At 37.0% G+C, this 144,179-nt stretch overlaps 1 protein-coding gene and 1 pseudogene across 2 annotated transcripts; one reads left to right on the forward strand and one right to left on the reverse strand.

Annotated features, from left to right (window-relative positions):
• Positions 1-222: 222 nt before the first annotated feature.
• Positions 223-79,068, reverse strand: CYLC1 (cylicin 1; the record flags this gene model as incomplete). Its single annotated transcript, XM_081043030.1, has 6 exons — positions 223-255; positions 9,290-11,059; positions 12,276-12,394; positions 13,680-13,720; positions 25,540-25,593; positions 79,064-79,068. The coding sequence occupies 6 exons, from the start codon at positions 79,066-79,068 to the stop codon at positions 223-225; spliced, it is 2,022 nt and encodes a 673-aa protein (XP_080899156.1).
• Positions 79,069-90,030: 10,962 nt separating this feature from the next.
• On the forward strand, positions 90,031-94,119 carry LOC308495057 (cold shock domain-containing protein E1-like; annotated as a pseudogene). Its single transcript has 3 exons — positions 90,031-90,212; positions 90,361-90,391; positions 92,561-94,119. The product of its transcript is annotated as a cold shock domain-containing protein E1-like (transcript).
• The last annotated feature ends 50,060 nt before the right edge of the window (positions 94,120-144,179 follow it).

A 144,179-nucleotide genomic window follows, 5' to 3' on the forward strand; every position in this document is an offset into this window, starting at 1 on the left:
ACATGGGGTAAAATGCTACAGTATTCTGGTTCAGGCATTTAATGAATAAAGCACATACCTCTATAAATTGCACGCAAAAAATCATTTCCTGGTACTCACAGACTTGGTTTTATTTATTACAGTTCCACAGAAGTAGAGATGCTCATTTGAAAGATGCTCACTAGTAAAGCTACTTTTTGCTGTGGTAAGGCCATTCTGTCAAACCAAATGCTCAGTTGTTCTTTAAAGCAGCTTTCGAATCCACTTTGCTTCAGGCTGAGAAATAAAGTAAAAAGTAAAATGTTATTTATCTGTTAATTATAGAGAGTTTCTGGTGTGTTAAGAGCCACATCAAAACGCATAATGTCATAAGTGGAAGGGAACTTGCATATCATTTGCATTATTTCTTATTAAAAATGCAGGTCCATGGACTCCACCCCAGACCTACCAATTTAAAGTCTGAGATGGACTCAGCAATGCGCATGTTCAAAAACTTTCTAAAAATAGACTCATAAACACACAGAACAAACAGATGGTTTCCAAATGGGAGAGGGTTGGGGGGCTGGGTGAAAAATGTGAAGGAATTAAGAAGCACAAATTGGTAGTCATGGGGATGTAAAGTACAACATAAGGAATATAGTCATTTATACTGTAATAACTATGTATGGTGCCAGTGTGTACTAGACTTATCAGGGGGAATCGATTCATAAATTATACAAATGTCTAACCATTAAGCTGTACACCTGAAACTAATATAAAATAATACTGAATGTCAACTGTAATTGAAAAATATAAATAATAAATTATTGTTTTTTTAAAAACCAAGTGAGATGTCTACTTAAGTTTCCCCTTACCACCAGATTTTGGAAAAGGGGGATGGAAGAGGAGATCATCTGGAGGGCAGAAAGAGAAACTAAATTTACAGAGTATTTGGAAACATCATCAAAATGGCGATGTGAGGTGAGCCTCTGGATATCTCCCCTAGAATTCACAACAAACTGAAAAACTGTAACTCCACAAAGGACTCCCTGCATAGCAGACAGGCAAGACAAAGTGTCTCACTACTGAATTCACCTAAAGGAGGGAAAATTGCGCAAGCAGGGGAGGAGAGAAGGGAGAAGTGTGGGGACAGAGTGGCGCAGGCACAGGAAGCAGACCTAGCTCAGTGCTCTAAGCTTGCTGCATCCCAGAACTACTGCAGCTGCAGGAAAGGGAAGAACTCGGACTGCTAGGTCTCTGCTTATGGTCCACAGGGCTGAGAGGACAGCATACAACACGGCTGAACAAAACACTCATGGCAGAGATCTCGGAGCAAAGACTGAGGGAAGAAGGCTGAAAATGGTGGTTTAAGTCCTCACTGCCACAGAGAACAGAAACCTTAGGCACTGAGACTAGCCGCCCCACTCTACCCACCGATAGCTCACCCCACCCCCACATGCCCAGTGCTAGAAGTGGAACAGTAGCAGTGCCAGATCAAAAGAACAGAATATTTTCAGTTCTGAGAACTGTGGTCTTCAGACAAAGATTCACAACACAACTAGTTCCAGCAAGGGGAGGGAGCTTTGGAAACAGGACCAGCTATGGTGGTGGTCACTGCCATTGCTCTGGGCCACCTCTCACAACTCACCCCGCCCCTGTCCCCACCTATCTGGGTGGATCCCTGCAGGAGTAAACAGAACGGCTGAAACACACGGGCTTTGAATCTGGTGCAGGAAGAGCTTTGGAACTTCAAAAGCTCTCTGCATACCCACAGGGACATAGGTGCCTTATGACCCAGGCGAACTGTTAACAGAGAAGAAGCCCGCATTCCAGGGAATCCCCACATTGTGTGAGAAGCTGGAATAGTGCAGAGAAAACACAACTCTCCAATGGAGAGAGAGAAAAAGGCTGCAGTCGGAGAGAAAATAAAACATTCTAGTAACACGTACTGGAAAACAAAAGAAAGACCTCTTCCAATTAACCTGTTGCAGAAGCCACTCCTGTAGATGTCTAGGAAGAGAAATAATAAATCACTAATTGCCATGGATAACCAAGGCAACAAGACAGCTCAGAAAGAAAGTGAAAAGTCTCCAGAAAAGGAAATTAAAGATATGGAAATATGTGACTTAAATGACAGAGAATTCAAGATTGCAGTTCTGAAAAAACTCAACGAGATGCAAGAAAACACAGAAAGGCAGTTTAATGAACTCAGAAACACAATCAAAAAACAACATGAGAATTTTATGAAAGAGATTGAAATTTTTAAAAAGAACCAAATAGAATTTCTGGAGATTAAGAACTCAATAGAAGAAATTAAGAATGAAATTGGCAGCTTAGGTAGTGGAATTGATCAGATGGAGGAAAGAATCAGTAACATCGAAGATAGAAACCTGGAAATTACACAGATGGAGGAAGAAAGAGACTTGAGACTTAAAAGAAATGAAAGAACTCTACAAGAAATTTCTGACTCCATCAGAAAGAGCAATATAAGAATAATGGGCATACCAGAAGGAGAAGAAAGAGAGAAAAGAACAGAGAGTATATTCAAAGAAATAGTTGATGAGAACTTCCCAAACTTGTGGACAGAACTGGATCCTCGAATCCAAGAATCAAATAGAACACCTAATTACCTCAACCCCAACAGGCCTTCTCCAAGGCACATTGTATTGAAGCTCACAAAAATCAACGACAAAGAAAGAATCCTCGGGTCAGCCCAGGGCTCAGGTGGTTAGAGCTCCATGCTCCTAACTCCGAAGGTTGCTGGTTCGACTCCCTCATGGGCCAGTGGGCTCTCAACCACAAGTCTGCCGGTTCAACTCCTCGAGTCCCCCAAAGGATGTGGGGCTCTGCCCCCGGCAACTAAGATTGAACACGGCACCTTGAGCTGAGCAGCGTCCGGGACGGCTCAGTTGGTTGGAGCATGGGCTCTCAACCACAAGGTTGCCAGTTCGATCCCTGAGGTCCTGCAAGGGATGGTGGGCTGCACACCCTGCAACTAGCAATGGCAACTGGACCTGGAACGAACTGCACCCTCCACAACTAAGACTGAAAGGACAACAAGTTGAAGCTGAACAGCACCTGTCACAACTAAGATTGAAAGGACAGCAATTTGACTTGGAAGAAAGTCCTGGAAGTACACACTGTTCTCCAATAAAGTCCTGTTCCCATTCCCCAATAAAATCTTTAAAAAAAAAGAGAGAGAAAGAAAGAGAGAAAGAAAGAAAGAAAGAAAGAAAGAAAGAAAGAAAGAAAGAAAGAAAGAAAGAAAGAAAGAAAGAAGAAAAAAAGAAAGAAAGAAAGAATCCTCAAGGCAGCCAGGGAAAAGGAGACGGTAACCTACAAAAGAAAGCCCATTAGATTATTATCAGATTTCTCAGCAGAAACTCTATAAGCCAGGAGGGAATGGAACGAAACATTCAAACTATTGAAAGAGAGAAATTATTTTATTTATTTTTTTATTAGTTTCAGGTGTACAAGACAAGGTAATACTTAGACGTTCATCATTTATATCCCTCACACTGTGAACCCCCCTCCCCCCATCCATTATCCCTCCGACCTCACACCGAGCCATCACATTATATATATAGAATTATAGTTGGCATTCATTAATGTTTAGCTTCTGGTGTACAATGCCATGATCAGGCATCCACATTATCTCTGAGGTGGTCTCCCAAATAGGACACATGTCCATCGGATACCCAACAAAATCTTTACAACATTGAATAAGTTCCCCAAATTAATTTTCAGAAAACCCTGATGCCATCTTGCGGTTACCAGCTGCTTTCTAATCCCTTCACATTTCCCCTTATCCTCAACCCCCCCTGGCCCCACCCATCTAACAACTCTCGGTTTTTGAAAGAGAGAAATTATTAGCCAAGAATAATATACCCAGCAAAGATATCCTTCAGATATGAAGGAGGAACAAAGACCTTTCCAGACATACAGAAGCTGAGTGAATTTTCCAATACATGACCTGCAGTAAAAGAAATACTAAAGGAGGCTATTTGACCACATCAACAGGTACAATCTCTGGCAACGAAAACATAAAAAGGGAGAGCAAAAGCCTGCACTGGAGTATGGGAATGGAGAAAGTAGGCATGCTGAAGAAAATGGAATACTCTAAATATCAAACTTTTCTTTACATAAACTGAAGGGTAACCACTCAAAGAAAATCCATAACTGAAATATACACTATAATAAAAGAAGAAAGAAAGGGATACATCATAGAATACCACCACACAGAAATAACAGACAACACAAAAAGGCAAAGAAACAATGGAGACACAGTCTTACCAGAAAAGTAAAGATAGAATGATAGGAAATCCTCACATATCAATAATCACCCTAAATGTAAATGGACTGAACTCACCAATGAAAAGGCACAGAGTAGCAGATTGGATCAAAACACTAAACCCAACCATATGCTGTCTCCAAGAGACACATCTCAGCTACAAGGACAAGCATAGCCTGAAAGTAAAAGGGCGGAAATTGACACTCCAAGCAAATTGTATCCAGAGAAAATCAGGTGTAGCCATAATGATATCAGATGAAACAGACTTCAGGGTGCAAAAGATAACAAGAGACAAAGATGGACATTTCATAATGGTAAAGTGGACTATACAACAAGAAGGCATAACAGTCATCAATATTTATGCCCCCAATCAGGGTGCACCGAAATATACCAAGCAACTACTAAAAGAATTAAAGGGAGAAATTGACCAAAACACATTTATACTAGGGGACCTAAATGCATCACTGACAGCTATAGATAGTTCATCCAAATAGAAAATAAATAATGAAACAGCAGCCCTAAATGACACATTAATTAAATCGATATAATTGACATTTATAGAGTACTTCACCTTAAAACATCAGACTATACAATTTTTCTAGTGTATATGGAACATTCTCAAGGATAGACCATATATTGGGACATAAAACTAACCTCAGCAAATTTAGGAAGATTGAAATCATACCAAGCATACTCTGATCACAAGGCCTTGAAATTGGATATCAACTGCAAAAAGAAAGCAGGAAAAAACAAAAATACATGGAGATTAAACAACATACTTTTAAAGAACGACTGGGTCAAAGAAGAAATTAGAGGAGAGATCAAAAGATACATAGAAACAAATGACAATGAAAATATATCCTACCAAAATTTTTGGGATGCCGCGAAAGCAGTTTTAAGAAGGAAATTTATATCATTACAGGCCTATCTCAAGAAACAAGAAAAATTCCAGATAAACAACCTCACGTTACACCTTAATAAACTAGAAAAAGAAGAACAAATGAAACCTAATGTCAGCAGAAGAAAGGAAATGATAAATATCAGAGTAGAACTAAATGAAATAGAGAACAAAAAGACAATAGAAAAAAATTAATGTGACAAAGAGCTGCTTCTTTGAAATGATTAACAAAATTGAGAAAGCCTTGTTTAGACTCACGAAGACAAAAAGAGAAATAACACTAAGAAACAAAATCAGAAATGAAAGAGAGGAAGTTATCACAGTTGCCACAGAAATACAAAGGATCATCCAAGAATACTATGAAGGACTATATGCCACCAAATTCAATAACCTAGAAGAAATGTAGAAGTTCTTAGAAACATATAACCTCCCTATGCTGAACCACGAAAAACTGGAAAATATAAACAGACTGATCACCAGTAACGAAATTGAATCAGTCATCCAAAACCTTCCGAAAAGCAAAAGTCTGGGACCAGATGGCTTCACTAGTGAATTCTACCAAACCTTCAAAGAGGACCTAATACCAATCCTGCTCAAACTCTCCCAAAAAATTGAAGAAGAGACAATACTTCCTAACTAATTTTATGAGGCCAACATTATCTTGATACCAAAACCTGGTAAGGACTACACAAAAAAAGAGAACTGCATGCCAATATCTCTGATGAATACAGACGCAAAAATCGTAAACAAAATTTTAGGAAATCAAATGAAACAATGCATTAAAGAGACTATTCATCACGACCAAGTGGGTTTCATTCCTGGGTCACAAGGATGGTTCAATATACGCAAATCCTTCAATGTGATACATAACATAAACAAAATAATGGACAAAAATCATATGATTATATCAATTGATGCAGAAAAAGCATTTGAAAAGATACAACATCCATTTATGATTAAAACACTTAATAAAATAGGTATGGAAAGAAAATACCTTAACATGTTAAAGGCCGTATATGACAAACCCTCAGCTAATCTCATAATTAATGGTGAAAAACTGAAGCCCTTTGTTCTACGTTCAGGAACATGACAGGGCTTTTCCCTATCACCTCTGGTTTTCTTTTTTTTTAATTAAAGTTTATTGGGGTGACAACTGTCAGTAAAGTTACTTAGATATTGGGTGTTTTTCAACATAGTGTTGGAAGTTCTTGCCATAGCAATCAGGCAAGAGAAAGAAAGAAAAGGCATCCAAATTGGGAATGAAGAAGTCAAATTGTCAGTCTTTGCAGATGATGCCATAGAGAGAAAACCCTAAAGACTCCACCAAAATCTATTAGAAACAATCAACGCATACAGTAAAATTGCTGGCTACAAAATCAACGTACAAAAGTCCACTGCATTCTTATATACTAACAATGAAATCTCAGTAAAAGAAATAAAAAAAAATTCCTTTTGCAAATGCAGCAAAAAGAATAACGTACCTAGGAATAAACTTAACCAAGGATGTGAAGGACCTATATGCTGAGAAGTATAAGACATTTTTGAAAGAAATTGTAGAAGACACAATGAAATGGAAAGACATTCCTTGCTCATGAGTGGAAAATTAACATAGTTAAAATCGCTATATTACCCAAAGCAATATACAGATTTAATGCATTCCCATCAAAATCCCAATGGCATTTTTTAAAGAAGTAGAACAAAAAAATCATTAGATTTGTTTGGAACCACAAAAGCCCCTGAATTGCCAAAGCAATCTTAAGAAAAAAGAACAATACTGGAGGTATCACACTCCCTGACTTTGGCTTGTACTACAGGGCTAGAATAATCAAAACAGCATGGTATTGGCAGAAAAACAGACGCATAGACCAATGGAATAGAATAGAGAACTCAGAAATAAAACCACACAAATATGGACAGATAATTTTTGACAAAGAAGCAAAAACATGCAATGGAGAAAAGACAGCCTCTTCAATGAATGGTGCTGGCAGAATTGGAAAGCCGCGTGCAAAAGAAGGAAACTGGACTGCTATCTGTCACCATGTACCAAAATTAATTCAAAATGGATCAAAGACTTAAACATAAGACCTGAAACAATAAACTGCATCGAAGAAAACATAGGGACTAAACTTATGGACCTTGGGTTCAAAGAATATTTTATGAATTTGACTCCAAGGGCAAGGGAAGTAAAAGCTAAAATAAATGAATGGGACTATATCAAACTTAAAAGCTTCTGAACAGCAAAAGATACCATCGAAAAGATAAAGAGGCAACCAACTGAATGGGTGAAGATTTTTGCATACAGTGCCTCCTATAAGGGGCTGATATCCAAAATACACAAGGAAGTCATGCAACTGAACAAGAAAAAAAAAAAACAACCTAATTGAAAAATGGGCAGAGGACCTGAAGAGACATTTCTCCAAAGAGGACATACAAATGGCAAATAGACATATAAAAAAATGCTCAACATCACTAATCATCAGAGAAATGTAAATAAAAACCACAGTGAGATATCACCTCACCCAAGTCATAATGGCTAGCTTCAACAAGACAAATAGTAACAAGTGTTGGAGAGGCTGTGGAGAAAAAAAGAACACTGATACACTGTTGGTGGGAATGCAGACTGGTGCAGTGCTATGGAAGGCAGTGTGGAGGTTCCTCAAAAAATTACGAATAGAATTACCATATGACCCAGCAATCCCTCTCCTGGGTATCGACCCAAAAAATCTGAAAACATTTATTCATAAAGACATGTGTGCTACAATGTTCACTGCCGCTTTATTTATGGTGGCCAAGACATGGAAACAATGAAAATGTCTTTGGATTGATGAATGGATAAAGAAGTTGTGGTATATATGCACAATGGAATACTATTCAGCGGTAAGAAAAGATGAAATAAGACCATTTGTGACAACATGGATGGATCTTGAGGTTATAATCCTAAGCAATATCAGTCATACAGAAAAGGCAGAGAACCATATGATTTCACTGATATGTTGTATATAAACCAAAAACAACAAAAGAACAAGACAAACAAATGAGAAACAAAAACTCATAGATACGGGGGATAGTTTACTGGTAACCAGAGGGTAAGGGGGGTTGGGAGATGAAGTTAAAGGGGGTCAAATATGTGATAATGTTAGGAGAATTGACTCTGGGTGGTGAACACACAATGGGATTTATAGATGATGTAATACAGAATTGTACACCTGAAATCTATGTAACTTTACTAACAATTGTCACCCCAATAAACTGTAATTAAAAAAAAATTTACAGAGTGTTTAACCCCAAAGAGACCGCGTTAACCTTAAAGAGACTTTTATAAACCAAAAGAGATCGATTAGGCAGGCAAGTTACCTTTTTCCTGATGATTAATAAAATGATGGCTCATAAAGAAGTTTAGTTCAGATATGGATTATGTAATTTTTTTTGTATATCTGATTCTGGTAATGTAATATTTTCAAACTGCTATGTCTGGATTTTGGTTGAGTTTTTACTATATTCAGCAAATTCCTATGAATGTCTTTATATCTCACTTTTAGGAATTTTAATCAATTTTCATGTTTGTTTTTTCTTAACTACATAACAGTTACCATGTTTTGCCATGTATAATTTGGCCCAAACTTTCAGGGAAAAAAATCTTTCATTTAATTTTTAATTCAAATTTTTATTTGTTTATATTTGTTTTTTTTGTGTTATAAAGTAATTTTAGAATTTGTTTATTTGTTTATTACACTTTTAACCCATAAGCATAAATAAAAGAATTGAAAACATTTATGTAAATATGGAATTAGTACTACCCATTTATTATGTGCATCCTTATTTTTCTCTCATAAATTTGGGCAAAAGTTGCACATTTTAAACATTAAAATATGGTAACTACTTTTGTAGTATGACTCTCTTTACAAATAATTTTATATGTTTTCTTAAATCACAAGCCACTTCTCTCTGCTCTTGTCTAAATGTTATTAACTTTTTGACATCTGTTTTGCTACTCTTTTGAGTCATTTTGAAGTATTCTTTACCCTTCTAACCTGAGAGTCCCAAACTTGTCAATATTCCAGAGAAAATATAAATTCAAATCTTTAAAATATCTTTCATTTTCAATACAATTGTCTCTACAAATAAAACAGGAGTAAACATACCAAAGGAGCATATCTTGGTTTTGGAGGTGGAGGAGGCATCTTGCACTGACAGAGACGTTTTACTTTAGGTGACAGTAATAAAGGCTTACAAGGAGGAAGTGGTGGTCTTTCTCTTGATGGAGGAACTCTACCTGGAGGTGTTTTTGTCCCTTTTCCTTTGAATGTGGTCTTTTTGAATGGCATTTTGTATTCTCTCTTTTGTGCTTCTTTCTTTGAATCTGTAGATGTGGCATCTGATTCATCAACTCCTTTCTTTTTAGCCCCAGATTTATATATTGACTTTTCAGATTCAGCATCTGAACTTTTCAACATTCCGGGCTTCTTTGGATCTTTCCTGGAAGACTCATCAGATTCAGCACTAGTAGACTCTATGTCCTTCTTTGCGTCCTGCTTCTTGGCACCTTTCTTTGAATGTCTCTTAGCCTTCTTTAAATTTTTCTTGTACTTCTTTGACTCCCAATCAGATTCAGTTTCACTAGATTCTTTAGACTTCATTGCAGACTTCTTTTTGTCATCTTTCTTTGAATATCTCTTACCTTTCTTTTCAATTTTTTCACTCTTTTTTGAATTCCATTCAGGTTCAGAATCAGCATCAGTTGATGATGTGTCCTTCTTGGCATCTTTTTTCTTATCTTTCTGTGACCCTTTCTTATCCTTCTTTGAATCTTTCTTACCTTTTTTTGACTCCAACTCAGACTCAGATCCTGCATCAGTAGACTCTATGTCCTTCTTTGCATCCCTTTTCTTTGAATCTTTCTTAGCCTTCTTTGAATCTTTTTTTGCATCCTTTGAGTCTACAGATCCTGCATCAGTAGACTCTGTGTCTTTTTTTGCATCTTTTTTCTTTGAATCTTTCTTAGACTTCTTTGGATCTTTCTTTGCATCCTTTGAGTCTACAGATCCTGCATCAGTAGACTCTGTGTCTTTTTTTGCATCTTTTTTCTTTGAATCTTTCTTAGACTTCTTTGGATCTTTCTTTGCATCCTTTGAGTCTACAGATCCGGCATCAGTAGACTCTACATCCTTCTTTGCATCCTTCTTGCTGTCTTTCTTTGTACCTTTCTTATCTTTCTTTGCATCTTTCGAATCTACAGATTCAGCATCAGAGCTCTTTGCTTCCTTCTTTGAAGACTTCTTTGAATTATTCTGTGAGTAATTCTTTAACCACCTATCAAATTCCATGGATTCAGCACCAGACTCCTCTAAATACACCATTAAATCCATATATGAACTGTTTTTTGAGAAAGCCTCTGATTTGGCATCAGAATTGTTCTTTGAGTTCTTAGAATCCTTCTTTGTACATATGGATTCAATATCTTTCTCCTTGGAATTTTTTGACTCTCTCTTATTTATTTTTAGATCCTTCATCAAGATTGCCTTAGAATGTTTGGATTCTGGGTTTGCTTCTGATTTGTACTTTGACTTCTTAGATAGTTCACTTTCACGTGATGATTTTGATGGAATTTTTTCTGCTTTATTTCCTCTTTTAGATTTTTGGTCATTTACTATTTTCTTGGATTCTGGAGTTGTTTTATGTGGGCCTGTCTTTTTCTTAGAATCTTTCTTAAAAGTTGTTTCTTTTTTATCATCTTTGGACTTTTTAGATTCTGCATTTTGAGGATGGGTTTTAGGAATACAAAGATGTCTAAATGGAGCCTGTCTCCTGACAGTTAAGTAAATAGATGGTCTTTGGTAAATTTTTCTTAAAGAATGCCTTGTCCATTTGTGAGCTGTCTTCTGAACCTCCTCTGATTTTCTTTTGTCACATCTCTGAAAAGATTGGTTAGAATAATAATAAGTGTTTTTAAATGAGTTATACCTTAACATATTGATACATGAAAATAGTCTAGCTTCTTATTAACCATCCATTTAAAATTGACTTTTACTTCTTTTTCAATGTCCTACGTGTGTTTTTATGTGTTACTTTAGTAGAAAGCTCAGGATTTCCTCAATGATTCGTATTGGGATTGGAGCAGCCTTACAAGGATCCATGATATTTTAGGGCTGGTACTCACAATTGATAGTGGGTTCCATTTGGACCCCTATATGGGAGAGATATTTTGGAACATTTTATGCACCCTTCACTCTCAAGGTAGTTCAAAAATAAGCTGCTGCCCTTCAAGTTTGTCATGACAATTCTTGTGATAGCTGTAGACTTCAGGTCTAGCCTTTCTATTCCTGCTTTCAAATTGAGAGACTGAAAGCCCTGCTGTGAATTACTGCCAAAAAGAAGAAGATAAAATGAAACAAATGTTTGATCCACATTAATTTGTGTAGCAGTAGTGTAATTATTTTTGAACTCCCACCCAAACAGTTGTAAAATTTGGTTGTTACAGTGAACACATAGATTAATTTTACATTTATTTCTTATGTCTTTTCAACTGTTCAGTTGAAAAACTAGTCAATGAAATCACTAGTCAATGAAATGGTCATGTGGAATTAAAGGAAGATCATGAAGATAAGCATGCACTTGGATCACTACAAATGAAATGAATGGCCCTTGAATAAATGCATTGACTATAACTCTGCTTTGGGAGATGCTTTTAAAACATATTTTGATATTACCATGGGTGACCTCTGTGTGCTAGTTTTTTTTTTCACTAGTTGATAAGATAATTCCACTTTATAAAAGCAGTAGAAAACTTGAACCTCCCAGTATTTAATATCTCAAGTGCCAGAATAAATAAAATGGAGAGGCCCTGAAAACCTCATCAAGATAAATTCCTGTTCTTAGTTTCAAATTTTAGATGTTTTTGCAGCTGGTAAACGTTTCCTGACACATCCCACCAGTTTCAGCATTAGGTTCTCTATCTTGCCTAGCATATTAGCTATATAATGCCTTTGAAATGAAGAAAAATTATAAATAAAAGTTTAATCTGAAACAGGTGGGAGCAACCTTTTGTATGGGGAATTATAAATTTTAAAATATCAGCTTCCAATAGGTAGTAAAATTCAAATTACATATATCTATATTTCCAATACTTACAGGAACTGTGATTTGTAATTCTGAAAGTCTTGATGTTTTTTTTCTACCTGGCTGGGGTTGTTTGGGAAATGTCAAAGTGAAGTATTCTTGATTCCACAATTTTTTGCTTGATTCATTGACTATAATGTGAGAGGACAATAAACAATTTGTAATTAGTAGCTAGAGTTTCATAAGCATGGAACTATTCTTGACCGGGAAATATATTGTTTAAATTAAACTAAGTTATAACTCAAAATATAGCTCTCCCCCTGGAGTTTGTAGTTTATTTGCATATCAATTAGGGATTCCAGTAAGATTTTCCCATAAAAGCTTATTTCCCCATTTAGCAAAATTATGTTTTAAAATGACATTTGTATTTTTTTGGATTAAACCAATTTTTACAAATAGTTATTTAAATGATAAAAGTGAAAACAATACAATCAACAATAGAAATGGAAAATAGAGAAAGATTCACTGTTTCTTTTCAAACATCTCCATCATCTCCTCTATCTTGGTTTTGTTTCTTTATGTCTTTTTGATTAGATTGCAGACAATATGACTTGTGCAGTCCCTATAATAGCTAGCACAATGCTGAGTATAAAGTAATTAATAAAAGTCTCAAGTGATTAAATCTAAGTGTTTATGTTAGCCCTCTTCTGACCTCAATGACATGCCAAGTCACATAAATTTGGGCCATGGACCAAAATACTGCATTCAGTTATGTGAACCTTGTTTGAGAAAAGGCATCTATCCACTTGAGGGCATCCAGAATAAAGTGATCAAGAGGATCATTGTATCTTGAAGCTATGTCAAAAGAGGAACTGGTAAGATAGCTCGAGATAGTTCTCCTGGAGATGGAGAGACTAAGGAAAGATGTGATCACTATATTCAAATATTTAAAGAGATGTTATATGGATGAACAGTAGTAAGAGCAATAATAGAATAGCTGTAACTGCTAACACTTATATAATGTCTACCATGAGCAAAAGTTGTAGCAGTGCAGGCAGATTTAAGCTCAATATATTAAGGAGAATTTTCCTAAAGTTGTATCCATTTAACAAATGGACCATCCACTTTCATCTTTCTGACTGTATTTTCCTTTTCTACTTTGGGTTTTGTCATTGTGGATTTTAAACACAAGGGAAACTTATACAATTAAAGTTGGTTTTTATAATAAGGAAGAACAAACTAAATATTTCCTTTTAAAACAGTGAGTACAAACCTACATCAAGGCCAGAAATATTGTAAACACACACACATACCAACAGACACATCCAAACACATACATGATTCTCCTAAATTTTAACAAAAATTCAGCGCATTTTATGCTTTATCCCATTGACTGGAAGATACTGGACATTTGTCCTTAAATTTATTATCAAATATAATCTAAACAATATTGAACTCCAAAGACTAAATTCTTACTTGGCATGGAATTATCATATGATCTGATGTTTACTTCTTGTCTGTTAAAAGAAAAGAAAATGTTTTTCTCTGAAGAAAACCCACAACTTTTTATTATTCTCAGTACTTAAATGAAGTCAAACCACTAGTGATGTGTGAAAGTAGCATATTTAAGTTTTTATCTGGAATTTGAATTTTTCTTACACACAAGGAAAATTGGTCCATGATATTTTCCATTTGGAAGGTGCCCACTTCATATGGTAATAATCATTTTCTACCGAGGAGATACGTGCTACAATTTATTTTTAATGTATTACTTCCTTATTAGTTAGCAGGGACAGTAAGTTGTGACCATTCCTAATTCTGAGATTATACTTATATGTACATTTGCTCTACAGCTTGTTTTTTGACTATTATAAACTATCAAGTTAGTAAAATAAACCAAAATAAGTAAAAATGGTCAAATGTATTTATGTTTGAGCCAAATATATTTTCATTCCCTAAGTGAAGCTCTAGTATCCAGGACAAAGCCTAATCTATACTCATCATTAGATAGCTACTGACTTACTTAAGAAAGACTTTGGAGACACTGAGTAATAGAAATATCTATTCCAATGGTTTCTCAACTTGAGGTAAACATCAGAATTAACTTGAAATTAAAAAATATATATATAAACATTCCCAAGAACTCTCCATGAGGAGAACCTCCGGGTGTGCCTTAATCAAGTCGGTATTTAAAACCTTAGGTGGTTTGTATATTCAGCTCTGGTTAGGAACGACTGCTTTGAGTGATCTTGGAAAAAGAAAACTTCATAGATATCTGAAATAGTTCAAGCTTGTGCTTTTTGGTTTCCCAAAATATAATTGATCAACGATCTATTAGTCTGTGTTGAAATCACATTCATTCCATAGTGTAGCTAGAAGATATTCTATGGCCTGAGATACCAGAAATTTAACAGTTTGAAACTCTGACAAACTGGCTGGATCACTGCTTTCATATTCTGGGAGAAAGACTTTGCACTTACATTGATTTTTGACCTCCTTCCCACAGTCTAAAGTAGTTTCCAAAACTTTATTTTGAGCACAACTCAATATGTGTATGCATAATTTATACCCTACTGTAATAATATACCTTATAAATCATACATTAAGATAGAAATTTTTTGAAAGATGAAATAAAACATAAATTGAAGTTCTGATGTCTTATTCCCCACACTTTAATGGATTACTTTGCACATACATCTCACTGTGGAGAACAGTAGGAAAGGCCATCAAGGAACTGTGAGAATAGGAACAATTTCTCCAAATATTTTGGCATACCTGCGTATGTATAGTTATGGTCTCAGTCTCAGATTATTAGAAGTTCAAATATAATTAAGCCACTAAGTACTTTTCTTCCTTTCAAAGCATATTAGTTTTTTAAAATTTTATAAGTGATTGTGTGTATATTTGTTTGTTACATAAGTGATCCTAACCTATATCATGACATAAAGGAAAAAATGAGTGATAGATGGCAGAAAACAATAGAATGGTATTTTTAAAGTTCTAAAAAAAAATCAATATATGATTTTTAACACAGCAAAAATAGTTTTCAAAAATTAACACAAATAATTTTTCCACAAACAAAAATTGAAAATTTTATTGCCAGTAGAAAGCACTGACAAAAATACAAATGAGAATTCCTTAGGTTGGAGAAAATGACTGAAAAAGATGCACATTTAATACAAGATGAAATAGAGCATCAACAACTTCACTAGGAACTAGGGAAATGCAAATCAAAACCATGATGAGATATCACCTCACCCCACTCAGAATGGCTGTCATCAATGAGACAAATAATAACAAGTATTGGAGAAGCTGTAGAGAAAAATGAATCCTCATACACTGTTGGTGGGAACATAAATTGGTACAGCTGCTATGGAAAACAGTATGGAGGTTCCTCAAAAAATTAAGAATAGAACTACCGTATCAACCAGCAGTCCCTCTCCTGGGCAGCTAACCCAAAATCTGAAAACATTTATCCACAAAGATAGATGTACCCCTATGTTCATTGCAGCATTATTCATGGTGGCCAAGATGGAAACAACCAAAATGTCCTTCAATAGATGATTGGATAGAGAAGAGGTGGTGTGTATACACAGCTCTGCCATAAGAAAAGATGAAACACTGCCATTTGTAACAACACGGACAGACCTTGAGATTATTATGATAAGCAAAACAAGTCAGACAGAAAAAGTCGAGACCTATGTGACTTTACTCATATGTGGGAAATAAAATTGAAAGAACCAAAGGAAAAAGACAAAAAAAGAAACAAAAACTCATAGACACAAACAGTTTAGTGGTTACCAGAGGGTAAGGGGGAATGAAGGGTGGTAGGTGACGGTAAAGGGGATCCAATATATGATGATGGAAAGAGAACTGACTCTGGGTGGTAAACACACAATGTGATATATAGGTGATGTATTACAGAATTATACACCTGAAACCTATGTAACTTTACTAACAATTGTCACCCCAATAAACTTTAATTTAAAAAATTAATAAAAAGTTAACACATTAAAAAAAAAAGTTTGGAGAATGACATCAAAAAATGGCAGCATGAGGTGAGCCTCTTGAAATCTCCCCTAGAATTTACAACAAATTGAACAACAACTCCACAAAGAATTCCCTACACAGCAGACAGGCAAGAATAAGAGGCACACTACTGAAATCATCTAAAGATGGACAAATTGTGCGAGTGGGGGAGGAGGGAAGGAGAAGTGCAGAGACACGGAAGCGCATGGGCGCAGGATGCAGACCTAGCTCAGTGCTCCAAGTTCCCTGCTATCCAGAACTACTGCAAGGGCAGGAGAGGGAAGAACTCGGAATGCTAGGGCTCCACTTATGGCCCACAGGGCTGAGGGGACAGCATGTAACACAACTGAACTCAACGGTCACGGCACAGACCTCGAAGTAAAGAATGAGAGAAGAAGGCTGAAAATGGTGCTTTAAGCCTTCACTGCCAATCAGACAATGGAAGCCTTAGACACTCAGCCAGGCTACCCCCTCCTTACTTTCCCAGAGGTCACCCCACCCCCACCAACCCAGTGGAGAAGAACAGTTGCAGTGTCAGATCAAAAGAACAGAATATTTGCAGTTCTGAGAACTTATGACTGCAGACACAGACTTGCATCCCAACAAGTACTGGCAAAGGGAAGGAAACTTTGGAAGTAGGACAAGCTGTGGTGGTGGTCGTCATTATTTCTCTGGGCCACCTCTAACAACCCAACACGCCTCTGTCCACACCTATCTGGGTAGATCCCTGCAAGAGTAAACAGAGCTGCTAAAACACATGGGCTCTGAATCTGGTGCAGGAAGAGTTTTGGAACTTCAAATGTTCTCCACATACCAACACGGACACTGTGCCCTGTGACCCAGGCAAACTATAAACAGAGGAGAAGCCCGTCTCCCAGGGAATCCCCCCATTATGTGAGAAGCTGAAATAGTGAAGAGTAAACATAGGACTACGATGTGAGAAAGAAAAAAAAGGCTGCAGTCAGAGAGAAAATAAAACATTCTACCAACATGTAATGGAAAACAAAAGAAAGACCTCTTCATATCAAGCTGTTGCAGAGGCCACTCCTGTAGATGTCAGGGAAGAGAAATAATAAATCATTAATTGCCATGAATAACCAAGGCAACAAGACAGCTCAGAAAGAAAGTGAAAAGTATCCAGAAAAGGAAATTAAAGATATGGAAATATGTGACTTAAATGACAGATAATTCAACATTGCAGTTTTGAAAAAACTCAACGAGATGCAAAAAAACACAGAAAGTCAGTTTAATAAACTTAGAAACACAATAAAAAAAACAACATGAGAATTTTATAAAAGAGATTGAAATTTTTAAAAAGAACCAAATAGAATTTCTGGAGATTAAGAACTCAATAGACGAAATTAAGAATGAAATAACCATCTTAGGTAGTAAAGTTGACCAGACGGAGAAAAGAATTAGTGACATCGAAGATAGAAACCTGGAAAGGACACAGATGGAAGAAGAAAGAGACTTGAGACTTAAAAGAAATGAAAGAACTCTACAAGAACTTTCTAACTAGATCAGAAAGAGCAATATAAGAATAATGGCCATACCAGAGGGAGAAGAAAGAGAGAAGGGAACAGAGAATATATTCAAACAAATTGTTGATGAGAACTTCCCAAACTTGTGGACAGAACTGAATCCTCGAATCTAAGAAGAAAATAGAACACCTAACTGCCTCAATCACAACAGGCGTTCTCCAAGGCACATGGTATTGAAGCTGTCTAAAATCAAGGAGAAAGAAAGAATCCTCAAGGCAGCCAGGGAAAAGAAGACAGTAACCTACAAAGGAAACACCATTTGATTATCACCAGATTTTACAGCAGAAATTCTACAAGCCATGAGGGAGTGGAACCAAACATTCAAACTATTGAAAGTGAGAAATTATGAGCCAGAGTAGTATATCCAGCAAAGATATCCTTTAGATATGAAGAAGGAAAAAAGACCTTTCCAGATATACAGAAGGTGAGGGAATTTTCTAATACATGACCTGCACTACAAGAAATAATAAAAAGGCTATTCGATCACCATCAACAGGGACAATTTGTAGCAACCAAAACATAAAAAGGCTGAGAGTAAAGGCCTGAACCAGAATATGGGAATGGAGAAAGTAAGCATGCTGAAGAAAATGGAATACTCTAAATATCAAACTTTCTTTTACATAAACTTAAGGGTAACAACTCAAAAAAATCTAGAATTGAAATACATACCGTAATAAAAGAAGAAACAGAGGGAAACATCATAGAATACCACCACACAGAAATAATAGACAACAACGAAAAGACAAAGAAACAATGGAGACAGAGTCTTACCAGAAAACTGAAGATAGAATGACAGGAAATCCTCACATATCAATAATCACCCTAAATGTAAATGGACTAACATCACCAATAAAAAGGCACAGAGTAGCAGATAGGATAAAAAAAAACTAAACCTAATCCTATGCTGTCTCCAAGAGACACATCTCAGCTACAAGGACAAGCATAGACTCAAAGTGAAAGGGTGGAAATTGACACTCCAAGCAAATGGTACCCAGAGAAAATCAGGTGTAGCCGTACTGGTATCAGATGAAACAGACTTCAGGGTGCAAAAGATAACAAGAGACAAAGATGGACATTTCAGAATGGTAAAGGGGACTATACAACAAGAAGACATAACAGTCATCAATTTTTATGCACCTAATCAGGGAGCACCGAAATATACCAAGCAACTCCTAACAGAACTAAAGGGAGAAATTGAAAAAAACACAATTATACTAGGGGACTTAAATACATAATTGACATGTATGGATAGATCATCCAAACAGAAAATGAATAACGAAATAGCAGCCCTAAATGACACATTAAATGAAATGGACATAATTGACATATATAGAACATTTCATCCTAAAACATCAGACTATACATTGTTTTCTAGTGTACCTGGAACATTCTCAAAGATAGACCATATATTGGAACATCAAATCAGCCTCAGCAAATTTAAGAAGATTGAAGTCATACCAAGCATATTCTCTGATCACAAGGCTTTGAAATTGGATATCAATTGCAAAAAGAAAGCAGGAAAAAACACAAATACATGGAGATTAAACAACATACTTTTAAAGAACGACTGGGTCAAAGAAGAAATTAGAGGAGAGATCAAAAGATACATAGAAACAAATGACAATGAAAATACATCTTACCAAAATTTTTGGGATGCCGCGAAAGCAGTTTTAAGAAGGAAATTTATATCATTACAGGCCTATCTCAAGAAACAAGAAAAATCCCAAATAAACAACCTCATGTTACACTTTAAAGAACTAGTAAAAGAAGAACAAGTGAAGAATGGAAGAAAGGAAATAACAAAAATCAGAGCGGAACAAATGAAATAGAGAACAAAAAGACAATAGGAAAAATTAATGTGACAAAGAGCTGGTTCTTTGAAAAGATTAATAAAGTTGAGAAACCTTTTGCCAGACTTATGAAAATAAAAAGAGAAAGGTCACTAATAAACAAAATTAGAAATGAAAGAGGGGAAGTTATCACGGACACCACAGAAATACAAAGGATCATGCAAGAATACTATGAAGTACATATTCCACCAAATTCAATAACCTAGAAGAAATGGACAAGTTCTTAGAAATATGTAGCCTTCCAAGGCTGAACCACGAAAAACTGGCAAATCTAAACAGGCTGATCACCAGTAACGAAATTGAATCAGTCATCCAAAACCTTCCCAAAAGCAAAATTCCGGGACCAGATGGCTTCACCAGTGAATTTTACCAAACCTTCAAAGAGGATCTAATACCAATCCTGCGCAAAATCTTTCAAAAAAATTGAAGAAGAGTCAGTACTCCCTAACTCATTTTATGAGGCCAACATTACCCTGATACCAAAACCTGGTAAGGACAACACAAAAAAAAGAAAACTACAGACCAATATCTCTGATGAATCCAGATACAAAAATCCTAAACAAAATTCTAGCAAATTGAATACAATGCATTAAAAATATTATTCATCACGACCAAATGGCGTTCATCCCCGGGGCACAATGATGGTTCACCATCTGAAGTCCATGAATATGATACATCACATAAGCAAAATAAAGGACAAAAATCATATGATTATATCAATTGATTCAGAAAAAGTATTTGACAAGATACAACATCCATTTATGATTAAAACACTTAATAAAATAGGTATAGAAGGAAAATACCTTAACATAATAAAGGACATATATGACAAGCACTCAGCTAATCTCATAATTAATGGTGAAAAACTGAAGACCTTTGTTCTACGTTCAGGAACACGACAGGGCTGTCCCCTATCATCTCTGCTTTTCAACATAGTGTTGGAAGTCCTTGTCAGAGCAATTAGGCAAGCGAAAGAAATAAAGGCCATTCAAATTGGGAATGAAGAAGTTAAATTGTTACTCTTCGCAGATTACATGATGATATATATAGAAAACCCTAAAGAGTACACCGAAAAGCTATTAGAAACAATCAACCAATACAGTCTAGCTACCTGCTTCAAAATCAACGTACAAAAGTCCACTGCATTCCTATATGGTAACAATAAAATCTCAGAGAATGAAAAATGTCTCTATTGCAATGTCTACAAATAGAATAAAATATCTAGCAATAAACTTAACCAAGGATGTAAAAGACCTATATTCTGAATACTATAAGACATGTTTAAAAGAAATTGAAGAATACACAAAGAAATGGAAAAAGTTCCTTGCTGATGGATTGGAAGAATAACATAGTTAAAATGGCTGTATTACCCAAAGCAATATACAGATTTAATGCAATCCCTATCAAAATATGAGTGGCATTTTTTAAAGAAATAGAACAAAACATATCATCAGATTTGTATGGAATGACAAAAGACCCCAAATAGCCAAAGCAAACTTAAGGAAAAAGGACAATGCTGTAGGTATCACACTCCCTGACTTTATCTTGTACTACAGGGCATCAATAATTAAAATAGTATGGTATTGGCAGAAAAATAGACACAGAGAATAATGGAATAGAATGGAGAACTCAGAAATAAAACCACATAAATATGGACAGATAACTTTTGACAAAGAAAAAAAAACATGCAATGGAGAAAAGCCAGCTTCTTCAATAAATGGTGCTGGCAGAATTGGAAAGCCACACGGAAAGCAATGAGCTTAGTCTGCTATCTGTCATGATATACCAAAATTCATTCAAAATGGATCAAAGACTTAAGCGTAAGACCTGAAACAATAAACTGCATAGAAGAAAACATAGGTACTAAACTTGTGGACCTTTGGTTCAAAGAACATAATATGTGTTTGACTCCAAAGGCAAGGGAAGGAAAAGGTAAAACAATGAATGAGAGTATAGCAAATTTAAAAGCTTCTGTACAAAGAAGAAGCTTTTCTGCAAAAGAAACCATCGACAAAATAAAGAGGCAACCAATTGAAAGGGAGAAGATTATTGCAAACAATACTGCCGTTACGTGGCTTATGTCTGAAATATACACGGAACTCAACAACTCAAGAAGACAACATACAACCCATTGTAGATTGGGCAGTGGATCTGAAGATACATTTCTCCAAAGACTACAAACAAATCACAAATATACATATGAAAAAATGCTCAACATCACTTGTCATCAGAGAAATGCAAATAAAAAGTACAATGAGATATCACCTCATCTCAGTTAGAATGGCTATCATCAACAAAACAAATAATAAGAAGTGTTGGAGAGGCTGTGGAGAGAAAGAAACCCTCATGCACTGTTGGTGGGAATGCAGATTGGTGCAGATGCTGTGGAAGGCGGTATGGAGGTTCCTCAAAGAATTACAAATAGAATTACCATATGACCCAGCAATCAATCTCTCCTGGGTATTGATCCAAAAAATATGAAAACATTTATATATAAAGACAAATGTGCTCCCATGTTCATTGCAACTTTATTTATGGTGGCCAAGACATGGAAACAACCAAAATGTCCTTTGATAGGTGAATGGATAACGAAGTTTCGGTATATATACACACAATGGAATACTACTTGGTGATAAGAAAAGATGAAATAGGACCATTTGTGACCACAGGGATGGATCTTGAAATTGTAATGCTCAGCGAAATAAGTCAGACAGAAAAAGCAGAGAACCATGTGATTTCACTGATATGTGGTATATGAACCAAAAACAGCAAAAGAACAAGATACACAAATGAGAAACAAAATGTCATAGACACAGACAATAGTTTAGTGGTTACTGGAGGGTAAGGGGGTATGGGAGTGGTACATGAGGGTAAAGGGGATGAAATATATGGTGATGGAATGAGAACTGACTCTGGGTGGTGAATACACAATGTGATTTATAGATGATGTAATACAGAATTGTACACCTGAAATCTATATAATTTTACTAACAATTGTCACCCCAATAGACTTGAAAAAAAAGAAAATAAACTGTTTACTAAATGGGGAAAAAGAAAGAAATAAAAGACATCCAAATTGGGAATGAAGAAGTTAAATTGTCACTCTTTGCAGATGACATGATGCTGTGTATAGAAAACTCTAAAGACTCTACCAAAGAGCTATTTGAAACAATCAATGAATACAGTAATGTGGCCAGGTACAAAATCAACGTACAAAAGTCCATTTCATTCCTATATACCAAGAATGAAATCTAAGAAAAGAAATAAAATAAACAATTCCTTTTGCAATTGCAGAAAAAAGAGTAAAATACCTAGGAATAAACTTAACCAAGGATGTGAAAGACCTATATGCTGAAAACTACAAGACATTTTTTGAGGAAATGGAAAAAGACACAAAGAAACGGAAAAACATTCTGTGCTCATGGAGTGGAAGAATCAACGTAGTTAAAATGGCCATATTACCCAAAGCAACATACAGATTTATTGCAATCCCCATCAAAATCCCAGTGGCATTTTAAGAAATAGAACCAAAAATCATCAGATTTGTATGGAACCACAAAGGATCTCGAATAGCCAAAGCAATCTTAAGAAAAAAGAACAATGCTGGAGTTATCACACTCCCTGATTTTAGCTTGTTCTACAGGGTTACAATAATCAAAACAGCATGGCATTGGCAGAAAAACAGACACATAGACCATGGAACAGAACTGAGCACTCAGAATTAAAACCACAAAAACATGGACAGATAATTTTTGACAAAGAAGCAAAAAACATGCAATGGAGAAAAGACAGCCTCTACAATAAATGGTGCTGGGAGAATTGGAAAGCCACGTGCAAATGAATGAAACTGGACTGCTATCTGTCACCATGTACCTAAATTAATTCAAAATGGATCAAAGACTTAAGTATAAGACCTAAAACAAAAAACTGCATAGAAGAAAACATATGTACTAAACTTATGGACCTTTGGTTCAAAGAGCATTTTATGAATTTGACTCCAAAGGCAAGAGAAGTAAAAGCTAAAATAACTGAATCAGACTATGTCAAACTTAAAAGCTTCTGCACAGCAAAAGGAACCATCTACAAAATAAAGAGGTAACCAACTGAATGGGAGAAGATTTTTGCAAACAATGCCTCTGATAAGGGGCTAATATCCAAAATATACAAGGATCTCATGAAACTCAACAACAAAGAAACAAACAACCCAATTAAAAAATGGGCAAAGGACCTGAAGAAACATTTCTCCAAAGAGGAGATACAAATGGCAAATAGACATATGAAAAAATGCTCAACATCACAAATCATCAGAGAAATGCAAATAAAAACCACAATGATATATCACATCACCCCAGTCAGAATGGCTATCATCAACAAGACAAACAGTAACAAGTGTTGGAGAGGCTGTGAAGAAAAGGCAACCCTCATACACTTTTGGTGGAATGCAGACTGGTGCAGCTGCTATGGAAGGCAGTGTGTAGTTTCCTCAAAAAATTAGAAATAGAATTACCATACGACACAGCAATCCCTCTGCTGGGTATCTACCCAAAAAATTTGAAATCATTTATACATAGACACGTGTGATCCAATGTTCATTGCAGCTTTGTTTACGGTGGCCAAGACAAGGAAACAACCAAAATGTCCTTCGATAGATGAATGGATAAAGAAGTGGTATATATACACAATGGAATACAATTCAGTGGTTACAAAAGATGAAATAAGACCATTTGTGACAACATGGATGGATCTTGAGAGTATAATGCTAAGGGAAATAGTCAGACAGAAAAAGAAGAGAACCATATGATTTCACTGATATGAGGTATATAAACCAAAAACAACAAAAGAACAAGACAAACAAATGAGAAACAAAAATTCATAGACACAGACAATAGTTTAATGGTTACCAGAGGGTAAGTGTGGAGGAGGGTGGTAGATGAGGGTAAAAGGGATCAAGTATGTAGTGATGGAAGAATTACTGACTCTGGGTGGTGAACACACAATGGGATTTATACAGGATGTAATACAGAATTCTACACTTGAACTTTAATTAAAAAAAGGAGTAAATCCAAAAGAAAGATGTAACAATTTTAAATTAGAGGGCACTTACTGACCATTGACATTGCTCTAAAATGCATAAAGTAAACATTTATAAAACCAAGAGTGGTTATGCAAACACACAATTATAGTTGGAGACTTTAACATACTTATTTTAGCAACTAAGAGACCAAGAATAGAAAAATATATCAGCAGAGATATGGAAAATTTGAATAATATGATTAACAATTCTTTACATGATATAAATATACTGCAACAAACACTGTACACATTCTTTTAAAGTTTATGTAACATATTTAATAAAAGTGACCATAGACTGGGCTATATAAAGTAAGTCTCAACAACTACCAGAGTACTGACATATGGTATATGTTGGCTGACCACAGTGGAATAAATTTAGAAATCAAAAAAAAAAAAATTTTAAGAAATCTAAACTAAAAAATACCTACACATTTGAAAAATTGAGAATATAATCTATGAGTTAAAGAATAAAAAACAATAAAAGAAAATATTTTGAACAATATATTGAACATAATAAATTCAAATATGATATTTACATATTTGTGAAATCAGACAGCTATTTAGAAACTTAAAACTTAAATTCATGTTTTAGAAAAGAAGAGAGGCTGAAAATAAACAATTTAAGTATCCAACTCAAGAAGCTGGAAATAGAATAGCATATTGAAAACAACATATGTAAGAGGAAAAAATTAAGGATAACAAAGCAATGGCAATAAATTTGAAATTTTAGATAAACTAGAAAAATGCGTTGAAAAAGATCACATGTAAAAGCAGAAATAAGGAGATATATGAAATCTCAATTATTGTATACATAAGATGTTGAACTGATATTTAAAAACTTACCGACATGGAGAATTCCAGGCCTGGATGTCTTCATTGATTAATTCTCCCAAACACCTAAATAAGAAATGGAAAAAACTATTCACAAACTCTTCTAAAGAATAGAAAAATAGAACAGTTTCCAATTTGTTGTACCTAATTCACCATCATTGACCCAGTCCACTTACTAATTCTTGAGCCTCAGTTTCCTCACCTCTAAAATGGGGCTAAAAGTAAACCTGCCACAGAGGATTGTGGTGAGAATTAAAATAAATAACATCTGCAAAGTGCTTCTCACAGTGTTGACACTTACTACTAGCTGCAGTTACTATTATTATTATCATGACCATTATTATTATTGCATTTAGCAAAACAACAAGAAGACCAGATTTTTTCATCATCACTAAACTTCTGATATTTTAAGTCACCTGCTTTGCAGTAAATTTTTTATGAGCCCTAAGAAATTAATACACTTTAAGTTATACTTAAGTATGAGGAAGAGAAGGCATCTGCTTTAATGCAGAAAAGGCAGAGAATGAGATTTTAAAGATGCATGTAGACTAGTATATTCAGAAGTGAAAATGGTGAAGTTTTCCCCTATTTGTCTCTATTAGCTGAGATTGGGTTGGAATTAACATGTAGATTTAAGAAGACAGGAAAAGGTGAGAAATATTCATCTTCAAGAGTAGGAAAGGCTTGAGTTGGGGAAAAACTGGCGGCGTGAGGTGAGCCTCTGTAGCACTCTCCTGGAATTTACAACGAATCGGACAACAATAACTACACAAAGGACTCCCTTCGCAGCAGACAGGCAAGACGAAGAGGCCCACCACTGAATTCACCTCAAGGTGGGTGAATCACGCGAGCGGGGGAGGAGGGAGAGGAGAAATGCAAAGACGGAGCTGCACGGGTGCAGGACGCAGACCTAGTTCAGTGCTAAGAGCTCGCTGCACCCAGAACAACCCAGCTGTGGGAGAGGGAAGGACTCGGACTGCTAGGGCTCCGCTTACAGCCCACAGGGGTGAGGGGGAAACATATAACATGGCTGAACCCAATGCTCACGGCAGAGACCTCACGGAGCAAAGACTGAGGAAAGAGGGCTGAAATCTGTGGTTTAAGCCTTCACTGAGGAGCTGAGAACGGAAGCCTTAGGCCCGGAGACTAGCAGCCCCCTCCCTACCCTCCCAGAGCTCGCCCCGCCCCAATCTGCCTGGTGCTAGAAGCGATAAAGTAGCAGTGTCAGATCAAAGGACAGAATATTTGCTGCTCTGAGACCTGTGGACAGCAGACACAGACTCACAGCTCAACTAGTTCCGGCAAAGGGGAGGGAGCTGTGGAAGCAGGACTGGCTGTGGTGGTGGTCGCCGCCATTGCTCTGGCCACCTCTCACAACTCACCCCGCCTCTGGCCCTACCTATCTGGCCGGATCCCACAGGAGTAAACAGAACTGCTGAAACATAAGGGCTCTGAATCTGGTGCAGAAAGAGCTTTAGAACTTCAAAAGCTCTTCGCATACCTATCAACCTGTTGCAGAAGCCACTCCTGTAGATATCTAGGAAGAGAAATAGTAAATCAGTGATTGCCATGAATAACCAAGGCAACAAGATAGCTCAGAAAGAAAGTGAAAAGTCTCCAGAAAAGGAACTTAGAGATATGGAAATATGTGATTTAAATGACAGAGAATTAAAGATTGCAATTCTGAAAAAAACTGAACAAGATGCAAGAAAACACAGAAAGGTAGTTTAATGATTATGAGACTGAAGCGCTACCTACTGCGCTAACGAGGCACCTAAGTTTAATGAAATCAGAAACACAATCAAAGAACACCATGAGCATTTTACAAATGAGATTGAAATTTTGAAAAAGAACCAAATAGAATTTCTGGAGATTAAGAACTCAATAGAAGAAATTAACAATAAAATATCCAGCTTAGGCAGTAGAGTTGACCAGATGGAGGAAAGAATCAGTGACATCGAAGATAGGAACCTGGAATTTACACAGATGGAAGAAGAAAGAGACTTGACACTTAAAAGAAATGAAAGAACTCTACAAGAACTTTCTGACTCCATCAGAAAGAGCAATATAAGAATAATGGGCATACTAGAAGGAGAAGAAAGAGAAAAGGGAACAGAGAATATATTCAAACAAATTGTCGATGTGAACTTCCCAAACTTGTGGAAAGAACTGGATCCTCGAATCCAAGAAGCAAATAGAACACCTAATTACCTCAATCCCAACAGGCCTTCACCAAGGCACATTGTATTGAAGCTGCCTAAAATCAATGACAAAGAAAGAAACCTCAAGGCAGCCAGGGAAAAGAAGACGGTAACTTACAAAAAAAAAAAAAAGCCCATTAGATTATCATCAGATTTTTCAGCAGAAACTCTACAAGCTAGAAGGGAATGGAATCAAATATTCAAACTATTGAAAGAGAGAAATAATGAGCCAAGAATAATATATCCAGCAAAGATCTCCTTTAGATATGAAGAAAGAATAAAGACCTTTCCAGACATCCAGAAGCTGAGGGAATTTTCGAATACACGACCTGCAGTACGAGAAATACTAAAGGAGGCTATTAGACTACCATCAACAGGGACAACTTGTGGCAACCAAAACATAAAAAGGAGGAGAGTAAAGCCCTGAACTGGAATATGGGAATAGAGAAAGTAAGCGTGATGAAGAAACTGGAATACTCTAAATATCAAACTTTCTTTTACATGAACTTAAGGGTAACCACTCAAAAAAAAATTCAGAACTGAAATATATACTGTAATAAAAGAAGAAACAGGGAAACAACATAGAATACCACCACACAGAAATCATAGACAACAACAAAAAGGGAAAGAAACAATGGAGACACAGCCTTACCAGAAAACGAAAGATAGAATCACAGGAAATCCTCACCTATCAATAATCACCCTAAATGTAAATGGACTGAACTCACCAGTAAAGAGACACAGAGTAGCAGATTGGATCAAAAAACTAAACCCAACCATATGCTGTCTACAAGAGACACATCTCAGCTACAATGACAAGCATAGACTCAAAGTGAAAGGGTGGAAATTGACACTCCAAGCAAATGGTACCCAAAGAAAATCACATGGAGCCATAATAATTTCTGATGAAACAGATTTCAGGGTGAAAAAGATAACAAGAGACAAAGATGGACATTTCAGAATGGTAAAGGGGACTATACAACAAGAAGACATAACAGTCATCAATTTTTATGCCCCCAATCAGGGAGCACCGAAATATACCAAGCAACTACTAACAGAACTAAAGGGAGAAATTGACCAAAACACAGTTATAGCTGGGAACTTAAATACATCATTGACAGCTATGGATAGATCATCCTAACAGAAAATAAATAATGAAATAGCAGCCCTAAATGACACAGTAGATGAAATGGAGATAATTGATATATATAGAACATTTCATCCTAAAATATCAGACTATACATTCTTTTCTAGTGTACATGGAACATTCTCAAGGATAGACCATATATTGGGACATAAAATCAGCCTCAGCAAACTTAAGAAGATTGAAATCATACCAAGCATATTCTCTGATCACAACACTTTGAAATTGGATATCAACTGCAAAAAGAAAGCAGGATAAAACACAAATACATGGAGATTAAACAATATACTTTTAAAGAACGACTGGGTCAAAGAAGAAATTAGAGGAGAGATCAAAAAATACATAGCAACAAATGACAATGAAAATACATCCTACCAAAATTTTTGGGATGCTGCGAAAGCAGTTTTAAAAGGGACTTTTATATCATTACAGGCCTATGTCAATAAACAAGAAAAATCCGAAATAAATAATCTCATGTTACACCTTGAAGACCTAGAAAAAGAAAAACAAGCGAAACCCAAGGTCACCAGAAGAAAGGAGATAATAAAAATCAGAGCAGAACTAAATGAAATAGAGAACAAAAAGACAATAGAAAAATTTAATGTGACAAAGAGCTGGTTCTTTGAAAAGATTAAAAAAATTGACAAACCCTTGGCTAGACTCACTAAGATAAAAGGAGCGAAGATATTAATTAACAAAATCAGAAATGAAAAAGGGGACGTTATTACAGACACCACAGAAATAGAAAGGATTTTCCAAGAATACTATGAAGGACTATATGCCACCAAATTCAATATCCTAGAAGAAATGGACAAGTTCTTAGAAACATAGCCTTCCAAGGCTGAATCATGAAGAACTGGAAAATCTAAACAGGCCGATCACCAGTAACGAAATTGAATCAGTCATCAAAAACCTTCCCACAATCAATAGTTCTGGACAAGATGGCTTCACTAGTGAATTCTACCAAACCTTCAAAGAGGATTTAATACCAATCCTGCTCAAACTCTTCCAAAAAATTGAAGAAGAGTCAGTACGCCCTAACTCATTTTATGAGGTCAACATTACACTGATACCAAAACCTGGTAAGGACAACACAAAAAAAGAAAACTACAGACCAATATCTCTGATGAATACAGATGCTAAAATCCTAAACAAAATTCTAGCAAATCGAATACAACAATGCATTAAAAAGATTATTCATCACGACCAAGTGGGGTTCATCCCTGGGGCACAAGGATGGTTCAACATCCACAAATCCATCAATGTAATAATACATCACATAACCAAAATAAAGGACAAAAATCATATGATTATATCAATTGATGCAGAAAAAGTATTTGACAAGATACAACATCCATTTATGATTAAAACAGTTAATAAAATAGGTATAGAAGGAAAATAACTTAACATAATATAGGCCATCTATGACAAGCCCTCAGCTAATTTCATAATTAATGGTGAAAAACTGAACACCTTTGCTCTACGTTCAGGAACACGACAGGGCTGTCCTCTATCACCTCTGCTTTTCAACATAGTGTTGGAAGTCCTCGCCAGAGCCATCAGGCAAGACAAGGAAAAAAAGGCATCCAAATTGGGAACGAAGAAGTTGAAATATCACTCTTTGCAGATGACATGATGCTATATATAGAAAACCCTAAAGACTCCACCAAAAAGCTGTTAGAAACAATCAATGAATACAGTAAAGTTGCTGGCTACAAAATCAATGTACAAAAGTCCATTACATTCCTGTATATAACAATGAAATCTCAGAAAAAGAAATACAAAAAAACAATTCCTTTTGCAGTTGCAGCAAAAAGAATAAAATACCTTGGAATAAACTTAACCAAGGATGTGAAGGATATGTATGCTGAAAACTATACAATATTTTTGAAAGAAATTGAAGATGACACAAAGAAATGGAGAGACATTCCGTGCTCATGGATTGGAAGAATCAACATAGTTAAAATGGCCATATTACCCAAAGCAATATACAGATTCAATGCAATCCCCATCAAAATCCCAATGGCATTTTTTAAAGAAATGGAACAAAAAATCGTCAGATTTGTTTGGAACCGCAAAAGACCCTGAATAGCCAAAGCAATCTTAAAAAAAAGAACAGTGCTGTAGGTATCACACTCCCTGACTTTAGCTTGTACTACAGGGCTACAATAATCAAAACAGCATGGTATTGGCAGAAATACAGACACATAGACCAATGGAATAGAATTGAGAACCCAGAAATAAAACCACATAAATATGAACAGATAATTTTTGACAAAGAAGCTAAAAACATACAATGGAGGAAAGACAGCCTCTTCAATAAATGGTGCTGGGAGAATTGGATAGCTACGTGCAAAAGAATGAAACTGGACTGTTATCTGTCTCCATGCACCAAAATTAATTCAAAATGGATCAAGGACTTAAGCATAAGACCTGACACAATAAACTGCATTGAAGAAAACATAGGTACTAAACTTATGGACCTTTGGTTCAAAGAGCATTTTATGAATTTGACTCCAAAGACAATGGAAGTAAAAGCTAAAATAAACAAATGGGGCTATATGAAACTTAAAAGTTTCTGCACAGCAAAAGAAACCATCGACAAAATAAAGAGGCAACCGACTGAATGGGAGGAGATTTTTGCAAACAGTTCCTCCGATAAGGGTCTAATATCCAAAATATACAAGGAACTCGTGAAACTCAGCAAGAACAAAACAAACAACCCAATTGAAAAATGGGCAGAGGACCTGAAGAGACATTTCTTCGAAGAGGACTTACAAATGGCAAATAGACATATGAAAAAATGCTCGACATCACTAATCATCAGAGAAATGTAAATAAAAACCACAATGAGATATCACCTCACCCCAGTCAGAATGGCTATCATCAACAAGACAAATAGCAACAAGTATTGAAGAGGCTGTGGAGAAAAAGGGACCCTCATACACTGTTGGTGGGAATGCAGACTGGTGCAGCCGCTATGGAAGGCAGTGTGGAGGTTCCTCAAAAAATTACAAATAGAATTACCATATGACCCAGCAATCCCTCTCCTGGGTATCTACCCAAAGAATTTGAAATCATTTTTACATAAAGATATGTGTGCTCCAATGTTCATTGCAGCTTTGTTTACGGTGGCCAAGACATGGAAACAACCAAAATGTCCTTCGATAGATGAATGGATAAAGAAGTTGTGGTACATATACACAATGGAATACTATTCGGCGTTAAGGAAAGATGATATAGGAACATTTGTGACAACATGGATGGATCTTGAGAGTATAATGCTAAGTGAACTAAGTCAGACAGAAAAAGCAGAGAACCCTATGATTTCACTGATATGTGGTATATAAACCAAAAACAACAAAGAACAAGACAAACAAATGAAAAAGAAAAACTCATAGACACAGACAATAATTTAGTGGTTACCAGAGGATAAGGGGGTGGGGGGTAGGTGATGAGGGTAAGGGGGATCAAATATATGGTGAAGGAAGGAGAACTGACTCTGGGTGGTGAACACACAGTGGGATTTATAGATGATGTAATATAGAATTGTACACCTGAAATCTATGTAAATTTAGTAACAATTGTCACCCAAGTAAATTTAATAATAAAAAAAAAGTAGGAAAGGCTGGAACAGACAAGAGAAGTTTATTAGCATTTCCAGGTAACATTAATAGGTCACTTGAAGTGTGTCATCATAAATTTAAATTGAAGTCAATTATCATGATTTTGTTTTCCCTCAACCTCATATAGTTTGCTAAGGTATCACTGTGGGGTAATGGGAGAATTGAATTTATCTAAAATTAGGGTTCTGAAAGTCGAGATGTCAAAAGGAGAGTGGGGAAAGGGAATTGAGGATGTATGAAGGAATGTACGTGTGCTGATTCATCATGAGTCTGTAAGAATTTAGATAGGTATAGATCTAAAATGGGTAAGAACATAAGTAAATACCATTGGGATGGGATCATTTAGCAATAGTTTAAAGGTGGTAAAATCAATGGTTGGTTTTAGAAGGGTGGAAGAATTGTTGGAATAGGGTACCTGAGGCAGCAGTTGGAAAGTGAAATGCTTCAAATTGAGATTTTGGAGGGATAAGTGTGGGAGTGAGTCAGTGAAATAAGATGGAAGACAAGATAATTGGAGAAAATAATGTCAGAGAATTGAGAATGGTAGGGTGTGAGAATGATTATGCACAGAATAAAATCACCAGGATTTAAAACAAGAGTACAGTTAGAGGGAATGACAGTGGTTCAGACAGAAAATCATGGCAAAATGAAGGATAATGACCTGGGAGTTGATATATGACTTTAACAAGGAATGGTAGCAGGTGATACAATCTGATGATATGATATTCAAAGATGGCTATTTTTAGGGAATAGGAAAGAAGAATGACTTAGAAATGCCATTGAGGAACCAAGCAGACACCTACTTCACCTCTGAGTTGAGTGGAGGAGGGGATGTGGGAAGGAAAGTATCTCCCACTGGAGAGGGCCTCAGTAAAACAGCATATTTGAGAGAGAGCCAGGTTTCAGATAGAGCAAGAAAGTGGAAGTATCATTCAGATAGGAGGCAGAGGAGGATGTAAAGGGTTTTGTTGATGACAGTGTGTTTCAAAGAGATAATGCCCAATCATGACATAATCCTGATGCGTTTGTGATGTAAGGAGGAAGATCAGATATGGGCAGCATCAAACTAAAAATATCTTTATAAAAGCATTAAAAAGCTGAATTTTAATTTCTAAATCAAATTATTGTTTTTCTTTCTTTCAAACTGTGTTGAATCTTCCGGTTCTAAAAGTAATACATACTTACTTAAAAGATCCAAACATTATAGAATGTATCATTTAAACAGAAAGAAACCCTGTAATTTTTTAGCATTTGAATTTTTGAGTCCCAGATTTTCTAATTTTCTTTTCATTATTGAGGTTGATGCCTTATCATGTGTTAAATGGTCATCTACATATATTTTTCTATAAATGACCTGTTAATATCCTCTAATTATTTTATACCACCTTAATTGTATCTTTCTTATTGATTTTTACAAGCATTTTATATTAGATTGTACTGTAAGAAATTTCCATTTTTATTTGTCAGAAATAGTTGAATGTTGACAATTTCATACGGTCTAACTTAAGACACATGGATATTAGTTGGTAGCTCTAAGTGAATATGGCCAATATTATCCTAATTTTTTGTATTACTTTTAGCAATATTTTTAGAGTAGATTGGCTTTTAAAATAAAGACCAAAATTGAGAGATGCAGCTACTAAAACCTGCAGAAACTCTGTTGTTTAATTCCCTATGAATAATATTGTATAACCCACTTAGTGACTTCTTTAAAAAATCAACTCCCTGCACTTTCTTTTATTGGAAATAATACAAAATTTTCTTTTTATCAGAACATGAAATGGTTTAATTTTCCTTCCACATCAAATTAAGTGTACCAAAGTAATATAACAGAATCTAACTATGTTGTATCCTTCTTTACATTTTAAAATGCCTTCACATACATTAACTTCTTCTATTCTTTTCTGTTATAAGCACACACACACACACACACACACACACACACACAGGGAGATAAAATGGTCAAGGCTATGCAGCTATTTTGTGAAAGAACCTGAACTAGCCAAATCTCAAAGCAAAATATCCAAGATATTAATGGGAATTTCATGTTTAAAATAGAAATTTTAATCTACAAATAAAGTTACTATGATAGAAACATTATTTACATTTAAAAATATAACTATGTAGCTAAATTGAGCATATTAGTCATTAAAAAGACTAAAAAGTATTAAAAAGAGTACTTACAGTCTTAGAAGAGACATTTTCCCTACCTATATGTTGCCAGGACTTTAGCACTGTAAGTTCAAACAGGTAATGTTGAGTGATGACATCATAAAGAGACTGTGAACAACAGGAAGTTAAAGGGGAAGACAGTAAAAATATAATTATATTTTACAGTGCATAGGTGCTTCTGAAACTTACTCTAAAATTGTAGCTCTGTCCACACACAATGATTTTTAGCTTGAACTGAGAGAATCAGTCAGTTTCTCATTGACTGAATCTATCTGGTTGTTTAATAAACATATACATGCTTGATATCAGCCTACTTTAATGCTAGTTTTGAGCATGCTACATGTGTTTGTATGTGTGAAAGAGCTATATGGGCTGAAAGGAAAATAGAAGAATCTAAACATTCCTCTACAAAGAGCAACTGTTATTCTGTATATTTTTTTCACATTCAGGCTTTTGTCTCCTAAAAACTATGTATATGTTCACGATGATTTTCCCTCAAAATAACTTGAAAATAGTTTTTTCTTACATATATAAATTAAGAAAAGATAAAATGTCTATTAAAATACTGACAAGTCTGAAAAATGTTTATTTTTATCCCAAAACCTGAAAACAAGTGTTGTTATGTACAAATTTATGTTAGAACAAGTTATCAAATGCTACTTAGTAGGAAATTTGCAAATGTGAACTTCTCATTATATGAAATGCAAACTTGTGTGGGAAGTAAAGATGTGTACAGAGACAATTATCTTTTCATGTATTCTAGATAACAGAAACTAGAGTGCTATCTGTAATACACCAAAATTAAATGAAAATGGATTGAAGGCCTAAACATAAGACCTGAAACAACAAATTCCAATAAAGAAAGCATAGGTACTAAACTTATGGACTTTGGGTTCAGAAAGGATTTTATGAATTTGAACTCAAAGATGAGAGAAGGAAAAGCAAAAGTAAATGAATGGGCCTATATCAAACTGAAAACATTTTTTTTTCCATTCCCCTCATATGTTTGATACCTTCACCCACTGCAATATGTTGTGATATGCACTATTGGTTGCCTACCCCAAATTTTTCCCTTTCTCTGTCTTTCTTGCCTGTCATCACTATAGAAACAAGGAATTCCATGTACATAATTTGCACAACTTTCTTGCAGCTAGGAGTGGCCACCTGGCCTAGATTGGGCCAATGATAAATAAGAAAAATACTTCTAGGAGGTGTCTGAGATTTTATTGTGTGATAAAATCCCTACTTCCTGCTTAGTGTGTTGTTATGTAATGGCATGATGCTTGAAAGTGCAGTGGCCATCTTGCAAACACGAGGGGACATAATGACAATACCAAAGGTAACTCAGCAGAAAGACTGTAAGAGCCTGGGTCTTGATGGTATCATTAAACCACCGAATCAATTATACAAACATTTCTTTCAGAAATCTTGTTAAGAAAACAATAATATCCTTATGGTTTAAGCTGCTGTCAATGGGGGTTTCCATTGCTTTTTTCATAAATTAATAAGTGATCCAACCTTCCTTGCCAATGTATGATTTTGTGCTATTTTTAATGTCTGTCCCTTTCTCTAAAATAGTATTCTCCCTCTCTGTTTTCCATACTAATTTTTCTTTACAAGAACCAGATCAAATATCACTTGTTCTCTGAAGTCTTTCTCCATTCTTGATATTTAGTTGCTTGCCAGGCAGAGTTAGTAATCAATTTAAAAAGTAATTAGTGAGGACTTACTTTATTACAGACATTGCACTAGATGTTAATAATTTAACATTAAAAAAGGCTCTTCTGGAGCTTATAGTCCATAGTATATAACTGGTTATAAACCAACATCAGTTTCCCCATTTTTCTTTACTATCAAAGCTCCACTTTTGGGCCAGTCTGGTGGCTCAGGTGGTTGGAGAGCCATGCTCCTAACACCGAGGTCGCCGGTTCAATTCCCCATAGGCCAGTGAGCTGCGCCCTCTATAGCTAAGATTGTGAACAAGAGCTCTCCCTGGAGCTGGGCTGCCGTGAGCAGCAGGAGGTTGGCTTGAGCTGCCAGGGGCTGCTGAGTACTGCCTGGCTTCTGAGTGATGCTGCAGGCTATGGTGTGCTACCGTGAGTGGCTGGCAGCCAGTGTGAATGGCTGGCAGCCAGCATGAGCTGCTCCGGGCTGCCGTGGGCTGCTGTGTGCTGCCACTGTGGGCTACCGTGTGCTGCCATGAGTGGCTGGTGGCCAGTGTGAGTGGCTGGTAGCCAGCATGAGCTGCTGCAGGCTGCTGTGGGCTGCATTGGGCTGCTGTGTGCTGCCACTGTGGGCTACCATATGCTACCATGAGTGGCTGGTGGCCAGCATGAGTGATTGGCAGCTAGCGAGAGCTGCCGTGAGCTGCTGTGAGCTGAGTGAGCTGCTGTGAATGGCCAACCAATGACCAGCGATGACTGTCTGCCTCAGCCAGGGGGAGCGCAAGGCTCATAACACGAGCGTGGGTCAGGGAGCTGTGTCTTACACAACTAGACTGAGAAACTAGGCTTGAACTGGAGTGTGGGGGAGGTGGAAGAAGGGGGGAGAAAAAACAAGCCTAATTTTGTTTTATTGCCAATACATTACCCCATATAACTTAAAAGATACCAACCTTCTCTAGACCGCAAATATAAATCACTGTTGCTTTAATCCATTGCTCAATTCTTTTTGTTACTAATTGATTTAAAGAAAAGCATATCTAGTTGAATCCAATAATTTGTGAGGAAAGCAAAAATCATATGAATATATCAATTGATGCAGAAAAAGCATTTTACAAGATACAACATCCATTTATGATTAAAACACTTAATAAAATATGTGTAGAAGGAAAATACCTTAACATAATAAAGGCCGTCTAAGACAAGCCCTCAGCTAATCTCATAATTAATGGGCAAAACCTGAAGCCCTTTGCTCTTCGTTCAGGAACACGACAGAGCTGTCCCCTTTCACCTCTGCTTTCCAACATAGTGTTGGAAGTCCTTGCCAGAGCAATCAGGCAAGAGAAAGAAATAAAAGGCATCAAAATGGGGAATGAAGAAGTTAAATTGTCATTTTTTGCAGACGACATGATGCTATATATAGAAAACCCTAAAGACTACACCAATAAGCTATTAGAAACAATCAACGAATACAGTAAAGTTGCTGGCTACAAAATCAATGTACAAGAGTGCATTGCATTCCTATATACTAACAATGAAATCTCAGAAAAAGAAATACAAAAAACAATTCCCTTTGCAATTGCAGCAAAAATAATAAAATACCTAGGAAGAAACATAACCAAGGATGTGAAGGACCTATATGCTGAAAAGTATAAGACATTTTTGAAAGAAATTGAAGAAGAGACAAAGAAATGGAAAGACATTCTGTGCTCATGGATTGGAAGAATCAACATAGTTAAAATGACCATATTACCCAAAGCAATATACAGATTTAATGCAATCCACATCAAAATCCCAATGGCAATTTTTTAAATTAAATTTATTGAGGTGACAATTGTTAGTAAATTTGCATAGATTTCAGGTGTACAATTCTGTGTTACATCATCTATAAATCCCATTGTGTGTTCACCACCCAGAGTCAGTTCTCCTTCCATCACCATATATTTGATCCCCCTTACCCTCATCACCCACCCCCCACCCCCTTACCCTCTGGTAACCACTAAATTATTGTCTGTGTCTATGAGTTTTTCTTTTTCATTTGTTTGTCTTGTTCTTTTGTTGTTTTTGGTTTATATACCACATATCAGTGAAATCATAGGGTTCTCTGCTTTTTCTGTCTGACTTAGTTCACTTAGCATTATACTCTCAAGATCCATCCATGTTGTCACAAATGCTCCTATATCATCTTTCCTTAATGCCAAATAGTACTCCCCAATGGCATTTTTTAAAGAAATAGAACAAAAAATCATCAGATTTGTTTGGAACCACAAAAGACCCCGAATAGCCAAAGCAATCTTAAGAGAAAAGAACAATACTGGAGGTATCACACTCCCTGATTTTAGCTTGTACTACAGGGCTACAATAATCAAAACAGCATGGTATTGGGAGAAAAACTGACACAGAGACCAATGGAATAGAATTGAGAACCCAGAAATAAACCCAGAAATAAAACCACATAAATATTGACAGATAGTTTTTGACAAAGAAGCTAAAAACATGCAAAGGAGGAAAGACAGCCTCTTCAATAAATGGTGCTGGCAGAATTGGATAGCTACATGCAAAAGAATGAAACTGGACTGCCATCTGTCACCATGTACCAAAAATAATTCAAAATGGATCAAAGACTTAAGCATAAGACCTGACACAATAAACTGCATAGAAGAAAACTTAGGTACTAAACCTATGGACCTTGGGTTCAAAGAGCATTTTATGAATTTGACTCCAAAGGCAATGGAAGTAAGAGCTAAAATAAACAAATAGGACTATATGAAACTTAAAAGCTTCTGCACAGCAAAAGAATCCATCAACAAAATACAGAGGCAACTGACTGAATGGGAGAAGATTTTTGCAAACAGTGCCTCCGATAAGGGGCTAATATCCAAAATATACAAGGAACTCATGAAGCTCAACAAGAAAAAAAACAAACAACACAATTGAAAAATGGGCAGAGGACCTGAAGTGCCTTTTCTCCAAAGAGGACATACAAATGGCAAATAGACATTTGAAAAAAACCTCAACATCACTAATCATCAGAGTAATGCATATAAAAACCACAATGAGATATCACCTCACCCCAGTCAGAATGGCTATCATCAACAAGACAAATAGTAACAAGTGTTGGAGAGGCTGTGGAGAAAAGGGAACCCTCATACACTGTTGGTGGGAATACAGTCTGGTTCAGTAGTTATGGAAGGCAGTGTGGAGTTTCCTCATAAAATTATGAAGAGAATTACCATATGACCCAGCAATCCCTCTCATGGTTATCTACCCCCAAAATTTGAAAACATTTATACATAAAGACAGTTGTGCTCCAAATGTTCATTGCAGCTTTGTTTACGGTGGTCAAGACATGGAAACAACCAAAATGTCCTTCGATAGATGAATGGATAAATAATTTGTGGAATATACACACAATGGAATTGTACACCTGAAATCTATGTAATTTCACTAACAATTGTCACCTCAATAAATTTAATAAAAAAATATTGGTGACAGAAGGAGAACTGACTCTGGGTGGTGAACACACAGTGGGAGTTATAGATGATTTAATACAGAGTTGTACACCTGAAATCTATGTAATTTCACTAACAATTGTCATCCCAATAAGTATAATAAAAAAAAGGGATATCACCTCACCCCAGTTAGAATGGCTGTCATCAAAAGACCAATAGTAACAAGTGTTGGAGTGACTGTGGAGAAAAAGCAACCCTCATACATTGTTTGTGGGAATGCAGACTGTTGCAACCGTTTTGGAATGCAGTGTGGAGGTTCCTCAAAAATTTGAATAGAATTACCATATGTCCCAGCAATCCTTCTCCTGGGTATCTACCCACAAAATCTGAAAACATTTATCCATAAAGAGTCATGTGCTCCAATGTTCATTGCAGCTTTATTTACGGTGGCCAAGACATGGGAACCACCAAAATGTTTTTTGGTAGATGAATGGATAAAGAAGTTATGGTATGTATACAGAATGGAATAGTATTCGGCGGTAAGAAAACATGAAATAGGACCATTTGTGACGACATGGATGGATCTTGAGAATATAATGCTAAGCAAAATAAGTCAGAGAGAAAAAGCAGAGAACCATATGATTTCACTGATATGTGGTATATAAATCAAAAACAACAAATGATGAAGAGAAACGAATGGCAAACAAAAACTCATAGACACAGACAATAGTTTAGTGGTTACCAGAGGGTAAGGGGAGAGGGGGTTTGTAGATGAGGGTAAAGTGGATCAAATATATGTTGATGGAAGAATAACTGACTCTGGGTGGTCAACACACAATGGGATGTATCAATAATGTTATACAGAATTGTACATCCAAAATCTATATAACTTTGCTAACAATTGTCATCCCAATAAACTTGAATTAAAAAAAAAACATTAAAAAAAGGAAAAGAAAAGAAAGTTATGTACAAAGCTGTAATATACATAAATACTATGGTATCTGTTTTAAATCCGAAATGTAAACCATTGAAACAGAATTACGTACCAAGAAATAAACCCGTTCATGTATTGTCATCTAAGCATTTATAAAGGCACCAAGAATACACAATGGAGAAAGGATAATCTCTTCAATAAATGGTTCAGGGAAAACTGCATATCTACATGAAAAAGAATAAAATCGTACCCCTGGCTAACACAACTCACAAAAATTAATTTGAAAGAGATTAAAGACTTAAACATAAGAACTGAAACTGTACACCTCTAAAAAGAAAACATAGGAAAAAAAGTGATATTCTCTTAACATCGAGCATTTTAAAAATATGACACTAAAAGTACAGGCAACAAAAACAGAAATGAACATGTGAAACTATATCACTTAATTTCTGCGCAGCAAAGGAGCACTCAATAAAATGAAAAAGCAACATATGGAATTGGAAAAGATATTTTCAAACTGCTTGATAAAGCAGTAATGTCCAATATATTGAAGGAACTCATACAACTTAATGGTAAAATAACAACCTGATTAAAAGTGGGCAAAGGACCTGAATGACAGTTTCAAGGGAGACATACAAATGGTCTACAGCTAAATGAAAAAACGTAACAAATGGGCAGCCAACAAAACCAAAATAAACAATTGGACTACATCAAACTGAAAAGCTTCTGTCCAGCAAAGTAAACAATCATCAAAATGAAAAGAAACTTTATAAAATGGTACAAAATATTTACTGTCTGATAAGGAATTGATATTCAAAATATATGAGGAATCTCATACAACCCAATTGCATAAAATATCTAGTTTTGATATGGGCAGAGGAAGTAAATAGACATTTTTTTTCCAAATACAACATACAAATTATCAACATGTTCATGAAAAGTTGCTCAACATCCCTATTCATCAGGGAAATCCATATCAAAACCAGAATGAGATATAATCTCACACCTATTAGAATGGCTCTTACCAAAAAGAGAAGAGACAAGTGTGGGTGAACCTGAAGAGAAAAGGCAACACTTGTGCTCTCTTGGCACAAATGTAAATTCGTACAGCTCCTATGGACAACAGGATGGAGGTTCTTCAAAAGTTAAAAATAGACTGACTCTGGGTGGTGAGGGCACAATGTGATATATAGATGATGTATTACAGAATTGTACACGTGAAATCTATGTAATTTTACTAACCATTGTCACCCCAATAAATTTAATTAAAAAGTAGAACTGCTATATGATCTAGCAATTCCCTTTCTGGGTTTATGACCAAAAGAAATAAAATCACTTTATGGCAGAGATATCTGCACTCCTACATTCATTGCAGCATTTTCACGATAACCAAGATATGGAAGCAACCTAAATATTAGTCTACAGGTAAATGGATAAAGAAAATGTGATATATAATGGAATGTTATTCAGCCATGAGAAAGAAGGAAATCTTTCCATTTGCAAAAAGATGGATGGACCTTGAGGGCATTATGCGAAGTGAAGTAAATCAGAAAGCGAAAGAAAAATAATGTATGATCCCACTTATATGTGAAATCTAAAAATATTGTACTCATAGAAACAGATAGTAGAAGGATGGTTGACAGGGTCTGGGAGGTAGAGGATATGTGGAGATATCAGTCAAAGGGTACAAACTTCCAGTTATAAAATGAATAAGTTCTGGCATCTAATATGCAGTGTGGTGACTGTAGTTAACAATACTGTGTTATATACCTGAACATTGCTAAGAGAGTAGACCTTAAATGTTATCACTACAAAAAAATAAAAAGGTAATTATGTGATGTGATGAAGGTGCTAACTAACCACATCTTACTGTGGTAATAATTTTGCAATATACACATACATCAAATCACCACATTGTACAACTTAAATTTACATAATGTTATATGTCAATTATGATTCAACAAACCCGGGAAATAAAAAAGAAAAATGATGATATAGAAGAGAATTTAATTATAGGAGCTATATCCTTAGGTAGTGAAGAAAATCCAGTACCCAGTGTTGTGAGTTCAATTGTGTCCCCCGTAAAGACATATTCAAATACACCTATACATTTGACCTTATTTGGAAATAGGGTCTTTGCAGATGTAAGCAAGTTAAGATGAGGTTATACTGGATTAGGGTGCGCTTTAATACAATAATTGGCATATTTATGATAAGAGCAAATTTTGGACACAGGCAGACACAGACAGGGATAGTGTGCCATGTGATGATGGAGGCAAAGATGGTGTGCAGTCAGTGAGAAAGGATGTACAGGTAGGAGTACAATGAAGAAACAACAGAAAGTGCTGGGATCATTTAGGGTACCAAGTACCTCTCAGTGCATGGGGGCAACTTTGGTGAGAAATAAAGTTGAAAATGTGGATTAAAGCTAATTTCTCAGTATCCCGATTTATAGTTGATTTTTCAAAAATATAGTTTAGTGTTTCCACAACCTAAGCAGATGTGATCTTACTCTGAGAACTGTAGAGGGCAGTCTGACACTTGCTACGCGAGATCCGAAACTAAAATGCAAACTCATTTATTCTAACTAGTAACACTTCATATATCTAACTGGGGTTGCATTACAAGTCACCAAAAGCAACTAATCAACTATGTGAAATCATTAACAAAACCTGTTGTTACTGGTTTCATATTGAGAAAAAACTCTGGTTAATTGACAAATTTTTTACATTTCAGGCTGATCCTTTGGTATCATACAACTTACTGTGACATCCCTCCCATTGTAAAAAACTGTTTCATAGTGACCAGAGTGATAAATATCAATCCTATTTTATGGGTGAGAAAATACAAAGTGAGACAATGCCTTTAATAGTATTTATACAATGAATCAAACAGAACCAAAACTGATTTTTGTGAAATCTATTATTTGGTTTCAAGGAGATTAAAGATATATCTCCATTTCAGTTGCTTTTGTGGTAATATTTGCATGCAGCTAAAGACCCTTTGTAAACCAAGCCATTTGTTACTTTTGTAAATAATAATAATAACTTAAACAATACTGCTTTCACATGCACTACCTGATTTAATTCTCACAGCATAACCATATTATATACACTAAACATATTTGTATCCTCATTTTCCAACTGGTTAACTGAAACTCAGAGAGGGTAAATTGCTTTCCCAAAGTTATAAAGCCAGTAAATAACAAATTTAGAACTAAATTAGAACCTAGGCTTGTCACTGACTAATCCTTTGCCATTTACACTATCCCTACTGCATCCCTTAGTTTAATATAATTTAACAATTTCTGTCAGATTTAGGAGAGACATAAAACAGCTTTGCAAGTATTTATCACTATACACACTCTCACTGAGGATTAAAGCTAATCACATTCCATATAAAATACACTATAACTTTTCTTTAACAGTTTTGGTCATCGATCTGAGTATTCAATGAGATTGATGAGAAAAGTGTACATGGGGTCATAAATATTTTTGTTGTTATTATTAATAGAGTCAAGTAAAAGTAACATTTTAGTTTTGGCTCTGGGTCATTTTGTTCCCTAATTATAACATGTAGCACTGAGCATTCACCCACAAATTATTGGAGCCAAATATGTCACTAAGAAGAAAACGTTTTCAAAAAGAAAAGATGATGTTTTTATTATTGGAAGTTATGATGCTTGCTTTAGTAATTCAGGTTTGGTACTGCAAATATTGTCCTTGCCAGCACATTTAAAAAATATTGACAATAAGAACACCACCTCAGGATCAAATGGGTATAGCTCTATTTAAATTCTTCTCCCTCCATAAATCTCCTTCATTCTGGGAAAGAGTCCAATTCTGACAATCTCATGTGTTCTAGGGTGTAGAATCTTTCATTTGAGGAGCATCAAAGCAGTCCTAAGGGGCTCTTAAAAAAGGACAGAAGCCAGAGAGGGAGACTTCAAAATGCTGGCCAGGAGACAAATAAAACACACTTCACTTTTAAATGAATGCAAAATATTGTGTGTCGTAGAGATTATTCCCAATGTGTAATTTAAAAAAAACATTGGCCTGTGTTCACAAAGAAGGGGGCATACTTACCCCTAACCTTCAAATAATAAGTATTCAAAATGTGTTTTTCATGAAGATTCTCATTCATAAGTTTAGACTTGTCATTTTTATTAGCCAAATGACATTTGAATATCTTGGGAAAAGAGAAAAACAAAACTGTTTTTCTCTTCCATTCTATTTTAAGTAAACTAATTGAAATGATTGTCTTCCATTCATAATTTGAAAAGTGTCTAGTTAATAGATTTGGGGAGAATGGGGGATGGTACTTACATTTCTAAGGAAGTGCATTTGAAATACGAATCTGTAGTTAGTAGTTGAGCATTTATTTTCATTCAAAGGAAAAAGTAAAGTTCAAGTTCACTTCTACTGCCTAAATTATCCAGTTGCGGTTTTTCTCTCATCATGCTCATTGAATTGTATTACATACTAAAGAAAGTGCATTGGTTAGAACTCTTCCCTGTTCATCAGTGATAATCTCATTGGCCCAGAATGAATATACCTAGTCACAGAAAATGCCTTGTTTCTCCTAGAATTGACTGTGTTACTGGCTTCATCCCCTTAGAGAGTTAGAACTGGATTTAGAAACATTGGCTTTAGTCAGATTCTCATGATCCCAGAGTTCTACAATAAGTCTCTGCTTCTGGAAGTTTCGGTGGCACTAATCTCATTTACATAAGTGAATTACTGAGAGAAAGGAAAATAATCCTTAAAAATAAAAGGCAGAACATAGGGTACAAAAAGATACATAACGCATAGTCAGTTCTTCTCTTCTACAATCCCCGTCCCACCCCCCATCCTCTGGTAACCACTAAAAGGTTGTCTGTGTCTATGATTTTTGTTTCTTTCTTTTGTTCATTTGTTACATTCAGTTTTATATTCCACATGTGACTGAATACACAATGTAATATATAGATGTACTATAGAAATGTACACTTGAAACCTATATAATTTTACTAACCAATGTCACCCCAATAAATTTAATAAATGAAAAAAGAAAACCGATCCACGAGTTGATAATAGTGAATACTAAGGGAAATCCTGATTTAAAAATGTTACATATAATATGTGCCTGGCTTGTTGCTATTATAACTATACTAACACATCTTTAGGAAGATGTCATTCTTTTTCTTTGACATAATATGACCTAATTTATTAATTTCAAAACTGAATTTGGAGGGTGACGTCATAGGAATGGCAGCAGCGGGGCGCACCTGCTGAGTTCTCCTCCGGATCTTATTACAAAAGGGACATATAACCCATCAAACAACTCTTTGCTCATGACGCAGAACAGCTAAGAGACTCCTAAGAGATTCATGGAAGAATTACTTGAAGGTGCACAAATTGGGCGAGCAGAGGGAGAAGTAAGGGAGCGGAGTGGAAGCGCGCGGTCCCTCGCGGGAATCCGGCCGGCGGCAGTAATCCGCAGCTCTAAAGACACAGGCGTCCTCAGGGCGGAACGGAGAATACAAAAGCTAGGAGGTGGACTCTTTCCCTGCGTCCCACAGGTGATCGCTCCCGACAGGGAGGCAGCTTGGTGGGGCCTAGGGCGGAAAAAGAACACAGACTCCATACCTGGGCCCCTCCCCCGCCTCCTACAATCTTACCCTGCCCTTCCAGAGACTTAAACTGGCCCCTGAACAGAGGAGTAGTGTCGGATCACAGAGGGGCCATAGTGCTCAGGCTCTGGGAAGACTGACAGGCATCTCTGACCCAGAAAAGAGGCTGGGAAGAGTGTGATTTTGGCTGGGCTAGGAGAGAAGAGACTACTACACCCCTAGTCACCACTTTTTCTGGCCTACAGGAAGAGTGTGACATGGCTGGGCTGGGAGATTGAAGACCCCTCCATCACCAGCCCCCACCCTTTCTAGCCTGCCTAGGGCAGGGCAAGTGCAACTTCGGAGGCACTCCCAGAGATCAGCAGTAAGTGGCAGACACAGTTCCCGGCTTTCAGTAGCTCAGAAATCGCCCACCCAACCCCCGCCACACACACACAAGAAGTGCCCTAAGACTCAGGACTACTGGACACAGGGCTGGTGGTGCTACTCTCAGTGTGTATATGTGCAGGAAAGGGCAGAAACTGTACTAATTTTCTAAAAACTATCATCCAGACCCCCCAGGCCCACTCATTTAAATCTATAGTCCCAAAGTCACCCTGCGCACCAGGTGACCAATTCTGCCTGCACAATAGGCAGGGGACTCTCTGGTACACCAGAGGACAACCTGGAGATTACTTGGTGGGCTTCAGCCAAGACTGGCGCTGCTTTTTGTTTTGCTTTGTTTTGTTTTGTCTTTATATCTTTGATAGTTTTGCCCGTGTTGAATGGGGGTTATAGGGTGTTTTTTCATGTGAATGTATTTGATTTTTTTCTTTGCTGTTGTTGTTGTTGTTGTTGTGCTTGATGATTTGCTTTATTCTGAAATGGCCCTACCAGGGCCCAGCTTAAGAGGCACAAGATTCAATATATCCAGAGGCCAACTCCAGGCCAAACCAGAGTACTACAGTGTTTGACCCACAAGTCACACACCCAGAGGGAATTCTCTGCAGGCAGAAGAGCCCATAGAGGCCAAACAACATTTAAGTGGTCAATCCTTACGCAGCAGAACACCCTACGGTGGGCAGAGCCAAGTCTCACAACTAGTTAGCCTAGAAGTTAACCCCACCTACTCATAAGCAAAAAGCAATTAAAGATCTTGTTTAACAGTACAATATACAAGAGACAATATACAACACAAGAGTCACCTTTGGAGAACACCAAGAAGAGAAGAACGAAGTAGTGCAAGTCAAATATAGAGGACACATACTACATAAGATAACCCAGCAAGAACTAAGAACCCCAGGGGATCTACCTAACACATCAAAGCAAACACAGAGAGTCAGCCAGAATGGGGAAACAAAGAAACATGTCCCAAATAAAAGAACAGAAGAAACCAACACAAATGAAGCAGAGGTAACCAACCTATCAGAGACAGAGTTCAGAACACTGGTGATAAGAATGTTTAAGGAGCTTAGAGAAGACATAAAGAAGGATGTAGAAATCATAGCGAACAACCAGTTAGAACTAAAGAGCACAATTACCTAAATTAAGAATTCACTTGAAGGAATTACCAGCAGGTTAGATGAAGCAGAGGATCGAATCAGCGACTTAGAAGACAAGCTAGCAGAGATCACCCAAACAGAACAACAGAAAGAAAAAAGAATAAAAACCAATGAAGATGGTTTAAGAGACCTCTGGGATAACATCAAGCGCAACAACATGCACATCATAGGAATACCAGAAGGTGAAGAGAGGAAACAAGGGATTGAGAACATATTTGAAGTAATAATGTCCGAAAACTTCCCTAGCCTGATGAAGGAAACCAACACACAAGCCCAGGAAATGGAGAGTTCCAACCAGGATAAACCCAAACAGGTCCACACCAAGACATATGATAGTTAAAATGGCAAAGCTTAAAGACAAAGAGAGAATCCTAAAAGCAGCAAGAGAAAGACAGAGGGTTACATAAAAGGGAACTCCCATAAGATTATCAAATGACTTTTCTACAGAAATATTGAAGGAAAGGAGGGAGTGGCAGAAAATACTCAAAGTGATGGAAAACAAAGGCCTACAACGTAGATTGCTTCATCCAGCAAGACTATCATTTAAAGTTGATGGAGAGAAAAAGAGCTTCCAGGAAAGAATAAGGTAAAGGAATTTATTACCACGAAGCCAGCATTGCAAGAAATACTAAAAGGACTTCTGTAAATAGAAGAAAGATGAAAACAATAGAACTACAAATTTAAAAATGGCAATAACTATGTACCTATCAATAATCACTTTAAATGTAAACGGATTAAATGCTCCAATCAAGAGACATAAGGTGGCTGAGTGGATTAGAAAGGAAGACCCTTGTATATGCTGCATACAAGAGAATCACCTCAGATCAAAAGACACACACAGGCTAAAAGTGAAGGGTTGGAATAAGATATTTAATGCAAATGGAAATGGGAAAAAACCGGGAGTTTCAATACTTATATCTGAAAACATAGACTTTAAAATGAATAACATATTAAAAGATAAAGATGGGCATTATATAATAATAAAGGGATCGATCCGACAAGAGGACATAACCCTAGTAAATATATATGAACCCAACATAGGAGCACCTAAACATATAAAACAGGTACTGGTGACATAAAGACAGAGATCAGCAGTAACACTATCAGACTAGGGGATTTCAACACAACTCTTACAACAAGGGACAGGTCTTCCAGACAGAAAATCAATGTGGAAACAATAGCCTTAAATGATACATTGGACCACTTGGATTTAATCGATATTTTTAGAGCACTTCACCCCAATGCTGCAAAATACATGTTTTTCTCAAACGCACATGAAACATTTTCCAAGATAGACCATATGTTAGGCCACAAAACAAGTCTTGATAAATTTAAGAAAATTGAAATCATACCAATTGTCTTCTCTTATCTCAGTGCTATGAAATTAGAAATAGACTACAGGAAAAAAACTGGAAGACACACCAATTCATGAAGGCTGAATAACTTACTACTAAATAATGAATGGGTCAAGCAGGAGATCAAGGAAGAAATCAAAAGATACCTCGAGACAAACGAAAATGAAAACACGACTACCCAAAATCTATGAGATGTCGCGTAAGTAGTCCTAAGAGGGAAATTCATAGCTTTACAGGCCTACCTAAAGAAAAAAGAAACATCAGTAATCAACAGTTTATCTTCACACTTAAGGGATCTGGAAAAAGAACAGCAAAATAAGCCCAAAGGGAGCATACAGAAGGAGATAATAAAGATCAGAGCAGAAATAAATGAAGTAGAAACCAGAAAAACAATACAAAAGATCAATGAATCCAAGAGTTGGTTCTTAGAGAAGATAAACAAAATTGACAAACCTTTAGCTAGACTCATTACAAAAAAGAGAGAGAGGACCCAAATAAATAAAATCAGAAATGAAAGAGGAGAAGTGACAACAGACACTGCAGAAATACAAAAAAAAATTTAAGAAATTACTATGAGCCACTATATGCCAACAAATTTGACAATGTGGAAGAAATGGACAATTTTCTAGAGGCGTACAAACTTCCAAGGCTAAATCAAGAAGAAACAGAAAACCTGAATAGACTGATTACCATCAGGGAAATTGAACCAGTAATCAACAATCTCCCAACAAACAAAAGCCTTGGACCAGATGTCTTTACAGGTGAATTTTACAAAACGTTCAAAGAAGAATTATCACCTATTCTTCTCAAGCTCTTCCAAAAAATCCAGAAGGAGGGAAGACTCCCAAACACTTTTTATGAAGCCACAATCACCCTGATCTCAAAATCAGACAAAGACACCAGAAAAAAAAAAAAAAAAAAAAAAAAAAAAAAAACTACAGGCCGATAGCTCTAATGAACATAGATGCAAAAATCCTCAACAAAATATTAGCGAACAGAACTCAGCAATACTTAAAAAGATCATACACCATGATCAAGTGGGATTCATCCCTGTTATGGAAGGGTGGTTCAACATCCGCAAATCAATTAATGTGATACACCACACTAACACAATAAAAATTAAAAATCACATAATCATGTCAATAGATGCAGAAAAAGCATTTGATAAAAATCCAACAGCTATTTATGATAAAAACCCTTAAGAACGTGAGAAAAGAGGGATCATATCTCAACATAATAAAGGCCATATATGCTAAACCCACAGCTAACATCATACTCAATGCGGAAATGCTAAAACCATTCCCCCAAAGATCAGAAACAAGACAAGGTTGCCCACTATCTCCACTTCTATTCAACATAGTGCTGGAAGTTCTAGCCACAGGAATCAGACAAAAAAAAGAAATAAAAGGCATCCAAATTGGTAAGGAGGAAGTAAATTTTCATTATATGCAGAAGATATGATATTATATGTAGAGAACCTAAAGACTCCACCAAGAAACTATTAGAGACGATAGATGAATTTAGTAAAGTAGCAGGATACAAAATTTATATTCAGAAATCAGTTGCATATGTATATACCAATAATAAAACATCAGAAAGAAAGATTAAAAAAAAACAATCCCATTTACAATTGCTCCAAGACTATAAAATACATAGGAATAAATTTAATCAAAGAAGTAAAAGAACCCTACTCAGAAAATTGTGAGACACTGAAGAAAGAAATGAAAGAAGACATAAAGAGATGGAAACATATTCCATGTTCATGGATAGGAAGAATCAATATAGTTAAAATGTCCATACTGCCTAAGGTAATATACATATTCAACGCAATTCCTATCTAACTACCTAAGGCGTTTTTCACAGAAATAGATCATATATTCCTAAAATTTATATGGGTCCATAAAAGACGCCGGATAGCCTAAGCAATCTTGAGAAATAAGAACAAAGTGGGAGGCATAACGATACCTGACTTCAAATTATACTACATTGCTACAGTAATCAAAACAGCATAGTACTGCCATAAAAATAGACACATAGATCAATGGAACAGAATAGAGAGTCCAGACGTAAATCCATGCCTATATGCCCATGTAATCTACGACAATGGAAGCAAGAATGTACCATGGGGTAAAGACAGTCTGTTCAACAAGTGGTGCTGGGAAACCTGGACAGACACATGCAAGAAAATGAAGCTGGACCACCTCCTTACACCATATACAAAAATAAATTCAAAATGGCTTAAAGACTTAAATGTAAGATCTGAAACCATAAAACATCTGGAAGAAAATACAGGAAGAACCTTCACAGATATTACCCGGAGTAAGATTTTTACTGATATATCTCCTCCCATGAGGGAAGTAAGAGAAAAAATAAACATGTCGGATTATATCAAACTGAAAAGTTTTTTAACAGCAAATGAAACCATCAATGAAACAAAAAGGGATCCTACTGAATGGAAAAAGGTATTTGCCAATGATATATCTGATATATGATATATCTGATAAGGGGTTAATATCTATAAAAAACTCACTCAACTCAACTCCAAAAAAACAAACAACCCAATTAAAAAATGGGCAGAGGACATGAAGAGACATTTTTCTAAAGAGGACATACAGATGGCAAACAGATATAGGAAGAAATGCTCAACCTCATTAACCATCAGAGAAATGCAAATAAAAACCACAATGAGATACCACCTCACCCCAGTCAAAATGGCTATCATCAATAAATCAACAAACAACAAGTGCTCGTGCGGATGTGGAGAAAAGGGAACGCTTGTGCACTGTTGGTGGGATTGTAGATTAGTGCAGCCACTATGGAAAACAGTATGGCGGTATCTCAGGAATCTGAAAATGGAACTACCCTATGATCCAGTAATTCCACTCCTAGGCATCTATCCGGAGAATTCCAAAACTCCAATTCAAAAATCTGTATGCACTCCTATGTTTATTGCAGCACTATACACAATAGCCAAGACATGGAAACAAGCAAAATGCCCATCGGTAGATGACTGGATTAAGAAGCTGTGGTACAGGGGCCGGCCCGGTGGCGCAGGCGGTTGGAGCTCCGTGTTCCTAACTCCGAAGGCTGCCGGTTGGATTCCCACATGGGCCAGTGGGCTCTCAACAAAAAAAAAAAAAAAAAAAAAAAAAAAAAACAGAAGCTGTGGTACATTTATACAATGGAGTATTACCCAGCCATAAAGAGGAAAGAAATCTTACCATTCAACAACATGAATGTATCTAGAGAACACTATGTTAAGTGAAATAAGCCAGAAAGAGAAAGACAAGTACCATATGATCTCACTTATATGTGGAATCTAAAGAAAAGAATATGTGAATGAACTAATCAGAAACAATTCTGGAGACAAAGAGGAAAAACTGGGGGTTGTTAGATGGGCGGTGTGGTGGGGATAAGGGGAAAGGTGAGGGCATTAGAAAACAGTTGGTAACCACAAAATGGCCTCAGGGTTTTGAAAAATAATTTGGGGAGCGTAATCAATAATGTTGTAAAGATTTTGTAGGGTGTCTGATGGACACGTGTCCCATTTGGGAGACCACCTCAGGGAAGATGTAGATGCTTGATCAATGTACTGTACACCTGAAGCTGAACAATAATGAATGCCAACTCTAATTTAAAAAAAAAAAGAAACAAACATATCATGTTCATGGATAGGAAGAATTAATATAGTTAAAATATCCATACTGCCTAAGGCAATACACATATTCAATGCAATTCCTATCTCCAATTCAAAAATCAGTATGCACTCCTATGTTTATTGCAGCACTTTACACAATAGCCAAGATATGGAAACAACCGAAATGCCCATCGGTAGATGACTGGATTAAGAAGCTGTGGTACATTTATACAATGGAGTATTACGCAGCCATAAAGAAGAAAGAAATCTTATCATTTGCAGCAACATGGATGGATCTAGAGAACATTATGTTAAGTGAAATAAGTCAGAAAGAGAAAGACAAGTGCCATATGATCTCACCTATATGCGGAATCTAAAGAAAAGAATATGTGAATGAACTAATCAGAAATAGTTTTGGGGACACCAAGAAAAAACCAAGAGTTGTTAGATGGGCGGGGGGGGGTGGACAAGGGGAAAGGTGAAGGGATTAGGAAGCATCTGGTAACCACAAGATGGCCTCGGTGTTTTTTGAAAATTAATTTGGGGAACGTATTCAATAATGTTGTAAAGATTTTGTTGGGTATCCGACGGACATGCGTCCTATTTGGGAGACCACCTCAGGGATACTGTGGATGCCTGATCATGGCATTGTACACCACAGCTAACATTAATGAATGCCAACTATAATTTTATATATATAATGTGATGGCTCAGTGTGAGTTCGGAGGGATAGTGGACGGGGGAGGGGGTTCACAGTGTGACGGATATAAATAATGAACGTCTAAGTATTACCTTGTCTTGTACACCTGAAAATAATAAATTAAAAACAAATTGTTGGCATATAGTTGCTTATAGTAATTTCTTAAAATTTTTTGTATATCTGTGGTGTCTGTTGTCACTTCTCTTTCATTTCTGAATTTATAATTGGGTTCTCTCTCTCATTTTTTTTTATTTATTAGTTTCAGGTGTACAAGACAAGGTAATACTTAGACTTTCATCATTTATATCCCTCACACTGTGAACCCCCATCCCCCCATCCACTATCCCTCCGACCTCACACTGAACCATCACATTATATATATAAAATTATAGTTGGCATTCATTAATGTTTAGCTTCTGGTGTACAATGCCATGATCAGGCATCCACAGTATCCCTGAGGTGGTCTCCCAAATAGGACGCATGTCCAACGGATACCCAACAAAATCTTTACAACATTATTGAATACCTTCCCCAAATTAATTTTCAAAAAAACCCTGAGGCCATCTTGTGGTTACCAGCTGCTTCCAAATCCCTTCACCTTTCCCCTTATCCCCAACCCCCCCCCCCACACCCATCTAACAACTCTCGGTTTTTTCTTTGTGTCCCCAAAACTGTTTCTGATTAGTTCATTCACATAGTCTTTTCTTTAGATTCCATATATAAGTGAGATCATATGGTACTTGTCTTTCTCTTTCTGACTTATTTCACTTAACATAATGTTCTCTAGATCCATCGATGTTGCTGCAAATGATAAGATTTCTTTCTTCTTTATGGCTGCGTAATACTCCATTGTATAAATGTACCACAGCTTCTTAATCCAGTCATCGACCGATGGGCATTTCGGTTGTTTCCATATCTTGGCTATTGTGTAAAGTGCTGCAATAAACATAGGAGTGCATACTGATTTTTGAATTGGAGTTTTGGATTTCTCCGGGTAGATGCCTAGGAGTGGAATTACTGGATCACAGGGTAGTTCCATTTTCAGATTCCTGAGATACCTCCATACTGTTTTCCATAGTGGCTGCACTAATCTGCAATCCCACCAACAGTGCACTAGCGTTCACTTTTCTCCACATCCATGCCAGCATTTGTTGTTTGTTGATTTATTGATGATAGCCATTTTGACTGGAGTGAGGTGGTATCTCATTGTGGTTTTTATTTGCATTTCTCTGATGGTTAGTGAGGTTGAGCATTTCTTCATATGTCTTCTTGCCTTCTGTATGTCCTTTTTAGAAAAATGTCTGCTCAAGTCCTCTGCCCATTTTTTAATTGGGTTGTTTGTTTTCTTGGAGTTGAGTTGAGTAACTTTTTTATAGATTTGTGATAATAATCCCTTATCAGATAATCATTGGCAAATATCTTTTCCCATAAAGTAGGATCCCTTTTTGTTTTATTGATGGTTTCCTTTGCTGTGAAAAAACTTTTTAGTTTGATGTAATCCCACATGTTTATTTTTTCTCTTACTTCCCTCGCGCGAGGGGATATATCAGTGAAAATCTTACTCCGGGTAATGTCCATGAAGTTTCTTCCTATATTTTCTTCTAGATATTTTATGGTTTCAGATCTTACATTTAAGTCTTTAAGCCATTTTGAATTTGTTTTTGTATATGGTGTAAGGAGGTGGTCCAGCTTCATTTTCTTGCATGTGTCTGTCCAGGTTTCCCAACACCACTTATTGAACAGACTGTCTTTACCCCATGGTACATTCTTGCTTCCATTGTCGTAGATTACATGGGCATATAGGCATGGATTTACGTCTGGACTCTCTATTCTGTTCCATTGATCTATGTGTCTATTTTTATGCCAGTACCATGCTGTTTTGATTACTGTAGCCTTGTAGTATTGTTTGAAATCAGGTATCGTTATACCTCCCACTTTGTTCTTATTTCTCAAGATTGCTGAGGGTATCCGGGGTCTTTTATGGTCCCATATAAATTTTAGGATTATATGTTCTATTTCTGTGAAAAACGTCGTTGGTAGTTTGATAGGAATTGCGTTGAATATGTATATTGCCTTAGGCAGTATGGACATTTTAACTATATTAATTCTTCCTATCCATGAACATGGAATGTGTTTCCATCTATTTATGTCTTCTTTCATTTCTTTCTTCAGTGTCGTATAATTTTCTGAGTACAGATCTTTTACATCTTTGGTTAGATTTATTCCCAGATATTTTATAGTCTTTGGAGCAATTGTAAATGGAATTGTTTTTTTAATTTCTCTTTCTGATATTTTATCATTGGTATATACAAATGTAACTGATTTTTGAATATTAATTATATATCCTGCTACTTTACTAAATTCATCATTCAGTTCTAATAGTTTCGTGGTGGAGTCTTTAGGGTTCTCTATACATAGTATCATATCGTCTGCATATAATGATAATTTTACTTCCTCCTTACCAATTTGGATGCCTTTTATTTCTTTCTCTTGTCTGATTTCTGTGGCTAGAACTTCCAGCACTACGTTTAATAGAAGTGGAGAAAGTGGGCAACCTTGTCTTGTTCCTGATCTTAGGGGGAATGGTTTTAGCTTTTCCCCATTGAGTATAATTTTAGCTGTGGGTTTGTCATATATGGCCTTTATTATGTTAAGATATGATCCCTCTATTCCCACTTTCTTAAGGGTTTTTATCATAAAAGGTTGCTGTATTTTATCAAATGCTTTTTCTGCATCTATTGATATGATCATATGATTTTTATTTCATTTTTTTTCATTTTATTTCATTTTATTTCATTTTATTTCATTTTGTTAATGTGGTGTATCACATTAATTGATTTGCGGATGTTGAACCACCCCTGCATACCAGGGATGAATCCCACTTGATCATGGTGTATGATCTTTTTAATGTATTGGTGAATTCTGTTTGCTAATATTTTGTTGAGAATTTTTGCATCTATGTTCATTAGAGATATCGGCCTGTAGTTTTTTGTTTTTTTTTTTTTGTGGTGTCTTTGCCTGCTTTTGGGATCAGGGTGATAGTGGCTTCGTAAAAAGTGTTTGGGAGTCTTCCTTCCTTCTGGATTTTTTGGAAGAGCTTGAGGAGAATAGGTGATAATTCTTTTTTGAACGTTTTGAAAAATTCACCTGTAAAGCCATCTTGTCCAGGGCTTTTGTTTGTTGGGAGATTATTGATTACTGATTCAATATCCCTGGTGGTAATCAGACTGTTCAGGCTTTCTGTTTCTTCTTGAGTTAGCCTTGGAAAATTGTGCGCCTCTAGAAAATTGTCCATTTCTTCAAGGTTGTCAAATTTGTTGGCATATAGTTGCTCATAGTAATTTCTTAAAATTTTTTGTATTTCTGTGGTGTCTGTTGTCACTTCTCTTTCACTTCTGAATTTATAATTTGGGTCCTCTCTCTCATGTTTTTTAATGAGTCTGGCTATAGGTTTGTAAGTTTTGTTTATCTTCTCTAAGAACCAACTCTTGGATTCATTGATCTTTTGTATTGTTTTTCTGGTTTCTATTCCATTTATTTCTGCTCTGATCTTTATTATCTCCTTCCTTGAGCTTCCTTTTGCCTTATTTTTTTGTTCTTTTTCCAGATCCCTTAAGTGTGAAGATAAACAGTTGATTACTTAGCTTTCTTTTTTCTTTAGGTAGGCCTGCAATGCTATGAATTTCCCTCTTAAGACTGCTTTCGCGGAATCCAAAAGATTTTGGGTAGTCTTGTTTTAATTTTTGTTTGTCTCGAGATATCTTTTGATTTCTTCCTTGATCACCTACTTGACCCATTCATTAATTAGTAACATGTTATTTAGCCTCTATGAATTGGTGTGTCTTGCAGTTTTTTTCCTGTGGTTCATTTCTAATTTCATAGGACTGTGGTCAGATAAGACAATTGATATGATTTTAATTTTCTTAAATTTATCAAAACTTGTTTTGTGGCCTAATATATGGTCTATCTTGGAAAATGTTCCATATGCTCTTGAGAAAAACGTGTGTTTTGCAGCATTGGGGTGAAATGATCTGAAAATATCGATTAAATCCTAGTGGTCCAATGTATCATTTAAGGCTGTTTTTTCATATTGATTTTCTGTCTGGAAGACCTGTCCCTTGTGGTCAGAGGTGTGTTGAAGTTTCCTGCTATGATAGTGTTACTGTTGATCTCTGTCTTTATGTCAGTCAATGTCTGTTGCATATATTTATGTGCCCCTTTGTTGGGTGTATAGATGTTTACTAGGGTTATGTCCTCTTGTCAGATCGATCCCTTTATTATTATATAATGCCCATCTTTATCTGTTTATATGTTCTTAATTTTAAAGTCTATTTTGTCAGATATACGTATTGCAACCACAGCTTTTTTCTCATTCCATTTGCATGAAACATCTTACTCCAACCCTTCACTTTCAGAGTGTGTGTGTCTTTTGATCTGAGGTGAGTCTCTTGTATACAGCATATAGAAGGGTCCTGTTTTCTTATCCACTCAGCCACCCTATGTCTCTTGATTGGAGCCTTTAATCCATTTATATTTAAAGTGATTATTGATATGTACATAGTTATTTCCATTTTTAAATTTGTAGTTAGGTTATTTTCGTCATCTTTTATTTACCGAAGTCCTTTATGATGTTTCCCTCTGTTTCTTGTTTTATTACAGTATATATTTCAGTTCTGGATTTTTTTGAATGGCTACCCTTTAATTTATGTAAAAGAAAGTTTGACATATAGAGTATTCCATTTTCTTTAGCTCACTTACATTCTCTGTTCCAATATTCTTGGTCAGGCCTTACTCTCCTCACTTTTATGTTTTGGTTGCGACAAACTGTTCCTGTTGATGGTGGTCGAATAGCCTCCTTTAGTATTTGTTGTAGTGAAAGTGTGTATTAGAAAGTTCCCTCAGCTTCTGTATGTCTGGAAAGGTCTTTATTCCTCCTTCTTATCTAATGGATATCTTTGCTGGATATATTATTCTTGGCTCATAATTTCTCTTTTTCAATAGTTTGACTATTTGGTTCCACTCCCTCCTGGCTTGTAGAGTTTCTGCTGAAAAGCCTGATGATAATCTAATGGCTTTCCTTTGTAGGTTACCATCTTCCTTTCCCTGGTTGCCTTGAGGATTCTTTTTTTTTTGTTGTTGATGTTAGACAGCTTCAATAAAATGTGCCTTGGAGAAAGCCTGTTGGGATTGAGGTAATTAGGTGTTCTATTTGCTTCTTGAATTCGAGGATCCAGTTCTGTCCACAAGTTTGGGAAATTGTCATCGACAGTTTGTTTGAACATATTCTCTGTTCCCTTCTCTCTTTCTTCTCTTTCTGGTATGCCCATTATTCTTATATTGCTCTTTTTGATGGAGTCAGTATATTCTTGTAGAGTCCTTTCGTTTCTTTTAAGTCTCAAGTCTCTTTCTTGTTCCATCTGTTTCATTTCCAGGTTCCTATCTTCGATGTCACTGATTCTTTCCTCCATCTGGTCAACTCCACTACCTAAGCTGCCAATTTCATTCTTAATTTCTTCTATTGAGTTCTTAAGCTCCAGAAATTCTATTTGTTTCTTTTTCTAAAATTTCAATCTCTTTCATAAAATGCTCATGTTGTTCTTTGATTGTTCTTCTGAGTTCATTAAACTGCTTTTTTGTGTTCTCTTGCATCTCATTGATTTTTTTCAATAGTGCAAGCTTGAATTCTCTGTAATTTAAGTCACATATTTTCATATCTTTAAGTACCTTTTCTGGAGACTTTTCACTTTCTATCTGAGCTGTCTTGTTGCCTTGGTTATTCATGGCAATTACTGGTTTATTATTTCTCTTCGTAGACATCTACAGGAGTGGCTTCTGCAACAGGTTAATAGGAAGAGGTCTTTCTTTTGTTTTCCAGTACTTTTTGGTAGAATGTTTTATTTTCTCTCCTACTGCACCCTTTTTTTGTCTCTCACACGGTAGTGCCATGTTTTCTCTGCACTATTCCAGCTTCTCACACAATGGGGCTATTCCCACGGAGACAGGATTCTGCTCTGTTAATAATAGTTCACCTAGGTCACAGGGCACAGTGTCCGTGTGGGTATGCGGAAAGTTTTTGAAGTTCCAAAGCTCTTCCTGCACCAAATTCAGAGCCTGCATATTTCATCAGTTCTGTTTACTCCTGCAGGGATCCACCCAGATAGGTGGGGCCAAGGGCTGGGTGAGTTGTGATAGGTGGCCCAGAGGAATGGTGGCAACCACCACCACAAGCAGTCCTGCTTCCACAGCTCCCCCTTCTTTGCCAGAACTAGTTGGGCTGCTAATCTGTGCCTGGAGTCCACAGTTCTCAGAACAGCAAATATTCTGTTGTTTTGATCTGACACTGCTTCTCTTCCACTTCTAGTGCTGGGCAGGTGGGTGTGTGACGAGCTCTGGGGTTTTAGGGAGGGTGGGGCTATTCTTAGTGCCTAAGGTTTCCATTCTCTGCTATGCAGTGAGGGCTTAAACCACCGTTTTCAGCCTTCTTCCCTCAGCCCTTTCTCACAGGTATCTGCTGTATGCGTTGAGATCAGCCGTGTTATATGCTGCCCCCTCCTTCCTGAGGGCCATTAGCGGAGCCCTAGCAGTCCGAGTTCTTCCCTCTCTTGCAGCTGCATTAGTTCTGGGATGCAGCGAACTCGGATCACTGATCTAAATCTGCGTCCTATGCCTGTGCAGCTGCATGTCAGCGTTCTTCCCTCCCTCCTCCCCCCTCACGCTATTTGCCCAAGTTTAGTTGAATTCAGTAGTTGGCCTCTTTGTCTTGCCTGTCTTCTGTGCAGGGTGTCCTGTGTGGAGTTATTGTTGTTTGATTAGTTGTAAATTCCAGGGTAGCTTTACAGATGCTCACCTCTCCTCACCATTTTGAGAGTATTTCTGTCAAAAGAAGTTTTAAGAGGGTAATTTATATCATTATATGCCTATCTCAAAAAACAGGAAAAATCCCAAACAAATAACCTCACATTACCCCTTGACGTACTAGAAAAAATAACAAATGAAACACATGTGCAGTAAAAGATAGGAAATAATAAAATAAGAGCAAAACTAAATGAAATAGAGAACAAAAAGACAATAGAAAATATTAATGTTACAAAGAACTGGTTCTTTGGAAAGATTACTAAAATTGACTAATCCTTGGCTAGACTCCGTATGATAAAAAAAAAGAAAGGACACTAATAAAGCAAATCAGAAATGAAAAAGGGGAATTTATCACGGATGCCACAGAAATACAAGAACCATCCTAGTATACTACGAAGGACTATATGCGACCAAGTTCAACAATCTAGAGGAAATGGACAAGTTTTTAGAACCACATAGCCTTCCTAGGATGAGTAATGAAGAATTTTAAAATCTAAATAGACTGATCACCAGTAAGGAAATTGAATCTGTCTACCGAAACCTCCCCAAAAGCAGAATTCTGGGACCAGATGGCATCAGTAGTGAATGCTACGAAACCTTCAAAGAGGATTTAATACCTGGTCTACTCAAACTATTCCAAAAATTGAAGAAAATACAATGCTCTCTAATTCATTTTACGAGTCTAACATTACCCTGCTATCAAAATCTGGCAAGTATAACACACACAAAATATCTACAGACCAATACCTCTGATGAATACCAATGGAAAACTATTAAGCAAAATTCTAGCAGAATGGATTCAACAATACACTAAGAATATTATTCAAGGAGGAGGGGGGTTTTCACTGTGTGAGGAATATAAATGATAAATGTCTAACTATTACATTGTTTTGTGCCCCTGAAACTAATAAAAAATTAGTCAAAAAAGAAAGAAAAAAACCCTAATAAAAACAAAAAATGATTATTCATCACAATCAAGTGAGGTTCATCTCAGGGGCACAAGGATGATTCAACATACACAAATCCATCAATGTGATACATGGATAGGACGAATTAATATAGTTAAAGTGTCCATACTGCATAAGGCAATATATCTATTCAATGCAATTCGTGTCAAACTACCAACGACGGTTTTCACAGAAATAGAACATATAGTCCTAAAATTTATATGGGACATTAAAAGACCCCGGATAGCCTCAGCAATTTTGAGAAATAAGAACAAAGTGGGAGGTATAATGATACCTGACTTCAAATTATACTACAAGGCTACAGTAATCAAAACAGCATGGTACTGGCATAAAACCAGACATACAGATCAATGGAACAGAATAGAGAGTCCAGAAATAAATCCATGCTTATATGGCCATTTAATTAACGGCAATGGAAGTAAGAATGTATGGTGGGGTAAAGAGAGTCTATTCAATAAATGGTGCTGGGAAACCTGGACAGACACATGCAAAAAAATGAAGCTGGACCACCTCCTTACATCATATACAAAAATAAATTCAAAATGGCTTAAAGACTTAAATGTAAGATCTGAAACCATAAAATACCTAGAAGAAAATATAGGAAGAAACTTCACGGAGATTACCCGGAGTAAGATTTTTACTGATATATCCCCTCGCGCGAGGGAAGTAAGAGAAAAAATAAACATGTGGGAGTACATCAAATTAAAAAGTTTTTCAGCAGTTATAAGAGGGAAATTTATATCATTACAGGCCTATCTCAAGAAACAAGAAAAATCCCAAATAAACAACCTCATATTACACCTCAAAGAACTAGAAAAAGAAGAACAAGTGAAACCCAAAGTCAGCAGAAGAAAGGAAATAACAAAAATCAGAGCAGAGCTAAATGAAATAGAGAACAAAAAGACAATAGAAAAAATTAATGTGACAAAGAGCTGGTTCTTTGAAAAAATTAATAAAATCGACAAACCCTTGGCTAGACTCACTAAGATAAAAAGAGAGAAGACACTAATTAACAAAATCAGAAATGAGAAAGGGGAAGTTATCACGGACACCACAGAAATACAAAGGATCATCCAAGAATACTATGAAGGACTATATGCCACCAAATTTAATAACCTAGAAGAAATGGACAAGTTCTTAGAAACATATAGCCTTCCAAGGCTGAACCATGAAGAACTGGAAAACCTAAACAGACCGATCACCAGTAAAGACATTGAATCAGTCATCCAAAACCTTCCCAAAAGCAAAAGTCCGGGACCAGATGGCTTCACTAGTGAATTCTACCAAACCTTCAAACAGGATCTAATACCAATCCTGCTCAAACTCTTCCAAAAAATTGAAGAAGAGTCAGTACTCCCTAACTCATTTTATGAGGCCAACATTACCCTGATACCAAAACCTGGTAAGGACAACACAAAAAAAGAAAACTACAGACCTATATCTCTGATGAATACTGATGCAAAAATCCTAAACAAAATTTTAGCAAATCGAATACAACAATGCATTAAAAAGATTATTCATCATGACCAAGTGGGGTTCATCCCCGGGGCACAAGGATGGTTCAACGTCCGCAAATCCATCAATGTGATACATCACATAAACAAAATAAAGGACAAAAATCATATGATTATATCAATTGATGCAGAAAAAGCATTTGACAAGATACAACATCCATTTATGATTAAAACACTTAATAAAATAGGTATAGAAGGAAGATACCTCAACATAATAAAGGCCATCTATGACAAGCCCTCAGCTAATCTCATAATTAATGGTGAAAAACTGAAGCCCTTTGCTCTACGTTCAGGAACACGACAGGGCTGTCCCCTATCACCTCTGCTTTTCAACATAGTGTTGGAAGTCCTTGCCAGAGCCATCAGGCAAGAGAAAGAAATAAAAGGCATCCAAATTGGGAATGAAGAAGTTAAAATATCACTCTTTGCAGATGATATGATGCTATATATAGAAAACCCTAAAGACTCCACCAAAAAGCTGTTAGAAACAATCAATGAATACAGTAAAGTTGCTGGCTACAAAATCAACGTACAAAAGTCCATTGCATTCCTATATACTAACAATGAAATCTCAGAAAAAGAAATACAAAAAACAATTCCCTTTGCAATTGCAGCAAAAAGAATAAAATACCTAGGAATAAATTTAACCAAGGATGTGAAGGATTTATATGCTGAAAACTATAAGACATTTTTGAAAGAAATTGAAGATGACACAAAGAAATGGAAGGACATTCCGTGCTCATGGCTTGGAAGAATCAACATAGTTAAAATGGCCATATTACCCAAAGCAATATACAGATTTAATGCAATCCCCATCAAAATCCCAATGGCATTTTTTAAAGAAATAGAACAAAAAATCATCAGATTTGTTTGGAACCACAAAAGACCCCGAATAGCCAAAGCAATCTTAAGAAAAAAGAACAGTGCTGGAGGTATCACACTGCCTGACTTTAGCTTATACTACAGGGCTACAATAATCAAAACAGCATGGTATTGGCGGAAAAACAGACACGTAGACCAATGGAATAGAATTGAGAACCCAGAAATAAAACCACATAAATATGGACAGATAATTTTTGACAAAGATGGTAAAAACATACAATGGAAGAAAGACAGCCTCTTCAATAAATGGTGCTGGCAGAATTGGATAGCCACGTGCAAAAGAATGAAACTGGACTGCTATCTGTCACCATGTACCAAAATTAATTCAAAATGGATCAAAGACTTAAGCATAAGACCTGACACAATAAACTGCATTGAAGAAAACATAGGTACTAAACTTATGGACCTTGGGTTCAAAGAGCATTTTATGAATTTGACTCCAAAGGCAATGGAAGTAAAAGATAAAATAAACAAATGGGACTATATGAAACTTAAAAGTTTCTGCACAGCAAAAGAAACCATCGACAAAATAAAGAGGGTACCGACTGAATGGGAGAAGATTTTTGCAAATAGTTCCTCCGATAAGGGTCTAATATCCAAAATATACAAGGAACTCATGAAACTCAACAACAAAAAAACGAACAACCCAATTGAAAAATGGGCAGAGGACCTGAAGAGACATTTCTCTAAAGAGGACTTCCAAATGGCAAATAGACATATGAAAAAATGCTCAACATCACTAATCATCAGAGAAATGCAAATAAAAACCACAATGAGATATCACCTCACCCCAGTCAGAATGGCTATCATCAACAAGACAAATAGCAACAAGTGTTGGAGAGGCTGTGGAGAAAAAGGAACCCTCATACACTGTTGGTGGGAATGCAGACTGGTGCAGCCGCTATGGAAGGCAGTGTGGAGGTTCCTCAAGAAATTACGAATAGAATTACCATATGACCCAGCAATCGCTCTCCTGGGTATCTACCCCAAAAATATAAAAGCATTTCTCTATAGAGACACGTGTACTCCAATGTTCATTGCAGCTTTGTTTACGGTGGCCAAGACATGGAAACAACCAAAATGTCCTTCGATAGATGAATGGATAAAGAAGTTGTGGTACATATACACAATGGAATACTATTCAGCGTTAAGGAAAGATGATATAGGAACATTTCTGACAACATGGATGGATCTTGAGAATATAATGCTAAGCGAAATAAGTCAGACAGAAAAAGCAGAGAACCCTATGATTTCACTGATATGTGGTATATAAACCAAAAACAAGACAAACAAATGAGAAACAAGAACTCATAGACACAGACATAGTTTAGTGGTTACCAGAGGGTAAGGGGGGTGGGGGGAGGGAGATGAGGGTAAGGGGGATCAAATATATGGTGATGGAAGGAGAACTGACTCTGGGTGGTGAACACACAATGGGATTTATTGATGATGTAATACGGAATTGTACACCTGAAATTATGTAATTTCATTAACAATTGTCACCCCAATAAATAAATTAAAAAAAAAAAGTTTTTCACAGCAAAGGAAACCATCAATAAAACAAAAAGGGATCCTACTGAATGGGAAAAGATATTTGCCAATGATATATCTGATAAGGGGTTAATATCACAAATCTATAAAAAACTCAGTCAACTCAACTCCAAAAAAACAAACAACTCAATTAAAAAATTGGCAGAAGACATGAAGAGACTTTTTTCTAAAAAGGACATACAGATGGCAAACAGGTATATGAAGAAATGCTCTACTCACTAACCATCACAGAAATGCAAATGAAAACCACAATGAGATACCACCTCACCCCAGTCAAAATGGCTATCATCAATAAATCAACAAACAACAAGTGCTGGCGCTGAGAAAAGAAAACGCTTGTGTACTGTTGGTGGGATTACAGATTGGTGCAGCCATTATGGAAAGCAGTATGGAGGTATCTCAAAAATCTGAAAATGGAACTACCTTGTGATCCAGTAATTCTACTCCTAGGTATCTACCCGGAGAAATCCAAAACTCCAATTCAAAAATCAGTATGCACTCCTATGTTTATTGCAGCACTCTACACAATAGCCAAGATATGGAAACAACCAAAATGCCCATTGGTAGATGACTGGATTAAGAAGCTGTGGTACATTTATACAATGGAGTATTACGCAGCCATAAAGAAGAAAGAAATCTTATCATTTGCAGCAACATGGATGGATCTAGAGAACATTATGTTAAGTGAAATAAGTCAGAAAGAGAAAGACAAGTACCATATGATCTCACTTATATGCGAAATCTAAAGAATAGAATAAGTGAATGAACTAATCACAAACAGTTTTGGAGAGAAAGAGGAAAAACTGAGGGTTGCTAGATGGCCGGGGTTGTGGGGATAAGGAGGAATGTGAGGGGATTCGAAAACAGTCGGTAACCACAAGATTGCCAAGGGGTTTTGAAAATTAATTTGGGGAACGTAATCAATAATGTTGTAAAGATTTTGTAGGGTATTGGATGGACACTTTTTCCATTTGGGAGACCTCCTCAGGGATGATGTAGATGCCTGATCACTGCACTGTACACCTGAAGGTGAACAATAATGAATGCCAACTATAATTATATATGTGTATATATGTATATATATATATGTATGTATATACTTACAAGAAGCGGAGTACAGCATTAGGAATAATGACAGTAGAAATGTAATAATTCTGTGGGATGTCAGAGGGATAGTGGATGGGGGGAGTCGGGTCCACACAGTGTGAGGGATATAAATGATAAACGTCTAAGTATTACTTTGTGCACCTGAAACTAATAAAAAATAAAGTTTAGAATTTAATTGCTCAATTTTATGAGTTAATTTTTAATCAAAGAAATGAAAATTTCTTTTACTTTTATACAAATTATATCTTAATATCTCCAAGTTGAGCTCAGCGATTTCAGAAAAACTGTTTTAAATGTATTTTAATAAAAGAAATATTAATTTGAAAAAAGTGAAGTGGGGATGTACCATTGCAATTTCAGGAAAGGCCCTTGCAATGGGAAACCTGTGAGTTCTCCTTCCATGTCTTAGTGCTACCCAGATTCGATTGCTGCATTAATTAAAGAATATTATAAGAATACATAGGGTACTTAATTGTGTCTGTTTACACTCTCTAATATTTCTACCTTTATTATTATGATTCCAAGTAGTTCATTATTGATAATATTTATTTCATACTTTGTAATTAAATGTATTGTAGGTGTTGCTAAGATTGGGTTTCAGTATTAAATGATTTTGTCAATTTGTCCTTCTCTGCTTGCTTTTCTGTTGGTTTCCCAGTTATTTTATCTCTCCTACAGCTACACTCCAATGGTGACAGAATCAGAGTAGCTTACATATCAATAGATAAGCATCTCAAACAAGTAGAAATCATGACTTTGTTGTCAAATCACATTCTCTATGAGAAAGAGCAATGCGATGATGTACTGAATATTTTCCCAAGGTACACTTCTGTCTGAAACACTAGATGGGTTGGTCAGCTACATAAAAAGGAGCTACAATTTGGATATTGCCTCTTGCATGTCCTATTTTATACCAAAAACTTTTTAATTTTATCATTTCTTTCTCATAATGTAATCATAATTCTTCCCATGTAAAATATTGCATGAGAGTGAATCATTATGGCAATACATTTAAGAAAAAGTTCACAACCATTGATATTAATCTCTGTCCAACTTTGTAATTGAGATGTTCTATTTTAAAGGTATCAGGAAAAATGTCCTATCTTATAAATTAGTAACCTTGGTCTCACATTAAGGAACAATTCTTTCAAGATTAACTTAAAAACTAAACATGTGAAACACATTTTTAGGATTTTGTATCAATGTAGCTATTAAAAGTAGTTCTTGATTTCTTCAATTATAATTTTTTTCTGAAAGACTTAAGGCCATAGAAACCTGTGGGACTTCAAAATGTTAGATAGTAACATGAGCACGTGTTTTTTATTATGGATTTTAGAGATTTGAAGATAAGGGTTTGACAGCTCTGGAAAGTTATATTGTATTTTTATCTCTTTGTGGGGGAGAAGAGTGATCTTAACATTGGTTTCAGATCTGTGTCCTTATCCCCATCACTCCACATTCCCCCACACCATTTTCCTGGATACAAGGAAAGGAAAGGAGTTGGGACATAATTTATGGGTGTCTGACATCACTTTAATGTCTTTACTAATGTTTAACCATTTAGCTACTTTATCCTTTATGTCAGATTCATTTGTGGTCTACCTGTGTTGCAAAGCCATGAAAATTTTAAAATTTCTTGAGTGATATGTTGGAAGAGATGTTTTTTCTTGTATTGCTTTTTTGAGAGTCAGGAGAAATTGGTTTCATTATAAAGCATACTGTGTAGGAATAACACATTTTTTCCTTCTTTTTGTTTCTAATTTGCCCTCTTCCTTTCTATCTCCTCTCTCTCTCTCTCTCTCTCTCTCTCTCTCTCTCTCTCTCTCTCTCTCTCTCTCTCTCTCTCTCTTCTCTCGCCTCCTACCCTCTCTCACTTCCTCCCTTCCTTCTTTCTTTCCTTCATGCCCTTTTTCCTGTTTTTCCCTTCTGTCTCTACTTCTTTCTTCTTCCCCCTCCTGGAGGTAGTTCTATGTGCCACCAACTCATGACAATCACAGAGTAAAATAGGTAAGAAATGGAAAGTGGCTTTACATTAAGAGTGTTCCTCCAAACACAATGTCCTGTTTTTCTGAGATTGCCATTCCTAATCATTTTTTCTACTTTTCTTTATTTTGGTATTTTTCTTTTTTTTTTTTAAGATTTTATTGGGGAAAGGGGAATAGGACTATATTGGGGAACAGTGTGTATTTCCAGGACTTTATTTTTGTTGCAGAACATTAGTTTGTTTTTCCCAGGACTCATCCAAGTCAAGTTGTTGTCCATTCAATCTTAGTTTGGAGGGCGCAGCTCAGCTCCAGGTCTAGTAGCCATTGTTAGTTGCCGGGGGAGCAGCCCACCACTCCTTGCGGGAGTCCAATCGGCAACCTTGTGGTTGAGAGGGTGCGCTCCAAACAACTGAGCCATCTGGCCACTTGGAAGCTGAGCGGCAGCTCACTGATTTCATTCTAGTTACGGAGGGCACAGTTCGCTGGCCCATGTGGGAATCGAACCGGCAACCCTGTTGCCCAGATCTTGCTCTCTAACCAACTGAGCCATCCATCTGCCCCTTTGGTATTTTTCTTGATATGATATTTGGCATCTACAATATCATTAGGGGCAATATCATTAGGCAGGGGATGAAACTTGATGCTAAAAATGTAAAGATTTCCAGTGTGTGGGAAAGACCCCTTAGAATTGCTTTGGAGGAAGAGGGATTCAGAGACTTCTGAGGCTGTGGCTCCCTATTTGAATCAGACTTTCCAGCTTCTTTCAGGATAGCATAACTATTTTCCCCACGTGCTTTTTTCTCCTTTCTGTGTTGATTTTATTTTCATTGTATTGATTAAAGAAAAAAAAAACAAGGGAGGGAAACAAGGTTCCACTCTGTTATTTATTTCTCCTTTTGCTATCAGACAGCTGGGTTTTCAGAGGCATGAGTAATGCACCCTTTTTTTTTTTTTGGTAGTTTTGAGTACCATGGTTGCAACTGCCAGTCTCTCACCAGATCTTCTGCTCTAAGTAAAAAATATATTTACTTAAATATTAAAAGGTGTTCTAAAGTATTTCTATATGTATACTTTTTCATCCATTTTGATATGGAAATATGACGTCCTGGTTTCAGTAGAGTGTCTCTTTGCAAATGAATAGAAAGTACCTGACATTGTGATTTTAGTAGTGTCTCCATTAGTGGAACTGAAAAAAAAAAACACAATGAAACACAATGAAATTCATGTAGTTTGATCAATTTTGCCTGCAGGACACACATGTCCAAACACTGATTATCTTTAGTCTCACATTTATCCAAGACTTCCCTACCTACCCCAGCCTTCACTGATCTCTGCTTCCTCCAATTTTCTGTGTTATGAGATGTTTATGTAAAACAATTTTAGGACAACATAATTTCTCAAAGTTTCCATATAAGTTAAGTGACACAGCAGAATGTTATTTTAAATTTAATTTCATTATTTATTTATTTATTTTTATTAGTTTCAGGTGTACAAAGCAACATAATAGTTAGACATTTACACCTGTCACGAATTAATAACACCCCTCCCCCAAGCTATTATTATCCCTCTGACATCTTATATAGTTCTTACAATAACATTGACTATCTTCTTTATGCTATATACCACATCCCGTCACATATATATATATATATATATATATATATATATATATATATATGTATATATATATATTTATACATATGTCACTATATATATTAGTGCCTAATATATGTATATATATATATATATATATAGTGACATATATATATATATATATATATATATATATTTAATTATAATTGACATACAATATCATTCTACATCAGCTAGGTGTACAGTGCATTGGTCACGGATCTACACAGTCTATGAAGTGATCACCCTTGTAAGTCCAGTGCCCATCTGCCAACTTACATAATCTTTACAACATTGTTGATTGTATTCCCCATATGGTATTTCACTTCCCCTTGACTATATGTGTCTCCTAATTTATTTGAAATTTATTTATTTATTTATTTATTTATTTATTTATTTATTCAAATTAAATTTGATTAGGGTGACAATGGCCACAAAGTTACATAGGTTTCAAGGGTAAAATTCTGCAATATATATCTATATATCACATTGTGTGTTCACCATCCAGAGTCAGTTTTCTTTCCATCACCATATATTTGATCCCTTTTACCCTCTTCTATAAGTCTGCTCCCCACTTACCCTCTGGTAACTATTAAACTATTATCTGTGTCTATGAGTTTTTGATTATTTGTTTGTCTTGTTCTTTTGCTGTTTTCAGTTTTATATACCACATATCAGTTAAATCATATGATCTCGACTTTTTCGGTCTGACTTCACTTAGGATAACAATCTCAAGATTGATCCATGCTGTCACAAATGGCATCATTTCATCATTTTACTACAGAATAGTATTCCATTGTGTATATATACCACAACTTCTTTATCCAATCATCCACTGAATGACACTTTGGTGGTTTCCATGTCTTTATCACCGTAAATAAAGCTGCAATGAAATTCGCAGCATGTGTATCTTTACAGATAAATGTTTTCAGAATTTTTGGGTAGATACAAAGAGAGGGATTGCTGGGTCATATGGTAATTCTATCCATAATTTTTTCAGGAACCTCCACACTGCCTTCCATAGCAGCTGCACCAGTCTGCATTCCCACCAACAGTGTATGAGGGTTCCTTTTTCTCCACAGCCTCTCCAACACTTGTTGCTATTTGTCTTGTTGATGATAGCCATTCTGACTGGGGTTAGGTGATATCTCATTGTGAATTTATTTACATGTCTCTGATGGTTAGTGATGAGCATCTTTTGATATTTCTATTGGCCACTTGTATGTCCTCTTTAGAAAAACGTCTCTTCAGGTCCTCTGCCCATTTTTTAATTGGATTGTTTGCTTTTATGTTGTTGAGTTGTATGAGTTCCTTGTGTATTTTGGATATTATCCCCGTATCTAAGGCGTTATTTGCAAAAATCTTCTCCCATTGGGTTCGTTGCCTCTATTTTTTTGGTGGTTTCTTTTGCTGTGCAAAAGCTTTTTAGTCTGATATAGTCCCATTCATTTATTTTAGCTTTTACTTCCCTTGCCTTTGAAGTTAAATTCACAAAATCCTCTTTGAACCCAAGGTCCATAAGTTTAGTACCTACGTTTTCTTCTATGCAGTTTATTGTTTCAGGTCTTATGCTTAGGTCTTTGATCTATTTTGAATTAATTTTGCTACATGGTGACAGATAGCAATCCAGTTTCATTCTTTTGCACGTGGCTATCTAATTCTCCCAGCACCATTTATTGAAGAGGCTGTCTTTTCTACATTGTATGTTTTTGGCTTTTTTGACGAAAATTATCTGTTCATATTTATGTGGCTTTATTTCTGGGTTCTCGATTCTATTTAATTAGTCTTTGTGTCCGTTTTTCTGCCAATATCACACTGTTTGATTTTTGTTGTCCTGTAGTGTAAGCTGAAATAAAGTAGTTTAATGCCTCCAGCATGTCACTTTTTTCTTAGGATTGCTTTGGCAATTCGGGATCTTTTGTATTTCCATAAATATTATGATTCTTTTTCAATTTCTTTAAAAAATGCCATTGGGATTTTGATGGTAAGTGAATTAAATATGTATATTTTTTTGGTAATATGGCCATTTTAATTATGTTGAGTCTTCCAATCCATGATCATGAAATGTCTTTCCATTTCTTAGTGTCTTATTCAATTTCTTTTAAAAATGTCACATAATTTTCAGTGTTTATTTCTTTCACATCCTTGATTATATTTATTCTTATGCAATTTATTATTTTTGATGCAATTGCAAAAGGAATTGTTTTTTTTTTAATTTTTTTCTGAGATTTCTTTTCTAGTTAAGGTTGTGAACTTTTTGCAACAATGTTCGTAAACTTTTTTGATATCAGAAGGATTATTCATTATGAACTTTTGCCAACTGGACAAACAGTTAACCTAGTTTACTATTTGAAAGTGCTGAACAGGCTGCATGAAAAAGTTAGACGACCTGAACTTTTCACCAACAGTTCATGGCTCTTACATCAGGACAAAGCACCAGGTCATAGGGCACTGTCTGTGAGGGAGTTTGAACCAGTAAACAAATAACTGTATTGGAACACCCTCTCTATTCACCAAGTCTGGGACCCAATGAGCTCTGCCTTTACATGAAGATAAAGAAAATATTGAAAGGAAGACATTTTGATGACATTCAGGACATAAAGCATAATACGACAGTTTTTTCTTTTTTTTCATTTTTTTAAATTAAATTTATTGGGGTGACAATTGTTAGTAAATTTAAATAGATTTCAGGTGTACAATTCTGTATTACATCATCTATAAATCCCATTGTGTGTTCACCACCCAGAGTCAATTCTACTTCCATCAACATATATTTGATCCCACTTACCCTCATCACCCACCCCCCACACCCTTACCCTCTGGTAACCACTAAAGTATTGTCTGGGTCTATGAGTTTTTCTTTCTCATTTGTTTGTCTTGTTCTTTTGTTGTTTTTGGTTTATATACCACATATCAGTGAAACATAGGGTTCTCTGCTTTTTCTGTCTGACTTATTTCACTTAGCATTATACTCTCAAGATCCATCCATGTTGTAACAAATGCTCCTATATCATCTTTCCTTAACGCAGAATAGTATTCCATTGTGTATGTATACCACAAATTCTTTATCCATTCATCTATCGAAGGACATTTTGGTTGTTTCCATGTCTTGGCCACAGTAAACAAAGCTGCAATGATCGTTGGAGTACACGTGTCTTTATAGAGAAATTTTTTTAGATTTTTTGGGTAGATACCCAGGAGAGAGATTGCTGGGTCATATGGTAATTCTATTCGTAATTTCTTGAGGAACCTTCACGCTGCCTTCCATAGCGGCTGCACCAGTCTGCATTCCCACCAACAGTGCATGAGGGTTCCTTTTTCTCCAAAGCCTCTCAAACACTTGTTACTATTTGTCTTGTTGATGAAAGGCATTTTGACTGGGGTGAGGTGATATCTCATTGTGGTTTTCATTTGCATTTCTCTGATGATTAGCGATGTTGAGCATTTTTTCAAATGTCTATTTGCGATTTGTATACCTCTTTGGAGAAATATCTCTTCAGGTCCTGTGTCCATTTTTCAATTGGGTTGTTTGTTTTTTTGTTGTTGAGTTTCATGAGTTCCTTGTATATGTTGGATATTAGACCCTTATTAGAGGCACTGTTTGCAAAAATCTTCTCCCATTCCGTTGCTTGCCTCATTATTTTGTCAATAGTTTCTTTTGCTGTGCAAAAGCTTTTCAGTTTCATATAATCCCATTTGTTTATTTTAGCTTTTACTTCCATTGCTTTTGGAGTCAAATTCATAAAATTTTCTTTGAACCCAAGGTCCATAAGTTTAGTACCTATGTTTTCTTTAATGCAGTTTATTGTGTCAGGTCTTATGCTTAAGTCTTAGATCCATTTTGAATTAATTTTGGTACATGGTGACAGATAGCAGTCCAGTTTCATTCTTTTGAACGTGGCTATTCAATTCTCCCAGCACCACTCATTGAAGAGGCTGTCTTTCCTCCACTTATGCTTTTAGCTTTTTTGTCAAAAATTATCTGTCCATATTTATGTGGTTTTATTTCTGGGTTCTCAATTCTATTCCAATGGTCTATGTGTCTGTTTTTCCGCCAATACCAAGCTGTTTTGATTATTGTAGCCCTGTAGTACAAGCAAAAATCAGGGAGTGTGATACCTCCAGTATAGTTCTTTTTTTTTTTTTTTTAATGTTGCTTTGGCTATTTGGGGTCTTTTGTGGTTCCAAACAAATCTGATGATTTTTTGTTCTATTTCATTAAAAAATGCCATTGGGATTTTGATGGGGATTGCATTAAATCTGTATATGGCTTTGGGTAATATGGCCATTTTTAATATGTTGATTCTTCCAATCCATGAACCCGGAATGTCTTTCCATTTCTTTGTGTCTTCTTCAATTTCTATCAAAAATGTCTTATAGTTTTCAGCATATAAATCCTTCACATCCTTGGTTAAGTTTATTTCTAGGTATTTTATTCTTTTTGCTGCAATTGCAAAATGAATTGTTTTTTCTATTTCTTTTTCTGAGATTTCATTGTTGGTATATAGGAAAGCAATGAACTTTTGTACGTTGATTTTGTAGCCAGCAACTTTACTGTATTCGTTGATTATTTCTAATAGCTTTTTGGTGGAGTCTTTAGGGTTTTCTATATATAGCATCATGTCGTCTGTAAAGAGTGATAATTTAAGGGGATCAAATATATGGTGATGGAAGGAGAACTGACTCTGGGTGGTGAACACACAATGGGATTTATAGACGATGTAATACAGAATTGTACACCTGAAATCTATGTAAATTTACTAACAATTGTCACCCCAATAAAATTAATTAAAAAAAAAAAGAGTGATAATTTAACTTCTTCATTTTCTATTTGGATGCCTTTTATTTCTTTCTCTTGCCTGATTGCTTTGGCAAAGACTTCCAACACTATGTTGAAAAGCAGAGGTGATAGGGGACAACCTTGTCGTGTTCCTGAAGGTAGAGCAAAGGGCTTCACTTATCACCATTAATTATGAGATTAGCTGAGGGCTTGTTGTATATGGCCTTTATTATGTTGAGGTATTTTCCTTCTATACCAATTTTATTAAGTGTTCTAATCATAAATGGATGTTGTGTCTTATCAAATGCTTTTTCTGCATCAATTGATAGAATGATATGATTTTTGTCTTTTATTTTGTTTATGTGATGTATCACATTGATGGATTAGCAAATGTTGAACCATCCTTGTGCCCCGGGGATCAACCCCACTTGGTCGTGATGAATAATCTTTTTAATGAATTTTTGTATTCAATTTGCTAGAATTTTGTTTAGGATTTTAGCATCTGTATTCATCAGAGGTATTGGTGTGTAGAGTTCTTTTTTTGTGTTGTCCTTACCAGGTTTTGGTATTAGGGTAATGTTTGCCTCATAAAATGAGTTAGGGAGTACTGACTCTTCCTCAATTTTTTGGAAGAGTTTGAGCAGGATTGGTATTAGATCCTCTTTGAAGGTTTGGTAGAATTCACTATTGAAGCCATCTGGTCCAGGACTTTTCATTTTGGGAAGGTTTTGGATGACTGATTCAATTTCGTTACTGGTGATCGGCCTGTTTAGATTTTCCAGTTCTTCATGATTCAGCCTTGGAAGGCTATATGTTTCTAAGAACTTGTCTATTTCTTCTAAGTTATTGTATTTGGTGGCATATTGTCCTTCATAGTATTCTTGGATAATCCTTTGTATTTCTGTGGTGTCCATGAAAACTTCCCCTTTTCATTTCTGATTTTGTTAATTAGTGTCTTCTCTCTTTTTATCTTAGTGAGTAGCCAAGTGTTTGTAAATTTTGTTAATCTTTTCATAGAACCAGCTCTTTGTCACATTAATTTTTTTCTATTGCCTTTTTGTTCTCTATTTCATTTAGTTCTGCTCTGATTTTTGTTATCTCCTTTCTTCTGCTGACTTGGGTTTCGCTAGTTCTTCTTTTTCTGGTTCTTTAAGGTGTAACATGAGGTTATTTATTTGGGATTTTTCTTGTTTCTTGAGATAGGCTTCTAATGATATAAATTTCCCTCTTAAAACAGCTTTTGCTGCATCCCAAAAATTTTGGTAGGAGATATTTTCATTGTCATTTGTTTCTATGTATCTTTTGATCTCTCCTCTAATTTCTTCTTTGACCCAGTCGTTCTTTAAAAGTATGTTGTTTAATCTCCATGTATTTGTGTTTTTTCCTCCTTTCTTTTTGCAGTTGATATCCAATTTCAAAGCCTTGTGATCAGAGTATATGCTTGGTATGATTTCAATTTTCTAAATTTCCTGAGGCTGATTTTATGTCCCAATATATGGTCTATCCTTGAGAATGTTCCATGTACACTAAAAAAGAATGTATAGTCTGATGTTTTAGGGTGAAGTGCTCTATATATGTCAATTATGTCCATTTCATCTAATGTGTCATTTAGGGCTGCTATTTCATTATTTATTTTCTGTTAGGATGATCTATCCATAGCTGTCAATGATGTATTTAAGTTCCTTAGTATAATTGTGTTTTGGTCAATTTCTCCCTTTAGTTCTGTTAGTAGTTGCTTGGTATATTTTGGTGCTCCCTGATTGGGGCCATAAATATTGATGATTGTTGTGTCTTCTTCTTGTATAGTCCCCTTTACCATTATGAAATATCCATCTTTTTTTCTTGTTATCTTTTTCACCCTGAAGTCTGTTTCATCAGAAATCATTATGGCTACACCTGATTTTCTCTGGGTACCATTTGTTGGAGTGTCAATTTCCACCCTTTCACTTTGAGTCTATGCTTGTCCTTGTAGCTGAGATGTGTCTCTTGGAGACATCATATGCTTGGGTTTAATTTTTTGATCCATTCTGCTACTCTGTGATTTTTATTGGTGAGTTCAGTCTATTTACATTTAGGGCTATTATTGATATGTGAGGATTTCCTGTCATTCTATCTTTAGTTTTCTCGTAAGGCTGTGTCTCCATTATTTCTTTGCCTTTTTGTTGTTGTCTATTATTTCTGTGTGGTGGTATTTTATGACGTTACCCTCTGTTTCTTTTTTTATTACAGTATATATTTTAGTTCTGGATGTTTTTTGAGTGATTACCCTTAAGTTTATGTAAAAGAAAGTTTGATATTTAAAGTATTCCAGTGTCTTCAGCACGCTTACTTTCTCTATTCCCGTATTCCTATTCAGGCCTTTACTCTCCCCCTTTTTATGTTTTGGTAGCCAAAAGTTGTCCCTGTTGATGGTGGTCTAATAGCCTCCTTTAGTATTTCTTGTAGTGCAGGTCGTGTATTAGAAAATTCCCTCAGCTTTTGGATGTCTGGAAAGGTCTTTATTCCTCCTTCATATCTAAAGGAGATCTTTGCTGGATATATTATTCTTGGCTCATAATTTCTCTCTTTCAATAGATTGAATATTTGGTTACACTCCCTTCTGGCTTGTAGAGTTTCTGCTGAAATATCTGATGATAATCTAAAGGGCTTTCCTTTGTAAGTTACACTCTTCTTTTCCCTGGGCTCCTTGAGGATTCTTTTTTTTTTTTTTTTGAGGATTCTTTCTTTGGTGTTAATTTTAGAGAGCTTCAATACAATGTGCCTTGGGGAAGGGCTGTTGGGATTGAGGTAATTAGGTGTTCTATTTGCTTCTTGGATTCGATGATCTAGTTTTTTCCACAAGTTTGGGCAATTCTCATCGACGATTTGTTTGAATATATTCTCTGTTCCCTTCCCTCTTTCTTCTCCTCTGGTATGCCCATTATTCTTATATTGCTCTTTCTGATGGAGTCAGAAACTTCTTCTAGAGTTCTTTCATTTCTTTTAAGTATCAACTCTCTTTCTTCTTTCATCTGTGTAAATTCCAGGTACCTATCTTCGATGTCATTTATTCTTTCCTCCATCTGGTCAAGTCTACTACCTAAGCTGGATATTTTATTGTTAATTTCTTTTATTGAGTTCTTAATCTCCAGAAATTCTATTTGGTTCTTTTTAAAAATTTCAATCTCTTTTGTAAAATGCTCATGGTATTCTTTGACTGTGTTACTGAGTTCATTAAACTGCCTGTCTGTGTTTTCTTGCATCCTGTTCAGTTTTTTCAGAATTGCAATCTTGAATTCTCTGTCATTTAAATCACATATTTCCATATCTCTAAGTTTCTTTTCTGGAGACTTTTCACTTTCTTTTGAGCTATCTTGTTGCCTTGGTTATTCATGGCAACACTGATTTACTATTTCTCTTACTAGACATCTACAGGAGTGGCTTCTGATACTCGTTCATAGGTATGTGAAGAGTTTTTGAAGTTCCAAAGCTGTTTCTGCACCAGATTCAGAGCCCGAATGTTTCAGCAGTTCTGTTTACTCCTGCAGGGATCTTCCCAGATAGGTGGTGCCAGGGGTGGGGTGAGTTGTGAGAGGTGGCCCAGAGCAATGGTGTCGACCACCACCACAGCCAGTCCTGCTTCCACAGCTCCCTACCCTTTGCTGGAACTAGTTGAGCTGCGAATCTGTGTCTGCGGTCCACAGTTCTCAGAGCAGCAAATATTCTGTCCTTTGATCTGACACTGCTACTTTATGGCTTCTAGCACCGGGCAGGTGGGGGCGGGGTGAACTCTGGGAGGGTAGGAAGGGGGTGGCTAGTCTCTGTGCCTAAGGCTTGCAATTCTCCGCTTGGCAGTGAGGGCTTAAACCACCGATTTCAGCCCTCTTCCCTCAGTCTTTGCTCCGAGGTGTGCCGTGAGCTAGCGTTGGGTTCAGCCGTGTTATATGCTACCCCCTCAGTCCCGTGGGCAGTAAGCGGAGCCCTAGCAGTCTGAGTGCTTCCCTCTCCCGCAGCTGGGATAGTTCGGGAGCGAGCTCTGAGCTCTGATCTAGGTCTGCCTCCTGCGCCCACGCGTCTCTGTCTCCGCACTTCTCCTCTCCCTCCTCCCCGCCTCGCGCGATTTACCCACCTGGAGGTGAATTCAGTAGTGGGCCTCTTCATCTTGCCTGTCTGCTGTGCAGGGAGTCCTTTGTGTAGTTATTGTTGTCCGATTCATGGTAAATTCCAGGGGAGCGCTACAGAGGCTCACCTCATGCCGCCATTTTTTCCGCCTCTTCACAACGACAGTTGTGATGGCCATTCCAGAGAAAGAGTTCCAAAATTGCTTTGAATTGTGGATTAGACACTGGCATTTTTGCATACCTTCCCAAGGAGAGTACTCCCAAGAGGACAGTGGTGATATTCAGCAATGAGGTATGTAGCAGTCTCTCTAGGATGAGTGCACGAACTTAATTGTATGGTCTTGTATACAAATGCAAGGTATTTTCATATGTTGATTTTGTAAATGGCAACTTTACTGTTTTTGTTTTTTGTTTCTAATAGCTCTTTGATGAAGTCTTTTGGGTGTTCTATATACATCATCATGTTATCTGCAAAACTGACAATTTAACTTTTTGTTTCCCAATTTGGACAACTTTTAATCCTATCTCTTGCCTTATTGGTCTGGCTAGGATTTCCAATATTATATTGAAAAGGAGAGGTGAAAGGGACCAGCCCTGTTGTTGTTCCTGAACATACAGAAAAGGGCTTCAGTTTTTCCCCATTTATTATGATATTAGCTGACGGTTTGTAATATATGGACTTTATTATGTTAAATTAGTTTCCTTCTATACCCATTTTAATAAATGTTTTAAGCATACATGGATGTTGTATCTTGTCAAATGCTTTTTCTGCATCTATTGATATAATCATATAATTTTTGTCCTTTATTTTGTTTGTGCAGTGTATCATATTGATTGATTTACATACGTTGAATCATCCTTATGCCCCTGGGATGAACCACACTTGGTCGTGACATATAATCTTTTTAATGCATGTTGCATTTTATTTGCTAGACTTTTGCTTAGGATTTTTGCATCTGTATTCATCAGAGATATTGGTCTGTAGTTTTCTATTTTAGTGTGGTATCCTTACCAGGTTTTGATATTAGCGTAATGTTGGCCTCCTAAAATGAGTTAGGGAGTATTGTCTCTTATTCAATTTTTGGAAAAGTTTGAGTATGACAGGTATTAGATCCTCTTTGAACATTTGGTACAATTCACTAGTGAAGCCATCTGGTCCTGGACTTTTGCTTTTGGGAAGGTTTCCGATGACTGATTCAATTTCCGTACTGTTCAGTCTATTGAGATTTTCCAATTCTTTGTGATTCAGCATAGGAAGGGTATGTTTTTCTGAAAACATGTGCATTTCTTCTAGGTTATTGAATTTGGTGGTATATTATCCATTTAGTATTTTTGGAAGATCCTTTGTATTTCTGTGGCATCTGTGGTAACTTTCCCTCTTTCATTTCTGATTTTATTTGTGTCTTTTCTCTTTTTATCTTATTGAGTCTAGCCAAACGTTTGTGAATTTTATTAATCTTTCAAACGTCCAGCTCTTTGTTGCATTAATGTTTTCTATTGTCTTTTTGTTCTTTATTTCATTTAGTTCTGCTCTGATTTTTATTATTTCCTTCCTTCTGTTGACTTTGAGCTTCACTGGTTCTTCTTTTCTTAGTGATTTTTTTTTTTTTTAAGTAGGGCACAGAACACAGTTGTCCATGTGGGGATCAAACCGGTAACCTTGGTGCTACCAGCACCACACTGTAACCAACTAAGTTACCCGGCCACCGCTTATCAATGGATCATGTTGTTGTTGTTGTTGTTGTTGTTGTTGTTGTTGTTGTTTTTATAGTTCTTTAAGGTGTAACATGAGGTGATTTACCTGGGATTTTTCTTTTTTCTTGAGATAGTCCTGTAATGATATAAATTTTCCTCTTAAAAGTGCTTTTGCTGCATCCCCAAAATTTTGGTAGGAGATATTTTCATTCTCATTTGTTTCTATGTATTTTTTGATCTCTCCTTTTATTTCTTCTCTGATTCAGTTGATCTTTAAAAGTATGTTGTTTAGTCTCCACACATTTGTGGGTTTTCAGGTTTTCTTTTTGTAGTTTATATCCAATTTCAAAGCCTTGTGATGAGAAAATACGCTTGGTATGATTTCAATCTTCTTAAATTTGCTGAAGCTAGTTTTATGTCCCAGTATGTGGTCTATCCTTGAGAATGTTCCATGTACACTAGAAAAGAATGTATAGTCTGATTTTCTAGGATGAAGTGCTCTATATATGTCAATTATGTCCATTTCATCTAATGTGTCATTTAGGGCTGCTATTTCTTCATTTATTTTGTGTTTGGATGATCTATCCACAGCTGACAATGATTTATTAGGTCCCCTGCTATAATTATGTTTTGGAAAATCTTTCCCTTTAGTTCTGTCAGTAGCTGCTCTTTATATTTCAGTGCTCCCTGATAGGGAGCATAAATATTGATGATTGTTGTGTCTTCTTATTGTATAGTCCGTTTTATCATTATGAAATGTCCAGTTTGTCTCTTGTTAACTTTTATATCCTGCAGTCTTTTTCATCAGATATCAGTATGGTTATACCTCCTTTTCTCTGAATACCATTTACTTGGAGTGTCAGTTTCCACCCTTTCACTTTGAGTCTGTATTTGTCCTTGTAGTTTACATGTCTCTTATGGAGTCAGCATAAGGTTGGGTTTATTTTTTGTTCCAATGTGCTACTCTCTGTCTTTTTATTGCTGTGTTCAGTCCATTTCAATTTAGGTGATTATCGATATATGAGTATTTTTTATCATTCTATTTTTGGTTTTCCAGTAGGACTGTGTCTCCATTGTTTCTTTGCCTTTCTGTAGCTGTCTATTATTTCAGTGTGGTGATATTCTATGATTTTTTCTCTGTTTCTTTTTTTGTTGTTATATATTTCAATTGTAGATATTTTTGAGTTGTTAACATTAAGTTTATGTAAAGGAAGATTTCATATTTGGAATATTTTATTTTCCTCAGCATGCTGCCCTTTCTTTATCGCCTGGTGCCAGTTCAGACCTCCACTCTCTCTACTTTTGTGATTTTGTTATCACATGATATCTTTATTTATGCTGTGAGTTGATTTCTGCTCTGCAGAAGCAAGTTGTCCTTTTCTTCTCTGTCTTATTTTAATTAAATTTCATTGGGGTGAAAATTATTAGTAAAGTTACATAGATTTCAGGTGTACAATTCTGTAATGCATAATCTTTTTACTTTATATATATGTGTGTGTGTATATATATATATATATATATATATATATATATATATATATATATATATAAATTTACTGGGGTTAAATTGTTATTGAAATTACATAAATTCTAGGCGTACAATTCTCTATTACATTATCTATAAATCCCATTGTGTGTTCACCACCCAGAGTCAGTTCTCCTTCCATCAACATATATTTCATCCCCTTTACCCTGAACTCCTACCCCCACCCCCTTACCCTCTGATAACCACTAAACTATTGTCTGTGTCTATGAATTTTTGTTTCTCATTTGTTTGTCTTGTTCTTTTGTTGTTTTTGGTTTATATACCACATATCAGTGAGATCATAGGGTTCACTGCTTTTTCTGTCTGACTTATTTCGCTTAGCATTATGCTCTCAAGATCAATCCATGTTGTCACAAATGTTCCTATATCATCTTTTCTTACTGCCAAATGGTATTCCATTGTGTATATGTACCACAACTTCTTTATCCATTCATCTATCGAAGGACATTTTGGTTGTTTCCATATCTTGGCCACCGTAACAAAGCTGCAATGAACATTGGAGAACACGTGTCTTTATGGATAGACATTTTCAGATTTTTTGTGTAGATACCCAGGAGAGGGATTGCTGGGTCATATGGTAATTCTGTTTTTAATTTTTTGAGGAAACTTCACACTGCCTTCCATAGCGGCTGCACCAGTCTGCATTCCCACCAACAGTGTATGAGGGTTCCTGTTTCTCCACAGCCTCTCCAACACTTGTTACTATTTGTCTTGTTGATGATAGCCATCATATCTCATTGTGGTTTTTATTTGCATTTCTCTGATGAGTAGTGATGTTGAGCATTTTTTTCATATGTTTATTTGCCATTTATATATCCTCTTTGGAGAAATGTCTCTGCAGGTCCTCTGCCCATTTGTCAATTGAGTTGTTTGTTTTTTTGTTTTTGAGCTTCATGAGTTTCTTGTATATTTTGGATATTAGGCCCTTATTAGAGGCACTGTTTGCAAAAATCTCTCATTCAGTTGGCTGCCTCTTTATTTTGTCAATGGTTTCTTTTGCTGTGCAGAAGCTTTTAAGTTTCATATAGTTCCATTTGTTTATTTTAGCTTTTACTTCCATTGCCTTTGGAGTCAAATTCATAAAATGCTCCTTGAACCCAAGGTCCATAAATTTAGCACCTATGTTTTCTTCTATGCGGTTTATTGTGTCAGATCTTATGCTTAAGTCTTTGATCCATTTTGAATTAATTTTGGTACATGGTGACAGATAACAGTCCAGTTTCATTCTTTTACATGTGGATATCCAATTCACCCAGCATCATTTATTAAAGAGGTTGTCTTTCCTCCATTGTATCTTTTTAGCTTCTTTGTCAAAAATTATCTGCCCATATTTATGTGGTTTTATTTCTGAGTTCTCAACTCTATTCCATTGGTCTATGTGTCTGTTTCTCTGCCAATACCAAGCTGTTTTGATTATTGTAGCCCTGTAGTACAAGCTAAAGTCAGGGAGTGTGATACCTCCAGTTTTGTTCTTTTTTCTTAAGATTGCTTTGGCTATTCGGGGTGTTTTGTGGTTCCAAACAAATCTGAAGTTTTTTTTTTTCTATTTCTTTAAAAAATGCCATTGGGATTTTGATGGGGATTGCATTAAATCTGTGTATTGCTTTGGGTGATATGGCAATATTAGCTATGTTGATTTTTCCAATCCATGAGCACGGAATGTCTTTCCATTTCTTTGTGTCTTCTTCAATTTTTTTCTAAAATGTCTTATAGTTTTCAGCATATAAATCCTTCACATCCTTGGTTAAGTTTATTCCTAGGTGTTTTATTCTTTTTGCTGCAATTGCAAAGGGAATTGTTTTTTGTATTTCATTTTCTGAGACTTCATTGTTAGGATATAGGAATTCAATAGACTTTTGTATGTTGATTTTGTAGCCAACAACTTTACTGTATTCGCTGATTGTTTCTAATAACTTTTTGGTGGAGTCTTTAAGGTTTTCTATATATAGCATCATGTCATCTGCAAAGAATGATAATTTAACTTCTTCATTCCCAATTTAGATGCCTTTTATTTCTTTCTTTTGCCTGATGGCTCTGACAAGGACTTCCAACACTATGTTGAAAAGCAGAGGTGATAGGGGCTCATAATTCTTGGCTCATAATTTCTCTATTTCAATAGTTAGATTATTTGGTTCCACTCCCTCCTGGCTTGTGGAGTTTCTGCTGAAAAATCTGATGATGATCTAAAGGGCTTTCCCTTGTATGTTACCGTCTTCTTTTTCTTGGCTACCTTTAAGATTCTTTCTTTGTCGTTGATTTTACACAGCTACAATACAAGTGTCTTGGACGAGGCCTGTTGGGAATGAGGTAATGAGGTATTCTATTTGCTTCTTGGATTGGAGGATCCAGTTCTGTCCACAATTTTGGGAAGTTCTCATCAACTATTTGTTTGTATATGTCCTCTGTTCCTTTCTCTCTTTCTTTTCCTTCTGGTATCTCCATTATTCTTATATTGCTCTTTCTGATGGAATGAGAATGTTCTTGGAGAGTTCTTTCATTTTTTTTAAGTCTCAAGTCTCTTTCTTCTTCTAACTGTGTAATTTCCACGTTTCTATATTCGATGTCACTGATTCTTTCCTCCCTCTGGTCAACTCTACTACCTAAGCTGGTTATTTCATTCTTATTTTTTTCTATTGAGTTCTTTATCTCCAGAAATTCTATTTGGTTCTTTTTAAAAATTTCAATCTCTTTCTTAAAATGCTCATGTTGTTCTTTGATTGTGTTTCTGAGTTCATTAAACTGCATGTCTGTGTTTCCTTGTATCTCGTTAAGTTTTTTGAGAACTTTAATCTTGAATTCTCTGTCTTTTAAGTCACATATTTCCATTTCTTTAAGTTCCTTCTCTGGTGATTTTTCACTTTCTTTTTGGGCTGTCTTGTTGCTTTGGTTATTCATGGCAATTACTGATTTATTGTTTTTCTTCCTATACATCTACAGGAGTGGCTTCTGCAACTGGTTGATAGGAAGAGTTCTTTCTTTTGTTTTTCAGTACTCTTGGTAGAATGTTTTATTTTGTCTCGAGTGCAGCCTTTTTTTTTTCTGTCTCCCACGGTAGTGCTATGTTTCCTCTGCACTATTCCAGCTTCTCACACAATGGGGAGATTCCCTGGGAGACGGCTTCTCTTTTGTTAATAGTTTGCCTGGGTCACAGGGCTCAGTGTCTGTTTGGGTATGTGGAGATCTTTTGAAGTACCAAAGCTCTTCCTGCACCAGATTTAGAGCCCGTATGTTTCAGTAGTTGTGTTTATTCCTGCAGGTATTTGCCCAGATAGGTGAGGCCAGGGGCGGGTGAGTTGTGAGAGGTGGCCCAGAGCAATTGCAGCGACCTGCACCACAGTGGGTCCTGCTTCTAAAGCTCCCTCCCCTTTGTGGGAACTAGTGGGATTCGAATCTATGTCTGTGGTCCACAGTTCTCAGAACAGCAGATATTCCGGTTTTTTGATCTGACATTGTTACTGTTGCACTTCTAGCTCTGGGCAGGTAGTGGCAGTGTCTGCTCTGGGAGGTTAGGGACAGGGTGGCTAGTGTCAGTGCCGTTCTCTGCTCAGCAGTGAGGGCTTAAACCACAGTTTTCAGCCTTCTTCCCTCAGTCCTTTCTTCGAGCTCTCTGCCGTGAACGTTGGGTTCAGCCGTGTTATATGCTGCCCCCTCAGTCCTGTGGGCCATAAGCGGAGCCCTAGCAGTCCGAGTTCTTCCCTCTCCTGCAGCTGCTGTAGTTCTGGGATGTAGCGAGCTCGGAGCACTGAGCTAGGTCTGCGTCTTGCGCCTGTGCAGCAGCATCTCAGCACTTCTTCCTTCCCTCCTCCCTCACTCATGCTAATTGCCCACCTTTAGGTGAATTCAGTAGTGGGCCTCTTCGTCTTCCCTCTCTGCTGTGAAGGGAGTCCTTTGTGGAATTATTGTTGTTCGATTAGTTGTACTTTCCAGGGGAGCTTTACAGAGGCTCACTTTACGCTGCCATTTTCATCTCAAGTGAATGCTTTATTTCAGTAATTGTGTTCTTTATTTCTAACTGGTTGTTCATTATGATTTCTCTTTCCTTCTTTATGTTGTCTCTAAGCTCCTTAAACATTCTTATCATCAGTGTTCTGAACTCTGTCTCTGATAGTTTGGTTACCTCTGTTTCATTTGGTTCCATTTCTATCAGTTTCTTCTGTTTTTATTTGGGACATGTTTCTTTTTTCCCCCATTCTGGCTGACTCTCTGTGTTTGCATCGATGTATTAGGTAGATGCCCTAGAGTTCTTAGCTTTTGCTGGTTTGTCTTATGTAGTATATGTCCTTTATATTTGACTTGCACTACTTTGTTCTTCTTCTCTGTGTGTGCTCCAAAGGTGACCCTTGCCTTGTGTATATTGTCCTATTAAAGAAAATCGTTCATTGCTTTTCACTTGTGAGTAGGTGGGTTTAACTCATAGGCTGACTAGTTGTGCGACTTGGCCCTGCCCACCGCAGGGTGTTCTGTTGCATGAGGGTTGACCACTTAAATGTGGTTTGTCCTCTATGGGCTCTTGTGCCTGTAGATAATTCCTTCTAGGTGTGTCACTTGTAGTTCAAACCCCATAGTACTCTGGTTTGGTCTGTAGTTGGCCTCTGGGTGTGTTGAATCTTGTGCTTTTAAAGCTGGGCCCTGGTAGGGCAATTTCAGAACAAAGCAAATCACCAAGCACAACAACAACAAGAAAAACAACAAAGAAAAAAACAAATAGATTTACATATGAAAACAACCGTCAATCCACAATCAACACAGGCAAAAATATCAAAGATATAAAGACAAAACAAAATAAAACAAAAAAGAAAACAAAATAAAAGCTGCACCAGTCTTGGTTTAAGCCCATCAAGTAATCTCCATGTTGTCCTCTGCTGTACCAAAGAGTCCTTTGTGTATCGTGTGGGCAGAGCCGGTCACCTGGTGCTCAGAGTGATGTTGGGACTGCAGATTTAGATGCATGTGGCTGAGGGGTCTGGGTGATAGTTTCTACAAATTCAGTGCAGTTTCTACCCTTGCCTGCACCTATGTGCACTGAGAATTGCACCACCAGCCCTGTGTTCAGTTCTCCTGAGTCTTAGTGCACTTCTTCCGTGTGTGTGAGTGTGTGTGTGTGTGTGTGCTTGTGTGTGTGTGTGTGTGTGTGTGTGTGGCAGGCGGGAGATTTCTGAGCTGCTGTAAGCCCAGAGCTGTGTCTGCCGCCTACTGCTGATCCCTTGGTGTGCCTCTACAGGTTTTATTGCCCTGCCCTAAGCAGGCCAGAAAGGTTGGGGTCTGGGAATGGAGCGGTCTTTTCCCCCCAGCCCAGCCCTGTCACACTCTTCCCGCAGGCCAGAGCCTGAGCACTGAGGCTCCTCTGTAATCTGACACTACTCCTCAAGTCAGAGGCCGGTTTACATCTCTGGAAGGGTCTTGGTAGTATTGGAAGAGCGGGGGTGAGGCCCAGGTGTGGAGTTTGTGTCCTTTGTCTGACCTAGGTCCCAACTTGTTGCCCCCTCGGTGGGAGAGTTCACCTGTGGGACGCTGGTAAAGAGCCCACCTCCTGGCTTTTGTGTTCTCTGTGCCATCCTTGGATCCACCGTGTCTCTGCAGCTGCAGATGCCGGCCACATTTCCACAGCCGCAGATGCGGGCCGCGTTTCCATAGCCACAGATATGAACCGTGTTTCCACTCTGCTCCCTTCCCTCTTCCCATGCTCGCCCAATTTTCCCATCTTCAGGTAATCCTTGCACGAGTCTCTTAGCTGTTCTGCGTGATGAGCAGAGAGTCCTTTAATGGGTTATACATGTCCCGTTTGTGATAAGATCCGGAGGAGAACTCAAAAAGTGTGCCCCACTGTCGCCATTCCTATGACATCACCCTGTGCCCTTTATATTTGACTTGCACCACTTCCTTTTTCTCCTGTGTGTGTGCTCCAAAGGTAACTCTTGTGTATATTATTCTGTTAAAGTTGATCTTTAACTGCTTTTGGCTTGTGAGTAGGTGGGATTGACTCCTAGGGTGACTAGTTGTGAGACTTGGCTCTGCCACAAGGGATGTTCTGCTGCATGAGGGTTGACCGCTTAAATGAGGCTTGACCTCTATAGACTCTTGTGCCTGTAGAGAATTCCCTCTGGGTGTGCCACTTGCAGGTCAAACCCGGTAGTACTCTGGTTTGGTCTGGAGTTGGCCTCGGGGTGTGTTGGATCTTATGCCTCTTGAGCTGAGCCCTTCAAGTAATCCTCATTTGAATCTTTTAGCTGTTCTGTGTGATGAGCAGAGAGTCCTTTAATTGGTTATAGGTGTTCAATTTGTGGTAAGTTCCGGAGGAGAACTCAAGAAGTCTACCTCGCAGCCGCCATTCCTATGATGTCCTATAATACTATCTTACAGTCAGTTTTATTTTGTGGAAGGGATGGCCAGATATGCCAGGTTTCCAGAAGCCCCCATTGGGTGCATAAAAACAAAACAAACAAACAAACAAAAAACCTAAATTGATAGTTTAGAGAAAAGGAGACTCCACCCATCTCCTAATCCACTTATAACCAGGAATGCCTGAGGCTGAGGTAACAGAAGGAAAAAAGAGGCACTTTTAGTATCAAGTAGCTCATTCTTGAGCCAGACCTCCCACCCCTTGTTCCAGCCTCTTTGCAATTGTACAGATAATTATAAAATCTCAGGACCTCCATGCAATTGTTAATAATTCTGTTTATATATGTCTGATCTCTCATATTTGTGCTTGTCTGTGTTTTATGTATATAATAGTGTTCTTGCTTCTGGATGGTATTACCTGATTATATTTAATTGGCTTAAAGAAAATCTTTCATGCTTATATAAATTTAAATAATAAAAATTTATTCAAGTACTTTTCAGGATCATGTAATTTAAGAAAATATTTTATACTAAGGCTGTTTAATTTTTGGTTAAATAAGTATGTCTTCTAAGGTCATTAATATTAAGTGTGGTATTTTTTGTTTTACCTAGGTTTACAAAAATACATTCAACTTATCTTTGTCACAACGTTTGTCAAGAAAATAGCTTAGATTATTGACTTTGGGATCTCATAGAGATCAGAACTAATAAAAAGTAACTAAAATAAGGTTTTAAGTAAAACTTTTCAGTAATAGTCATATATTGGGGATGCTTAGACATGATTTCTTAGCATCTGTTGGTAACTTAAGATTTTAGTTTTGCTAAGCTTTGTTAAATGATAGAAATTATTGAATATCTAGGTATTTCAAAATAATGAAATACTGAAATATTAATTATTAGGTATGTCTGAGTTCATTTTTTCTGTCTTCTTGTTATAGGACTGTTAAAAGATAAAGATCTGTTAATAAATATATCTTATATTTTATTACAAAAGCCCATGCTTTTGAAGGTTGCAAATATATTCCTAGATTTGCCAGTGGAAATGCTAATTGCTTGCTTTTGGTTATCAGTAAAAAATAAGGTTCTGAAGGTTATGGATTCTAATAGGAAAGGAAATGCTAGATATGATTAATTAAGTAAATTTGAATATCAAAATAAGCTAGTTAAGTGTTTTCTCTCTCTGCTAAGCAGGAAAAATTTCTTAGACTATTGGCCTGCTGCAGATATAAAAGTTTTCTGCCTAAAAAAATCAAAGATTATATGTGTCATCAAAGTAATTTCTATCTCTGATATTGTCCTAATCAGGTCCTTGCTTACTGTAGAAAACTAAATCTTCACAATAGTAAGAACTAAGTTTTGGTAATAATTATGTAAACTTATTATTCTAGGACTACTGGAGCTCATGTGCCCTTATATTATAGTAATTCTGACCTATTGTTACAAGTTAATGAAAAGGCACAGATCCTACAGAATGCCAGGGAATTTGTTACACCTTTTATAACCGAGCCAGGGAAGATGAGGAAAGAAAGGAACAGTGAGATTGGACGAGGCCAGAGACACATCAGACTTTTTGCTGCAGTTAATAGACAGGCTGATGCCACCTTAGGGCAACTCAGAAACCCCAGAAGAGACACACCAGGATGTGCAAGTCCAGACCACTGGAATAAGGAATATCCTATTCCCACAAAGCAGCCATGGTATGCCCCCTGTACAAACTAAAAGGGCACTAGAGGAGGGATTGCCCCCTGGTCTGAAGAGAGCAGGGACAAACTCCCTCCCCAAGAATGACTGTAATCACTGTTGGGCCTAAAGCTCCCAGTGGCTCCCAAGCTGTTCTCATTACAGGGGCAAAATTGCAGGTGACTTGACGTGGCAGGTAAGCCTGTTAATTAGCCATGTATTCTTTCTTGAATGTTGCTCTAAAACCTGCTTGGTTGTAAAGCTAAGTAGAGCCCCTAGAAAAGGACTCTAGGAAAGCATGGTCAGAAGACCTCTAAGCCCTGGTCCTAATTACTGCCCATTGCTTGTAGATTCTAACCTTAATTCTGTTATTTCCTATATTAACTTAAGAGATTCAACAGGCACTCAAGATATATAGGGACCAGCACCTCCCCCAAACAGACCTTTCTACACATTGCAACCCCCTAAAATCGGGACCAAGTATTGTTAAAAGTGCAGAAGGGGATGGAGGGCTCCCTGACATACCAAATGTGGGGCTTCAGAGAATCAGCAGCTGGGTCCCCTTCCCTCAAATTAAACTTGTTTCATTAAAGTATCCACAAGACTCCCACAGAAGGAAGGCTATTGGTGATTAAAGTACCAGAATTCAACTCCTGGTTTCACCACTCCCATGTCAAGCCTTGGACACCCACAGATCCTAGTCCTGAATACCCTAGCCATCCTCAAACTAATTCTGCGCCATTTAGATAAGTGCCCGGATGGTAGGACTTAACTCCAAAGGAATGATAGTAGGGGGGGGGCTTACATTCTCCTAATACTTGCCTTTTTTTTTTCCTCACTGTCACCCTCATCTGCACTGCCCTAGTCCTGATGCCCCTTGCCTGCCACGGTCTCTCATGGGCAGGCTTGAGTTTGGTACTAATTTGCATTTTATTCTTAAGACTCACTCTATTAGTCCTATGAAACCTTCCCATAGTCTGGGACGATCGTGAGAATCACCTCCCTTGTTCTCCTTCTAGTTGCCACCTGTTTTTACATAACTTCCGTTGAAGGTCTCTCAGACTCATGGGCATCCCTTAGAACCCAACTCCCATGATGGTTATGGGCCCTCCTAAGCCCCTCTACTAATCCTCCTCCTTCTACTCTCATTTGGGCCCTGCATCCTCAACTTATTCACTCGGTTTATCTTTTCTCACTTAGAAGTCATATACTACAAATTTTGCTCAACACGGAGCCACATATGGACCTACAAGACCTACCCATCTACTGTGGGCCACTAGACTGCCCTCTGACCAACAAGCCCCCTGCTGGTCTGGTTCATACTTCACCCCTCCTCAGCAGGAAGCAGCCAGAGTGGTCTTCGTCCCTTTCCCTAATGGCAATTGTGGTTATATCACCAGAGGGGGGACTGAGATAGGAAAAAGCCATAGGCAGTCAGGGACATGGACACAGTGGAGGGGATTAAGGCAGAAACCATAACAAAGCCATTCAAGCCGCAGAGCCCGCCAAAACTAGCAGCTCAGGTGTAGGGGGGAGGGCCAATCAGCTTGTAGTTAACAATTTCAAGTTGAAGAGAACATGCGATGAAGTAATAGCCTCTTGTCAATCACAGGTGTCAATCAAATGGTCCCTCCCCTGGAGAGGAACAGCTCAACCTAGATAAAATTCCCAGGCTCTTGAGAGCGGCTGCCCGGACCTTGGGCCTTTGGGTCCTCCTCTTGAGATTTGTGTTTGCTTGGGGCCTGCTCCAAACCTTTGGAGTGTACTTTCTCTCTTAATAATGATGCCCCACTCTTGAGCATTGCCTTTGCTCGGGGCCTGTTCCAAACTCTTTGGAGTGTACTTTCCCTTTTGATAATGGCCTTTGAGCCACTGCTTTCTGCTCAGGCCTGCCTCTATTTCTTTGAAGTGTACTTTTTCTTCTAATAAACTGTTTTTTGATTTCTTAAAAAAGCAAAGAATTTTGTGCCTACTCAACAGCTTCAAAAGAACATTTCCAGTGCTGCTAGTAGTCTTTGTTTTCTTCAGTGCTGTACTGGGAGATTGACCAGTGCATTAGCAGTTGTATTCTTTATTACCTTGATAGATCATTTCTCTCACTCTTTTTTTTTAATACTTAGAATTTTCATCCTTTGAAACATATGCTAAAAAAAGAATCAGCTCATACTACTGAAAGTGCAATATTTGATTATCATTGCAAGATGATATTTGATGCAAGCCTTCTCCACAACAATGGACACAATAGATACTCCAGTGGTACTTCAGCAACAGTGCACGAAACTGGGGTTATCGAAAATTGCTAACCTCTTATGGGTTGATTCAGTATTCAGAACATCAAGCTAGACTTTTCTTCCATTGTTCACAGTATAATGACAACCTGCAGGGCTTAAAAGTAAGAGATGATATTGACTTTGCGATTCCTAAAGAACTTCCTTTTGGAGAAAAAAGATACAAACTACAAGGTGACCGTGTTGAAAGGCAACCATGTTAGGTTTCATACTTCAACAGATTAATGTGACAAATTAGAACAAGCAACCAACATAGAAGTTAGATCAAATGCATTTCGTTTCACTACAAAGCCAGAAAAATGGGTGTAATTGCTGCCATGAGAGATGGTTTTGGTCTCATAAGTTTGTGGACTGTGATGCTCATATGTTCTTTTATAGTGAAGTTCTGGATGGGAACCAGGTCCATATTGCAGATGATGTAGTTCACTGTGGTTCTTGGTATGCTCTCTGCCCAAAGAAATCATGCTATTAAGATTAAAAAGCTTCCCAAGGGCATGGTTTCATCCCATTCCCATTCAGATAATCATTTTCTTGGCACAAGTAATCAATCTGGGCACTGTAGAAAAAGGAGCCACTTTTTTCAATCTTAAAACCACTAGCCCAAATAAAGGCAAATAAAAAGAGGTTGAGGATGATGGCATTGCTTAAAATGACGGTGGGGTGAAATTAACTATTGCTTTTCACGCCAAGGATGTGAAAGGATCTACTTCTCTTCAAATAGGGGATACGGTTGAATTTAGTATTAGTGATCAACAGAGGACTGGACAGCAGATTCCATCTTGTGTGCAGAGTTTAGATCCTAGTTCTAACTTCAAGAGACTCTTGAGTTATGTGGCAATTCTGAAGGATAATTTTGGATTCATTGAAACAGTCAATCATGATAAGGAAATCTTTTTCCATTACAGTGAGTTCTCTGGTTGATGTCAATAGACTGGAACTGGGGGACATAGTCAAGTACAGCTTGTCTAAAGGCAAAGGCAACAAAGTCAGTGCAGAAAAAGTCAACAAAACACACTCGGTAAATGGCATTACTGATCCTATCATCTACTCTGGTAAAGTCATTCATCCTTTGAGGAGTGTTGATCCAACACAGACTGAGTACCAAGGAATGATTGAAATTGTGAAGAAAGGGGATATGAAAGGTGACGTCTATTCATTTCACATAGTTGGAATGGCCAACAAAGGGGATTGCTTGCAGAAAGGGGAGAGTATCAAGTTCCAATTGTGTGTACTAGGCCCAAATGCACAGACTATCGCCTACAAAGTCACACCCCAGCTGAGAGTCATCATGGAATGCATAAAAGATCAGTTTGGCTTCATTAACTATCAAGTAGGAGATAGCAAGAAGCTCTTTTTCTATGTGAAAGAAGTTCAGGATAGCACTGAGCTACAGGCTGGAGATGAGGTGAAATTCTCAGTGATTCTTAATCAGTGCACTGGCAAGTGCAATGCTTGTGATGTTTGATGAGTCTGCTAGGACCTCAAGGCTTTTGCAGCTCCACATCCTGATAGGTTGGTCAATCTCTTAAAGAACATCACCCCAAATGATGTAAGTGCTCCTTGTGTAACTGTTCTTCATCAGCCAAGGGGATCAGATAACTCAATGGGATCTGGTGCAGAAAGAAAGATCCATTAGGCTAGTGTCATTGACTAACCACGTCCACAAGGCACATCATTATTCCACTATGATTAAGTTGGACGAATTCTGGTGAAGGGTTCTGAACATCTCCCTCTTCATCTCTCCCCATATCTGGAATACTTATTCTATTGAGCTATTATACCAGTTTTAACAACTTTCTCATGTTATGTTTAAAAAAATAAGTAAATTTAAGAAAACAAACAAAAAAATTACTGACCTTGGCTTTTCATAACAGAAAAAAAAGTATTTGCAACTAAATTAAATCTCTTAAATCAAAGAACATACAGATCCCTGTTGCTCTCTTATACTTACGTTACACTCAATCCCTGATGACTGATTTTGATGACAGGTGAAATTTCCTAATTCAAAGTGATTTCATACAATTCACGCACTTCATTTCACCATTTTCTATTCTTTCTGGAGATACTTAAAGGACACTGTGATCTGTTTACTGCACCTCTCTCAAGTTGCCTTTGGGTTCACATTTATTGGTAACTGTTTTCCAAGGGAAGAGAAGAGATTAAGGTCAAGTAGTTATAATTATGATCTCTCTGGCTGGCTGAGTCTACACACACTGTGAAGTGGATAATTGAGACAACTATCAAAATAACTCAATACACAAAAAAATTATTGCTTCAATTATTTGGCTATTTCAGATGAGTGTGTTTTGCACTGAATTACCTACCTGATTGCTTCACTTTATGTGGGGTGCCCCAAGTTGCTAGGGTGCTGCACTGATAACTCTATCTCCCCAAATCTACTATTTCTCCTTTCACTTATCGATTTTTATATTAGCCCGCCTTTTCAAAAATCAAGTCCTCAAGAAGAAGTTTGTTTCAGACTTAGGGATTTGAATTCCCATGGGACGTTGGGTGTTTAATGGTACCTCTCAGGACTCTACGGAAAATTTAATTATCTCATCGGACTCTTCTAGCTCTGACATTCTGTGAATTGTTGTGTCTTATCAAATTAGGTTTAGAGAAGTCTGGACAAACAGTAAAGCTTAACGTCAGACCATTGATATCCATACAGCTGACGTACATGCTAAGAGTGCTGGACACTGATTGTCTGTGGCTGGATCCTCATCCCCAGAGCTGCAGTCCCAGAAACAAACAATCTTCCTTTTGCTACAGAGCTGTCCTATTCTGAAAATTTGTCTAGGAAAGCACCATAATTTTCAAGAGAAAAATATCCCATGTGTGCATACATACATTAGAGTCTCTGCTGCTGGTGCTCCTGCAAGGCCTTTCCTCTCCAGAGCGGTGACTATTAACAGGCAGCGGAGATTGGCTGCAAGGAACATCAAAGGAAAAGTGAAAGGTGAATGAGTCTAGTGGAGTTGCCTGGAAGTGTAGAACACTTGTTAAATGAAACTGTCAAACTTATTTTCAAAGGGCTCTGTTTCAGAAACCTGTTAGTAAGTTGAATTCATTTTCCATGGCAATTACTTGCAGGCCAGGTTTCTACAGTAGCCTGCTGTTAGGCTCTCATGTAAATACTGTCAACTATTTATGTAGCTCTTCTTATAAAACCAAGGAGACTCTCTAGCTAAGCTAGGCTTCACTTGCAAATAGAATACTATTGGTAGATTGTCCAATCTTACTCTTGAAAGGTAGTCATCAAAACAATTCTGTCTCCCTAAGTTCAACTTGTCCAGATAATATGCTAATAAACTTGTTTATGAACTATAATCATACTGGTAGATTTCCCAGAGTTGACCGCCATATCTGTAAATATTGCCTTAGCCATCTTGGAGTCATTTGAATGTGAAGGGAAAATTGATGGGACATCTCCAGACTACATTCAAATGATTCATGATGATGTCTGAACAGGTAATTGACTATATGATCAAGTTTTCTAAACTTCTTGATTTGTTTATTTGTTTATATTTTCTCCAGGTTTATGTAAATTGAAGTGCAAAGGTTAGGTGCTAGGTTTAAAAAAAGAAAAAGGAAAAATACAGGTTCTCCTATTTCCTGCCCTATGCTATCACCATGAAATCCAAAGTTTGAAATATTTTTCTTATTACAAATATGTGAGACTTATATAATGTACAATCCCCTCTTATCTAAAGTTTAACTTTCCATAGTTTCTGTTACCCACAGTCAATCATGGTCTGGAAATATTAAATGAAAAATTCCAGAAATAAACAATTTATAAGTTTTAAATTGCATGCCATTCTGAGCAGCATAATGAAATTTCACATCACCCCAATTCATCCTGTCTGAGATGTGAATCATCCCTTTGTCCAGCCTATCCAGCTGTATACACTACTTGCCTAATACTCACTAGTTATCAGATTAGTTGGAGAGAGAGAAAGAGAGAGAGGGAATACTCACATACATTTTATTACAGTGCATCGCTATAATCATTCCATTTTATTAGTAGTTATTGTTGTTAATCTCTTGCTGTGCCTAATTTATAATTTAAACTTTACCATAAGTATGCATCTGTAGGAAAAACATAGCATATATAGGGGTTGGTACTATCCAAGGCTTTAGGCAATCACTGGGCATCTTGAAGGTGATCTCCCACAGATAAGGGAGCACTACTGTATTTCTTTTCTAGTGTATACAATGAAGACATCCAGAATTGTGTGTAGTTTATAGTGGTATTTTGTTGTCACATAGCAATCTAGCCGACTGTCCTCTCGTACCTTTCCCTAAGGAAAGAAGAGTCTGTGATATTGTGCCTTCTTGGGACTTCGCTTCATCTTTATGTTTACACCTCATGTCTCTCTGTCCGGTCCCCAAAAGATGGTTTGCCAGCCAAGGATGGGTAAGATTTCTCACGTGAGGAACAAGCTAAGACAGGCAGAACCGTGTGGGGACCCCCAATGAGCTACTATGGAAAATAGGGAAGGAGCATTGCCTCCCCTTCCCCCTGCTTAAAGGAAGCCACTGCTGACACTGGCTTTCTCTCTCACCTGATTGTGAGAGAGAATTAGGAGAGCGATAATATCAGCTCTCCCTGTTTAGCTCAATAACAAAGTTTTATCATGAGAGGCTTATCCCCAGGAGGGTACATACCTTAAATAAATCATCATAGGACTTTCTGCTCTGGCTGTTTGCAGACAGGGATAATTGGATTAAATCACCTTTGTGATATGATGGATAAGTTTCACAGACCTTAGATAAGATAAAAAACCACCAGTTGGCCTGATTCTGCGCTCTAGTCTTTCATGACTGTGAGACCCTTGGCCCTCTGAGATTCAACTGCATTAAGTCTCTGTTTCTTTCTTTCTTAAAACTTAACCTAAAGCCACCCCTTCTCGTTCCCTCACTGCCCGTGTTGCGCTGGATGCGACAGTATTTGATGTATTTGCTCAGAGTTAAAAATCATACAAGGAATCATCAATGACAGTAAAAATTGCTTTTCAAAAAATCTCCCCCAATGCCTTAAATGATCAACATGACTGCAGAGAAGATCATGATCAGAAAGTGGCAATAATCCTTTTCCTTTAATGAAATATAACATTAATGAATTTTCTTTTTAGAATTGTCACTTTAGACAGCTGTGTATTCATAAATTTTACATTCTGATTCTGGGGAGCAGGGCAGGCATCATGGGCTTGCTACCAGTACAGTAGTACAAGTCACCATACTCAGAAGGGATTCAAGTGCTTAGAGTTTAATGCTCTGAGGTCACCATATTAAAATTCTTAGTAATTTTATCTTTGAATTCTGGTTTTTATATAACATCCAAAAGGACAGTGGAACATGTGACAAGAGTTTGGAAACTGGCGTCACATGTAATCCTTCCTCTCTGCCTCCCTAGGATGAATTCTCTGTTTCCATGGCTACCCAGCAACTACTGCTGCCCTCTGCCTGCTGTGGGAAAAGTTGAGGCCCCAGTGAGTCATGGACTGGAGTATGGTGGTGGCTGTTCTTGTGCTGGGATAACAGTATCATGGTCTTCATGAGAGTGAGCCTTTTGCCCATCCATCACTTTCAATCTAGCAGTAAGTCATAGTGTTCAATCACTTTCAAGGCTCATTCATCCACTGTGGGTGGGGTTGTGGGAAAAATGATGCCTTGCTAAACTTCCCGTCTCTCGGCAAGGGCATGGTGTGTTAATCCAGTGATTATTGGCAGGAGGGCAAACCCAGAAACTGATGGGCATGTATGAAGTAGTGGGGCATGCCCTTGGCTTGTACTTACCCCACAATTATCTCTATCCCTGGAGGACTGCAACATTAGAACTCAAATAAAATACACTACGATAGGTCAAGGGAGATACCATAAAGAGAAAGAAAGAAAGCTTTAGCACTTTTTTTCATGCTATTAGGACAGGGGTCTCACATTTTAATTTTGTACTGGAATCTGCAAATTATGGAGCCAATCCTGCTGAGGAGTTAGTCAACCAACCAATTTGAGGTGCCAATCCAAGTGGCCCACTGGCAAGTTATGATAATTTTAAAAGGATTTCCTAATTTGAGCATGCTATGGTAGCTCAAACACTAAATATGGGTCAAGAAATATAGATATGAAACAACTCTGTCAATTACCTCACTCTATGATTGTTAAGAAGTCTCCTTACTCTCTGACCTTTAATTACTTCATTAGTAAAATGATGTAGTTATTTCCTGTGTTTTTCAAGGCCCTTCCAATGTTAAAATTCTGTGATTTCTGTGAATGTTTTATTAGAAATATACATATTTTTCCTTTCAGAGCAGGAGTATAGGAATAATATTCTCTCTATATTAGTGGTTCTCAACAGGGACAATTTTGCCCTGAGAATATTTGGCAATATCTGGAGACATTTTTGCTTGTCACATTGGTTTGAGGGTGCTACTTGTATCTAGTGGATAAAGGTCAGGAATGATGGTAAATATCTTACAATGAACAGGGCAGCCCTCCATGACAAATAATCTTCCAGCTTCAGATGTCATAGTGAGAAGGTTGAGGACTTCTGGATTATACATAAGAAATATGTCTAAAAACAGCACAGTACTGACATAAAAACAGACACACAGATCAATGGATCAGAATACAAAGCCCCGAAATAAATCCATACCTATATGCTCATTTAATCAATGATAATGAAAGCAAGAATTTACATTAAGGTAAAGACAGTCTATTCAATAAATGGTGCTGAGAAACCTGGACAAACACATGCAAAAAAAAAATGAAGCTGGACCACCTCCTTACACCATATACAAGAATAAATTCAAAATGGAATAAAGACTTAAATGTAAGATCTGAAACCACAAAACTCCGAGAAGAAAATACAGGAAGTAAATTTGCAGACATTACCCTTAGTAATATTTTTATTGATATATCCCCTTCGGCAAGGGAAGTAAGAGAAAAAATAAACATATATGATTTAATCAAAGTATTTTTTTTTTCACAGCAAAGGAAACTATCAACAAAACAAAAAGGCGAGATGACATCATATAAATGGTGGTGTGAGGTGAGCCTCTTGAAATCAACCCTGGAATTTAAACAAATTGAAAAACTATAATTCTACAAAGGACTCCCTGCACAGCAAACAGGCAAAACTAAGAGAAGTGCAACTGACATCATCTGAAAGTGGGCAAATTGGCCTGCAGGGTAGGAGGGAAGTGCAGAGTTGTGGGCCGCCTGGGCGCAGGACTGCAGATGGAGCTTGGAGCTCCAATCTCCCTGCATTCTGGAGTTATAGCAGTGGTGGGAGAAGGAAGAATTTGGACTGCTAGTACTCTGCTTATGGCCCACAGTCCTGCCTGAGGGATCAGCATATAACATGATTGAACACAATGCTCACTGCAGAAATTTCAGAGCAAAGATTGAGGGAAGAAGTGTGAAAATGGCAGCTTAATCCCTCACTGCTGAGCAGAGGATGGGAGGAATAGGCATGGAGCCTAGCTGCCCCCTCCCCACCTTCCCAGAGGTTGCCCAACCCCAGCCTCCCAGTGCTAGAATCGGAAAGGTAGCAGTGTCTCAGATCAAAAAAACAGAATATTTGCAGTTCTGAGAACTGCAGCCCACAGCAACAGACACCAAGGCCAAATAGTTCTAGCAAAGGGAGGGAGCCTTGGGTGCAGCACTGGCTATGCTGGAGGTCATCACCATTGCTCACAGCCACCTCTCACAACACACTCCGCCCCTGCCCCCACCTATCAGAGTGGATCCCTGCAGGAGTAAACAGAACTGCTGAAAAACAGGAGCAGTAAAACTGGTTCAGGAACAGCTTTGGAACTTCAGAAGCTCTCCATATCTCCCCAGAGCGGCAGTGCCCTGTAACCCAGGAGACCTGTTCACAAAGGAGAAACCCACCTTACAGGGAATCCCCCCATTGAGTGAGAAGCCAGCACAGTGCAGAGAAAAAAGGACACAACAGCATGAGAGAGGATAAAAAACAGCAGTTGGACAGAAAAGAAAACATTCTACAAAAAATTACTGGAAACCAAAGAAAGACCTCTTCCCATCAACCTGTTGCAGAACCCACTCCTATAAATGGCTAGGAAGAGAAATAATAATTCATTAATTGTCACGAGGAACCAACCTAACAAGGCAGCTCAGAGAGAAAATGAAAAGTTTCCAGGAAATGACCTTAAGACCTGGAAATATGTAAATTATTATTTTTTATTTTTTTAATTGAAGTTTATTGGGGTGACAATTGTTAGTAAAGTTAAATAGATTCAGGTATACAATTCTATATTACATCATCTATAAATCCCATACGTGTTAACCTCCCAAAGTCAGTTCTCCTTCCATCACCATATAATTGATCCCCCTTACCCTCATCTCCCACCCCTCACCCCCCTTACCCAATGGTAACCACTAAATTATCGTTTGTGTCTATGAGGTTTTTTTTCCCATTTGTTTGTCTTGTTCTTTTGTTGTTTTTGGTCTCATATACCACATATCAGTGAAATCATTTGGTTCTCTGCTTTTTCTGTCTGACTTATTTTGCTTAGCATTATATTCTCAAGATCCATCCATGTTGTCACAAATGTTCCTATATCATCTTTTCTTACCGCCGAATAGTATTCCATTGTGTATATATACCACAACTTCTTTATCCATTCATCTATCGAAGAACATTTTGGTTGTTTCCATGTCTTGGCCACTGCAAACAAAGCTGCAATGAACATTGGAGTACACATGTCTTTATAGAGAAATGTTTTCAGATTTTTTGTGTAGATACCCAGGAGAGGGATTGCTGGGTCATATGGTAATTCTGTTTTTAATTTTTTGAGGAACCTCCACACTGACTACCATAACGGCTGCACTAGTCTGCATTCCCACCAACAGTGTATGAGGGTTCCATTTTCTCCACAGCCTTTCCAACACTTGTTACTATTTGTATTGTTGATGATAGCCATTCTGACTGGGGTGAAGTGATATCTCATGGTGGCTTTTATTTGCATTTCTCTGATGATTAGTGATCTTGAGCATTTTTTCATAAGTCTATTTGCTATTTGTATGTCCTCTTTGAAGAAATGTCTCTTCAGGTCCTCTGCCCACTTTTCAATTTGTTTGTTTGTTTTTTTGTTGTTGAGTTTCATGAGTTCCTTGTATATTTTGGATATTAGCCCCTTATCAGAGGCACTGTTTGCAAAAATCTTCTCCCATTCACCTGGTTGCCTCTTTAACTTGTTGATGGTTTCTTTTGCTGTGCAGAAGCTTTTAAGTTTCATATAGTCCCATTCATGTATTTCAGTTTTTACTTCCCTTGCCTTTGGAGTCAAATTCATAAAATGCTCTTTGAACCTAGTTCCATAAGTGTAGTACCTATGTTTTCTTCTATGCAGTTTATTGTGTCAGGTCTTATGCTTTAGTCTTTGATCCATTTTGAATTAATTTTGGTACCTGGTGACAGATAGCAGTCCAGTTTCATTCTTTTGCACGTGGCTAATTCTCCCAGCACCATTTATTGAAGAGGTTGTCTTTTCTCCATTGTATGTTTTTTGCTTTTTTGTCAAAAATTATCTGTCAATATATATGTGGTTTTATTTCTGAGTTCTCAATTCTATTCCATCGGTCTACGTGTCTGTTTTTCTGCCAATAACATGCTGTTTTGATTGTTGTTGCCGTGTAGTATAAGCTAAAGTCAGGGAGTGTGATACCTCCAGCATTGTTCTTTTTCCTTAAGCTTGATTTGGCTATTCGGGTATTTTGTAGTTCCAGACAAATCTGATGTTTTTAGTTCTACTTCTTTAAAAAACGCCATTGGGATTTTAATGGGGATTGCATTAAGTCTATATATTGCTTTGGGTAATATGGCCATTTTAAATATGTTGATTCTTCCAATCCATGAACATGTAATGTCTTTCTATTTCTTTGTGTCTTCTTCAATGTCTTTTAAAAATATCTTGGAGTTATCAGCATACAGGTCTTTCACATCCTTGGTTAAATTTATTCCTAGGTCTTTTATTCTTTTCGGTGAAATTACAAAGGGAATTGTTTTTTTTGTTTCTTTTTCTGAGATTTCATTGTTCGTATATAAAAATGCAATGGACTTTTATACGTTGATTTTGTAGCCGGCCATATTACTGTATTCATTGATTGTTTCTAATAGATTTTTGATGTAGTCTTTAGGATTTTCTATATACAGCATCATGTCATCTGCAAAGAGTGACTATTTAATTCTTCATTCCCAATTTGGGTGTCTTTTATTTCTTTCTCTTGCCTGATTGCTCAAGCGAGGACTTCCAACATTATGTTGAAATGCAACGGTGATAGGGGACAGCCCTGTCATGTTCCTGAATGTAGAGCAAAGAGCTTCAATTTCTCACCATTAATTAGGAGGTTACCTGACGGTTTGTCACATATGGCCTTTATTATGTTAAGGATTTTTCTTTCTATACCTATTTTATTAAGTGGTTTAATCATAAATTGATGTTGTAGTTGTCAAGTGCTTTTTTTTTGCATCAATTGATATAATCATATGATTTTTGTCCTTTATTTTTTTATGTGATGTATCACATTGATGGATTTGCATATGTCGAACTATCCTTGTACCCCTGGGATGAACCCCAATTCGTTGTGATGAATAATCTTTTTAATGCATTGTTGCATTCGATTTACTAGAATTTTGTTTAGGATTTTTGCGTCTGTATTCATCAGAGATATTGGTCTGTTTTCTTTTTTTTGTGTTGTTCCTGAGAGGTTTTGGTATCAGGGTAATGTTGGCCTCATAAAATGAGTTAGGGAGTACTGACTCTTCTTCAATTTTTTGGAAGAGTTGGAGTAGGATTGGTATCAGATCCTCTTTGAAGGTTTGGTAGAATTCACTAGTGAAGCCATCTGGTCTCAGACTTTTGCTTTTGGGAAGGTTGTGGATGACTGACTCAATTTCCTTACTGGTGATAGGTCTGTTCAGATTTTCTAGTTCTTCATGGTTCAGCCTAGGAAGGCTACATGTTTCTAAGAACTTGTCCATTTCTTCTAGGTTATACAAGTTGGTGGCATATAGTCCTTCATAGTATTTTTGGATGATCCTTTTTATTTCTGTGACATCCGTGATAACTTCCCTTTTTTCATTTCTGATTTTGTTTATTAGTGCCTTCTCTCTTTTTATCTTAGTGAGCCTAGCCAAGGTATTGTCAATTTTTTCAATCTTTTCAAAGAGCCAGCTCTTTGTCACATTTATTTTTTCTATTGCCTTCTTGTTCTCTATTTCATTTCATTCTGCTCTGATTTTCATTATTTCCTTCCTTCTGTTGACCTTGGGTTTCACTTGTTCTTCTTCTTTTAGTTCTTTAAGGTGTAACATGAGGTTATTTATCTGGGATTCTTCTTGGTTCTCGAGATAGTCCTGTAATCATATAAATTTCGCTCTAAAACTGCCTTCACTACATCCCAAAAATTTTGGTAAGATGCATTTTCATTGTCCTTTGTTTCTATGTATTTTTTTTACAGAACTTTATTGGGGGAACTGTGTGTACTTCCAGGACTTTTACAAGTCAAGTGGTCCTTTCAATCTTAGTTGTGGAGGGTACCATTCAGCTTCAAGTTGTTGTCGTTTCATTCTTAGTTGTGGAGGGTGCAGCTCAGCTCCAGGTCCAGTTTCCGCTACGAGTTGCAGGGGGCGTAGCCCACCATTCCTTGCGGGATTCGAACCAGCAACCTTGTGCATGAGAGGACGCACTCCAACCAACTGAGCCATCTGGGAGGCAGCTCAGCTCAATGTGCCATGTTCATTCTTCGTTGAAGGAGCGGGGCCCACCATCCCTTTCGGGTCTCCAGTTGTTGAACTGGCAACCTTATGGTTGAGAGCACACTGGCCCTTGTGGGAATCGAACCGGCAGCCTTTGGAGTTAGGAGCATGGAGCTCTAACACTCTGAGCCAACAGGCTGGCCCCTGTTTCTATGTAGCTTTTTCTTTTTTTTAAATTTATTAGTTTTAGGTGTACAAGACAAGGTAATACTTAGACGTTCATCATTTATATCCCTCACACTGTGAATCCCCCTCCCCCCATCCACTATCCCTCCGACCTCACACTGAGCCATCACATTATATATATAAAATTATAGTTGGCATTCATTAATGTTTAACTTCTGGTATACAATGCCATGATCAGGCATCCACAGTATCCCTGAGGTGGTCTCCCAATTAGGACGCATGTCCATCGGATACCCAACAAAATCTTTACAACATTATTGAATACGTTCCCCAAATTAATTTTCAGAAAACCCTGAGGCCATCTTGTAATTACCAGCTGCTTCCTAATCCCTTCACCTTTCCCCTTATGCCCAACTCCCACCCTCGCCCATCTAACAAGTCTCGGTTTTTCTTTGTGTCCCCAAAACTGTTTCTGATTAGTTCATTCACATATTCTTTTCTTTAGATTCCGCATATATGTGAGATCATATGGTACTTGTTTTTCTCTGTCTGACTTATTTCACTTAACATAATGTTCTCTAGATCCATCCATGTTGTTGCAAATGATAAGATTTCTTTCTTCTTTATGGCTGCGTAATACTCCATTGTATAAAACTACCACAGCTTCTTAATCCAGTCGTCTAACGATGGGCATTTCGGTTGTTTCCGTATCTTGGCTATTGTGTAAAGTGCTGTAATAAACATAGGAGTGCATACTGATTTTTGAATTGGAGTTTTGGATTTCCCCGGGTAGATGCCTAGGAGTGGAATTACTGGATCATAGGGTAGTTCCATTTTCAGATTCCTGAGATACCTCCATACTGTTTTCCATAGTGGCTGCACTAATCCGCAATCCCACCAACAGTGCACTAGCATTCCCTTTTCTCCACATCCGCGCCAGCATTTGTTGTTTGTTGATTTATTAATGATACCCATTTTGACTGGAGTGAGGTGGTATCTCATTGTGGTTTTTATTTGCATTTCTCTGATGGTTAATGAGGTTGAGCATTTCTTCATATGTCTTCTTGCCTTCTGTATGTCCTTTTTAGAAAAATGTCTCCTCAAGTCCTCTGCCCATTTTTTAATTGGGTTGTTTGTTTCTTTGGAGTTGAGTTGAGTAAGTTTTTTATAGATTTGTGATATTAATCCCTTATCAGATATATCATTAGCAAATATCTTTTCCCATTCAGTAGGATCCCTTTTTGTTATATTGATGGTTTCCTTTGCTGTGAAAAAACTTTTTAGTTTGATGTAATCCCACATGTTTATTTTTTCTCTTACTTCCCTCGCACGAGGGGGTATATCAGTGAAAAATCTTACTCTGGGTAATATCCATGAAGTTTCTTCCTATATTTTCTTCTAGATATTTTATGGTTTCAGATCTTACATTTAAGTTTTTAAGCCATTTTGAATTTATTTTTGTATATGGTGTAAGGAGGTGGTCCAGCTTCATTTTCTTGCATGTGTCTGTCCAGGTTTCCCAAAAGCACTTATTGAACAGACTGTCTTTACCACATGGTTCATTCTTGCTTCCATTGTCATAGATTAGATGGGCATATAGGCATGGATTTACTTCTGGACTCTCTATTCTGTTCCATTGATTTATGTGTCTATTTTTATGCCAGTACCATGCTGTTTTGATTACTGTAGCCTTGTAGTATACTTTGAAATCAGGTATCGTTATGCCTCCCACTTTGTTCTTATTTCTCAAGATTGCTGAGGCTATCCGGGGTCTTTTATGGTCCCATATAAATTTTAGGATTATATCTTCTATTTCTGTGAAAAACGTCGTTGGTAGTTTGATAGGAATTGCGTTGAATATGTATATTGTCTTAGGCAGTATGGACATTTTAAATATATTAATTCTTCCTATCCATGAACATGAAATGTGTTTCCATCTATTTATGTCTTCTTTCATTTCTTTCTTCAGTGTCGTATAATTTTCTGAGTACAGATCTTTTACATCTTTGGTTAGATTTATTCCCAGATATTTTATAGTCTTTGGAGAAATTGTAAATGGAATTGTTTTTTTAATTTCTCCTTCTGATATTTTATCATCGGCGTATACAAATGCAACTGATTTCCAAATATTAATTTTACATCCTGCTACTTTACTAAATTCATCTATCAGTTCTAATAGTTTCTTGGTGGAGTTTTTATGTTTCTCTCTATATAGTATCATATCATCTGCATATAGTGATAATTTTACTTTCTCCTTACCAATTAGGATGCCTTTTATTTCTTTCTCTTGTCTGATTGCTGTGGCTAGAACTTCCAGCACTATATTGAATAGAAGTGGAGAAAGTGGGCAACCTTGTCTTGTTCCTGATCTTAGGGGGAATGGTTTTAGCTTTTCCCCATTGAGTATGATGTTAGATGTGGGTTTGTCATATATGGGCTTTATTATGTTAAGATATGATCCCTCTATTCCCATTTTCTTAAGGGTTTTTATCATAAAACGTTGCTGTATTTTACCAAATACTTTTTCTGCATCTATTGATATGATCATGTGATTTTTATTTCTCATTTTGTTAATGCGGTGTATCACATTAATTGATTTGCGGATGCTGAAACACCCCTGCATACCAGGGATGAATCCCACTTGATCATGGTGTATGATATTTTTAATATATTGCTGAATTCTGTTTGCTAATATTTTGCTGAGAATTTTTGAATCTATGTTCACTAGAGATATCGGCCTGTAGTTTTCTTTTTTTGTGGTGTCTTTGTCTGCTTTTGGGAACAGGGTGATAGTGGCTTCGTAAAAAGTGTTTGGGAGTCTTCCTTTCTTCTGGACTTTTTGGAAGAGCTTGAGGAGAATAGGTGATAATTCTTTTTTGAACGTTTTGAAAAATTCACCTGTAAAGCTATCTTGTCCAGGGCTTTTGTTTGTTGGGAGACTATTGATTACTGATTCAATTTCCCTGGTGGTAATCAGACTGTTCAGGCTTTCTGTTTCTTTTTGATTTAGCCTTGAAAGGTTTTGCGCCTCTAGAAAATTCTCCATTTCTTCCAGATTGTCAAATTTTTTGGCATAGAGTTGCTCATAGTAATTTCTTAAAATTTTTTGTATTTCTGTGGTGTCTGTTGTCACTTCTCCTCTTTCATTTCTGATTTTATTAATTTGGGTCCTCTCTCTCTTTTTTTAAATGAGTCTGGCTAAAGGTCTGTCAATTTTGTTTATCTTCTCTAAGAACCAACTTTTGGATTCATTGATCTTTTGTATTGTTTTTCTGGTTTCTATTTCATTTATTTCTGCTCTGATCCTTATTATCTCCTTCCTTGTGCTCCCTTTGGGCTTATTTTGCTGTTCTTTTTCCAGATCCCTTAAGTGTGAAAATAAACTGTCAATTAGTGATGTTTCTTGTCTCTTTAGGTAGGCCTGCAGTGCTATGAACTTCCCTCTTAGGACTGCTTTCGCAGCATCCCATAGATTTTGGGTCGTTGTGTTCTCAATCTCATTTGTCTCGAGATATCTTTTGATTTCTTCTTTGATCTGCTGCTTGACCCATTCATTATTTAGTAACATGTTATTCAGCCTCCATGAACTGGTGTGTCTTCCTGTTTTTTTTTTTTCCTGTAGTTCATTTCTAATTTCATAGCACTGTGGTCAGAGAAGACAATTGGTATGATTTCAATTTTCTTAAATTTATCAAGGCTTGTTTTGTGTCCTAACATATGATCTATCTTGGAAAATGTTCCATGTGCACTTGAGAAAAACGTGTATTCTGCAGCATTGGGGTGAAATGCTTTGCAAATATCGATTAAATCTAAGTGGTCCAAAGTATCAATTAAGGCTGTTGTTTCCATATTGATTTTCTGTCTGGAGGACCTGTCCCTTGTTGTCAGAGGTGTGTTGAAGTCCCCTACCATGATAGTGTTGCTGTTGATCTCTGTCTTTATGTCCATCAGTATCTGTTTTATATATTTAGGTGCTCCTATGTTAGGTGCATAGATGTTTACTAGGGTTATGTCCTTTTGTTGGATCGATCCTTTTATTATTATATAGTGCCCATCATTGTCTTTAATATGTTCTTCATTTTAAAGTCTATTTTGTCAGATATAAGTATTGCAACTCCAGCTTTTTTTTTCGCTTCCATTTGCATGAAATGTTACTCCAACACTTCACTTTCAGCCTGTGTGTGTCTTTTGATCTGAAATGAGTCTCTTGTATACAGCATATACAAGGGTCTTGCTTCCTTATCCACTCAGCCACCCTATGTCTCTTGATTGGAGCATTTAATCTTTTACATTTAAAGTGATTATAGATAGGTACATAGTTATTGCCATTTTTAAATTGTAGTAAATTGTTTTCATCTTTCTTCTACTTACAGAAATTTTTTTAGTATTTCTTGCAATGCTGGCTTGATTGTAATAAATTCTTTCAGTTTGTTCTTTTCTGGGAATCTCTTTATCTCTCCATCAACTTTGAATGATAGCCTAGCTGGATAAAGCAATCTAGGTTGTAGGCCTTTGTGTTCCATCACTGTGAGTATCTCCTGCCACTCCCTCATGGCCTTCAATGTTTTTGTAGAAAAGTCAGTTGCTAGTCTTATGGGAGTTTCTTGTATGTAACCTTCTGCCTTTCTCGTGCTGCTATTAAGATTCTCTCTTTGTCTTTAAGCTTTGCCATTTTAACTATAATGTGTATTGGTGTGGGCCTGTTTGGGTTTATCCTGGATGGAACTCTCTCACTTCCTGGGCTTGTATGTTGGTTTCCTTCATCAGGTTAGGGAAGTTTTTGGACATTATTACCTCAAATATGTTCTCAATCCCTTGCTTCCTCTCTTCGCCTTCTGGTATTCCTATGATGCGCATGTTGTTGCACTTGATGTTATCCCAGAGGTCTCTTAAACCATCTTCATTGTTTTTTATTCTTTTTCTTTCTGTTGTTCAGTTTGAGTGATCTCTGCTAACTTGTCTTCTAAGTCGCCGATTCGATCCTCTGCTTCATCTAACCTGCTGGTCATTTCTTCAAGTGAGTTCTTAATTTCGGTAATTGTGTTTTTTAGATCCAGGTGGTTGTTCCTCAAGATTCCTACATCCTTTTTTAGTTCTAACTGGTTGTTCTTTATGATTTCTATATCCTTCTTTATGTCTTCTCTAAGCTCCTTAAACATTCTTATCACCAGTGTTCTGAAGTCTGTCTCTGACAGGTTGGTTATCTCCGCTTCATTTCGTTCCAGTTGTGGAGGTTTCTTCTGTTCTTTTATTTGGGACATGTTTCTTTGTCTCCCCATTGTGACTGACTCTCTGTGTTTGCTTTGATGTATTAGGAAGATCCCCTAGAGCTCTTAGTTCTTGCTAGGTTATCTTATGTAATATGTGTCCTTTATATTTGACTTGGACTACTTCGTTCTTCTCCTCTGCATGTGCTCCACAGGTGGTTCGTGTCTTTAGTATATTGTCCTGTTCAAGAAGAACTTTAATTGCTTTTTGCTTGTGAGTAGGTGGGCTTAACTCCTAGGCCGTCTAGTTGTGAGACTTGGCTCTGCCCACCGCAGGGTGTTCTTCTGGGTGAGGGTTGGCCACTTAAATGAGGTTTGGCCTCTATGGGCTCTTGTGCCTTCAGAGAATTCCCTCTGGGTGTGTGACTTGTAGGTCAAACCCGGTAGTACTCTGGTTTGGTCCAGAGTTGGCTTCTGGATATGTTGAATTTTGTGCCTCTTAAGCTGGACCCTGTTAGGGCAGTTTCAGCACAAATCAAGTTACCAAGTACAACAACAACAACAACAACAACAAAGAAAACAAATCAAGTACATTCACATGTAAAATACAACTGACAGTCCCCACTCAACATAGGCAAAGATATCAAAGAAATAAAGACAGAACACAGCAAATCACAACAAGCACAAAAAAGAAAAAAAAAAAAAACACCAAGCAAAGGAAAAGAGAAAGCAGCACCAGTTTTGGCTTAAGCCCACCAAGTAATCTCCAGGTTGTCCTCTGCTATGCCAGAGTTCCCTGTCTATTGCGCAGGCAGCGCTGGTCACCTGGTGCCCAGAGTGAATTTGGTAGTGTAGATTTATATGCGAGGGGCTGAGAGGTCTGGATGACAGTTTTCAGAGAGACCGTGCAGTTTCTGTCCTTTCCTGCACATAGGTATGCTGAGAGTAGCTCCACCAGCCCTGTGCCCAGTACTCCTGAGTCTTAGGGCCCTCCTTCTGCGGGTGTGTCGGAAGGGGCGGGTGGGAGATCTCTAAGCTGCTGAAAGCTGGGAGCTGCGTCTGCTGCTTACTGATGAACTCAGGGAGTGCTTCGGCGGTTGCCCTTGCCCTGCCCCAGGCCAGCCAGAAAGGGTGGGGACTCGGGATGGAGGGGTCTTCTCTCTCCCAGGCCAGCCACGTCACACTCCTTCCGCAGGCCCGAAAAGGTGGTGGCTGGGGGTGTGGGAGTCTCCTCTCTCCTTGTCCAGCGAAAATCCCCTCCTCCCAGCCTGTTCTAAAGGTCAGAGCTGGCTGCCAATCTTCCCAGCGCCTGAGCACAGACACCCCTCTGTAATCTGATACTACTCCTCAGTTCAGGGGTCAGTTTAAGTCTCTGGAAGGGCGTGGAGAGGATTCAAAAAGTGGGGTGAGGGTCCCAGGTGTGGCGTCTGAGTTCTTTGACTGCCCTAGGGCCTACGAGCTGCCCGCCCCGGCGGGAGCGATCAGCTGTGGGACGCAGGGAAAGGGCCCACCTCCTGGACCCTGCGCTCTCCGCTGCACCCTGGGCTCCCGTTGGACTCTATAGCCCCGGGTGCTGCCTGGCGCTGCTGCTGTGGGCATGCTGCAGGGCCCCGGCTCTACCGTGGTGGGTGGGGAGAGTGCAGCGCGTTTCCTCTTGCCCTCCTCACTTCTCCCACGCTCGCCCAACTAGCGCACCCCAAAGCAAACCTTCCACGAGTCTGCGCTACTTTCTGGGCGCCGGGCGGCAGTCGCCGTCCGGCCTCGGCTCTGCTGTTGGGAGGGTTGCTCGCTTCTACTTCGCTGTCTTGCCTCCTCCTCTGCTCGCAATCAGCGTGCACCTTCAGGTAATTCCTCCATGAGTCTCCCCGCTTGAGGTGAATTCAGTAGAGGACCTCTTCGTCTTGCCTGTCTGCTGTGCAGGGAGTCCTTTGTGGAGTTATTGTTGTCCGATTAGTTGTAAATTCCAGGAGAGCTTTACAGAGGCTCACCTCACGCTGCCATTTTGTCTCAAGTCTCTATGTATCTTTTGATGTCTCCTTTAAGTTCTTCTTTGACCCGGTCATTCTTTAAAAGTATTTTGTATAATCTCCATGTGTTTGTACTTTTTCCAGCTTTCTTTTTGCAGTTGATATCCTATTTCAAAGCCTTGTGATCAGAGAATATGCTTAGGATGATTTCAGTCTTCTTAAATATACTGAGGCTAGTTTTATGTTGCAATATATGGTCTATCCTTGAGAGTGTGTCATGTACACTAGAAAAAAAGGCACAGTCTGATGTTTTAGGAAAAGTGCTCTATAAATGTCAATTATGTCCTTTTCATTTAATGTGTCATTAGGGCTGCTATTTCATTATTTATTTTCTGTTTGGATTATCTATCCATAGCTGTCAATGATGTATTCAGGTCCCCTAATATAATCGTGTTTTGGTCAATTTCTCCCTTTAGTTCTGTTAATAGTTGCTTGGTATATTTCAGTGCTAGCAGATTGGGGGCATAAATATTGATGACTGTTATGTCTTCTTGTTGTATATTCCCCTTTACCATAGTGAAATGTCCAGCTTTGTCTCTTGTTGTCTTTTTCTGAAGTCTCTTTCATCTGATATCATTATGGCTACAGCTGATTTTCTCTGGATATCATTTGCTTGGAGTGTCAATTTCCACCGTTTCACTTAGAGTCTATGTTTGTCCTTGTAGCTGAGATATGTCTCTTGGAGATATCATATGGTTGGGTTTAGTTTTTTGATCCATGTGCTACTCTGTACCTTTTTATTGGTGAGTTCAGTCCTTTTAAATTTAGGGTGATGATTGATATGTGAGGATTTTCTATAATTCTGTCTTTAGTTTTCTGGTAATATTGTGTCTCCATTGTTTCTTTGCCTTTTTGTTGTTGTCTATTATTTCTGTGTGGTGGTATTCTATGATGTTTCCCTCTCTTTCTCCTTTATGAGAGTATATTTCAGTTTTGGATATTTTCTGAGTGGTTACCATTAAGTTTATGAAAAACAAAGTTTGACATTTAGAGTATTCCATTTTCTTCAGCACGCTTACTTTCTCCATTTCCATATTCCGGTCAGGCCTTTACTCTCCCCCTTTTTATGTGTTGATTGCCACAAATTATCCCTGTTGATGGTGGTTGAATAGCCTCCTTTAGTATTTCTTGTAGTGCAGGTCGTGTATTAGAAAATTCCCTCAGCTTCTGTATGTCTAGAAAGGTCTTTATTCCTCCTTTATATCTAAAGGACATCTTTGCTATGTATACTATTCTTGGCTCATAATTTTCTCTTTCAATAATTTGAATATTTGGTTCCACCCAGTCCTGGCTTCTAGAGTTTCTGCTAAGATCTCTGACAATAATCTAAGGGGCTTTCCTTTGTAGGCTACCGTCTTCTTTTCCCTGGCTTCCTTGAGGATTCTTTCTTTGTCATTGAATTTTGACAGTTTCAATACAATGAGCCTCGGATAAGGCCTGTTTGGGTTGAGGTAATTATTTGTTCTATTTGGTTCTTGGATTCGAGGATTCAGTCCTTCTACAAGTTTGGAGAGTTCTCGTCGACTGTTCTTTTGATTATACTCTCTGTTTCCTTCTCATTTTTTTCTCCTTCTGGTATGCCTATTATTCTTATATTGCTGTTTCTGAAGGAGTCTGAAAATTCTTGTAGAGTTCTTTCATTGCTTTTAAGTCTCGAGTCTCTTTCTTCTTCCATCTGTGTCACTTCCAGGTATCTATCTTCGAAGTCACTGAACCTTTCCTCCATCTGGTCAACTCTACTACCTAAGCTGTCTATTTCATTCCTCATTTCTTCTACTGAGTTATTAATCTCCAGAAATTTTTTTGGTTCTTTAAAATTTCAATCTCTTTGGTAAAATTCTCATGTTGTTCTTTGATTGTATTTCTTTTTTAAAAAATTTATTGGGATGACAATTTTTATTAAAATTACACAGATTTTAGGTGTAGAATTCTATATTACCTCACCTATAAATGCCACTGTGTGTTCAAAACCCAGAGTCAGTTCTCCTTCCATCACCATATATTTGATCCCCCTTACCCTCATCTCCCACCCCCCACCCCCATTACCCTCTGGTAACCACTAAACTATTGTCTGTAACTATGAGTTTTTGTTTCTCATTTGTCTTGTTCTTTTGTTGTTTTGGGTTGATATACCACACGTCAGTGAAATCATATGGTTCTCTGCTTTTTCTGTCTGACTTATTTCGTTTAGCATTATACTCTCAATATCCATCGATGTTGTCACAAATGTTCCTATATCATCTTTTCTTATTGCCAAATAGTATTCCATTGTGCATATATACCAAAATTTTTTTTCATTTTTATATATTCTTAATTTTTCAATTACAGTTGATATACAATATTATATTAGCTTCAGGTGTACAACATAGGGATTACACATTTATATAACTTGTGAAGTGATCACCTCAGTAATTCTAGTATTCATCTGACACTATACATAGTTATTACAATATTATTTGCTATATTCCTTGTTCTGTATACAACATCCCCATGATTACTTTGTAGCAACCAATTTGTTCCTTTTATTTTTTTTCTTTTTATTAGTTTCAGGTGCACAAGACAAGGTAATACTTAGACGTTCATCATTTATATACCTCACACTGCTGACTCCCTCCCCCCATCTCCCATGCACAATCCCTCCGACATTGTACCGATCCATTACATTATATATATATAAAATTAGAGTTGGCATTCATTATTGTTTAGCTTCCGGTGTACAGTGCCATGATCAGGCATCCACAGCATCCCTGAGTATACCACAACTTCTTAATTCATTCATCTATCGAAGGACACTTTGGTTGTTTCAGTGTCTTGGCCACCGTAAACAAAGCTGCAATGAACATTGGAGTTGACGTGTCTGTATGTATTCATGCTTTCAGATATTTTTGGTAGATGCCCAGGAGAGGGTTTGCTGGGTCATATGGTAATTCAATTTTTAATTTTTTGAGAAACTTCCACACTGCCTTCCATAAAGGTTGCATCAGTCTGCATTACCACCAACAGTGTATGAGGGTTCCTTTTTCTCCACAGCCTCTCCAACAATTGTTACTGTTTGTCTTGTTGATGATAGCCATTCTGACTGGGGTAGGGTGATATCTCATTGTGGTTTTTATTTGCATTTCTCTGACGATTAGTGATGTTGAGCATTTTTTTCATATGTCTATTTGCCATTTGTAAGTCCTCTTTGGAGAAATGTCTCTTCAGGTCCTCTGCCCAATTTTCAATAGGGTTGTTTGTTTTTTTTGTTGTTGTTGAGATTCATGAGTTCCTTGTATATTTTGCATCTTAGCTCCTTATCGGAGGCACTGTTTGCAAAAACCCTCTCCCATTCAGTTGGTTCCTTCTTTATTTTGTCAATGGTTTCTTTTGCTCTGCAGAAGGTTTTAAGTTTCATATAGTCCCATTAGTTTATTTTAGCTTTTACTTCCATTGCCTTTGGAGTCAAATTCATAAAATGCTCTTTGAACCCAAGGTCCAAAAATTTAGTACCTATGTTTACTTCTATGCAGTTTATTGTCTCTGGTCTTATGCTTAAGTCTTTGATCCATTTTGAATTAATTTTGGTACATGGTGACAGATAGCAGTCCCGTTTCATTCTTTTGCACGTGGCTCTCCAATTCTCCCAGCACCATTTATTGAAGAGGCTGTTTTTCCTCCAGTGTATGTTTTTAGTTTCTTTGTCAAAAATTATCTGTCCATATTGATGTGGTTTTATTTCTGGGTTCTCAATTCTATTCCATTGGTCTATGTGTCTGTTTTTCTGCCAATACCATGCTGTTTTGATTTTGTAGCCCTGTAGTACATGCTAAAGTCAGAGAGTGTGATATCTCCATTATTGTTCTTTTTTCTAAAGATTGCTTTGGCTATTCGGGGTCTTTTGTGGTTCCAAACAAATCTGATGATATTTTGTTCTATTTCTTTAAAAACTGCCATTGGGATTTTGATAGGGATTGCATTAAATCTGTATATTGCTTTGGGTAATATGGCCGTTTTAACTATGTTGATTCTTCCAATCCATGAGCACAGAATGTCTTTCCATTTCTTTGTGTCTTCTTCAATTTCTTTCAAAAATGTCTTGGAGTTATCAGCATACAGGTCCTTCACATCCTTGGTTATGTTCATTCCAAGGTATATTATTCTTTTTGCTGCAATTGCAAAAGGAATTGATTTTTGTATTTCTTATTTCTGAGATTTTATTGTTAGTATATAGGAATGCAATGGACTTTTGTATGTTGATTTTGTAGCCAGCAACTTTACTGTATTCGTTGATTTTTTCTAACAGCTATTTGGTGGAGATTTTAGGGTTTTCTATATATAGCATCATGTCATCTGCAAAGAGTGATAATTTGACTTTTTCATTCCCAATTTAGATGCCTTTTATTTCTTTCTCTTGCCTGATTGCTCTGGCAAGGACTTCCAACACTATGTTGAAAAGCAGAGGTGATAGGGGACAGCCCTGTCGTGTTTCTGAATGTAGAGCAAAGGACTGTAGTTTTTCACCATTAATTATGAGATTAGCTGAGGGCTTGTCATCTATGGCCTTTATTATGTTAAGTTATTTTCATTCTATACCTATTTTATTAAGTGTTTTAATCATAAATGGATGTTGTATCTTGTCAAATGCTTTTTCTGCTTCAATTGATATAATCATATGATTTTTGTCCTTTATTTTGTTTGTGTGATGTATCACATTGAGGGATTTGTTCATGTTGAAGCGTCCTTGTGCCCCGGTGATGAACCCCACTTGGTCGTGATGAATAATCTTTTTACTGCATTGTTTTATTCGACTTGCTAGAATTTTGTTTAGGTTTTTTGCATGTGTATTCATCAGAGATATTGGTCTGTAGTTTTCTTTTTTTGTGTAGTCCTTACCAGGTTTTGGTATCAGGGTAATGTTAGCCTCATAAAATGAGTTGGGAGTACTGTCTCTTCTTCAATTCTTTGGAAGTTTTTGAGCAGGATTGGTACTAGATCCTGTTTGAAGGTTTGGTAGAATTCACTAGTGAAGCCGTCTGGTCCCGGACTTTTGTTTTTGGGAAGGTTTTGGATGACTGACTCAAATTCCTTACTGGTGGTCGGTCTGTTTAGATTTTCTAGTTCTTCATGATTCAGCCTTTGAAGGCTATATGTTTCTAAGAACTTGTCCATTTCTTCTAGGTTATTGAATTTGGTGACTTATAGTCTTTCATACTATTCTTGGATGATCCTTTGCATTTGTGTGGTGTCCATGATAACTTTCCCTTTTTCATTTCTGATTTTCTTTATTAGTGTCTTCTCTCTTGTTATCTTAGTGAGTCTAGCCAAGGGTTTTTCAATTTTGTTAATCTTTTTAAAGTACCAGGTCTTTGTCACATTAATTTTTTTCTATTGTCTTTTTGTTCTCTATTTCATTTAGTTCTGCTCTGATTTTTGTCATTTCCTTTCTTCTGCTGAGCTTGGGTTTCATTTGTTCTTCTTGTGTTTTATTTGTTTTTCAAGGTTTAATGTGAGTTAATTTCTTTGGGATTTTTTTTGTTTCTTGAGATAGGTTTGTAATGATATAAATTTCCCACTTAAAACTGCTTTCGCTTCATCCCAAAAGTTTTGGTATGGTTTATTGTCATTCTCATTTATATCTTTGTATCTTTAGACGTCTCCTCTGATTTCCTCTTCGTCTCAGGCATTCTTCAAAAGTATGTTGTTTAATCTCCATGTATTTGTGTTTTTTTCTTGCTTTCTATTTCAGTTGGTATCCAATTTTAATGCCTTGTGATCAGAAAATATGCTTGGTATTACTTCAGTCTTTTTAAATTTGCTGAGGCTGCTTTTGCGTCCCAGTATATGGTCTATCCTTGAGAATGTTCCATGTACAGTAGAAAAAAATGTATAGTCTGATATTTTAGGATGAAGTGCTCTATAATATCAATTATCCCATTTTGGCTACTGTGTCAGTTAGGATTGATATTTCATTATTTGTTTTCTGTTTTGATGATCTATCCATAGCTGTCAAGGATATATTTAGTTCCCCTAGTATAACGGTGTTTATGTCAATTTCTCCCTTTAGTTCTGTTGTTAGTTGCTTGGTATATTTCGAGACTCCCTAAGTGGGGGCATAAATATTGATGACTGTTATGTCTTGTTGTTGTAGAGTCCCCTTAACCATTATGAAATGTACATCTTTGTCTCTTGTTATCTTTTTTACCCTGAAGTCTGTTTCATCTGATATCATTATGGCTATACCTGAATTTCTCTGGATACCATTTGCTTGGAGTGTAAATTTGCACCCTTTCACTTTGAGTCTATGTTTGTCCTTCTGGCTGAGATATGTCTCTTGTACATAGCTTATGGTTGGGTTTAGTTTTTTGATCCAATCTGCTACTTTGTGCCTGTTTATTGGTGAGTTCTGTCCATTTACATTTAGGGTGATTATTGATATTTGAGGATTTGCTTTCATTCTTTCTTTCATGTTCTGCTGACAGTATGCCTCTATTGTTTCTTTGTCTTTTTTTGTTGTGTATTATTTCTGAGTGGTGGTATTGTATGATGTTTCCCTCTGTTTCTTTTGTTATTACAGTAAATATTTCAGGTCTGGATTTGTTTGAGATGTTACCATTAAGTTTATGTAAAAGAAAGTTTGTTATTTAGAGCATTCCATTTTCTTCAGCGTGCTTACTTTCTCCATTCTCATATTCCGGTTCAGGCCTTTACTCTCCCCCTTTTTATGTTATGGTTGCCACTAATTATCTCTATTGATGCTGGTCTATTATTCTCCTTCAGTATTTCTTGTAGTGTATGCCATGTGTTACAAAATTCCCTTAACTTCTGTATCTCTAGAAAGCTCTTTATTTCTCTTTCATATCGAAAGGATATCTTTGCTGGATATATTATTCATATCTCATAATTTCTCTCTTTCAATAATTTGAATATTTGCTTTCACTTATCCTCGATTGTAGAGTTTCTGCTAAAAATCTGCTGATATTCTAAGGGGCTTTTCATCATAGGTTACTGTCCTCTTTTCCCTGGCTACCTTGAGGATTTTTTCTTTGTCATCAATTTTTCACAATATCAATGCAATGTGCCTTGGAGAAGGCCTGTTGTGGTTAAGGTAATTAGGTGTTCTATTTGCTTCTTGGATTCAAGTATCCAGTACTTTCCACAAGTACGGGAAGTTCTCATCGACAATTCTTTTAAAATATACTCTCTGTTCCCTTCTTTTTCTTCTCCTTCTGGTATGCTCATTATTCTTATATTGCTCTTTCTGATGGAGACAGAAAGTTCTTGTAGAAATCTTTAATTTCTTTTTAGTCTCAAGTCTCTTTCTTCTTCCATCTTTGTCATTTCCAGGTTTCTGTCTTCGATGTCACTGATTCTTTCCTCCATCTGGTCAACTCTACTACCTAAGCTGGCTATTTCATTCTTCCTTTCTTCTGTTGTGTTTTCAATGTCCAGAAATTCTATTTGGTTCTTTTTTAAAATTTGAATCTCGTTGGTAAAATTTTCATGTTGTTCTTTGATTGTGTTTCTGAGTTCGTTACACTGCCTGTCTGTGTTTTCTTGCATCTCATTGAGTTTTCTGAGAACAGAATATTGAATTCTCTGTCATTTAAGTCACATATTTCCATATCTTTAGGTTCATTTTCTGGAGACTTTTCATTTTCTTTCTGAGCTGTCTTGTTGCCTTGGTTATTTATGGCAATTAATGATTTATTATATCTCTTTCTAGGCATCTACAGGAGGGGGTACTACTACAGGTTTAGGTTCAGAGAAAGAGGTCTTTCTTTTTTTTCCAGTGCATGTTGGTAGAATGTTTTATTTTCTCTCTGACTGCATGCAGCCTTTTTTTTTTTTCTCGCTCACACTGTAGTGTTATGTTTTCTCTGCATTATTCCAGCTTCTCACACAATGGGGGGATTCTGTGTAAGGTAGTCTTTTCCTCTGTGAACTGTTCGCCTGGGTCATAGGGCGTCGCGTCTGTGTGGGGATGTGGAGAGCTTCTGAAGTTCCAAAGCTCTTCCTGCACCAGACTCAGAGCCTGTTTGTTTCAGCCGCTCTGTTTACTCCTGCAGAGATCCGCCAAGTTAAGTGGGGATAGGGGCAGGGTGCATTGTGAGAGGTGGCCCAGAGTAATGGTGGTGACGACCACCACAGGCGGTACTGTTTCCACAGCTCCCTCTCCTTTGCTGAAACTAGTTGGACTGCCAATCTGTGTCTGCAGACCACGGTTCTCAGAATTGCAAATATTCTGTTCTTCTGATTTGACACTGCTAGTGTTCCTCTTCTAGCACTGGGTCGGTGGGGAATAGGCGATCTTTGGGATAGTAGGAGGGGGCAGCTAAGCTCAGTGCCTAAGGCTTCTGTTCTCTGCTTAGCAGTGAGGGCTTAAACCACTGTTTTCAGCCTTCTTTCCTCAGTCTTTGCCCGGAGGTCTCTGCCATGAGTGTTGGGTTTACCCATGTTATATTTTGTCCCCTCAGCCCTGTTGGCCAGAAGCAGAGCCCTAGCAGTCCAATATCTTCCCTCTCTTGCAGCTGTGGTACTTCTGGAATGTAGCAAGCTTAGAGCACTGAGCGAGGTCTGCATCCTGCCGCTGCATGGCCCGTCTGCGCACTTCTCCTATCCCACCTCCCTCACTCATGCAATTTGCCCAACTTTAGGTGAATTCAGTAGTGAGCCTCTTCATCTTGCCTGTCTGCTGTGCAGGGAGTCCTTTGTGGAGCAATAGTTGTTCAATTTGTTGTAAATTCTAGGGGAGATTTCCAGAGGCTCACCTTACGTGGCTATTTTGATTACGTCAATTAGTCTCACTTTCTTTTCTACAAGAAGGATGATGATGATACTAATAATACCTATTTAGGACGGTCAAGTATGAAATGAGTTGATGTACAATGTAAATGTATAATGTATGTAAAATGTGCTTTGAACATTGATTTGTACTTAATAACTACTCAATAAATGTTGTTATTCTGAGTACCTATGGACCAAACATATGAAGACACTTATATAGCATAATTAATAAATGTTATCACAGAGCTTGTGTCCAAAAAGCAGTATTGACCTCAACTTATTTTTATATATCTCAAATTTAAATGTTACTTGTTAGTTTATTTTCCTAGAAAATGTTTCCTGTACTTTCCCAAGTCATGAAATACACAGTTCAAGGTAATGAAATATCATTTCATGAACAAAGTATAATGAGAGCACTGTGTGGAGCATGTTCAATTTGGAAAAGTATTTGGACTTGAAGGAAAGATATTTAAATTAGATTGAACTTTAATAGCACTTTCAGCACACAGGGTTTTAATAATTGTGTTTAATCTTTCAGCCGAGAGGCCATGACTATAAAAGCACATAAAAATATCATTGCTTAAGTGAAATTATACATGTAAAGCATCTAGCATAGTTCCTAGAATAAAATAGATGCCAAATAAATGACAGCTATTATTAATATTGAAGCCTGTTGAAACCTCAGTGTCTAGGATGTAATTCAGCGCTCTGACCACTTGGTCATCTCTTGGGAGTGACTGAAACTCAAGCTCTTTTAAAGGATTTCAGATCATCCATTATCATGCTACATTTTATGGCTGAATAAATCAGTGGCTATTACCTTTTGGGGAAGAGTGTGAAGAAAGGTATATTATGAGAAAGGTCACAGATGTGAATTTTATGGACAGTTTTATGAAAATGCCATTAGATGGCAACATTAGATCACAAAGTTGTTCTGCTATTTAAATACTGTTATCTACAAGTGCTAAATGGCAGTATAAAATCACAGAAACCTAGACTCCCAGCGCTTCAAGAGCCTGTGAAATCATACAACACAGTGTAAGGCACACAGAAGTTACTCTATAATTGCTAGCATCCTTGTCCCTTTCCTTTGATGTTGTATAACTCAACTCCTCAGTTTTGCATGAAAAAATGAGAGGGAATGGCCTGCTAAGATTAATGACATGCAAGTAATTTTCTGGTTGAATAGAAACTAGTATGTCTACAGAATGTCTCTGAAGATTCAGATGATGTTCTTTTCCATTTTGAAACAAACCGTTAAACCCTAAGAGGAGCTCTTAGGATATATAACAATGTGAATAATTAGATCTCTTTTTCTCTTAAAAGCAAAGCAACCAAAAGCAACCTGTACACCTAATACTTGTAGAAACCCCACCCTGTGAAGAAAGACTCAGCTATCTCTGCCCCAGCAACTCCAACCCCCTTTTCCCCAGTCTGCTAAACAATATTTCATGAAAGGAAATGTCTAAAATGATCACATGCTTTTCTATAACTGGATGAGAATTTATCCAAACATTTTCCCCAAACAGGAATTCCTTTTCTACCATCCCTAACATGTTTTATCTTCTGCAAGCTAACAATTTCCAGTTTTTTTTAACAATCCTTTGTACGATTGTTTTCTGAAACTTACACAAGCAGTGTACTTAAGCAGAGTCAATATTGATGTACCCAACAATAATAGATTGGATTATTGGTCCTCATTTTTCATTTGCTTGTTAATAGAACTATATATCCACAGACTTTGACAGGTACATTTGTTGTATCCTCCGAATGTGAGTAGAATATACTTGGACTTATGACTTGATTTGGCCAATAAATTGTTATTAGAAATGATGCCAGTAGATTTTTAATCTACATGGGCATGATTTGGCTTGCCCTCTTGCACTTATGTGATCTGTCATATTAAGTATATGCCCTGCTGGTCCAAGAAGAAAAACAGAGAAAATGAGGAGAAGATTTAAGTCCAATCAACCCGACATCTAAGTCAGTAACTTGGCAAAAGAGTCAAAGACACGAGTGAGAAATATAAATGTTTGTGTTATAATTCATTGTTTTGAGGATGGTTTATTACATAGTATTATTGAAACAATAGTAAACAAGACACCCTATGGTTGACTACCAAGCAGAGCCACAGTTGCCCAGGATCTAAGGATGGTGTAGGCTAGTAGATTTCTTCATTTTTTTACTGAAACATTTTCTTCACAGAAGTCACTCAATGTGTGACAGACTTTAATTCTATATCTTTTCTTGTTTTATAGAGGTATAATTGACATACAAAAGGCTGTACATACTTAATGTATACATTGATATGAGTTTGAAGATATGTATCTATGTTTTCACAAACGGCAGTATTTACTTCTTTTTAAGGCTGTATAATATCGTTTTGTATATATCACTTTGGATGTTTCTTTATTTATTCATTTGTTCATAGATACTTAGGTTGTTTCTATGCCCTTGCTATTGTGAACAATTCTGCAATGAGCATGGTTGTGTAGATATCTGTTTGAGATACTTATTTCAATTCTTTTAGGTAAAAGTCCAGAAATGCTAGATCATATGTTAATTCCATTTTTAAATTTTTGAGGAAACTTTATACTGTTAATGTCTGTACCAATTTTCATCACCGTCAACAGTGTACAAGGGTTCCCTTTTTTCAACATCCTCACCAATACTTGTTATCTTTTTTCTTTTTCTTTTTTCTTTTTTTTCAGTTGTTAACAGCAATTATAGTAAGTGTGAAGAGATAGCTCACTGTGGTTTTGATTTACATTTCCCTGATCATTAGTGGTTGAGCACATGTTCCTATAGCTGTTGGCTATTGATATGTCTTTTTTGGAGAAATATCTATTCATGTCTGTTACCTACTTTTAAAAATACTGAAGAATAGACAACCAGGGAAGAAAAAACTTGTACACTGAAAACTAAAAATTGGTGAAAGAAATTGAAAAAGAACCTACCAATTTGTATTTCTTAATACCTTCACCTTTTTCACCCAGCTCCCCACCACCCCTCTCCTATGGCAACCAACCATTTGCTCTCTGTATCTATGAGTTTGTTTCTGTTTTGCTTGTTTATTTTTTAATTTAGATTGCACATATGCATGAGATCATGTGGTATTTGTCTTAGTCAATAACGTTGCAACAACCATGTATATATAGTGCCAGGTGTGTACTAAACTAATCAGGGTGATCACTGCATAAATTATCTGAACGTATAACCACTGTGCTGTACAACTGAACCTAATATAAAATAATATTGAATGTCAACTGTAACTGAAAAAAAATATTTAAAATGCTAGTTAAAGGAAATTGAAAAAGAATAAAATAAATGAATAGAAATACTATCCTCATGGATAAGAAGAATTAATATTGTAAAAATGTTAATGCCACCCAAAGTGATCTGGAGAGTCAATGCAATTCTCGTCAAAATTACATTGGTACTTTTTAAAGAAAAAGAAAAATACTTTCCTAAAACTCGTATAGAACCACAGGAGACAACTACTAGCCAAAGCAATCTTGAAAAAGCAGGAGGCGCTCTCTTCTCTGTATCCTGCTACGTAATTACCCATTTGAGGTAATAGTTCCAGACATCTTAGAGTGAAGTTCTCCTCTGGATCTTATTAAAAATGGGACATATAACCCATCAAAGAACTCTTTGCTCATCACACAGAACAGCTAAGGGACTTGTGGAAGGATTACTTGAAGGTGCGCAAATTGGGAGAGCAGGGGAAGAAGGAAGGGAGCAGAATTTAAATGCGCGGTCCCGTGGTGGAATCGCGGTAGGCAGCAGTGGCGGCGGTGGTGGAAATGCGGTTGGCACCCGCAGTGCCAGAGACTCACGGGACCCCAGGGCAGAACAGAGAACACAAGAGCCAGGAGGTGGTCTCTTTCCCTGCGTCCCACAGATGATCTCTCCCACCAGAGGGGCAGCTTGGTGGGCCCTAGGGCAGACAAAGAACACAGACTCCATACTTGGGCTGCTCCCTCCCGCTCTTCCAATCCTACCCCAGCCCTTCCAGAGACTTAAACTGGCCCCTGAACTGAGGAGTAATGTCAGATTACAGAGGAGCCCTAGTGCTCAGGCTCTGGGAAGACTGACAGGCAGCTCTGACCCAGGGAAGAGGCTGGGAAGAGTGTGATTTTGGCTGAGATAGGAGAGAAGAGACTCCTCCATCCCTAGCCACCACCTTTTCTGGCCTGCAGAAAGAGTGTGACATGGCTGGGCTGGGAGAGAGAAGACCCCTCGACCCCCAGCCACCACCCTTTCTGGCCTGCCTAGGGCGGAGCAAGTGCAACTGTGAAGGAACTCCCAGAGATCAGCAGTAAGTGGCAGATGCAGCTCCCTGCTTTCAGCAGCTTAGTATTCTCCCGCCCGACCCCCTGCCCCACACACAAAAGGAAGAAGTTTCCTAAGACTCAGGAGACCTGGGCACAGGGCTGGTGTTGCTACTCTCAGTGTGCAAATGTGCAGGCAAGGTCAGAAACTGCAATGACTTTGTAAAAACTATCATCCAGAACCCCAACTGCACGCATTTAAATCTACAGCCCCAAAGACACTCTGGGCACCAGGTGACCAGTTCTGCCTGCATTATAGGCAGGGGACTCTTTGATACAGCAGAGGACAACATGGAGATTACTTGGTGGGCTTAAGCCAAGATTGGCGCTTCTTTTTGTTTTGCTTTTTTTTCCTTTGCTTTGTTTTCTCTTTATATCTTTGATATCTTTGCCTTTGTTGAGTGGGGGTTATCGGGCGTTTTTACATGTGAATGTATTTGATTTTTTTCTTTGTTGTTGTTGTTGTGCTTGGTGATTTGCTTTGCTCTGTAATTGCCCTGACAGGGCCCAGCTTAACAAGCACAAGATTCAACATATCCAGAGGCCAACTCCAGACAAAACCAGAGTACTACCATGTTTGACCTACAAGTCACACACCCAGAGGAAATTCTCTGCAGGCACAAGAGCCCATAAAGTCCAAACCATACTTAAGTGGTCAATACTCACACAGCAGAACACCCTACAGTGGGCAGAGCCAAGTCTCACAACTAGTCAGCCTAGGAGTTAACCCCACCTACTCACAAGCAAAAAGCAATTAAAGATCTTCTTTAACAGGACAATACATGCAACACAAGAGTCACCTTTGGAGCACATGCAGAGGAGAAAAACGAAGTAGTGCAAGTCAAATATAAAGGACACATACTACATAAGATAACCCAGCAAGAACTAAGAACTCTACGGGATCTACATAATACATCAAAGCAAACACAGAGAGTCAGCCAGAATGTGGAAACAAAGAAACATGTCCCAAATAAAAGAACAGAAGAAACCTCCACAATTGGAAACAAATGAAGCAGAGGTAACCAACCTATCAGAGACAGAGTTCAGAACACTGGTGATAAGAATGTTTAAGGAGCTTAGAGAAGACATAAAGAAGGATGTAGAAATCATAATGAACAAACAGTTAGAACTGAAGAACACAATTACCGAAATTAAGAACTCACTTGAAGGAATTACCAGCAGGATAAATGAAGCACAGGATTGAATCAGAGACTTAGAAGACAAGTTAGCAGAGATAACCCAAACAGAAGAACAGAAAGAAAAAAGAATAAAAAAACAATGAAGATGGTTTAAGAGACCTCTGGGATAACATCAAACACAACAACATGTGCATCTCAGGAATACCAGAAGGTAAAGAGAGGAAGCAAGGGATTGAGAACATATCTGAAGTAATAATGTCTGAAAAGTTCCCTAACCTGATGAAGGAAACCAACATACAAGCCCAGGAAGTGCAGAGAATTCCAACCAGGATAAACTTAAATAGGTCCACACCAAGACACATTATAGTTAAAATGGCAAAGCTTAAAGACAAAGAGAGAATCCTAAAAGCAGCAAGAGAAAGACAGAGGGTTACATACAAGGGAACTCCCATAGACTATCAAATGACTTTTCTACACAAACATTGAAGGCCAGGAAGGAGTGATGGATCACAAAGGCCTACAACCTAGATTGCTTGATCCAGCAAGGCTATCATTTAAAGTTGATGGAGATATAAAGAGCTTCCCAGGAAATAATGAGCTAAAGGAATTTATTACCACCAAGCCAGCATTGCAAGAAATACTAAAAGGACTTCTGTAAATAAAAGAATGATGAAAACAACCTAATTACAAATTTAAAAATGGAAATAACTATGTACATATCAATAATCACTTTGAATATAAACGGATTAAATGCTCCAATCAAGAGACATAGGGTGGCTGAGTGGATAAGAAAGAAAGACACTTGTATATGCTGTATACAAGACACTCACCTCAGATCAAAAAACACACACAGGATGAAGTGAAGGGTTGGAGTAAGATATTTCATGGAAATGGAATTGAGAAAAAAGCTGGAGTTGCAATACTTGTATCTGACAAAATAGACTTTAAAATGAAAAACATATTAAAAGATAAAGATAAGCATTACATAATAATAAAGGGATCGATCTGACAAGAGGTCATAACCCTAGTAAACATCTATGAACCTAACATAGGAGCACCTAAATATATAAAACAGGTACTGATGGACATAAAGACAGAGATCAACAGTAACACTATCATAGCAGAGGACTTCAACACACCTCTGACAACAAGGGACAGGTCTTCCAGGAAGAAAAACAATATGGAAACAACAGTCTTAAATGATACATTGGACCACTTGCATTTAATCAATATTTTCAGAGCATTTCATCCCAATGCTGCAAAACACACGTTTTTCTCAAGCACACATGGAATATTTTCCAAGATAGACAATAAGTTAGGCCACAAAACAAGTCTTGATAAATTTAAGAAAATTGAAATCATACCAATTGTCTTCTCTGACCACAGTGCTATGAAATTAGAAATGAATTACAGGAAAAAAAAAAACAGTAAGACACACCAATTCATGGAGGCTGAATAACTTATTACTAAATAATGAATGGGTCAAGCAGGAGATCAAGGAAGAAATCAAAAGATACCTCGAGACAAACGAAAAAGAAAACACGACAAACCAAAATCTATGGGATGCCGCAGAAGCAGTCCTAAGAGGAAATTCATAGCATTGCAGGCCTACCTAAATAAACAAGAACATCACTAATCAAGTTTATCTTTACACTTAAGGGATCTGGATAAAGAACAGCAAAATAAGCCCAAAGGGAGCACACAGAAGGAGATAATAATGATCAGAGCAGAAATAAATGAACTAGAAACCAGAAAAACAACATGAAAGATTAATGAGTCCAAGAGTTGGTTCTTAGAAAAGATAAACCAAATTGACAAACCTTTAGCCAGACTCATTAGAAAGAGAGAGAGAGGACCCAAATTAATAAAATCAGAAATGAAAGAGAAGTGACAACAGACACTGCAGAAATACAAAAAAATTTAAGAAATTACTATGAGCAACTATATGCCAACAAATTTGACAATCTGGAAGAGGTGGACAATTTTCTAGAGGCGTACAACCTTCCAAGGCTAATTCAAGAAGAAACAGAGAACCTGAATAGACTGATTACCATCAGGGAAATTGAACCAGTAATCAACAATCTCCCAACAAACAAAAGCCCTGGACCAGATGGCTTTACAGGTGAATTTTTCAAAACGTTCAAAAAAGGATTATCACCTATACTCCTCAAGCTCTTCCAAAAAATGCAGAAGGAGGGAAGACTCCCAAACACGTTTGACAAAGCACCATCACCCTGATCCCCAAATCAGACTAAGACATCACAAAAAAAAGAAAACTACAGACCAGTATCTCTAATGAACATAGATGCCAAAATCCTCAACAAAATATTAGTGAACAGAACTCAGCAATACATTAAAAAGATCATACACCATGATCAAGGGGGATTCATCCCTGGTATGCAAGGGTGGTTCAACATCCGCAAATCAATTAATGTGATACACCACATTAACAAAATGAAAAATAAACATCACATGATCATATCAATAGATGCAGAAAAAGCATTTGATAAAATCCAGCAACCATTTATAATAAAAACCCTTAAGAAAGTGGGAATGGAGGGATCATATCTCAACATAATAAAGACTATGTATGACAACACACAGCTAACATCATACTCAATGAGGAAAAGCTAACCCATTGCCCCTAAGATCAGGAACAAGGCAAGTTTGCCCACTATCTTCACTTCTATTCAACATAGTGGGTAGATAGTGTTTCTTTAGTGTTTCATAGTGTTTCTTTAGCCACAGCAATCAGACAAGAAAAAAGAAATAAAAGGCATTTAAATTGGTAAGGAGGAAGTAAAATTATCATTATATGCAGATGATATGATACTATATATAGAGAACCCTAAAGACTCCACCAAGAAACTATTAGAGCTGATAGATGAATTTAGTAAAGTAGCAGGATAAAAAATTAATATTCAGAAATCAGTTGCATTTGTATATACGAATAATAAAACAATAGAAGGAGAAATTTAAAAAGCAATCCCATTTACAATTGCTCCAAAGACTATAAAATACCTGGGAATAAATTTAAGCAAAGAAGTCAAAGTTCTGTACTCAGAAAATTGTAGGACACTGAAGAAAGAAATGAAAGAAGATATAAATAGTTGGAAACACATATCATGTTCATGGATAGGAAGAATTAATATAGATAAAATGTCCATACTGCGTAAGGCAATATACATATTCAACGCAATTCCTATCAAACTACCAATGACGTTTTTCACAGAAATAGAACATATAATCCTAAAATTTATATGGGACCATAAAAGACCCCAGATAGCCCCAGCAATCTTGACAAATAAGAACAGAGTGGGAGGTATAACAACACTTGACTTCAAATTATACTACAAGGCTACAGTAATCAAAACAGCATGATACTGGCATAAAAACAGATACGTAGATCAATGGAACAGAATAGAGAGTCCAGAATTTAGTCCATGTCTATATGGCCATTTAATCTACGACAATGGAAGCAAGAATGTATGATGGGGTAAAGACAGTCTATTCAATAAATGGTGCTGGGAAACCTGGACAGACACTTGCAAAAAAATGAAACTGGACCACCTCCTTCCACCATATACAAAAATAAATTCAAAATGGCTTAAAGACTTAAATGTAAGATCTGAAACCATAAAATACCTAAAAGAAAATATAGGAAGAAACTTCACAGACATTACCTGGAGTATGATTTTTACTGATATATCCCCTCGCGCGAGGGAAGTAAGAGAAAAGACATATGGGATTACATCAAACTAAAAAGTTTTTTCACAGCAAAGGAAACCATCAATAAAACAAAAAGGGATCCTACTGAATGGGAAAAGATATTTGCCAATGATATATCTGATAAGGGGTTAATATCACAAATCTATAAAAAACTCACTCAACTCAACTCCAAAAAAACAAACAACCCAGTTAAAAAATGGGCAGAGGACTTGAAGAGACATTTTTCTAAAAAGGACATACAGAAGGCAAGAAGACATATGAAAAAATGCTCTACCTCACTAACCATCAGAGAAATGCAAATAAAAACCACAATGAGATACCACCTCACCCCAGTCAAAATGGCTATCATCAATAAATCAACAAACAAGAAGTGCTGGCGCTGAGAAAAGAGAACGCTTGTACACTGTAGGTGGGATTGCAGATTGGTGCAGCCACTATGGAAAACAGTATGGAGGTATCTCAGGAATCTGAAAATGGAACTACCCTATGATCCAGTAATTCCACTCCTACGCATCTATCCGAAGAAATCCAAGAATCCAATTCAAAAATGTGCATGCACTCCTATGTTTATTGCAGCACTATACACATTAGCCAAGACATGGAAACAACCGAAATGTCCATTGGTAGATGACTGGAATAAGAAACTGTGGTACATTTATACAATGGAGTATTACGCAGCCATAAAGAAGAAAGAAATCTTACCATTTGCAACAACATAGATGGACCTAGAGAACATTACGTTAAGTGAAACAAGTCAGACAGAGAAAGACAATTACCATATGATCTCACTTATATGCAGAATCTAAAGAAGAGTATAAGTGAATGAACTAATCAGAAACAGTTTTGGAGACAAAGAGGAAAACTGATGGTTGTTAGATGGGCACGGTGGGTGGGGATAAAGGAAAGCTGAGGGGATTAGAAAACAGTCGGTAACCACAAGATGGCCATGAGGTTTTGAAAATTAATTTGGGGAACGTAATCAATAATGTTGTAAAGGTTTTGTAGTGTATTTGATGGACACGTTTCCCATTTGGGAGACCACCTCAGGGAACATGTAGATGCCTGATCACTGCAGTGTACACCTGAATCTGAACAATAATGAATGCCAACTACATTTATATATATATATATATATATTTGCAAGAGGAGGAGTACAGCATTGGGAGTGGAGACAGGGGACGTGTGATCGCTCGGTGCGATGCCAGAGAAATAGTGGATGGGAGTGGGGGGTCCACAGTGTGAGGGATATAGCTGATAAACGTCTAAGTATTACTTTGTCTTGTGCACCTGAAACTAATTAAAAAAAAGGAGGCATCACACTTCTTCAGTTCAAAATATATTACAGAGCTATAGTAATCAAAACAGTATGGTACTGACATAAAAACAGATATATTGACCAATGAGTCAAAACAGAGAAATCAGAAAGAACTCCATAGGTTTATGGTAAATGTATCTTTGACAAGGGTAGGAAATAATACAAAACAGGGAAAGGGTAGTTTCTTCAATAAATGGTGTTGGAAAAACTGTATATGAGGTCTGACAATTAAGTTCGTGAACTCATTCTAGAAAAAGTGCTTCATATCTCATTGTTGAATATCACTGTGGTCACCTTTGAAGTACTCCCCTTGGGAAGTTATGTACTGATAGTAGCACCTAGTCCACCCTTCAAAGCAATGCTTGGAACTCTTTTTCTGGAATTGCCATCAGAGCTATTATCATATTACCTTTGATGTCCTGAATGTTATCAAAATACCTTCCTTTCAATATTTCCTTTATCTTTAGGTAAAGAAGGAACTAATTGCAGGCCAGATCAGATGAATAGAGAGGGTGTGCCAATACATTTATTTGTTTACTGGCTAAAAGCTCTCTCACAGACAGTGCCGTGTTAACTGATGCATTGTCATGATGCAAGAGCTATGAACTGTTGGCAATATTCAGGTTTTCTAACTTTTTCATTCAGCCTTTTCAGCAAATAGTAAACTTAGTTAACTCTTTATCCAGTTGGTACAAATTCATAATGAATAATCCCTCTGATATCAAAAAAGTTTAGCAACATCATTGCAATAAGTTTGTGAACTTAATTATGCACATGAAAAAGAATGAAATTGAGCCTGTGTCTTACACTGTACACTAAAATCAACTCAAAATGGATTAAAGAGTTAAACATAAGACTTGAAACTGTAAACCTTGTAAAAGGAAACATGAGTATAGCTCCTTGATATTGGCCTTGGCAATAGTTTCTTAGATATGATGTCTCAAAGACACAGGCAGCAAAAGCAAAATTAGACAAGTGGAACTACACAAATTAAAAAAAATTTTGCACGGCAACGGAAGCAATGCATAAAGTAAAAAGGCAACCTACATAGTGGGAAAAAATAATTGCAAAGCCTGATAAATAAGTCTGATAAATGTTTAATATCCAAGATATATAATGAACTCTTAAAACTCAATAGAAAAAAAAAAACATATCTTTTCTTTTGATAAGACTTGATTATGTGAAACTTTACGTGGGCTGAAAAGATCTCCTGCTGGGCTCCTGAGTTTATCTTGCACAATTTTTCTTAATGCTGCACAAAATGTGAATTCACTAAAATATGAATTTTTTGTAGAAGAGAAAAGTAGTTTATAAAATGGAGATTTTTCTCAAATCTACTTTGCATGTTTTAACGCCCCTTGATTGAGTGTCTACAGAAATTGGATTCAAGATGTATTTCTCCTTGTTTTCTTTTCACTATATGCTACAATTGTATTTTATAACAAATTATCATTTTCAAACTTCCATAAATTCCCTGACAATGGGGCTGAGTGAACATTTTTAAAGATTTGATGACAGTGAGAGGTAGAACACCAAGAGCCAAATTATCAAGGGATCAAAATTAGGCTCTTTTTTTTTTTTGCATTTATTTTTCAGCTGCAATGAGTTATGGGTCCCAAAAGTGCACTTGCAGTTTGCCACTGAATATCCCAAAAAAAGGTCGAGTGGCCTATTATGCTAGTGAGTAATTGTGCACAAAAGGAGCCCATCGAAGTAGAGAAAATATGCACCTCAAAACTGGAAGCTGTATTTAGCACATTGAGTCATAGGCTAGCTTAAAAATAATGTGTGTTTATTACCTAATAAAGGAGGCACCAATCATGAGCAAATATCAACAAGCATTTATATATACATATATGTGCTAAAAAATGTATATACATTTTAAGAAAGGAAAAGAACTGTATTAAAATTACTCTTATGGTAACCACTTTGAGTGCATCTTGTAATTGCAGAAGTCAAATGATACTTGTATTCATCTTTTGTTATTTGTGTATATTGAGTATTACAATTTTGATACAGCTTTTTCCTTTCTTATAACATGTATACATTTTTCGCACCTTCTGTATATATACATATATGTATATATATGAATACACATATATTTATATACACATATATGTATACACACATTTATATATACATACATATGACTTTTTTGAATGAATCACTGTAGCATGTGCTGTGCAAGAAGATACCAAGATGAAACAGACTGTTTCTGTTATCAAGAAGCAAAACAAGGGTGATGTCATAAAAATGGCGGAGTGCATAGTGCCTCTTGAAATCTCCCCTGGAATTTACAACAAATTGAACAAGTATAGGTCCACAAAGGACTCCCTGCACAGCAGACAGGCAAGATGAAGAGGCTCACTACTGAATTCACCTAAATGTAGGCAAACTGCACGAGCAGGAGAGGAGGGAAGGGAGAAGTGCAAAGATCGGGACACGCAGGCACAGGATGCAGACATATCTTGGTGCTCTGAGCTTGCTATACTCCAGAACTATTGCAACTGTGGGAGAGGGCAAAATTTGGATTGCTATAGCTCTGCTTATGACCCACAGGGCTGAGGGGACAGCATATAACACGGCTGAACCCAACACTCACGGCAGAGACCTTGGAGCAAAGACTGAGTGAATAAGCCTAAAAATGGTGGTTTAAGCCCTCACTGCTGAGCAGAGAATGGAAGCCTTAGACACTGAGCCTAGCCGCACCCTCCCTACCCTCCCAGAGCTCTTCCCATCCCCACCTGCCCAGTGCTAGAAGCGAAACAGTAGCAGTTTCAGATCAAAAGAACAGAATATTTGCCGTTCTGAGAACTGTGATTCACAAATACGAACTCAAAGCCGAAAGAGTTCCAGCATAGGGGAAGCAGCTGTAGAAGCAGGACATGCTGTGATGGTGGTTGCTAAAATTGCTCTGGGCCACCTCTCACAATTCACCTTACCCCTGTCCCCACTTATCTGGGGGGATCCCTGCAGGAGTAAACAGAGCTGATGAAACACACAGGCTCTGAGTCTAGTGCAAGAACAGCTCTGGAACTTCAGAAGCTCTCTACATCCCCCCATGGAGGGGGAGCCCTATGACCCAAGCAAACTGTTCACAGAGAAGAAGCCCACCTTCCAGGGAATACCCCCATTGTGTGAGACGCTAGAAGAGTACAGAGAAAACATAACACTGCAGTGTGAGAGAGAAAAAGGCTGCAGTCAGAGAGAAAATAAAACATTCTACAAACACCTACTGAAAAACAAAAGAAAGACTTCTTCCTATCAACCAGTTGCAGAACCCACTCCTGCAGATGTCTAGGAAAAGAAATAATAAATCATTAATTGCCGTGAACAACCAAGGCAACAAGACAGCTCAAAAAAAAATAACAGTCTACAGAAAATGAACCTAAAGATATGGAAATATGTGACTTAAATGACAGAGAATTCAATCTTGCTGTTCTTAAAAAACTCAATGAGGTGCAAGAAAACACAGAAAGGCAGTTTAATGAACTCAGAAACACAATCAAAGAAAAACACGAGCATTTTACAAAAGAGACTGAAATTTTAAAAAAGAACCATATAGAATTTCTGGATATGAAGAACCTAATAAAACAAATGAATGAAATAACCAGCTTAGGTAGTAGAGTTGACCAGATGGAGGAAAGAATCAGTGACATCGAAGATAGAAATCTGGAAATTACAAAGATGGAAGAAGAAACATACTTGAGACTTAAAAGAAACTAAAGATTTCTACAAGAACATTTTGTCTCCAGTAGAAAGAGCAATATAAGGATAATGGGCATACCAGAAGGAGAAGAAAAAGAAGGGAACAGAGAGTATATTTAAACAACTAGTCCACGAGAACTTCCCAAATTTGTGGAAAGAACTGGATACTTGAATCCAAGAAGCAAATAGAACACCTAATTATCTTAACCCCAACAGGCCTTCTCCAAGACACATTGTATCGAAGCTGTCAAAAATCAACGACAATGAAAGAATCCTCAAGGCATCCAGGGAAAAGAAGATGGTAACCTACGATGAAAAGCCTATTAGAATACCATCAGATTTTTAGCAGAAACTCCACAATCCAGGGGGGATTGAAACCAAATATTGAAACTATTTTTTTTATTTCTATAAAAAATATTTAATTAGATTTAATTATAGTTTTTCAAAAAAAAACTTAATACAGCTTTTTTAATATAACTTTTATTCAAAATTTTGAATACAGCAATTATAATTTGTTTGACTTTTTTTTTAATTATTCGGATGACAATTGTTAGTGAAATTACATAGACTTCAGGTGTACAATTCTGTATTACATCATCTATAAATCCCATTGTGTGTTCACCACCCAGAGTCAGTGCTCCTTCCATCACCATATATTTTATCCCTCTTACCCTCATCTCCCACCCCCCAGCCCCCTGACCCTCTGGTAACCACCAAACTATTGTCTGTGTCTATCAGTTTTTGTTTCTCATTTGTTTGTCTTGTTCTTTTGTTGTTTTTGTTTTATATACAACATATCAGTGAAATCATAGGGTTCTCTGCTTTTTCTGTCTGACTTATTTCGCTTAGCATTATACTCTCAAGATCCATCCATGTTGTCACAAATGTTCCCAAATCATCTTTTCTTACCGCTGAATAGTACTCCATTGTGTATATATACCACAACTTCTTTATCCATTCATCTATGGAAGGACATTATGGTTGTTTCTATGTCTTGGCCACAACTGCAATGAACATTGGAGCACAAGTGTCTTTATGGATAAACGTTTTCAGATACCCAGGAGAGAGATTGCTGGGTCATATGGTAATTGTATTCGTAATTTTTTGAGAAACCTCCACACTGCTTTCCATAACGGCTGCACCAGTGTGCATTCCCACCAACAGAGTATGAGGGTTCCTTTTTCTCCACAGCCTCTCCAACACTTGTTGCTATTTGTCTTGTTGAGGATAGCCATTCTGACTGGGGCGAGGTGATATCTTCATTGTGGTTTTTCGTTTGTTTTAGCTTTTACTTCCATTGCCTTTGGAGTCAAATTCATAAAATGCTCTTTGAACCCAAGTTCCATAAATTTAGTACCTATGTTTACTTCTATGCAGTTTATTGTGTCAGGTCTTATGCTTAAGTCTTTGATCCATTTTGAATTAACTTTGGTACATGGTGACAGATAGCAGTCCAGTTTCATTCTTTTGCACGTGGCTATCCAATTCTGTCAGCACCATTTATTGAAGAGGCTGTCTTTCCTCCATTGTGTGTTTTTAGCTTCTTTGTCAAAAATTATCTGTCCATATTTATGTGGTTTTTTTTCTGGATTCTCAATTCTTTTTTTAAATTAAAGTCATTGAGGTGACAATTTTTAGTAAAGTTACACAGATTTCAGGTGTACAATTCTGTAATACATCAGTGGAGGGGGGTTTAGAAGAGGGTCAATGGGGTGAAATATGTGGTGATAGAAGAACTGACTTTATGAGATATAGATGATGGATTCTCAGTTCTATTCCATTGGTCTGTGTGTCTGTTTTTCTGCCAATACCACACTATTTTGATTATTGTTGGCCTGTAGTACAAGGTGAAGTAAGGGATTGTGATACTTCCAGCATTTTTCTTTTTTCTTGGGATTGATTTGGCTATTTGGGGTCTTGCGTGGTTCTATATAAACCTGATAATTTTTTTGGTCCTATTTCTTTAAAGAATGCCATCGGGATTTTGACAAGGATTACATTGAATCTGTATATTGCTGTGGGTAATATGGCCATTTTAACTATGTTGATTTTTCCAATCCATTTGCATGGAAGGTCTTTCCATTTTCTGTGTCTTCTTCAATTTCTTTGAAAAATGTTGTATAAGTTTTAGCATATAGGTCTTTCACATCTTGGTTAGGTTTATTACTGGGCATTTTATTCATTTTGTTGCATTGCAAAAAGAATTACTTTTTATTTATTTTTCTCAGATTTCATTGTTAGTACATAGGAATGCAATGGACTTTTGTACATTGATTTTGTAGCCAGCAACTTTACTGTATTTGTTTATTGTTTCTAATATCTTTTTGGTGGAGACTCTTAGTGTTTTCTGTATATAGCATTGTGTCATTTGCAAACAGTGACAATTTAACTTCTTTATTCCCAATTTGGATGCCTTTTATTTCTTTCTCTTGCCTGATTGCTCTGGTGAGGACTTCCAACAGTACGTTGAAAAGCAGAGGTGTTGGGAACAGCCCTGTCATGTTCCTAAAGTAGAGCAAAGGGCTTCAGTTTTTCACCATTAATTATGATATTAGCGGAGGGTTTGTCTTATATGCCCTTTATTATGTTAAGGTATTTTCTTTCTATACGTATATTGTTAAGTTTTTAATCATAAATGGATGTTGTGTCTTGTCAAATGATTTTTCTGCATCAATTGATATAATCATATTATTTTTGTCCTTTATTTTGTTTGTGTGATGTATCAAATTGTTGGATTTGAGTATTTTGAACCATCTTTGTGCGCCTGGGAAGAACCCCACTTGGTCATGATGAATAATCTTTGTAATGCATTGTTGCATTCGATATGCTAGAATTTTGTTTAGGATTTTTGCATCTGTATTCATCAGAGGTATTGGTCTGTAGTTTTCTTTTTTTGTGTTATCTTTACCAGATTTTGGTATCAGGGACATTTTGGCTTCATAAAATGAGTTAGGGAGTATTGTCTCTTCTTCAATTTTTTGGATAACTTTGAGTCGGAGAGGTATTAGATCCTCTTTGAAGATTTAGTAGAATTCAATAGTGAAGACATTTGTTCTAGACTTTGTTTTTGGAAGGTTTCGGATGACTGATTCCATTTCCTTACTGGTGATTGTTCTATTTACATATTACAATTCATTGTGATTCAGTCTTGGAAGGCTATATGTTTCTAATAACCTGTATATTTCTTCTAGGTTATTGAATTTGGTGGCATGCAGTCCTTCATAGTATTCTTGGATGATCTTTTATGTTTCTGTGGCATCTGTGATAACTTCCCTTCTTTCATTTCTGATTTTGTTTATTAGTGTTATTTCTCTTTTTATCTTCACGAGTCTAACCAAGTGTTTGTCAATTTTGTTAATCTTTTCAAAGAACTGGCTCTTTGTCATACTAATTTTTTATTGTCTTTTTGTTCTCTATTTAATTTAGTTCTGCTCTGATTTTTATTATTTCCTTCCTTCTCCTGACCTTGGGTTTCATTTGTTCTTTTTTTTCTAGTTCATTAAGATGTAATGTGAGTTTTTTTTAATCAGGAATTTTTCTTCTTTCTTGAGATAGGCCTGTAATGATATAAATTTCCCTCTTAAAGCTGCTTTCGCTGCTTCGCAAAAATTTTGGTAGGATGTATTTTCATTGTCATTTGTTTCTGTGTATCTTTTGATCTCTCCTTTTATTTCTTCTTTGACCCAGTCCTTCTTTTAAAGTATGTTGATTAATTTCCACTAATTTGTAGTTTTTCCTGCTTTTTTTTTGTAGTTGATATCGAATTTCAAAGCCTTGTGATCAGAGAATATTCTTGGTGTGTTTTCAATCTTCTTAAATTTGCTGAGGCTAGTTTATGTCCCAATATATAGTCTATCCTTGAGAATGTTCCATGTACACTAGAAAAAAATGTATAATCTGATGTTCTAGGATGAAGAGCTCTATAAATGTCAATTATGTCCATTTCATCTAATGTGTCATTTAGGTCTGCTATTACATTATTTATTTTCTCTTTGGATGATCTATCCATAGCTGTCAATGTGTATTTAGGTCCCCTTGTATAATTGTGTTTTGGTCAATTTCTCCCTTAATTCTTTTAGTAGTTTCTTGGTATATTTTGGTGCTCCATGATTGGGGGCATAAATATTGATGACTGCTATGCCTTGTTGTATAGTCCCCTTTATCATGATGAAGTGTCCATCTTTGTCTCTTGTTACCTTTTTTTATCCTGAAGTGTGTTTCTCCTGATATCCGTATGACTTCATCTGATTTTCTCTTGCTATCATTTGCTTCACGTGTCAATTTCCACCCTTTCACTTTGAGTCTATATCTGTCCTTGTATGTGAGATTTGTCTCTTGAAGGCAGCCTATGGTTGCGTTGTGGTTTTTGATTCAGTCTGCTACTTTATGTCTTTATATTGGTGAGTTCAGTCCACTTACATTTAGGGTCATTTTTATTATTATTGTATTTTAAGATTTTATTGGGAAAAGGGAACAGGACTTTATTGTGGAACAGTGTGTACTTCGAGGATTTTTTCCAAGTCAAGTTGTTGTCCGTTCAATCGTAGTTGTGGAGGGGGCAGTTCAGCTTCAGGTGCAGTTGCCGTTGTTAGTTGCAGGGGGCGCAGCTCACCATCCCTTGCCGGATTGGAACCAGGAACCTTGTGGTTGAGAGCCCACTGGCCCATGTGTGAGTTGAACCGGCAGCCTTCGGCATTAGGAGCACGGAGCTCCAACCACCTGAGCCACTGGGCCGGCCCCTAGGGTGATTATTGATATATGAGAATTTCCTATCATTCTAACTTGGTTTTCTGCTGACTCCGTGTCTCCAATGTTTGTTTACCATTTTTTTTTTTTTGCTGTGTGTTATTTTAGTGTCACCGTATTCTATGATGTTCCCTTCTGTTTCTTCTTTTATTATGTTATATATCTCAGTTCTGGATCTTTTGAGTGGTTACCATTAAGTTCATGTAAAAGAAAATTTCATATATACAGTAGCCCTTTTTCTTCAGCATGCTTATTATCTATCTCCATCACCCTTTCCAGGTTCAGACATTTACTCTCTCTCCTTTTATGTTTTTGCTGCCACAAGTTATGTATACTTATGTTTTAGTTGATCTGAGTTTCAGTAGGAAGTCATTTTTTTCTTTGTTTTCCTTTTTTAAATGTTTTTTCCTTCTTTACTCTCTATGTTATGGTTAATTGTATAGTTCTCTATTTTGTATAGTGGTTGCTATTTCCTGCTTCTGTCTGTCTTTTCATAATACTGTTCATGATTTTGTAGTGTTTTGCTTTTTTTTTCAGGTCTAATAACCTCCTTCAGTGTTTCTTGTAATGCAGTTTGTGTGTTAGAAAATTCCCTCAGCTTCTGTATATGTGGAAAGTTATTTATTCCTTCTTCATACCTAAAGTATATACAATGTCTGACAATTACGTTCCCAAACTCATCTTAGAAAAAGTGCTACAATTCTCATTGCTGAATATAACTATGGTCACATTCAGAGTAATCCCCTTGGGAAACTATACACCCATGCCAGCAGCTAGTCCACCCTTCAAAGCAATTTTGGAACTCTTTTTTTGGAATAGCCATCAGAGTTGTCTTTGTATTACCCTTGATTTCCTGAATGTCATCAAAATGCCTTCCTTTCAATATTTCCTTTATCTTCAGGTAAAGAAAGAAGTCATTGCAGGCCTGTTCAGGTGAGTAGAGAGGGTGTTCCAATACAGTTATTTGTTTACTGGCTAAAAACTCCCACACAGTGTCATGTGAGCTGTTGAATTGTTGTGATGCAAGCTTCATGAATTGCTGACAAAAAGTTCAGGTCATTTTCGTCTATGTTTTTCACTCAGCCTTTTTTGCACTTCCAAATAGTAAACTTGGCTAACTGTTTGTCCAATTGGTACAAACTCATAATGAATAATCCCTCTGATATTGAAAAACATTAGCAACATTGTTTTGACTCTTGATTTGGACAGAATATTTTTGGTAGTAGAAAATTGGCTGACTTTCATTGTGCACTTTGACATTTTGTTTTAGGGTCATATTGGTACACCTATGTTTTATCACCAGTGATAACATGGCCCAAAATATAATCTTGTCTCTCCACTCTCCAAAGGTCTTGGCAAACTTTAACTCTCCTTTGCTTTTTTTCGTTGGTGAGCTCTTTCAGGGCTATTTTTACATACATCTTTCTGATGCTTACATTTCAGTTAAGATTTTTTTGTTTCTCTATCAATGTTTACTTGGTCTGCTATGCTTCTCACAGTCAGCCGATTTTCAAGCACAATTTGATGAAGTTTTGCAATGTTTTCATCAGTTCTGCTCATTACTGGCTGCCCTGAACTCTCTTCATCAGTGATGCATTCCTTTCCCTTAGAAAAAAATTCAACCCATTTGTACACTGCCATTTTATTCATGGCGATATTCCCATAAACATGTGCTATAATGGCCCTGATTTCACCTCTACTCTTGCCAATTTTAACAATAAATTTAATGTTTGTTCATTATTCTAATTCAGGCTCACACATTTTCACAAAAGCACACAAAATGATGCAACAACAATAATGAACAGCACTCAGCAAGACACTGCCACATTTTGAGAGGAACACAGCTGTGAGACACTGATATACCAAGGTTATGAAACCTTACCGACCTGTTTGTACAGTGATGCCAGTGTAAGCACACAATGGGAAGTTTGTGAACCTAATTGTCAGACCTCAGTATTTGCTGAATATATTATTTTTGTCTCATCATTTCTGTCTTTCAATAGTTTGAATATTGATTCCACTCCCTCCTGGCTTGTAGCATTTCTGCTGAAAGATCTGATGATAATCTAATGGGCTTTCTTTTGTAGGTTACTGCTTTTCCCCTCCTTTTCACCTTGAGAATTCTTTTGTTGTCGTTACTTTTTGACAACTTCAATACAATGTGAATTGGACAAGGCCTGGTGGCATTGATGTAATTAGGTACTCTGCTTCTTGGATTGGAGGAACCAGTTCTTTCCACGCATTTAGGAAGTTCTCGTTCACTGTTTGTTCCCGTCTCCCTTTCTTTTCCTCATGTACCCATTGTTCTTATGTTGCTCTTTTTGATGGAGTCAAAAAGTTCTTTCATTTCTTTTAACACTCAAGTCTCTCTCTTCTTCCATCTATATTATTCCCAGATGTCTATCTTTGATGCCACTGATTCTTTCCTCCATCTGGTCAACTCTATTACCTAAGGTGGCTATTTCAATCTTCATTTCTTTCACTGAGTTCTTAATCTCTAGACATTCTATTTGGTTATTTTTTAAAATTTCAATGTCTCTGTTAAAATGTTCATTTTGTACTTTGATTATGTCTCTGAGTTCATTAAACTGCCTGTCTGTCTTTTCTTGCATCTCGTTGAGTCTTGAATTCTCTGCCATTTAAGTCACATATTTCCATGTTTTTATATTCAATTTCTGGAGAGTTTTCTTTTTTTTTTTTCTGAGCTGCCTTTTTACCTTGGTTATTTATGACAAGTAACAAAATATTATAATATTTCTCTTCCTTGGCTTTTACAGGAGTGGGTTTTGCAGCAGGTTGATATAAACAGTTATTTCCTTTTGTTTCCAGTAGTTGTTGCTGGAGTATTTTATTTTCTCTCCCTTTGCAGATTTTTATTTTCTCTCACACTGTAGCATTATATGAGGTGTGACAGTTAAGTTCACAAACTTGTTGCCACTATATTACTAACCCTTTTTGATGTCAGAGGGATTATTCATTATGAATTTGTACCAATTGGACAAGCAGTTGGCCAAGTTTACTACAGTGGTACCTCAGTTTTCGAAATCTCCGTTGACGAACATTTCAGTTTACGAATGCCATAAATTCTTTGGATCTATGGTATCATTAGATAGTAAAATTCATGCTAAATTTGCAGTTTTAGGAGGTGATTTTAAAGGTCTGGAATGGATTAATTCATTTTGCATTTCTTTCTTCTTTTAAATTAATTAACTTATTTTTTATTAGTTTCAGGTATACAAAACAATGTAATATTTAGACACATCATTTATATCACTCACACAGTGATAACCCTCCTCCCCCATCTACTACCCCTCTGACATTGCATACAGCCATTACATTCCTTTTTTTTTCATCATATGAATCTCTTAATTCTTTTTTTTTTCCTTTTTTTTTGGGGGGATGTTTTTTATTTATTGGGGTGACAATTGTTAATGAAATTACATAATTTCAGGTGTACAATTCTGTATTACATCTATAAATCCCATTGTGTGTTCACCACCCAGAGTCAGTTCTCTTTCCATCACCATATATTTGATCATCGTTACCCTCATCTCCCTTCACCCACCCCCCTTACCCTCTGGTAACAACTAAACTATTGTCTGTGTCTATGAATTTTTTGTTTCTCGTTTGTTTGTCTTGTTTTTGGTTTATATACCACATATCAGTGAAATCATAGGGTTCTCTGCTTTTTTTGTTTGACTTATTTCACTTAGCATTATACTATCAAGATCCATCCATGTTGTCACAAATGTTCCTATATCATCTTTCCTTAACGCCAAATAGTATTCCATTGTGAATATATACCACAACTTCTTTATCCATTCATCTATCGAAGAACATTTTGGTTGTTTCCATGTCTTGGCCACCATAAACAAAGCTGCAATGAACATTGGAGCACACGTGTCTTTATGTATAAATGATTTCAAATTCTTTGGGTAGATACCCAGGAGAGGGATTGCTGGGTCATATGGTAATTCTATTCGTAATTTCTTGAGGAACCTCCACACTGCCTTTCATAGCGGCTGCACCAGTCTGCATTCCCACCAACAGTGTATGAGGGTTCCTTTTTCTCCACAGCCATTCCAACACTTGTTGCTATTTGTCTTGTTGATGATAGCCATTCTGACGGGTGAGGTGATATCTCATTGTGGTTTTTATTTGCATTTCTCTGATGATTAGTGATGTTGAGCATTTTTACATATGTCTATTTGCCATTTGTAAGTCCTCTTTGGAGAAATGTCTCTTCAGGTCCTCTGCCCATTTTTCAATTGGGTTGTTTGTTTTTTTGTTGTTGAGTTTCATGAGTTCCTTGTATATTTTGGATATTAGACCCTTATCGGAGGACTGTTTGCAAAAATCTTCTCCCATTCAGTCGGTTGCCTCTTTATTTTGTCGATGGTTTCTTTCGCTTTGCAGAAACTTTTAAGTTTCATATAGTCCCATTTGTTTATTTTAGCTTTTACTTCCATTGCCTTTGGAGTCAAAATCATAAAATGCTCTTTGAACCCAAGGTCCATAAGTTTAGTACCTATGTTTTCTTCTATGCAGTTTACTGTGTCAGGTCTTATGCTTAAGTCTTTGATCCATTTTGAATTAATTTAGGTACATGGTGACAGATAACAGTCCAGTTTCATTCTTTTGCACGTGGCTATCCAATTCTCCCAGCACCATTTATTGAAGAGGCTGTCTTTCCTCCATTGTATGTTTTTAGCTTCTTTGTCAAAAATTATCTGTCCATATTTATGTGGTTTTATATCTGGGTTCTCAATTCTATTCCATTGGTCTATGTGTCTGTTTTTCTGCCAATACCATGCTGT

This window comes from Rhinolophus hipposideros (assembly GCF_964194185.1).
Source record: "Rhinolophus hipposideros genome assembly, chromosome: X".
In the NCBI taxonomy this organism is placed as follows: domain Eukaryota; kingdom Metazoa; phylum Chordata; class Mammalia; order Chiroptera; family Rhinolophidae; genus Rhinolophus; species Rhinolophus hipposideros.